The sequence below is a fragment of the Ammospiza nelsoni genome, chromosome 6, assembly GCF_027579445.1.
Source record: "Ammospiza nelsoni isolate bAmmNel1 chromosome 6, bAmmNel1.pri, whole genome shotgun sequence".
Taxonomy (NCBI): domain Eukaryota; kingdom Metazoa; phylum Chordata; class Aves; order Passeriformes; family Passerellidae; genus Ammospiza; species Ammospiza nelsoni.
Genome location: NC_080638.1, coordinates 35,371,406 through 35,515,584, shown reverse-complemented (window position 1 = coordinate 35,515,584; position 144,179 = coordinate 35,371,406). Strand labels below are relative to the sequence as shown.

Sequence of the window (144,179 nt, the reverse complement as noted above, 5' to 3'; positions counted from 1 at the left end):
GGAGTTTCCAAATCCCAGGGGTTTAGTCGCATTTTTCTGACCAAAAAGTACTTGAAATAAGACAAAAGACAATATTTTGTAGGTTGCAAGTCCCAGATCTCGTTTATTTATAAAGCAATAAATATTAGAAGCACAAATAAATTGCACGGGTGTGTAAACAAACTGTACAATGACTGAAGAGTTCGGGAAGGTTTGCCAGAAGACTCCAAGAAGCATATTGTCGTCATCCTGAGTGGGAAGTAAATTGAGGAGGGAGTGCTTAGAAGCACTTGCGGTGTACAATGGATGGACCAGCCTCATCATACTCCTGTTTGCTGATCCACATCTGCTGGAAGGTGGACAGAGATGCTAGAATGGAGCCACCAATCCAGACAGAGTACTTGCGTTCAGGAGGAGCAATGATCTAGGATAAAGAAAAGCAACAAAATGCTCATTTCTGAACAGTGAATCCATATTGCAATGTTACATGCAAGTAGATATTTCCACAAGAAAGTAAAGAACATTTCTATAATGGTATTGATCTTCAGCAGCTCTTAAAATACATGTAATGTATTAAAAAAATCTGTAATCATATTTTCTTCTCTTCTAACCAAGAAAATTATTCTGATTAAATGGAATTTCTGCTCATCTGCCCATCAGCTCTAGATCTCATTTTTGAGTTGTTCCCACATCCCAGTTTAATGAAGCTGACATTGTCTCCACCTTTATCCACCATTTATAACACAGGGTCAAGTTCCTTACCTTGATCTTCATAGTGCTAGGAGCCAGGGCAGTGATTTCTTTCTGCATGCGGTCAGCGATGCCAGGGTACATTGTTGTACCACCCGAGAGGACGTTGTTAGCATAGAGGTCCTTGCGGATATCAATATCACACTTCATGATGCTGTTATAGGTAGTTTCATGGATACCAGCAGATTCCATACCTTGAGGAAAAAAAGACAGTAGGCCAGTGAATTATACAAGAGGTCTCCATTAAATGAAACATTGGCATTCCTGATCATTGTTAACATGAACTTTTTTGGCCTTTTTCTTGTAAAAATGTTTCCTGGTTATAAAGTGTTACAGAAAAATATTTAAAAAAGAGAATTACAAAACTAATTTAGGAAGTGAACATTACTTGTTAGAAAAGGTAAGAATCATAATGCATGTGCAAAGGCAAGAGACTCAAAATATAACAAGTAAGATAACAAGTAGACATGTGAGATAAACTCATTTAGTAAATGTCAGTGGAAGAAGGGTATCAAGAACAGAAAACGTGACTATTGGTTTACATCAGTCTCACTGAAAGTACTAGCTGAATATAGTAAAGACAGCAAATGAAGACAATAAAAATAGTTGAAGTAGAACTAAAGAAGATAATAGTAACTTCTTCAGTCTACTCAAAATGTAGTCTATACCACTCAGAATCATCAAGGCAAGACATAAGCGTCACACGGAATTAAGATATTCGTACTTGATGGTAAGAAAAAAGAAACAAGAAGCAAGTGGTTGTAGGTTGCATTCCAATTTGTTAATTTTAACAGGTGCTTCCTGAAAGGGCAGACACTGGATCCACAGTAAGAAGTCAGCTGATGAACAACTGCATGTACTACTTGGGACTCAAGAGTGTAACATTTGCTGCATCCGTCAGCTGCGTGCACGATCAGCAAGGCTTACCATCTCGACCATGGCAATGTTAATTAGAGTGTATATAAATACACTCACACCTTCACTCCATGTCCTTCCCCTCTCTGACACTTCACTTCTTCATGGAAATAGATACTGTTTCGAGTGTAAGCCTTACAAATACAGCTCTGAAGGCTATTCTTGCCATCAGTGACACAGAATCATAAAATGTCTTGAGCTGGAAGGGACCCATAAAGATCATGGAGTCCAACTCCTTAATGATGGTATTGTAACTGTATGTTTTATCATTAAAAAACTGGGACCCTAAAACTTGATCTAAACCTTGCAGCAAGAGCCTGGAACTCAGCTAATTACCAGATGAGCTCACATCAAGCCCATCTTACAGGAACCAAATGATCTAAATTATTATTCATTCATGTCGGATTTTGTGCCAAATTTAGGTAAGCAGGAAGAGGAGCAGGGCACCTTCCAAATCTTCTGATTCATTCATACCTCCTACGGAAAGGAGAATTTCCTGGAACACTTACCAATGAAGGATGGCTGGAATAAGGTTTCAGGGCAGCGGAAACGTTCGTTACCAATTGTGATCACTTGACCATCAGGCAATTCATAGCTCTTTTCCAGAGAGGAGGAAGAGGCAGCAGTGGCCATTTCATTCTCAAAGTCCAGTGCAACATAGCACAGTTTCTCTTTGATGTCACGGACAATCTCACGTTCCGCTGTGGATACAGGAGAATCAAATCAAGCTTTGGATAAGCACAACACTAGAGAAGATGGTGGGCCAAGAGAGACGTGAGGGTTTTCACAGCAGAGAAAAGATGAAGGACTGACCTGTTGTCACAAAGGAGTAGCCACGCTCCGTGAGGATCTTCATGAGGTAGTCAGTGAGATCCCTGCCAGCCAGATCCAGACGCATGATGGCATGAGGCAAGGCATACCCTTCGTAGATAGGCACATTGTGGGTGACACCATCGCCAGAGTCAAGGACAATACCTGGGAGAGAAATGTCAGAGAGCAGCTGCAGTCACCTAGAGAATGCTTAGAGCCCTTACACACTGGACGCAGCAAGAAACACAACAAAATAAAGGATTTTTCAGGCAGTATAAAGTAGCATAATTCTTTTTCAGTCACAAAGATCTTTCCAATTCTTTCTGCCTTTGCTTGCCTGGACATTTGTGAGGGGTGTGAATCTTCACACAGAATAGTTGCTCCACACATATATATATGGATAATCCATAAAACCTGCCTTCCACTACTACTATACTGAGCAGTAAGAATATTTGCAACAGTGATTGTCTTGGTCTGATAATGGGCATCTTTGGTCCAGTCTAAACCCTTAAACTGGTGTAACACTTTTGTGACTACAGTATCCCTACAGGAATGTCTCCTCATTTGCACCACAACAAGCAGTGGGACAGCCAGTTCCATGGTGCCTCTCCAAAAGCAAGGCAAATTGTCTGTGGAAAGAACAATGTGGACCTATTTTGTACTGGCTTTTATGCTACTGTTGTCATTAATTGCCATAAACCAAAAAGACCTATTTTTCTGTAAATTTAGTGTGTTTTCCTATTTAGAATGGAAAGGAAGGAGAGTTCCTGAAAGGAAACAGAATCTAAACGGTGTTTATTTGTTTTACCTGTTGTACGACCAGAAGCATACAAGGAGAGGACAGCCTGGATTGCCACGTACATAGCAGGTACGTTGAAGGTCTCAAACATGATCTGGGTCATCTTTTCACGATTAGCTTTAGGGTTCAAGGGGGCTTCTGTGAGCAAAGTAGGGTGTTCCTCAGGGGCCACACGGAGTTCATTGTAGAAAGTGTGGTGCCAGATCTTTTCCATATCATCCCAGTTGGTGATGATGCCGTGTTCAATTGGGTATTTCAAAGTAAGGATACCTCTTTTGCTCTGAGCTTCATCACCCACATAGGAATCTTTTTGACCCATACCAACCATAACGCCCTAAGAGAAGAAAAAACAGAAAAGCATTATTTGAGGAAGACGACATCACAGAGTCCAAACAAATACATCACAGACAGCTGGCCTGAGGCTGAGTCAGGAGAGGTTTAGGCTGGATATTAGAAAAAGGTTCTTCACCCAGAGGGTGATTGGGCACTGAGCAGGCTCCCCATGGAAGGAGTCACAGCACCAGCCCTGACAGGATTCAAGCAGAATTTGGGCAACTGTCTGAGGCATATGGTGTGACTCCCATGTAGGACCAGGAATTGGACTTGTTGATTCTTGTTTGTCCCTTCCAAGTCAGGATATTCTATGATTCTACAATTCTAACTGTCTTATTTTCAAGAAAGGTACTAGCAGTCACACTCCTGAAAAGATGTTTGTGAAAATAAATTTAACATTATTAAAATATTATGTCAACAGAATCTGAGGTGTTCTCATAAAATCTTTTTTTTTCCTTCCATGAGATTAAAAAATTTTCCCCCATTTATAATACACCTCTTATATTCATATTCTTTTTTCTTATTTGTTTCTTTCTGATATTCAAAAATTTGACTGAAAGTAAACTGCACAATATCATGAGCAGGAAAAGGAGTTTGTAAACAGGACAATACAGAGGGAAACTAGCATTCTACTGATCAGATACTTCATATTACTTTGCAACCTTAGCAGTAATTTATCCAGGATAAAAAAAAAAAAAAAGTACAAATTGTAAATGTTTTCATTTAAAAACCCATTTTTATGGAGTGTTCTGCCTCTGAATTTACCTGGTGCCTCGGGCGACCGACGATGGACGGGAAAACGGCCCTGGGGGCATCGTCCCCGGCAAAGCCCGCCTTGACCAGCCCCGAGCCATTGTCGCACACCAGCGCGGTGGTTTCCTCGTCGTCGCACATCTTCGGGAGGAAGCACGAACCTGGAAAACAGCAGGGCGGCCGGCTCAGAGCCCCGCGGGCAGCCCCTCCGCGCCCTCCCGCCCGCCATCCCGGGGAGCGCGGCCGGCTCGCTGAGGCGGGAGCGGAGCGGGAAATTCGAGCTGTCCCGGAGGATGCTCCACGGCTCTAAACGGGATCCGTCAGCCGCCGGCTCCTCCGCGCTCCAAAAGCCGCCCCAGCTTGCAAAATGCTCCATGAGGGCGTCATTAGCGGATCCCTCTGGCCGCAGATCGAGAAGGGAGGGAAAGCTTTTTAAATCGCAGAGATGTGTCCGGCCCGGAGCGCGTCGCGGGCGGTGTCCCCGGCAGGAGCAGCGCCAGCCGGGAGCAGCACGGCCCCGGCCCCGGCCGCGCCTGCACGACCGGCGGTGCCTCCCGTCCATCCCTCCCGTGCGCTCCATCCCGCCCCGTCCCGTCCCGTCCCGTCCCGTCCCACCCAAAGGCTCCCGGCCCGCCCCTCGGCGCTGCGCTACTCACCAGACCAGCACCGGCGGCGGGGGCGCAGCGGAGGAGACCCGGGCTGCTGGCTCGGCGGAGACGCCCCGATTTATACCCGCCGAGGGGCAGCGCGGTGCGGGGCCCGGCGGGCCGGGGCAGCCACCTTCTCCTTATTTGGTCGCTGCCGCGGCCCCGAGCGGCCGCGCAGCCATGAATGGAGCCGGGCCAGCCCCGGCCGCCCGGCCCATGTAAGGCAGGCGCGGGGCAGCGCGGCCCCGGCCGCCGCATGGCCAAATAGGGAGCCCAGCGCAGCCCCCGGGGGTCAGCGCCGGCGGGCAGGGGCTGCGAGGGGCCGGGCAGGGGCCGGGAAGGGGCCGCAGCCCCGCTCGGCCCCCGCGGTCAGCAGCCGCCCGTGCCCGGCCAGGTGCGGCGCCGCCAACTCGCGATGCTCGGGCTTGGCGGAGGGTGCGAGGGAAGCCGCACGGGCGTTCTCTCCCCCGGGTTTTCATTTTTCCACCGAAAATAAAAGGCCAGTCGAGCTTCTGTTCAACCAACGAGTGATGAGGTTACTTCGGTGCCAACAACTGAGGCTCCTCTCTTGCGTGGGGGCGGCATCTGCTCTCCTGTGCTGCCTTAGGAAGGAGCAGTGTACACTCAATTTCTTTTAAACTTTGATGAGCACATGCTGTAAAAATCACCCTTTTCTCTGCTTTTGGCTGACATCTATAGCGCAAAATGGGATGTGCTCACTTATGTTACTATGCATATACTTAAACTCTTCTTTGCTCTTTTAATGCACACCAGATCAGTAAGGGATAGTGATATGTCTAGGGCAGAGAATGAGATATGGAAATAGCTTGGACAAAACCCAGCTATGGTATTAATGTAATGTGACAGTTGTTTTCCTGCTCAGTTGTTGAAACATCCACATTGATAATTTGTTGCAGCGGTGGAACCTTGAAAATCCGTGTGTCTTCAGGACTTTTTTTTTGTTTGTTAAAAATAGAAAGACTGGAGAGGCATCCCTTGAGTGGGTTTGGCCTGGTATGTGAAAGCAGAGATTGTCAACTCATGTCCCAGAGAAACTCATTATAATGTGGAGTGCAGTGTCCTCCAGGAGCTCATCTTGTAAAGTGCCCCGTGTCTGCCGGTGAAGCAATGCTGGGATGCAGCGGGGAGAACTGAGGTTTGGGACAGGAGGGGATGGTGAGATTCAAAGCCAAGAGAGGAACACTCAAGTGGATCAGCTGCTTAAACACAGGTCCAGTTTATGAGATGCCTTACAAAGGCTGGCAGACATCACATGGATGTATACATCTTAAATTATGTGGAAGGAAAGAGCTTGTGAATGCTACACAACCTGAAGTCGGGGGCTTTGAGAAGTGTTTGGGGAAGAGCAATCTGCATGGTGGTTTAGCTCTGACAAAGCACAAACAACTGGAAATCCCTATTTGTTTCTAAACAATATCCAAAGGGGGCGTCAGAGACCCCGAGACTTTGATTTCTTCTGAAATCAGAGATTGTGGCATCAGTTTCCTTGTTTCTAGCACAATTAATGAGGTGGTTAGCTCCACCCCAACCCCAGTTTATCTTGGGTTTGTGCTAAATTACAATCACAGCTCTGAAAGAGATGGTAGCAGCAAAGTTCTTGGATAAGCTCCTGCTTTACTTTAAGTGCTGCAAGGAAAGAGAACCTGTTCCAGGTGAGACACCATTTTTGTACAGAGTTTTGTATGTTTATTTAATACATCAGTATATATAAATATATATGCCCATATATATTTTATATGCACGTATTTATCTGTGTGTATATGTCTTTATTTATATATTGCTTTTTTATTTTTCTTAGCTACCTAAGAAAGGCTGTGTAGGACTGTGAAATGCAGTGACCTCAAAAGATCAAAGCAGCAAAACATTGTGATTCAATGCCTCTGCTCTGGACAAGCTTTGGCTCTTTGTTTGCTTTGTCTTGATGGAAAATCAACCAAAATCAATACTGGTGGGATAAGGCCCCCGAGAATTTGTTTATCTAAAGAATATGTTTATCTAAATTGATCAAGCCCACGTAACAGACACTTGGAAATGCTTTGGTGATAGTGATGCCTGTTTATACAAGAATTCATACAGATGCAAGGATTTCTAAGCATATACACCCTGGCACAGAGCAATTTTTCAAAGAAAAAAATATCACCATATGCTGCTTTCAATTTGAAAAAGTCAGCATATTTTACCCGATGGTAAGTTGCCATATATAGTTTAAATCTGCTTATTTTTTTCCCTAGCACATCTTTTCTACAGAAACCATATAATGTGAGGGATTGACCACCTTTGCCAGCACTAAGATTAGTTTACAGTGTTATCTCAGCTGTTGCTTGGTTCAGAGGTGTTGCAGTATTTACATAGAAGTCCACTGCTGATAGCTGCATTGAATTCCTCCCCAATCAGACTCTCTCTGACACATCCTACATTCCCTCTGGCTAGGGAGAGACAGACTCTCCTGAAACTGAGACAGAGCCAGCTCTCACTGAAAAAAATCTATGAAACAGTTTGTATTTTCTTGTTTACTGCCAAACTAAATTTTTGTTTTCTGCACTATCTCCTCAAGTTTTACATTTCTAATCCAGCAGGACTCACAGTTAGCATCCTGGTCCATTTGAGAACTCATCAGTCCACACACCAACTCACTCCCATATATTGCAAGGTCAAATGAAAAGGGCACCACACAACATACATAATTCCAAAATATCATTTCCTTCCTTGTAGCCACTTGAAAATTGCCCAGCTAAAGTTATTCCTTGGGCCAAAATAATTCTGCTTTCTGCAATGAAGTGTCATCACAGGCTTGAGTAAACCAGAGAAGGAAAAACCTACTGAGGTATGTTATGCAATGTCATCTACGGGAATAACACTCCAGCAGCTCTGGCTGACCAGGGCTCCCACATGCTGTGTACATTTCTCATGACTTGGCTGTTGGGAGTGACCCCAGGGACAGGGGAAACACAGGCAGTGCAGGGTGCTGGAGAGCACACAGATCTGCGTGGACGTGATCTGCATGTCCCCAGAACAGCCTGAGCACACAGGAGCATGAAGCCTCAATCTGTGTGATTATTAATAGGAGAGAAAAATTAAATACATGTATGTCTGTGTACATATATATAGAGAGATGTGTATATATATATATAGATATATATAGGAGACACATGGATATGGGCAATACTGGATGTGTTGTTCAACCAACAAGACACTGTTGTGGCTGCAGCCAAAATGAGAACATGAGTCCTTACCTCTGCATGGTAAAAATGTGAACAAAAGCAAACACATTGTGATCTTGTGAGGCCTAGAAATCCTCACAATTGCTATTCAGCTTTTGACTAAAATAAAATACAACAGCTTAAAAATATAGCCATGATTCTTTAAAAGCTTTAAAGCCTAGAACACTTATTACAACAGCCTTCAGATTATTTACAGTATTTAGCAATGCATTCAGAAATTGCAAATGTGTAGAATCGGGTCCTCTCTGTATTTTTAACTCAGCCTTTCAGTTTATTATGTTTTTTCTGTAAATTTCCCAATAAAATCAACAAATTTTTCATAATATACCAAACAATCTTATATACAGTATATCCTGACCTATCAGATTCTACAGCAACTTCTCACTTAAAATCTGGTCTTTCTAAATCCAATGGATGTTGACATATAAAATCTGTCCTAGCACAGAGCCAAATGTTACCTCTCTTAAGCCTCAGGCCAGTGTAGTCTTTGAAAGAAACTTAACATTTTCAAGAAAAAGAAGCAAATGCCATTCTGACAGGCTTTCTATTGTCTCTTTTGTCTCACAACAGCTGTTTGGAGCTATATGGTCTTTAGAAATATAGGCAGCATTGCAGCAGAGTCTTGTTGATGGGCAGAAGTCCTGATGAGATAAGAATGCCAAACATGCAATATATGATGAAAATCACTGTCATGAAGGAGTCACTGTCACGAAGGAGCCATGTGTTGTTATCAATGTCTGTGCAGTTATGAATCTCCCTGTTAATGCAGACATACCAGGAGAAGCCAGAGAAGATAGTTCTGCAGTCACCACAAATCTGAAATTATTCCCTATGAAACTATTGAAGTCTTGAACCTTCCAAGTGAGAAATCTTTCTCCTAGAAGAGTCTCCCAGTTTAATAATTACATTATCTGGTAAAATTTCCAGAGAATTCACTGGGTGTTCCCTTTTCTTAGTTATGTCTCATCCACCCCAGTACTAGCCCATGTTTCATGCCTTATATATTCCTTGTCTGCTCAGCATTTAAACCCTTCACATAATTGCAGGCGCTTATCATCTCCCTGCCAGTCTCTCTCACTCACTCATGTGCTGCTGCACTTCTATAATTAACCTAAAACATCTTAAGTGTGCGCTGAAAGGGTGAAATGATGGGGTGGGCGCTGGGAGTCAGACGTGCAGCTGAAACCTCTTGTCACAAAGCCACGGGCAGCCTACGGGGAGGTGAGAGCCAGTCAAAGAGTTTGTTCTTCTGAGTCTCTCACTCTCCAGGGGTACTATTTGCCAAATGTCAGTTCCAAAGAAAGGATGGGATTCTTACACCCATCCTGCAGCTTTCCTGTGAGGAAAAGCTGAGAGAATTGGGAGTGCTCAGCCTGGAAAAAGGAAGGCTTGGGGGTGACCTAATGGTGGCCTTCCAGTACCTGCAAGTAGCCTACAAGAAAAATGGAGAGGGACTTCTTAAAAGGACCTGGAGTGACAGGACAGGGGGGAATGGCTTCAAATTGAAAGATACTATATTTAGATTAGACATTAGGAAGAAATTATTTTAATTTGAAACTAAAGGACCCTGAATCTACCAGCTGCTCCAAAGTAAGGTGAGAGCATCCAGATTGTTTCTCAGCTGCCTTTTCGTTCTCCAGAATCAGACAGATGTCTCTTGATTACTACAAAAGCAGCAATTTCACAGTCTTTTTTAATTGGATTCTGACTAAAGAATTACCCTTTAATAGGGAAAACCATCAAATACTTGCTTTTCTCTTAACCTTTTTACATGTATTTGGTTGTACTGTGTGTGAAAGCAGGAGGACCAGCATTTCTTAATCTGCATAGGCTAAGGAGAGAAGGAAGTGATGCTTTACAGATGAGAGCTTCAGCAGGACAGTGGAAGTCACAGTGGAAATCAGCAGTTTCTGTAAGAATTGAATCCAGCTCCTGAAGACCAGTTCTGCCATTGAATAAGAAGCACTCCATTGCTCTCAGGTATGAGTACATAAGATTTTCAGAATCTGTGGTGTATGCAGAGAGTTGGCTTTGCCACAATTCACAGATACATCTTTCTGAAGAAAAGTTGTGTTCCAAGACCCATGGATCCTGCTGGAGCTATAAGGAACACAAAGATATTTGATGAGTCTCATAAAATTGTGATGGTTCCCACATATAATTTTGCTAAGCTGTAAGATGATTTAGATTAAAAAAATCTCAGTTATTAATAGAGGGTGTAGCTGCCCTGTGTTACATGGAGTTGAAGAAAGTGGATTCAGGTGTAGAACTGGATGATGCAGAGACCGGCTTGGAACTTTCTGTAAAAATTATTTATCTTGCTAAAAAACCAAACCTCCATCAAAATACATTTACCCCAGAAGTTTGTTACTCCATTTTTCAAAGAATGCTCCCAAATCAGGTCATTTTACTTTCATACAATTTTTAAAAATCCAGAAAGCTACAGATTTACTTTGCAGAAAAACCCTATATGAATTGCAAAGAAAAAATTTTTTTGATGGGAACTATTTTTTTCCAAATTTTGTTTCTAAGTATTTTGATATTTTTGTCCCCCAGACAAATTCAGTAGAAAAATTATTTTTGTCTCACTGTTTTCAAAAGATGAAAAATTAATAATAAAGAATATTAATTAATTAATAATTAACATAACAGCTTCAGTTCCCTTGAAAACTGAACAATTAGCAATTAAGCAACTGGCTACAAGATTGAAGAAGCTTCCATAATGTTACCTTATAAAGAGAGTCTATGTAATAGAAAACCAAAATCTTATAAGAGCAAACTGATATATTGTATATTGTATTTTATGTAAATTCAAATATTTTATATTGTGGTTGCATATCATGTTACAAATGCAGATTTTATTCAACTTTTCCCATTTTTTCTCCTTATGCCTAGTAAGAGAGAGAGAAAGATTGAGACAGAAAGCATAATTCAAAAATCTACACTTACCAGGGAAGGAATGGTTATGTAATATGGGTTCCATTTCCTGAATTTTCACTCAGCCACTGGATCACGAATTTTGCTTTCGCAGGGAACTGATAATATGGCTGCATTTTTTGTGCAGGTAGGCTTAGGCTTTTTACCAGATTTTATCAATAGTTACTTGCATAGTCTGTTTAATAAAGAGCACCCAAATATTTACAAAATCCATGTCCTACAGTGAGCTGTCTTCAGTAATGCAATCTTAATTCCAATCCAGAATTTCCATAATATATTCAGTACAACTAATAAGAATCCATAGCAGACTGATATTTTTCATTTTACCAATAAAATATATGTGCAACATTTTAACAGTACTGACAGACTTTTAACATCTCAGACAGCAATTATTGAGTTACTCCTATTGAGTACCTACAGGCTAAGAAAACCAATACCACAACAAAAAATCAGAGTGAAATGAGAATAGCAAAACCACATTTTAAATCATTATAGAATGCTTGGTGATGGAAACAATCCCAGTGGACTAAGAGGGGATTACATTCAGGGTTTAATAATTTTCTAAATAGTATTCTAGAATGACAGTGGGAAATATTTTCTACCAGTACTTATTTTGTCACTTATTTATTCAAAGTCCCAACTACAGAAAAAAATAAGTCAGGGTGTCCTTCATTTTTCTTGCTAAAACGCCCTGTTTTATACAAGACTAAGCATTTGCCAAGATTTCATTAACATGATAGAAAACATGGCATTTCTGAGTTAATTGTAGAACAGAAAACTGGATTTCCAAGGTATTGGAATACTTTATTCAAGGTACTGTCGTCCTTAACATAGGAAGATATGTTACTGGCTCATCAAACTTAATAATTATTTATGCTTGCTACAAAGGTATCCAAAATACAAATTTCAATTAGTATTTTGTATGAAGTTGTCCAATATGTACTGCAGGTAGGATTTGTAGACACCAGTAAGAGAATTTTCCATTTAAAATGCTGTTAAGTCATAGCTAAAATTTCTATTGATTGTCATTCATCCAGTAAAGAATTGACTAACAGGAGCTATTCTAAGCTTGGGAACAATGATCCATTGCAGGTGGGGGTTTGAATAATTGCAAAACTCTGGGAAACTTCTGGGAAAAAAGGTTAAAAGGTTAAAAATTGAAAGGTTAAATGCCTATTCAAGGAGCAGGTAATCTACCTAAAAATCTCAGTAATTCAAGATCAGAGAAAGTACCAGATGGAAATCAGTAAAATCTCACTGGCAAAAGTTCATCATTTAAGTCATTTGGGGAAAGTGTTGCTGAAAACATGGTTTTAATAGATTTCCTTAAGCATAGTAGATGTTCAGGGGAAAAAAGGAAAGGTCAATTCAATGGTTCATGAAGCAATTATTTCCCCATAAAATATTTTTGAAAATAATATACATAGTACAACCAAAGGCAGGGACCACAAGGAAAATCTAAATACTTTGCAAAATGGTATCTAAACTACCAGGTTGCCCTCAGAGGAAAGGCTGTCATGATGAGCATTTGTTTCCCAGTGCCAAATGTCTTGTCTTGGATTGTACTGTCCTCATGACGTAGCTTGACATGAAAAAAAAATTCAAATATATCATACTGCATTTCAAAATGAGATAAAATGGCCTTAAAACAAATGATTCAGCAAAAAGCAGTAAAAAAGAGCAGTTTCTTGCAGAGGGTTCCAAGCCATCTCACGTATTGCAGGTGGAACCAAGACACCTATGCCAATTCTCTAGACTCCTGCTGAGTGAGAGGCAGCTAAGAATTAGGTGTGCAGCACCCCCAGCCTTCCTTACATTTAGCACAATACACCTATTTTTCTGAAAGCAACAATTAAAATCTATGATGCTTTCAAAAAAGATATGATTTTTAAGCTAAAGGCCTTAAATACAAGAATCTCTCCTGAAATGTAAATTCTGTTAAAGCTTTTGGAAACTGAAAAGAAATACTTTGTAAGACTCATCTTCATTGGTTCCTTTTTGTGTCATTCATGGTCAAGCTGATTCCCAGTGAGGACCCTAGGACAGCTCAGATGGAAGCTATCTAAATGGCTGCTGTCAGAATTAAACAATTAAACCATTGCACTCAGAAGGCAGGTTCTAAGTACTCCGGTCCAAGAAAAATGGGAATTAACTCCAGGAAATTCAGAAGCATGATATGTTTGAGAGAAAATCTTTAGAAGAAAGCTTAAGGAGTTCATAAAAACTGCACTAAAATTCTTTATTGTCCCTCGCTGAATTTATTTGCTTTGGAATATGTCCAAGAAGAATCATTTAGGTGTATTTCTTTCCTATCAAATTAAGAAGGACACAACAACTATTTATAGCTATGTAGAAGGCATAAATGCCCAAGGATAAAGAAATATTTGTTTGGTAGAAATATAACTAGCATGTTTACTCTGGTCATTAAATATGAATTACTGTGTAGCCTACAAAACTGTTAATTTAGGTTGTCACCTTGAAAGGATACTGGGAGAGTTCAAACCACAGCAGAAACTGGACTATTCCTGTTGAACTAAGCAGCTGACATATTATTGTGCTGAGTCAATTTCCGTAACACCAGGAAGAAGATGCATTTCCATACAAACAGGAAATAAATTCAAGATTAAATAAGTAATAGGATGAATATTGAAAATATAATGTCTAAATATACTCTGAAAATTCCTGTTGGCCTGGGAGCATATACACTAGGAAGTTTACATACAAACTAAATGAGTTCTCAAAGCCTGAACATTAAGAGAAAAAGATAGAATATGCACTATAATTACATTCTTGGGCTAGCTAACAGCCTGTCTCTGTCCTACAGTCAGTAGTTCTCTGGCTCTTCAGAGGTCTTCTGGTCTGATATAACTATGATGTTCATGCTTCTTAGTGAATTTTACATTCCCAAAACTCCTGTGAGGCTTCCATGCATAAAGCAATGAGGTACAGGTTAAATGATTTATTGATAAAAAAATTGTTTATCAACCCAAAAAATAGGAAAAAATCTTCTTGGAAGTACCACTCCAGTGTTTTAAGCATCAGTCCTACAGTCCTCAAATTTTCTAAATATCCCCCATTCCTTCGAGTGTTTTGTGGCATGCAGTTTTGCAGATGACTTTAACATGATGGCATAATTGTCAGCTTGAGGAAACTCCTTTGCTCAGCCATGTTTTCCAAGCTGATCTTCTTGAAAGCCCTGGAAAGTACTGCTGGTTTCAGCAGCTATACCCACCTGAAGCCAAAGAGCAGTAAGATTCTGCCTTCAATTATTAATAAAAAGGAAATTAAATACTGGAGGCCTTACCTTTAGGAAAATTATCTCTGCATTATTCAAATAAAAAAAAAAATCTTGAGCACAGAAACACAAGGGGTTGAAAATCACAGCTTAACATATATTCTTGGTTTACCTCCTAGTTCTGGAACTGTTGGGAGAATGTAGTTGGATATAAAAATCTCACTGCTAGCAAAACAACCTGTATGATATCATGAGAGATTAATTACTTAGCATGGAAAAAAACATGTGAGATAGGTGAACTCTAAAAGGAAGACTGAAGAAATTATCCTAGAAATTTGAGTAAAGGAAAAGAATGTTAGAAAAGGTAAATTCTGTGGGGTCCAAGTGAGATGCAAGGACCAAAGGGGGTGCACAGGACAATCCGCTGGGGTGCAGGAAGAACATATTCATTGTACCATTATTAGATAAGATAAAAATATTTTTAAATTGTGTTTGTTTAATCTTTATCTCATTCACTCTCCAATTTTTTTTAATAGGTTTTATAGTGTACAGAATGTGTTATTACAGTAGCACTCATACATAAGTTATACATTAATAAATACACATAGATCGGATGTGCTCGCTTAAAATTTTTACTGACAGAGGTGTGCAATCAAAAAAGTTTGGAGACCACCAGCGTTGGAACATTTAATGCTGGAAGCCCATTCCAACTAGGAAACAATAAACAATAGGATGTAGTCCAAAAATCTGATCAAGGATGGCTGAACAAGAAAACTTAATAACATAAGGTTTAACAGACTGTGATCCAAAAAACACAACAAAAAACCAAAGCACCACAACACAAAACAAAATGCAACAACCCCTCAAGACATACTCAGCACAAGGAATTCTACAATTGCTATGTCAGGCATAAAAGCAGCTTTTTTAAATATAAAAGGGACTTTAACAAAGTAAAGTGTGTCATGGTGAAGGTAGAAAATATAATGAAGGAAAAATAAAATCTATTAAAAATCTCAAATTAAAAGAGGATGCAAATTACAATGAACTAAACGAAAAGCCAGAAATATAGGAAAAATAGAGGAAAGACTTAAAGAGACTAAAGATGGATAGCATATTAAGACTGAAAGGGAAGGGAAAAGAATGGAGGCTATTCTAATTGACATTCAAATCTGTCTTGATTGGTGGGTTCCAAAACTCATTGCAATCCAAAAGTTTTTGAGCAATTACCTACTAATTTTTAATTTGAGGGAGATGGAGAGGGAAGAGCAAATTAAAGAGGTGCTCACAGAGATCACTCAGCATCCTAATTCCCAGTCTCCGTCTCCCAAATGCTCCTGGGGCCCTGGGCCACAGACACAGCCTTGACACGTTGGTGCCCATGGGTGTGTAAATAACTGGGAGTGTGACAGAAGTGACACAAAGAGCCAGCCAGCTGCTGCTCCAGTGCTCCCAAGCAGCACCTGTTAGCCTTGAGTAGCTAAAAGATGTTTGTACATTGGAGGTTCCATTTTACCAGCCAGTGCAGTCGCTGTTGGAAGTCACACAGCAACATTTGTGATTGAGAAGGAGATCTAATTACAAGATTGATTTTTGCAGAGCAAAAATTAACACATACAGGTATTTCAAAATATCTGATTTTTCAGAAGTTTTTCTCAATTCTGTTCGATCATTATGGAGCTATAAAAGAGGGAGAAAAGAGAAAATAGCTGAGTCATCCTGTCTGTGCTAAATAAGTCAAACAAAAAATATGCTTTCATTCCAGCACTTAAAAACCAACCTACAGGGAGTCCCTCACATGAACCACATACAAAGTTTAGGTTTTGAGTTTGGATGTACTTATTTCTCTTATTTTTAATATCAAAAACACATACTGCGCCCAATCTAAATCTCATATTTCCACCTGATGTGTTAACATGAATGTTAGATGAATGTTTAATGTCTAAGTTTTATCTGTCTGCTCTGCCCTAGCAGAATTCACAGCTCCCATGTTAATATGCAGGGGAAGTTAAATGTTTCAGAGAACAGAATCAGCAAAAAAAAAAAACCCCAGTGAATCAGCATTGTGTATTCTCTGGTCCTATCCTCTAAAATATTAAATTTCTCCTGTGTATCATCACCCAATTCAGCATAAGATGATGCTTGAAGGTTGAGGCTAAATGAGGACAAGGGTATTTCTGAAATACCATTCATCTTCAAAGCTTAGATGCTCTTTTTTGCCAGTTTTCAGTATTCACAGCCTGAAACCACTTCCTAAAGGCTAAAAATGCATCAGTTATGGTCAACTTTATTTTCCAAAGGTTTTTTAATTGCAGTAGCTTTTTCATAAATAGCTTATTCTCGAATAGTGTATGTAATCCTTCTGTTTTCCTACTGAGGTAGAAATATATGTCACTGCCTCTCAGAGCCAAGTTCAAGGCAGTTCTAGCTCTTACAAGAGTAATTATGGATAGCTGTACACAGGATTGAATCTCTCACTATACCCTGATGATTAAGTGCATCATCAAAAAGAGGTAATATTTGAGATATCAAGAGAGATATTTGGGGGTTGTTTCTCTATCCTTCCCTTTCAGTAGTTAAAAAGTAACTGCATTACATAAATACTGAAAACAGCCTTGGAGATGGTTCTCTAAGCTGTCGGCAGGAGAAGATGGACTCTGGTTTCCTCAGGCATTTTCCTGTACCCTTCTTCACCACAGAGTTTTCCAAAGGTCCTGCAGAACAAGAGGGTACATTAATCTCCACATATGAAAAGCTCTGGAATAGGTTTGAATAAAATTAAAGTCTGAAGCATCACACCCAAAGCACATCCCTGTAGTGATACCAAAACCCCTGCTGAAGAGAATATTTGCAGTCATTTAACTTTACATAACCACTAAGAGAAACAATCCCTTCTTTAGATTCTTGACTTTGTAGGCATGGTATACTTTCACTGAATTGTCTTTGCAAAAAGTCTTCAGGGAGACTTAAAGAAGGAAGCTGAAATTCAGAAGTGACATCATATAGCACCATAATGCTTTTTCCTCAGTGAGGTTTGGGTCTTTACTTTCACCAATATTACTGTCACAGTAATATGTGTGTTTCCACAACCATGTTGAAGGTAAGTACCATTCCTGGGTGCATTGTTTTCCTCTAAATCTTTCAACAACATCTCATCAGCCCTATAACCTCATTCTTTCTGTTACATTCAAGTCTACCTCCATCTTGGCTGCCCTATCCTCCGGTTTTCAATTGTTTCTAATTAATTAGGTTTTGACACTGAGTTCAAAACCTGATAAATGCATATATATCTACCTTTTCCAAGTAAGCCACCTTCTGAAAGTACACGGTATCATTACTCAGTTTCACTTCCATTGTATATTTTAGGAGACAAAACCTCTGGATTGTTAAGGTTTCTGTGACATGCTCAAGAGAAAGGTTGCTCATACCTGAAAAACAAGGATTAACAGAGTAAACTCTGAAATGCACCAGCCTGCAGCTGAGAGGTGCTGTGATGCAGAGCTGCCTGCCCTGCCTGGCACAGGAGCTGCCCACTGCAGGCACCGTGAGCACGCTGCCTCCCCAGCAACGCTGCGCGCTCCAGCGACACTTTGCTTCCTTCATCAGCTCCTGCTGAGCCAAGGGACGAGAAAGGAATCCAGGGAGGGCACACAGGGCTGCACCTATGGGCCAGCCGAGAAACACCAGCAAAATAAGGCATGAGGCAAAATAATCTCCGTGATATGCAGATGGCAGTGGTTTCTGCCATCTGAACCACTGACATGGAAAAGAAGGGTTGATTTGGACTGTGAGTGCCTATAGAGATATATAGATAGACCTCTTTCATCTGATTTTTTTTTTTTTTTTTGAGCGAGGGAGTGACAGATATTTTCAGCCAAGGAAGACCTGTTTCCTCTATTTAACAAAAGCCTAATTTAAAAAATACCAAGTCATACATGCCTTTTGGGCTTTCCTCCTGAGGAAGAAAGGAAAATACCAGAGTCACTTTAATGAGTAGCATTCTAGAGCAGAAGGACTTAGATGCAAACTTTTAACACAGCTCTACAGAGATAAGTTTCAATGTCCCTTCAGTGCATGATAAAATATTGCTATAGATGAAGAATAAAATTAATATATGGAAGACAATACATTTGGAATATAATACGTTATTAAAATCCCAAGAATAAGACTATGGCTAGTCCGTAAAGCTCAGAACATTGCAGGCTGACAGCATTGCTTATTTTCTGGCTTAACAAGGAATAGGTTGCACACAACCAACCAGTAGCAGGTTAATTAAGTTTGCATATCTGCTGGTTCTTTTCATTATCACCTACTCCCTGTGATGAGCTTTGAGACTATGTGCTTTATTTAACGGATCCATCAAGCCTATTATCCACTAAGAATATTAACAGCTATCTCCCCAATGACTGAGATGTGTTGTGGGCTGTCACAGTATTTTATTTCTGCCTTGCTCATTCTTTCAGCAGACAGGAAAATTGCAGATATATTTATGATAACACCACACAATTGAAAACACAACCTGTTGTTTTCTGATGGTCTTGTGAGAGGTCCAAAAACTAAATAAACCTAAAAAAAGGATGCAATGGAAAAATAAAGCATCATATCTAAAATACTGAGACATTTCTCAATGTTTCCTTTTTAATAATTCATAATTGAGATTTCATGGTAAAAATACAAGCTTCTTTTAAAATTAGAATCCAAGAACTCTGTACACCCTTGGTTATCAGATGACTGCTGTTAACTAGTTATATGATGTACAAGGTGATAAAGGGGTTAAACATCAAGGAGAGAGAAAGAGAAGCAAAAGTTGGGGTAGTAAAAAGTAGTATTTCTCAGTCTAATGAGAGATAGATAGCTGGATATGGTACAGTATTATTGAGTTAAACAGATTGCTGCAATTCAGATGTTAATGAAATACATGAACAACACACAGGGGGCACCTCTTTAAAATCATGACAAAGTAAACAGTGACATGAAAAATAAGAGTATCTCTGGGTGTAGGGGCAACATACACAGTTCCATTTCTTCAGACAAGTTCTGCTTGTAAAGCATTTAAATATGATCAGAAAGAATGCTTTCTTGAACAGTATAGCTTTACCTAGAGTGTGTTGCTCGTGGGCAAATTTCATAGCAATCACACTGATCATACTAACACAATCACAAAATCTAACATGCTAATCTAACTAACATACTAATGCAGTTTTCATCATTCCTGTTAATGAAAATGGACCAAAGAAGGGCTCAAAGATCAGAAGGTGTGGATTAACTAGCTGAATTTTTAGTGCCTTATGATGTCATACTGTAAAGTACACAAATTTATCAATTATGAGTAAAACCAGAAAAATATATGGGAAACAGCCTTCCTTACCTTGACAGCACAGATTAATGGCTTTCTAAATGATCCAGTGGGTATTCACCAAAGCAGGAAATCAATGTTTGTCACCCTGCTGTCTCCTCTTGTGTCACCTGAACACCACCAACCCCACTGTAGCCAAAACACAGCCATGCCACAGGCACAGGTGTGGTCCCAGCAAGTGGCCCATGCCTCAGGAGGGCTGCAGGGGACGGAGGGACTTCTGTGGTCAGCAAATGTCTTTCAGGAACTGAGGGGTCCTGAGCCTGACATTCCCCAACACTCACACCTGTAAACCAGCAACCATGGCAGGAAATATCTTTGTGCTGGCTCATGGAATCCCAGCTGGTGGCTGGGCTATCTGGAGCTGCTGGGCAAGGACAGAAGGGTGCAGATGTCACCAGCATCAGCCAGAGACTGCCCATCCCAAGAGGCATCGATGGCTGCCCTGGTTAGACCCCTGTATGTCACTTGTTCTGAAGAGCTGAAGATGCAGCTTCCAGCCTCAGCTATGGTTTGGCAGAGGCATTTCAGTGAATACAGTAAGTTTCTTCTGATCTCAGCTACAAAAACATGAGGCAAGGAAACTAAAAACAGACACTAATGCATGTGCATGCTGTGTTTTGATTAGTGATAACTTCTGGAGGAGAGACATGGCACACCTGAAGATATTAAAAACTAGTCCCTCCATTCCTTCCGTGACAGGAATAGAAAAATAAAGAGGACTAGAAAAATTTTGCAGTGATCTTACAGAAAACTTCACAGTGATCACTGTGAAACAGCATATTCTTCATGTCATTCACATGGCATGAATCAGGTGAGGTTTAGATTGGACATTGGAAAAATGTTCTTCCCCCAGAGGGTGGTTGGGCACTGGAGCAGGCTGCCCAGGGAAGGGGTCACAGCACCAAACCTGACAGAGCTCAAGAAATGTTTGGAAAATGCTCTCAGGCACAGGGTGAGCCTTGGGGATGGTGCTGTGCAGGGCCAGGAGCTGGACTCAGTGACCCTTTCAACCCAAATATTCTGTGATTCTGTGATTTTGGTACAGGCATACCAAAGAAACTGGAAACAAACAGGAAGCAACCAGACAGGGAGGAAAACATGTCCCAAAAACCCTATGTGAAAGTTTCTGTTTTTATTCATCATACAAGCACTTCCTCAAATCCTCCATTTAACTTGTCTTTGCCATCATTTTGCTAGATGACAAGAACATTCTATGGCTTCCAGGGAATGTTCAGTCTGTATTTTTGTTAGCACATTTGGTAATTTTTTAAAGGCATTTAACAAATGCTTTTGTATAGACAGCTTTTTTATAATTCAACAATGTTTATGCTTCAGAAAATTCTGTTAAAATTCACTTAGACTATATTAAATCACATCAGAGTGAAATGCTGTAAGATATTCTAAGTAACTCTCTTCTTGTGGAGATATCTCAAAGAAAGTCTCTGCCACAAAATGAGTTGAGCATTTAGTTTAACAAAACATCTTATAGTCAATGTAAATAGATGTTGATTTGAACAATGTCAACATTTTTTTTTCACAGTGTATATGAAGAAGTCAGGTTTTTTCCATAAATTTATTCCATCACTGAAGTTGCAAAACAAATATTTTTGTTGAAAATCTAAGTATATGGATGTCATGATATTCACAGTGAAAATGCTGCTGGCAAGCCTGACAGCTTGTCAGCTGAAATTTTAAACACACAGTCAACTTAAGCAAAAGAACAAATTAAAATAAAGAAAATGTACCGGACACAGCAAAATAATGGCACTGTACCTTCAGTCTCATAATTCCTGAACAGGCCCTTAACACTAATTTGGAGATGGTCTGAATTTTTTTCTGCCCATCGAAAACAAACAAAACCTTCACTTTGAATATGTACCCAGAGAAAAAAAATTGCAAATTGGTGCTTAATTTCTGATTGCTTTTCCGAAACAATTAAATAGCTAATTAAATCTGTCTTCAAAGTTCTCAGTTATGAATATATTTACGATGTCCCAATCTGGCTTCAAGCTCGAACAAGAGAAGAAAGTACAGTCTGTTTTGTTCTATTGGGTGAGGGGGTTCCCTATTTTAAACAGATTTGACAAGGGCATCTGAAATGGTGATAGTAAAAAAAAATTAATGAAAACATTATGAACACATTCAAGTCTTTTCTCAGAATTACCCAAAAGATTGTTAGAAATAATTGTTCCTTGCCTTCAAGATTGCTGATTTGTAAAGATTCTGATACCCATAACAGCATAGAGGTAGATCTGAAAGGAAAAACCCCTATCCAAACCAAAACTTTTGTGAATACAACAGCATGTAAACATCAAAATCAAAATCCATAACCTGAAAATCTGCACATATCTCCTACCTAATGCAACAGGGTTGTGTGGCTTAGGAGAGACTTTGATGTGCATGGCTGACATTGAGTCAGGCAGTGGCAGTTTGACACTTTAGTGTTACAGTTGCACTTATAAACCCTATACAGATTTCTGCTTATGAACAAATTCTTTCTTTTTTCACACTAATCTCTCAGAGACTCACCTTGCAAGGTTAAGCTTATGTCTTTCCCTTCAACTGTGAGTTGAATGTGGCCCTACCTAGAGTGCAAAAGTCTGTAAAACCCATTCAGCAAAGTTTCCAAGCTGAGAAGTTCTATCAAAAGCAAACTGAGGCAGAAGGCAGAGGGGAGGGGAAGATTCCCATTAAGGCTTTTCTGGTTGGCTTGAGGATGAGAGCTGGCTCTGCAGGCATCAGTGTGAAAACAGTAGCAAACACAGTTGCCTTTGCTTCTCAAAGGAGAAAAGTAGCCTAAGGTGCAGACAGGTGCCAGCTGGGAAAATATTTTATCAAAGCAGATGTATTTATAGCTCATTTACAAGATGTTGCCAGAAGAAACAAGGAGCTGTTGTTACATTCATAAATTAATGCTAAACCACTGAGGTACACATGTAGCTCACTGCTACACATTATTGGGCATCTCCTCTTGCTGTGCTTATGGCATATTATGCACCTCTGATCTAATGGTCTCACCAGCTTGTACCTATTGCCTTTCAGGTCCCAGTTACTCACACCCATGCAACCCCTTATGAAAAGGTTTGGGTAGCAATTTTTAGGACAAATTTATATATGGGTAAATTTGGCATCTTTCTCTAAGGTCTAGGAGAATCAAGATAAATAGTTTTGATCAAAAGCCTCATTAGCCTGGGTGAAACATGCTTTCCTCTAGTACTCTCCTTTGCTGGCAGAATTCCAAAATGTAAGAGAGGGATTGCCTTCTCTTGCCTTCTTCACATGCTAGAGAAGCATTAGCAATAACAATAACTTGCATTGGCCCTTTATTCCACTGTATTCATTTTGGAACACTGTAAGGCATAATTTCTAAATGTAATAAAATAAATGCAAATAGAATAACTTTAAACTTGCAGGAAAAAACCCTTTTATGTTGTTTAAATTGAAAGGCTTTTTGCATATTTACATAAGAAGAAAGCATATTCACTCAGTTCCTTAAAATGAAATAGTATCAAAAAGCTGGTTTAAAATAATAATTTACAAAATAGGCTTTAAGTTAGATAAACTCTCAGGCTTTATATGGGCAAAACTGAACACATTTGTGATAACAGTAAGACATTCTCTTTAGAATCAGCTTGATATAAATTTACCACTACAGAAGGTATGCATGTGTACTTGCACTGATATTTGTGTTTCAACGGATAAAAATTTAAAGCCTTAAACCTGCTGTGTTTGCTCAGTATTTGTTTCCAGCGTACGGTGGCTGTCTCAGCTCAGAGTTCCAGCAGGTACTGAGCACTGGGATGAGTCAGGAGCAGCAGCTGTGCTCGGTGTCTGCTCTCATTGCGCAGCTCAGACTGACAGAGCGCCAGTGGGGGAGCGCTGCGGGAGCAGGGAGCAGTCCGGGACAACTGTCCCACCACTGAGGCATCTGTGCATGCAGGAACAAGATTAGCTCATAGCACATTAGAGATCAAATGAGATAAAGGACTGAGCCTGTGAAAATTTCTTAGCGTTTCTTAGCTCTGAGTAAAACTAGCAGGTGCCTCAAACATGGACAGAGCGGACAAGGAAATAAACAGTATGATACTACATCTCTTACCAGGACAGGAAGGCAGGGCTTTCAGGACAATTCCAATAGCTTGAACTTTATGAAGGTCATAGTGAATCACCCACTTCTGCAAAGAGATAGGCCATTTTCCAAAACTGGGGCACAAGCGGTAGTGCAGGAATGGTTCAATATTCAAACATATTTGACCAGAGCTGGTCATATTTTGATGTTTTTATTTGGTGTGAAACTCCAAATTTTAAATTCCTTTCACTGCTAATTGGATCAACAAACAAAACAAAACAACAGAAATTTTGAACAATCAATTGTGTTGGGGTGGTTTTTTTTTTGGTGTGGGTGGGTTTTTTTGTTTGATTGGTTGATTTTTTTTTTTTTTTTTGTTTGCCTATGGTGTTTTCCAATATTGCACCTTTTACTTTCTATTTCATCCCTTGACTTCCTAAAAATGTATAATTCATGGAAGGGAAAAGAAATGTACTTTTCCCTTCTATTAATTATACAAGGAAGGTGCTTGAACAGTTTCTATTTGTTGTTTGTTTTTAAACAAATGCCCAACAAATTGCAACATAATTGCAATATTTTGGGAAAAGCATCACTTTGGGAAAACTGTCTTCAAGTCTAGAACCCCATTATTTTTGAAAACAATATCCCACAGGAGTTTCCAAAGAATGTAATTTATTTTCTGGTTGAAAACCCATAGCTCATCACTTAAAGTTTATGTAATATATGTGTTGCAATAGTTCAGATACAAAGTTATACTACAGACTTGAACTGGAAGCCACGGGTTCTGGCCTTGCTCTTCACAAGATTTCTCACGACTACACATCAAGAGAGATAAGAGAATCCAGATCAATACACAGTAGGCTATCAGTAAAAAAACAGTCTGCAAAATAAGGACTCAAAATTTTCTTGAAGGTGAATATGTAGCATTCTCCTCTAGAATCTGTATGAAACCACAGAACTCCTAATAGAAATTTAGTAAATATTTTAATTTTAAAATTACTATCAAAGAATAGTAATTTTCAGAATATCTTTCTCATATGCAAAACCACTATCTCTTCTTATCTTAAATTTAGTGATTCTTAGGTTTAATTCAGAGCTATACAGATGCAATATTTGGATTTGCATGAGTTCTCTTCAAATTTAGATCATACATTACATTACATATTTACAATAGAGCAGTTTTTTTTATTTAACCCTGATCACATTTCCAGGGGTTGTCAGTGACAGACAGCAAGAAAACCTTTCCACAGTTGGACTTTTTTTCATCCCAGTTAGTGCTGCTCCAGTGCTCTTGAATGTGTCCTCAGCAGAGGAAGATTATCGGTGAGTCGATTTCTCCCCTCTCTGACTCAGCCTGCAAAACACGGTCGCACTTTAGAAAACAGGTATTGCCCAATAGGACATGGCTGCTGCTGCCAAAATTCAATCTGAAAAAATAGGGCAAGCTTAAACTGCTGTGGCCTACGGTCAGAAACAGAATCTTTGTGCCTCTGTACTGAGCTTCTCCCTGCCCACTCCTGCTGCCCCTGAACTACTTCCTTTCTTCCTTTACAGCAGCTAAGACACGTTCTGTCCCTAAGGACTGTCCCATCTAAAAATAAGTGCTCTTGACACACAAGAGATGTCAGACTAGCACAGCAGGATGCTGAAGCGTCTCTAGATGTGTAGCAGGGCTTCTCTTACAGTGGGTTGCAGCAATTTAGGAATTCACACTTGATAAATGCAATACGGGCGGCTTCTTTTTATCTCTTGCAAATGGTGCCAGGGCTGATGTATTCCTGATCCTTATTTGGCAATCCAGCTTGCTTCTTCTATGCTGTTCTTTGGAATCACAAAATTCTAATGTTTGATGAAGCAAACACGTACTGTTATTGTATATAGCTTTTTCACTGTTATCTATAGGTGAACTGTCATTGTCAGCTGCTGGCTCAACCTTTGGTTTAGGTCTACATTTTGTCAGAACATACTTGTACAGAAACATACTCTGCTCTGACAGCATTTCTAAAGCAGAAAGATAATGCCTGAACTCTGGGAAGTTTCTTACTTATAGCTGAAACAACTCCTCTTCACCTTCTTTTTCAATCTCATTTTCCAGATACAGCGATACAGCAACAGGTTACTCTGTATTACACATAATTAATGCTATTACTTGATTCAATTATCCTTGCCCTTGCTCCTTTTTCAAGGTGAGTGAAAATCATAATGGCAGCTAAATAAAACACATTATCTTTCTTAATAGCAACATATTACATTGTCCCTTATATTGTTTAGATTAAGCTAAAGCCCTGCCAGAGCAAGGCCTGGAGAGATGATCTGTCCTTCTTACCTACCGTAAGTGTGGGGGGGAAAAAAATCACTTTCTCATTACTGTAGTAGTGTTTAGTCAGAAATACTACTATTTAGAAACTGAGAGGAAGTAACTACAATTGTTGTTTCTCTCTCTGCTTTTCTCTTCAATGTAGCCATTTTGTAGATGCTCATGTTTGCAAGGTTTGGAAGTTTGTGTACTGTACTTTTTCAGATACCTCCCAAAAACTTAGGAAAATACATAATTTACAGAGGATACCTAGCTGAAAGTCTTTCAAGAATGTTCTGCAATTTGCAATGGAAACAGCATTCTTTGAAAACATTACACTGAACATTACACTGTTATTGGGCTTTTCCAACAGGTACCTAAGCAACCAATACTTTGAGGAAAAGGATTGCAAAAGAACTACACTTGAGAAACTGCATAGCAAAGGAAACACTAAGGACCATAAAAACAGCTTCCAAAACTGCCACAAAAACATTCATTTTCAATTGATTTTCTCTCCTGAGAGCATTACCATATTTGGCAAAGGAAACTATGGTGTCATCTATCTTAACAGCACTCACAGTTTCTTGACTGCTGTGGGTTGTGATTCATTTGTTGACCAGGACATTCCTTTTTGTTTGCTTGCTACAAGATTTCAAGCCTTACCTACTTCCCATTTCAATAGAATTTTATGTCACCGTGTTTATCCAGCATGTGATTGTCACCACCTCTAGGCCTTCTTTCAAAAGAATTCAGCGATTTCAGAAAACTGGTCTCCCTTGTCCTGTCAGCAAAGCCATTCTGTTAAAAAACAAAAAAAACTTAATTTCTACTCCTTGTGAGAATACTTTTCTTCAGGATTCAAAGCCTTTTACATGCCAGGAAATGGCAAGATCCATTCCAAGAGGGAAGGGAAACTGCCGGTGCTTGCCTCCCCTCCAAAAGAAGTTGGGTTCTACCTTATTGAACACACAGAGCAGTACTTGGTATACACTACTAAAGGAAATACAATGTAGGGTAGCAAAAAGTGGCCCTGTCTTTAGAAGTTTATCATATATTAGTATATTTAATATTACAGATTATATGTATTGTATGTCTTACATTTACTTGTCCCTTTTTTTCCCCTTGGCAAAACTGCTCCTGAATGTTGTAGTCCTGACCTACCCACCACCTTTGCCAAGCCCTCTCAAAGTCCATACTAAAAACTAAAGCAAAAGCAAACCATGCTCTGAGTTACCAAGGCATTTCTTTGATAATAGCAAACCCTGCATTATTTCAGTCACAGACAGAAAACAGCCTGCGTTTATATAGCATTATTTCACCTACATATGGATGACAGAGCCCAAAGTAAATTGCTCTTTACCTTCCTTTTTCTGGCTATTACAGAAATGAACAGGACATTGCCTTACAGTATCGTTTTTGCCTTAGCACTACATCAGCACCCAAGGGTTCAGCTGTTTCCAAACCAGTCTCTAAGCAAGTCTGGAAAGTAGTAACCAAGTTGTTTTACAGGTTCAGTGTAAGAGGAAAATGAGGCAATTCATGTAAGGGTTGGCTAAATAAATATGAAGAAAAATCCCTAATGGCGCTTTAGTTTCACTCAAATGTCCTTAATGGATTTCTTACTCTTTAGCTTTGGACAATAAAATAAAGCAATTTTCTATCTTTTCCTCCAGTTCATACTCTTAGGGAATCTTGCCCTCAGAAAGATGTTAATTTTGTTCACTAGGTTTTCATGCACTGCTATAATCTTTGCAATAACGTTTGACAAGACTTTTTTTAAACAATTAAAAATTATTTTGTTAAAGATTCTGTCTTTTTAAAGTAATTAAATTTGTGTGTATTTTTTTTTTAATTTCAATACATTTAGTTAAGAACTGGATATTGTTGTCCACTTGAACAGAGATGCTAAGTCCTAAACAAACATTGCCACTGGAAAGCAAACCATATAGATTAAAATTACAGTTTTAGACTCTTTCACTTCCCCCACCTAATCCTTCTTGAAAGAAAATGCGAATCAATCATAAAAAACTATTTTGGTGGAAAAGACAAAATTCGTCCTTTACCAAAAATTAAAAACAGAACTAAAAAGCTTTGGAAGTAAAAGGCCCCAAACCCAACCTCACACTCCAAATCAAAGCCTCAAGAAACACTTTCCAACCACTGCTAGAATGACAACATGATTTTCCCAAATTCCTGAGGATGCATTCTCCTAACATGTCTCTGAAAAAAAGGCAATTTTAACATGTGGAAGATGGCATTAAGGATAATGAAGGACCTGCTCTGCTCAAGTTACCTCAACAAAACTTTCCACTTTTTTTTTATAGGTGGTGCTTGGTGCATCAGAAAGCTGCACATTGAAGCTGTTCAAGCTTTTACAATTGTTTGCAGTTCCACTGGCTCTTCCTGCGCTTTAGCCAGAAACAACCTCCATTGCCACTCCTCTCCTGCCTTCAGGGCCCCACTGAGGTCGGTCTGGGACAGCTCCATCCTTGGCTGCTGCTCTGCAAGGAGTGACCAGGCACACCTGGGGCCTGCACCCAGAGCACACAGAGCACAGCCAGCTGTGGACACTGTCCCCTGCCAACTGCACAACTCAGAAAGGTCTCTGCAGCCCCCTTCAGCTTCAGGTGTTCATTAAGAGTCATTCTGCCCTAATTTTTTACGGAACCTCTGCCAGTTAAATTATTCATTTTAGAAAAAAAATCCCAAACAACTGGAGAGTCCTTTTCAAATTCCTAAAATACTAAACCAAGTAAATTATTGTCAAACTCGGTATTTATAGAAAATTAGTTGGAAAACAAAGATGACAACCCTCATCTGAGCTAGTTGCTTGTGGCCTGAAGGCTGAGTATTATTAAATTCTGCATGAACATGATTGTTACTGCATGAAACTTAATACCCATATGTTCAACACAATTAGTTCTTCCAAGGCAGGCAATTCAGTAATAAACAGTACCATCCTTTATATCAAAACACAAAACAAGGATGGAACACAAATTCTGCATTATTATTAGTTTCTTGTTTGAGAAAATTTCATTTCAACAAAGGGAGAACATTAAAGAACAGTGTGTACTGAAGGTAAGTACTTAGATCTGCTACTCCTGAGCTTGCCTCTGAGAGAAGGGAGAGAATGATTTCAGGAGGAGGGGCAGATGAGATCCCAGCACACACAGACTGGTATGCAATAGATGAACTTCAAGGAGCTTGGCATACACTTAACTTCATACTGTTTTTTCCTGTACTATACTTTAAAAATATTAAGGAAATAAACTTAAACTTCAATGCTGTTAAAAAAGCTTGGAACTCAATTATTTTCTAATCATTCTAGCAAGTCCATCTGGCAGCTTCACAACTGCAACACTTGAAATCCAAGAGTTTTCCCTTTGCCAGCAAATGGTGTTCTTATGGCAGTTGCTGTGCTTGAAAACCTACTTGGAAATTCCTAAGTCTCATTAAATCACTGACTAATTTGACATGATGACAAGTATTCATAATGAATCAGGGACAAATCATTTCTCTGATCACTTTATGAAATGTGCACACTCAGAAGTTACCCTAAAAAAACCCCACTCAACCGTTATGTCATTAATATAAATATTGTGTGTTTTACATATCCTGCATTCAGGGAACTACTTTCTCTTTTCTTCCTCGTGTGGCTTTAGCCTGGGCAATTACTGTGTCTCCTTCAAGCAAGAGAAATTTAATTCAAAACACTGATTCAGAACCCAGTGCTGTTGAAAAGCTGCATCCTTCCTTCTTCTGTACAGAATAAAAACAACATCAGAAGAATGATATGAATGATAAGAAATTGCTACACTATGTGGATCCTGAGAATCCAATAAGGTAAAAATTCAATAAAGCTTTTGATCACTTCCAAGTCCCATGACAATTCACATTTCTCAGACATACAATCAGATATCATAATGACCTTGAGCCTATGCCTAAAATACCATCTCAGTGTATACAAGCACAGCCCTGCATGAGGAATTCTCCATGGAAAAATACTAAGGAAACCATAAAGCATGTCTGACCAATACTGAATATACTTAGTGAGGTTTACTGGGTGACTGAATTAAGAGTCAAATATTCAAAATTGGTATAAAAAGCATCTTTACTGAACAACTTATAAAAAGGAAAATGCATATAATTTGAGGCCATTAAACAACTTATATTACCAATAGTGACAAGAACTCAGTAGAATGTTTGCCAAATATGTTGCTTGTCCACAAAGTATTCAGTGAAAAATATACCAACCAGGTATTACAGAGGCAACCATTTAATGAAAGTCAATGTAAAAATAGCAGTTATTTTTCCAACTGCTCTTTTCCCTGCCAATTTCCCAAAATGCATTAAGGACAAGGATTCCATCAATCACTTTTCAGTCTCATTCTCAGGTTCACTGTCTCCACTATCACTGTCTCTTCCAGGGTGTTCTGGCATTTTTCGATGTTCATCAATTTCATCCACATTCAATTCTCCTTCCTTCATCATTTCTTCCACTACTTCACTTTCTTCTGCTGCATCTTCCTGCAGGCCCTGAACTTCACCTTCTGCTTCAGTCTCTCCAGTTTGTGTCGGTTCTGGTTCTTCAATCATGGCAGGTGGGGGCAGTAAATGCTGGATGATTGAAAAGGAAGGATTTTAAGTTTTTACACTTTAGCTTGAACTGCTCATCTCATATTTGGGATTTTGCATTAACAATAAACACTTAAAATTTACAAGTTGTAATGATTTGTAAGCAATTCACGCCTATATATAAAAAAATTAGAATAACGGTCACAATACAGTCATCTTAGATATTTTGGTTTTTTTTGAAAAGAGGGCATAAAAAATCTCAGGACTTCCAATTTAAGGACAGAAAACACATTTCATTACCTTAAACACTCAGACAAGTAATAGGGTTATGGTAAATCCCTACTTGGAGCAATATGCGTATTTCTACCCAAATCTCATCTGTCACCATTTCACACTCCAAGACATGTTCAACTTGGTTTTGATGCCTTCAACAGGCCTGTCTTTAACAACTCATATCCATAATTTCCCCTTGCAGCATCTTATAAAATACTATGTGAATGTTACCTGTACTTACACAATTCAAGTTTCAATAGCAGTTAAACAATGCTTAAATATTTTCACACAATACTTCTGAAAAAGTAATTTCATATATTCACAGTGTTGTGCTTACCAAAGAAATAGTTTGTAAAACATTCTAGGCTGAATGGTAGCCAAGTAACACAACTGGACAAAAAATACCAGGAATACATTGAGCTGATGAGTATGGATGAATGCTATTCAATTGGAGGCTGAACAGAAGCACTCATACTTCTTGCAGCCTGACATTATTTAATGACATGATGGATATTTCTTTAGAATACTTTGGACCATTTCAATGAAAAGCAATCTTGAAAACTTGACCATTTGTTTTGCTCAAAAACCAACTTTGTATCACATGACAAATTAGGTGTTTAATTACAGTGAAGTTTTACTTTCAGTTAGATGACACTAATATTACAAATTTGCATAGGTAAATCTACAAATCAATTATGATTACCAGCAGAGATATAAAAAGCATTTTCTATAGACTTTGAAGTTATCAGACTGGTCTCTATATCCATCTGTACACAGGAAAGTGTAGTTCCAAACAAAGATCTTACAAAAATACATTCTTGATGTAGGAGACAAACTCAGACTTCTGTGACTTACTTAGATGCACCTTGTGCTTTCTGATGACTACTGTAAGGACTAGTGTAAAAGAAAAGGAAAATAATAATGTTGTACTGAATAGAACAAAAGAAATTTAGTGCCAGCTTTGCTTTTTTCAGTAGTTCACTTCTCAGCTTCTCCTGCAAGGAGAATGTGATTCATTGTCACAGTAGGAAAACAGCAGTTTTGTAACTAATTTGAGCTAGCAATGGATAAGATTAGGATGCCAAAAAGAGTAACAGGTATTAGCAGGAGAAATGTGTCCACATTTGATTAAAGTGTCAAGCAAATGCTTTTTGGTAAAATTTAGGTGCTATCATCTGATTTTCAGGACATGTATACGCTTCCCTGGTTTGACAGGGCTATTAATTTACACCTAAATGTGGCAAATCTACTGCACAATCTACTAAGTCTTCATCACATAACATTTTGCATGGTTGAAAGATCACCAACTATATTAGACAAACTGGCTTCAAAGCAAGTCTTGTCAGATGCTTATAGGACTGGGTTTCTAAAAAAACAGTGTGAGCTTACTTCACTACTACTAAAAAAAATTACAGTAAGAAGAAATTCTAATAGTGTCCTCTTTGTATATCCCCTTTTTTTTTATAGCACACAGGTAATTACAGCATTTCTTCAAAACAGTGAGAAAGTATCCTCTCTGTTCAGCCTGGAAAAGGATTTTTCTGGGTAACAAAACACTTCAAATTTGGCTGAAGCTTTCTCTCAGAAATAAAAATAAAATCCAGAAGTCACTGGGTAAGAACTGCAGAGAAAAATAAATTTTTGGGAAGTCTGACATTCAGTTACTTTTGGGTTCTGATCTCCACTGATTACACTGTTCCATATTAGATGAAACATGGAAGTGAAAGAAAAAAAGGATGTGGCAGAGACATCCCTGCATTAGAGAACAGGACCTAGATCTCTTAGACTATCTGTTCAAGGACAATCATGTTCACATTCTCCTCTCACAATCAGCTAACACAGAGTAAGCAATGTCCTTTTACATCAATTTTGTACACTTTTGGAAATCTTTCAGAAGAGCAAAAACCAATAAGGGAACTTCAGAGAACCATGAAAGAATAAATTATAGGTAATACAACATATATAACATATGAAGAATAATATATAGGTAATATAAAGATGACAGACCCTAGACGCTGTGTGAAAGCTGATGCAGTTAAGGGGGAGCATTTAAGACCATTCCCTCTTGGTTTAACCACTTCTAGGCTTTACAGCTCCAAGTATGCTGAGTAAAGGCAGCTTTCTGCTCAGCACACTATCTAAGCTACCTTAATTCTCCACTCACTTACATGAGACTACAAAGACTTTCTGGTGGGTTCTGAATTCTGCTTCAGGGATTAAACAGTGACAAAACTAGGTACAGAAGTGTCTACAACGGCTTCCAACCCCATGCAATTCTCCTTAATGCTGAAGTATGGCTGAAAAAAATTGCTCCAGGACAAAAAACACTACAGTTGCAAACTAATCTGGATAATAGGGAGATTCAACAGGATCAAAATGGTTTCAAGACATGATCTGGTGTTTCCCTTACAAAACATTATTACATCATGCAGTGGTGTTATAATCCAACTAGCTGAAATCCCACACTTACCTGAAAGGTAACACACAAGTCTCCCTCAAATTAGTACTGGACAAGCTAGTTCTGTAGTATTAATGAACAGCATTTTTGGCCCAGAGAGAGCCATGTCATCAATTACTGAGGTTTGGGGCCTTAAACTGTGGCTTACACTACTAGAAGATACATCTTTTGCTATTGCAACATTTTACAAGACCTCAATATTCTTTCAGTCATGAATACTTCTTGAATTTTAAATATAACAGAAACAGACTCAAATCTCAACAGCTTCTCATGTCATTTACAAAAAAATGATTCATTTTAAATGCATTCCAAAACTTAGAAGTTCCTCACCTGTTGATGGTGGCGTGTACTCTGTATCATGTGCATATACATATTGTACACAAAGTTAGCCATTTGAGGCATGTTCTTAATAATATGTATTTGGTGAGCTGGTCTTTCTCCATTCTAAGGAAGGGGAAAAAAGTTGACATTCAGCAAACAAAGCAAAACAACCACCATTCAAAGGTTATTTAACTATACTAGAAGTCAAAAGTCCCAAGAAATTAAATAACGCTTTTCAAAGAAAAAAAGAATTGGTGGATTCTTTGGAAAGTTCGGAAGCATAGGTCTTACATTTTGGGGAACTGAATCAATCATGACAATGCAGCCTGGAGAAGAAACTTCAAAAGGGGAGGCTGGGTTCTGATTCTTACTCCATGAAGTACATTTTGGACATGAGTAATTTAACATATTAAAGGCACAAATTGGTTATGATCAGATTAGGATTTAGCCTCTTGCCTGTTGCAGCCCAGCTCCTTGCTCACACTCACTGACCACGCTTGTTGCATTCTTGTTTCACAGTTGATCTGAAAGTTTAAACTGAAAGGGCTCCCTCCCAAACCAACAGCATTTAAGACCAGGGAAAGAGCTGTAACTGAGTTTTGGGTGCATGCAGGCATCCCTTCTCAAAGCTTCAAGAAGCAGAGCAGATATGCTCCTTTGTGTCTTCATTGAGCATCCTGCTGTGTGCCCTGGGCTTAGACCCTCCATACGAACCTTTCCCCTAAAGATCTAGTGCATTATTACAAATTAGGTTTTTGTACTTATGAAGCTATCTCAGCAGCAAAACTCTCATTATATTGAAACCAATTCAAAGAGAAAAAAAATTAACTTGTAATCCTGAATTACTTGGTTACATAGAATTTTACCTCTTTAAATGAGAAATGAGTAGCTTTATGTAGCTTTGCTTGAGAAATAGTGCAATTTGGTTTCATAATATGACCAAAAACATATAAGAACTAAAAAACTATTTTGATCACAAAAAAAAGAATACTGAATCATTCACACAGGCAGAACTTAGGAAAAAGCAGGCCCAACAGCTACTGATAATTAAATTATACTGATAATTAACTTTTGTGGAAACATCTGGTATGTATCATGACAAAAGATCACCCCAAGGAGTTATTCATAGAATCATTAAGGTTGGAAAAGACCTCTAGTATCAACAAAATTTAATCATCAAGTGGCACTGTTGAGTTCACCACTAAACCCTCAACTGCCACATCCACACCTTTTTTAAAATACTTCCAGGGATGGTGATTCCATCATTTTCCTGGGCAGCCTGGTCCAATGCCAAGAAGCAAATGCACCAGTCTGGCAGAGAAAACAGTTTCACCTCTTTCAGCCTACTCAAAAAAAGTGAGCAAACACAAACACCCATTATAGATACCAAAATCCAGTGCAGCTGTCCCTACCTGTCTTGCCGTTGGAAAACATTCAGTGGGAACGATATGGAGGTGAAGTGGTCGAGCTGTGAGTTGGCTGAAAGCTGGAGTTAGCTCAAAACAGTTCTGAAATAGTGATGCCCTTGCAAAGATATAAAGTCCAAGTCTAGCTCTTGACATGGCAACGACTAATCGCCGGACATCCCTTCAGAAAATAAAATCAAACATTATTTTCCACCGATGACACATTTGCAATAAAAATAACTAGACATGAGTCTTAATTAAAAGAAATATAAAAACACCTGCCCAAATACTATCTTGTCTTTAGTTTTTTTTACTACACATTGTTCCAGTAACTAGCAAATCCTAGTACCATTATATAGAAACATAAATATATTGGTTCACTGTACCAATACCACTATGAAAAACCACCTTCTACTGTTTTCCTGCACCTCAGAAGTTGAGAGTAGACATTGAGAAAAAATCCCAATAGCATTTCAGCATCTGAACAAGTAAAGATGAATTTGAGAACTCATCTATCTACCTAAGATTGTTTCTCCATCACATCCCAAAGCAAAAGTGCAAACATTTAAAACTACACACAATAATGCAACTTATGCAATGATCAAACACTTCTGATGCAAAATAAATAAAAACTTTGATTACAGGAAAGGATCTGTGAGAAAATTTAAGCCTGTATTTGCTCAACAAATACTACAGTTCTATCATTCACCTCGGGTGAAACCAAGGTCAGCCTATCTGCAGCAATATAAACTAATCACAGGGTAGGAGCCATTACCAAAGGATAAAGTGCTCGAGAAGAGGGTACCAGGCAGTTATAAAAGGAAGTCTCTCTGAACTCCATTAGATACATAGCATTGAACTTCATTTCTACTACATACTCATACAATAGAATTTTTTGTACAGTGCACCATAAACATTCCTGTATCTGATACAGAGTTCAAGTACTGCTATGGCACTACAGGAAGATGTTCTTACATACCTAAGGTGGCCTACAGCTTTGGTACGCACTAGGGAAAGCAGGATATAATCGTTCTGCTGGCCTTGAAACCTGTCCACAGTTGTTACCTAGAGAATTCAAAAAGAAGGAAAAAACTCTATAGGTTAATCTTTGCCATTTCAATTAAAACATGACACCACAATTTTAACATTGACTTTGGACTGAGATTGCAGTAAACATGAAAAGAGAATTCTTTAACTGATTTAGCTGGCTTCTAAAAAAAAAAACATATTTTTTTGGAATATGTTGGGAGGACCTTTTGTCTGACTGTACACTGTTTCTTTTACTTCTTTTTATTTAAATTTGGACAGAGAAGTAAGGTGCTAATTCCAAAAGATTACGGAAAGCCATTAGCTTTGTAAGACAGTTTTAAGCTGCAGAATTAGCACCAGACATTTATAACTATATTCTTTATTTGTTTCTTCATGATCATACATCCTATCAAATAATTTCCACTCTGGGTGGATCTTTCGAATGATGTGATTTTGGGGAATGATGTTATTTTTTATCATTTGTGATTAAAAAAATAAATTATAAATAAAGAGTTATTCTGTCCCACAAAGCCTGTAGTCTTTTCACCTTCACCAACTTCACTCTGTCAAATTATCCACAGGCAAAAACAAGGGCACTAATCTATGAAATTCCATAGAATGTAGGTTCATAAATATGTGGTTAAATACTTATTAATATATTAAATACTTCCACAGATACCTGTATAAGTATAGCTTAAATCAGCCAGATTTGCCATATGACAATTTAAAAACCAGAAACTGACAATTGACAATGTGACAATAGAAAAATATGACAATAGAAACCAGAACTAGTGCAATGGCTGCTATGATACACTTTCAAAGTCACCTTGTTTGGCCTTCCAATCAGAGGATTGTTTCCACATCGCTGATTAATGACGTCACGGATCAGGTGTTTCTGTCCATTATATGTAGTCAGGATACTTATCCTGTCTGCAGGATAGCCAAGCAGGCACATGTACATGAAAACTGCCACAACATACTCCGCCTCACCAAGATTCTAAAGTTTTAAATAAAAGAAAAAGACATGAAGACAAAAAAAAAAAAACGGTTACTCATCGTGTAAGGTTACAAAGAATAACACCTGTAACATTGTCAGGTATTTAGACAAATATTTTAGTGCTGAGAGAAATGTCCCTAGATCTGATGATTCTTTGCTCACTTCACACAAGCCACTTTGAAAGAATGAAAGAACTACAATTAGGTTTAATACCTTCAGTCTCACTCCTTTTCAGACAACTGTTAAAATATCTACATCAATATTATTGTTAGTCACTGATTGAAACTTTGCAATATTTACTCAAAAAAAGGTGCAATGACTCACTCCCCAGTAAACTGAAAGTAAGAACTAGTTACGCTAGTATAAAGTCTTTAAAGTATTACTTAGGAGACAGACATCTGGATTATCAAATCCAGTTATTTCCACTGCAGGCCATGCTATTCAATTACAAATTACCAGCTGTTATTTTGTATATTGTAACTTTCTCTCTCTGTCATTACTTTATGAGTCTGTTCCAAAGTACTACTCTTCTGGCTATGGGAAGCTTTGTTCTATTTCCAGACTGATGTTATTCATAGGCTATTTAAATCCATTTTCTGTCAACAAAAATTATCTTTCAGGTTAAAAAGTTGTTCTCAAATGCTGACATTTACTCCTGTTCTATTTATACAAGGAATTTTATCCCCACTTGGCGTATGTTTGAATAGGCTGGACATACCAGCTTCATTTATTTTTTCTTACTAAGTGGGCTCTGCATTACTTGGAAAATGCAGTTGCCAGGCATATCAAACACCTGTGGGTGTAAAGCTATTCTACAAATTTTAATCCCCTTTAACTCTGGAAAGAAAAGCCAAAATTTACAAAGAGAATTATACATGACAACAATCTGTTATCTCATGAAAAACCTAGAATGCCACCAACATATTCTGCTAACTATCACATCAATTATCAAGATCACAAAAAAAAAAGTAACGGTAGGAAGTATTAGAAGAGTGTGCACATGAGAGTGCTGATATAATGAGAAGTGTGTTCTGTGTCCTCATGTCAGTGTTCTTAATCTTCTTTAGCCAAAGAGTGGTCTAAAGCAGTGCTAGCATTCCAAATTATGAGGCACTCATTTCAGCTGTTTGTGTTCCACTGGACAACTTTTTACTATTCGCATGTTAGAGTTTCAAAAACAAAACCAAAATAGTATCTCCAAGCAATTCTGTCCTCAATCTAGCAATGGGATAAAGTGGATTATGATTATGATTAACCATTGCTTTCTTCTCTAGCAGCCCACTAATTTGTACTGAAAAAGCACTGAGAAGAACCCAAGCAAAACTTATGAATATATTTCATACCTTTTTAAAAACAGAGATTCACATAAGTCTCACTAATCTTCAGAGGAAAAAATGAACATGAATATTATTATCATAAAGTATATTGTTTGATTTCCATAATATTGAGCAAAATATAAGGTGTTGATTCCATGTTTGAATTAAACTCCTTAACTTGCACATCACTCCAGCTCTTATTTTTCCAAAGCCCAGGTTTGCTATTTTAGACACCATAGTTTGTTTCACTAGTTTTTAAAACAAGAAAAATAAAAGGACTGAAAATATAAGCATCTCATTACAAGTGTAAAATGTTTTCCTAATTTAAGAAAAACAGATAGACTGTTGATGATGGCTTAATTCCAAAATTTAGTTGAACGTTTCAAAACTTAGTTGAGAAAATCCAAGATTAAGGTTTTTTTGGCAATTTACTTCACCCTCAATGTCTCTATGCCTCTTATGTATATTACTAGCAGTACTGTTTTATTCTTTAATGAATGGGCATTTTAGCATTCCTACCTATAGCACAAATAACACAGTGACTCTTCAAACTCGGGTATGAGCAACCAAGCAAGCTTCCATTCTTTTTGCTCAGGGGAAGTGCTACTGTTTTTCCACTATCATGGCAGTACAGCTGAATTACAATGGACTTTAATTTGCCTTAGGTCAAAATTACATTTTGTAATGAATTACACCAAGTCTCATCCTTCCCATAACAATGAGAAAACAAAGTAATTCACTGAGCAAAAGCCCCAACACAATGTTTTCATTTTCAACATTCAAAACTCATTAAAAGGAGGAAAAAAATCATACACATGACTCAATTATCAGAGAATATGAACTGAATGTCAGTTTACTGTTTTTGATAGTCTGTCTTCATTGCAGATCTAACAAACCCTATTGAGGTTAATAAATAACACATGTAGTACTTCCCTTACCTGATAGAAATAAGGATTGGGTTCAGACTCTCCTACACCATTGAAGTCGTCTACATTTATAAGCTGGAAGTCATACAAGAAGCCAGCATTGGCTGTTCTGAACTCTGGCAGAAGCTGCACGTGAGGCAGGTTACCCAGGTTCTTGTAGCGCCAGTTGTAGAGGTTACACAAACTGTCCAAAGGCACACAGACACAAAGCACACAGAGTGAGCTACAGCAGGCTCTTCTACTCATCCCAGAGAGTTCACATGCATTTGGGATCAAGGCTTTTGTAGGATTTCAGTGAAAAGAGTAATTCTGCTAGGCAGCCTGTACATATATAAACGAACACACCCGAACAATCTATCCAGCAATATTATTTTTAGGTTGTGATTCTGTTTTGTTCTCTCTCACTGAAAACTTCAGATGCCATGTCAATGGGGCACATTTGGGTTTAAGTCTGTTCCTCCTGATCAAGCTACAAATTTTGAGAGAATTCTAGCGAAAACTTTGATGGGTAAGAAAACTTAAGGAATATTAGTCCTTCTTTACAAAACAGAAGGAATAAGGAAAATAGTATTTTCTGCGTTAACTGTGGTAAAGCTTCTTACTTTTTTTACTTTTTCTAACAAAAAGTAAAAAGAAAATTTATTTCCTTATTTATTTTGTGTATTTCCTAGTATTAACACAAGACATGAATGGAAACAAACAAAATCTACCTAATTCTAAATGATTCCTGATATTTCTAGGGACAGTAATGCTAACAAAATGTCTCATTCACAAATGCCTAACAATATCCAGACCAGACCAAGAAGCAGATAGCTCAGGGGGAAGCTACCCATGATCACAAAAGACAAAGCACAGGAAGTAATTTCTTGATCAAGAAATGACTTGCAAAGTGAAAGACTTTTGCTCTCTTATCACTAAGAAGTTCACTAAGATTTTGAAAAATAAACTTTATTCACCAGCACATTCAGATAAAATTTTAATTTTAAAAATCATACTGAACTGTCATTCATAAGACTAGAAAAGAATATTCTAGATTCCAAGCATTTCCTACATGAAAAAATTGAAGTTATCCTTTATATTGTTGACTACACTTTATGCCTAAAATAAAGATTTAGAACTAAACCTAGAGTAGCAAGATTTTATATGAAGTAATTTTCTCTTATTTGGTTTTATTTTTCGTTCTTAACATGACACCACAAATATACAATTTACACAATCAATAAATCTGATGTTTAAATTACTACCATGAAATGACAAATACATAGATAAAAAAAAGCTATTACACTACAGAGTTGCAGTATTTCCTTTACTATAAAAAGGCTTTTTGTTCTCATGAGGACAACCTGAATCTGCCCAACCTCTGGATGCATCTCTCCTGAAATACTACAGAAAAGCAGCCTTTTACAGTCTTTAAGGGAATTATTATATATTCAAGGTTAAATAAATCAGATTTTTATTTCACTTTGAATATACTAAACATTAGTTTAGAAAAAAAAGCTTCTGTAAAGTTTCATTTGTAAAAAAACCCTGAACATCTAAGATGATTAAGTACCTTGAAATACAATTTTCATTAAAGTACTCATGCAACAGCAGAGTACTACTATATAAAAATAACAATGAAGAAATTAATCTGATAGCATTTCAGAGAAGTAGAATCTGCCTTCCTAGTCTAAGCTGAAATTAATGGAACTAAATTCCAGTTTTGCACACTCCTGTCCTAACAATAAAAACCAGCATCCCTAGCTGTGTGTGCTCTCTCACTTTCAACTTGTTACTTTCTTACAAGCCAGACAAAGGATTTCCTGTCTTACCTTGCTCTTGCTCTTCCTTGTGCATCCAAATCAACAGTTGGCACTCCAACACGAACAAACCGTGTAAAAAGAGACTGTTCCATGTTGGAGTACTTCTGAAAAGCCATGTTCTTAATGACTGGTGGCAACTGATGATGGTCACCAATCATAATCCAGCGCTTCAAACGACTGAATCCATCCTGGGGGTTCTAGAATGGAACAGTTACACCATTGCAACCATTACAATATAATCAAGGCACTCAAAACACATTAAGAGTCAGATTGTCTGCCTTTGTCTTAGCCCTTCAACATTTCTTTTTAAGCTACACTGAACTTCAGTCTTTTTAAAGATTGCTAGCTTCCATCCAATCAGAGAGTATAATTGTAAATAAAGTCTCTTTTCATATAAAACAATAAAAACCAATAAAGTACCTTTATCTACTAAAATTAGTAGAGAAATATCAGAATAAAGATCCTATTTTATTGTTTTAAAGGCCAAAACCCCTGATTACTTCAGTCACAGCAGTCAACCCAGAACTGCCCTCTGAACTTTATTTTTGGATTCTGAGGTAGTGAATATGAAGCATCTGAAACAGTTTTTAGTGTTCAGATGTCTGAGGCAACACTGAACCTGCCTTTCAAGTGTCTCTGTAGATCATGCTTACTTCTGTAATTCTCAAATAGCTTCTCCCATGACCAGGATGTGCCCCTAACTAATTCCCGTCTTGGCTCTTGGGCTGAATGCTCTTCACAATTAGCATCCTGGAGACTTCCAGCTGTCAGATCCTCATTACACACTCCTGTGGTAATTCCCTTTCTTATGGGAACACTATTTGAGACAGAGCATAAAGCTCCTTCTCCTGACACTTGAAGTGGAAGAGCTCTGAAGCAGTTTCTGATCAGACATCAAGGAAAGAAAACTGAACTCTGGACTTCCAACTCCCCAAGCCTGAAAACATCTTAGAAAAAAAGAGTACGGAAATAATTTTATTAGCAAGAATAAAAATCCCCACAAAAACCCAAAGCTTACTGTCTTTTTTTTTACTCACTCCTGGAAGTTTCCTCTTTGCACATGATGAAGCATTCCATATAGTTTTCTGGACATACCAGCCATTTAAATTTTGGACAAAGAGGTCCCCCAGAATTCTGTTTTTAAAAGTTTCTCACTGAATTGCAAGTAAAAAAATCAACTACTGCTGCTCTGGAAGGCTAGATCCTTAGGTTTTGTTAAAATTAAAACCCACTCAATTTTCAAAGAGTATTTGGATGCCTCACATAAATAAACTCATAGAATATCCCTCAGAATATGCCTTTATGGTGAAATGGTCTACTCTAATTATACAAACTGTTCAGTTTCTGCATTGCTCACATATACCTACTTTCCCTCAACTGCCAGATGCAGCTGGTTAATCAATGCTCATTTAAAAGTTTGATAAAAAATGTAAGATGGTTACTTCATTGCATTAAATAATTTCATAATTAAAAATCAAATCAGTCAAATCAATGTGAAAGGTCTTACTAGCAAATATCAGTTCTGGGTTACTTCCTGCACATGATATTTTTCATTTTAATATTCAATAGTGTTCAAGAGCACAAAGTCTTATTTAAGATCTTTTATGTTTTAAGTCTAACCTGCAACAGGAGAGGTATAAAGGTTTCTATCTCCAGAATCTGAGCAGACTCTTCCATTAAGATGTTGTCATACTGAGAAAAAAAAAAGTAAGGAGATGTCCATAAACACAGTAACACAAATAAAGGTATTTATTCAGCCTACCAAAAGAAAGCATCTATTACTCCTTCAGATTTTTCCAGGTGGGATGGTTACAGCAGTATTTCACCTTATAGGGAGAATATCAGTATTACCAAATAGGTGAAGTCCTACTACACAAATGGCAGAACTCTCTGTACCACTCAGGGCTTATACCTAGAAGGAATCCAAGACTGAATTACATTACTTGCTTCCTATATGCCATAACCACAAGAGTAAAGTTTTCTGCAGTGGAGCAAAATAATTTGTATCTCTGCACTGAAGCTGAAGAGAAGCCATTTTGTGATCCAATACAGTACATGATCAGTGAAAAATAATACTGAAGAATTACTGGTGGCTGGCTTTTGTCAGAAACCAAGACTGCACTAAATTAACAGTTATAGTTACCACTTCGGAATGAAAAGAAGTATTGCATCATAGTTATTTTTCCTCAAATTGTTGATTTTTTAGGTAAACAAAGCTGTAAAGGTCATGTTTACTGGCCATAGAGGCCAGTTCTACCTCTATTTTATTAATCCTATCACTGCTGTTTATCATGTAATATGGTAAAACTTTTTTAAAAAAGCACTATTTACAATTTTAGTATACACAGTAAGTCAAAAGTGATTTAATCTTTTACTTACAGAAGTTATATTTTTCTTCAGTAAAATTAAAAAATTGAAACATACAGGTAAAAAAAAGCAACTCTAAATAATCTAGCTGGCCTAGATTTGAGGCAGATAAAAAGATTCATATGGGGTGGGGAATAGGGGAGACCCAACACCAAAATCAAGCAGTACAGTAACACTAGTAAAATCATTACTTTGAAACCTAATTCAACCAGGTCCCGTCGTTTCAGAGCAGCATGAGTACAAGTCATTGCAATGATTTTTGCTTCTTTCACCAACAGGTATTTTGATCTATCCAGGCCACTGCGGAGAAGTTCAAATGCTCTGAATTCCTATGGAAGACAAAAGAAAAGTCTTGAAAGTCAGAATATGAAAAAAATATCACTTATAGAGTAAATCCACTCAAACTCTGTGGCTACCTTCTTGACATAATTAAACAAGAAAGCTCTGAGGCTATGTACTATTAACAATCCCATCTGAATAATTTGTTGTTGTTTCCAGGTTTAGTGCATTTTGAAAAACAATCTTGTAAAAACCTATGAAAGAATAATTCCAACCTGTACGTACGTATAAATTTACAGACAAATATTCAAATAATTCTGAGGAACCCTCTCAGAATCCCCCAAAATTTTCTTTTATTATATCTTCTTGTTTCCTACTTTACTGCATCATAACATGACATCAAATTCAGTAGTAGAAAGACCATTACAGTTAATAAAATCAAATTATCACAAATCACCTTTATCCTAATATTTAATAGCCTCTTAAGCAATTCTGGCAAAACCAGAAGATAATCTGTTACTTTTAGGTTATCTGATTAAAGGCATCTCACTGTAAATACAAAGACCCTGCGAGGATCAGAGGAGTAGTGACAGGTGTACCAATCCTTGTAACCTCATCAGTGAAAATGGATGCAGAATGGCTGCTTCCCATGATCCAACTAAAAGAGACCAGACCCTTGCTCCTACTGTGTAACCTATATACCTATATTACTGTAAGGTGGAAATTCCTACCTTGCCAAGTAATGAAGCTTCCTAGACATGTATATTTCTTCTAGGAAGTAGGGAAAATGAGAATTTTGGAGTCGTGTAATTTTTCTACAAGATTAGCCAGATTCACTTGCCATTAACAGTTACATGTCTTACCTCAAGCTGAGTGAATATTTTCTTAATATGTCTAAAACACCCTTCAGCAATTTCCATATCTTCTTCATACGATTTGCCTTTGAAAACTGGTTGAGGAGCATTTGCAAAATACTGGTGAAAAGGAAAGAAACTGGAGACATCTGCAACATCTGGCGATTTTCCACCTTTAACCTTCACTTTACTGATATACTCCTCCCAGCGAGACATTACCTGTGACAAAGCAAGGTGGGTTTATATCATAAGGTATTTGGCAATATACAGGCTTGCAGCATACCATTAAAAAAATTATCACAGAAGTAAGGTATGTCTTAGGTAGCATTTGACCTTGTGTCAGAAAGACATTTTTGAAGTTGTGGTGGGCTGCACTTGGCTCAACCCTGGTTGGCTGCCAGACTCCCAACCCAGTTTCTCCCACTCCCCCTCTTCAACAGGACAGTGAGAGAAATTAAGACAGAAAAGTTTATGGGTTGAGATAAAGACAGGGAGATTGCTTAGCAAGTAGTATCACTGACAAAACAGGGAAAATTATTATTGAAAATTAAAAACAGAGTAAGATGGTGAGCAACAAAGACAAAACTAAAACCATCTTTCTCCTCCACTCCCTCTTTGTTCCCAGGGTTAATTTCATTGTCAATATTTTTACCTCCTCCCTACCCTGAGCAGTACAGATCATTCAAGTTCACAACACCACATCTCTGCCACCCCTTCCTACTCACACTTCTTCTCTGCTCCAGCATGGGATTTTGACAGGCTGCCTCTTCCTTCAGGACATACCCACCTGCTCAGCATGGGGAACTCCATGGGCTGCATTGGCAGTATCTGCTCTACCACAGCCTCTCCACTGGCTGCAGGTGGAAAACCTGCTTTACTATGGCTGTCTCCACAAGCTATGGGGAATCTGTGCTCTGACGCCTGGAGCACTTCCTGCCCCCTCATTTTCTTCTGTCCTGGGTGTATGGGGTTGTTTCTCACACTTCCCTCTCTGCCCTCGGCTGCTGCTGGTTTTTGGCCTCTTCTCAAAGAGGTTTTCAAAGACACAGCACCAGTTTCACTATGGATTCAGCTTTGCTCAGCAGTGGGTCTGCTGGAGCTGCCTGGGTCCTGCACAGGGCAGCCCTTGGCCTCTTCTCAGAGGGCATTCCTACAGCCACCTGCTATCAAAACCTTGCCACATAAACCCAGTACAGAAGTAACCTTCTTTATTATCTCTACTTACACTACTTTGATTTAAATACCAAGTGGGATTCATTTAGGAGGAAACTGAACCAGAAGATGACCTCTAGCAGTGCTCCTTGCATTCTTCAACATCTAATGTCCATTTAATGTTAAGGTCCACACTAAAGCTAGACCAGAGTAACTGCTGTAAAAACGTACACAAGTAAGTGCATTCAGTCCTAAGTTCCACTCTGTAAACCTCCTTATGCAACACTAATTGCAAATGTAGACTACATCACTGAAAAATACATGGAGGAGAAATGAGGGACATGCAACATACCATTTTGTACAATGTACATTTAATTTCACACTGGCATTTAATGCTATAAAAGCCTCCTATCAGGACCATCAAGTAGCTGCTCTAATGCTTGTCCAAAATACAAAGCAGCCCACAGATTTTCCTATCTGAAGGAGAAGCTTCAGGTTAGAATCTTTGCCAGCATTCATGAAGGGCAGCAATGACTTGGTGAGTCAGCAGGCAGGATTTAAAACAATAGCAACACAAGCAAGTCATGCTGCAATTTTAACTTTAGCAGTTACTGTATTGTGAATCACCAAGGAAAATGCTTTTTGCTTTTACTCTCAACTCTGAAAAATTCATTGCAAGTTTTACACAGTGTTTCGTAACATATTTAGGTCATACAGTCTCTGCAAAAGTATTTTAGTCCTTACTTGGTATAAGAAAAAGTGGCCAGCTGTTTCACAAGTGTAAGATACATCTCCTGGGACTCCAAGACTCTCTTGTAATCGCCCAACTTCTCGCAGAAGTTCAAGTCTTCGAGCCAGCACATAATTGACTCTTCCATACCTACAAAACAGATTATATATAACATATGTAATATATAATAATAATTTTTATTAAACTCAAAATAGTATCTCAATATCACAATGAGAGATCACAAAAAAACCCAGCACCCTGCCAAAACACTGTCACAAGTACAACCCTGTTTCAAAGCCTAAGAATTTGTTACATGCTGACTATTTTTATCAGTTGAATCCTAACAATTCACAAAGCCAAGCTAATGAGAAATTAAGTTCTCAGAGTAGTGCAGCCCATGTTCAAATATGTTCCTCAACCTTTACCCCTCCCTCTTGAACTACCAGAACCCATAGTGCTTGCACAAATATCCCACAGGTCTGGAGTTACCTTGAGAAAGTGTGAAAACAGACAACATAGTGTCAGAAAGAAAATTCCTTTTAACAATGAATGCTACAGTTCAAGGAATATACTAAACTATGGATAGTACTACATAAATATCTGCTATGGCATCATTCAATAAGTTTTTGGCTATCAAATTTCTGGAATAATTTGACTATGTCAAAGCATTCAATTCAAAAGAAAAAAAAATCACAAGGCATTTATTTTGCTAAATACTGAACTATGTATATGTGGGTAGCTTCTAGTGACTATATATAATTTTTACTACAGCTTTTGAAGTCAAAGTATTGCTATGATAATCCAGTACTGGACAGTTCAGATATTTCCAGTGCACGACCATTATACCCCGCTTACATTCATGAATGTGGGTAATCCTACTGACGTCAATTGGACTAACGCATGACAAACACACAAATATTTAGAAGAACAGGTTCTTAAGTCTTTGTACTGACACAGAGTTCACAGCTTTCCTTACATATGTATACTTCAAAACGTGTTATCAATGAAATAAGCAACTTTGATGTTAAGGAAAGTTGAAGAAGAATTCAAAGCAGAAAGTTTGATTTCCTGTTTATTAATGCAAAAATCACCATGACAGTAGAAGTGATACCATATTTGAACAAAAAAACTGTAGCTCTAAGAATCCACCTTATTATTCTAATTTCTCTCACAGATTAATTGTATGAAGGTATGAGGGTCAAAAAAATATATAAATATCTATTATTCAAGCAGTTGATTTTGTGAAAAAGCAACTGTCTGTCTCTAGATGCTCATGGAAGCACAGCTTCTGTACAGAGTAAGAACCAAAATTAATAAATGTGGTACTGAAAACTAGTGCAATCTGTGTTACTGGGATTGAATAACATGAGAAGGGTAAAACTTGTCCACCACTGCTCCTTCGCCTGGGAGGCAGAGTGGATTCAATAGAGACATCTTGCTGCCATGTTTATACAAGGGAGTTTATCATTAGCATCTCCTTCCTCACCTGCTGAAATCTTTCTCTGTCTCTAATTCCTCCTCTCCGTGACCCAGACGCAGAAGGTGACGCTCATCAATGTCTAAAGCCATGATTTTTTCGAACAGCTGGTTCAAAGCCTAAAGATTGACAAGAACAGGAGAAAAGGTAGTTTTTAGAAGTTCAGAGGCTCTTGCAGGGCAAAATGGAGGAATTACTTGTAAGTAAAATAAGAGATTTTTCCTAATTTAGAATAAATGGAAGCTGAAACAAACAAAAATAATTTGTTTTAACAAAACAAAGTTAATACTGAAACTCCTAATCTTGACAACAAGGAAATTAGCCTACTAACACCCTTTTATTTGCATACTTTATACAACTATCACATTTGATTTAGAATTAAATTTTGAAATTGTAATCATACAGTTAACTCAGTTGATAAAGCTATCAATTTACAAAACTGTCCCACAAACATCAATTTTTGTACAATGATATTAAACAATTTAACTTTTACTGTACATGAGAGAAGTATGATCTGGTACTGGCTGTCAGGTACTGGGACTCTATCCCATTCTGGATAACTAAATTTTGCTCAACTAAACTTCTAGATGTGCTACATCTTCTACCTTAAGCTTTTCAGTTCTCTAGTGGCTTACTATCAACTAACTCGTTTATTTCAAAGGAGCAAGCTTGTAAGCACTGGATCATCAAGTTTTGAAAATAAGAATAAACACAAACAAGCTCCACTTGCAGCTGCAACTGATGTAAACATCTTAAAGTGCAGCATCAAAGCATGGGTAATGTACCCTGCTGAGATACAGTAAATTTCCCAGGGCACAATTTCAAGTTAATGTCCTCATTAAAGTCTTGTCTAGTAAGAAGTCTTCTATCTGCCTCAAAGTATTTCCTTCTTTCTCAATGGACATGTTCTCAATGTTCTCAGCCCTTTCTCCCAACTGTCACTCTCCTGCCACCCACTGCAGACTGGCCTGTATTATTCCACGCTGTAACTCCTCACCAAATGATACTTTTTCAAAAATACTTTCTTATTTTTGACCTCCAACCAATTAAACACATTGAAAACTTCAGGTAAATAGTTTAGAACTACACACCTGAAATTCAAAGATTTAATTTCTCATTATCAAACTGGCAAAACTGCACGTAAGTTGACTCAATTTTCCATTGTTAGGAGACAAATGCAATTCCCAAACTACTGATCTCTACACCTACTGCTCTTCTACATTGCAATTACAGGAAAATTCCACACATGATTGACACTTTACCTGATTAGAGTGGGTAACTATTAGAGTTCGTTGTTCTGGGAAATTATGATAAAGATTGGAGATTATCTGGACCGCTACATCGGTTTTTCCAGTACCAGGTGGACCCACTACCTAAAATCAAACACACATACACACACAAAAATAAAACCAAACAAAAATTAATCACAATTTATCAGAATACTTCAACAAAATAAAGAAAAACAAGAGTTGGCTGGGGAAGAAAAAACCCAGAACAATCTCACAAGACACTGACATTACACATTGCTTCCTGGCTCCGGTGAACTTTCAGACCAAATACAACATATTATAACTATTTTGGCAGATTCCTGACTAAAAGGAATATGGTAATCCAGCACAGGAAGTACTAATAAGAAAACAGATGTTCTCAGAGAAAAAAGGCAGTTTAGCCTCAGAACAGGCTTAACAGGGGAGAAACAGTGAAAAGAGAATCAAGACACACAACTGAAAAACAATAGGGAGAAACAGACATAAAGAACAGGAAAAATTTTTAAAAAGAGAGTTCATTCCTTCTATTTACTCAGAAATCTACAACTGATGATACAGACATATAATAACAATTAATGTTTTCATAGGCTCAATTCTACAAACACTCCAAAACTGACAGCTCAGACATTTTAAAGGTATCCAAATATTATAAAGAAAGCATCTCAAAACAATTTTTGCATGATTAAGAAGCACAGAATAGCAGTTTTCATAAGCATCAACACATAAAATACAAATTGCTATGAAAGCATTCCTGCTTTATTTAAAGACTCTCCAACCACTTCAAAAGTAAATTCAGTTGCTGTGGAAAGCATTCAGCCACGGAAATACATGATACAGAGATGTGTTGCTCTATGATTTTGTGAGGATTGGTGCATGTTGAGCCTCTGAAAGTTAGTTCTTCATATCCTTAAACTATTAATAGAAGTTACCTCAGCAAGGGGCATTACTAGGATTTCACTGAAGGTACCTAAGGCCAGAATTAATAAAATAAGAGTTTAGAATCCTTGAAAACATCCTCACCATAGTTAGTCCAGGCTGCATTCCTGCACGGATGGCTTCAATCTGAGTATGGGTAAATTGAATAGTATTGCTGTAACAAAGCAGAATGACATCTGATAATTGATAGACTTTGCCAACAATTTTTGTAAAAGCAATTGTTTTAACAAGTTTTATTTCAATTAATTGTTTATATCTTTCCTGAACAACACATTTGCAAAATTTTGCACAAATTAAATCAGCATTAGAACTACGTTTTTATAGATACAACAGTCTTGAAATTTCCGAGCAAGACAGTAAATCATGTTGTCCATGTGACAACTCTTTCCATCTAAAAGCCTGTTTGTCTTTAGTCATTATTTGCAGAGAATGTTGTAAAATTATTTAGGTATTACTTTCCTAATATTCAAATTCCTGAGACAAAAATCACTAGAAGACAGTATTTCTCCCTGTTCTTCAAGGGACTATTTTCACAGATAGGGGACAACAGAATAAATTTTTCACAGATGGGGGACAATTTTGATTCAAATATAAAACAACCAGTCTCATTTCTGAAAATGAACTGCTATGCACATGTTGTCATTTGAAACTAAGTTCCCATCCATTTCTTACCGTTTTGGTTGATTATATGGATATGGTCCCCTGTTTGGGATAACATGAGGCTCTACAATCAGTGTTTTAGCTTCTTCAGGGTTTTCTTCACTTCCATCCCCTTTTCTTTTCGTTCCTTTACCTTCCTTCATTGGGAAAGTTATTCTGCAACACATAATTTAAGGTTAAACATGTTCACTATGACATGGACTGTCTCAGAAGGTGATAAAGATTTTTTCTCCCCATTAAGACAAACTCTCATACAACAGGGAAACAAGTGCTGCAAATGACAAAGTTTTAAGGAGAATAAAGAAGAGAAATGCCAAATGAAATGATGAAGCTGATTAAACAAAAAGTGTGTCAAAAGCACTCTTTTCATAACTGGAAAAGCCAGGAGCAGTGCTGAGAGCCAGCTGGAAGAACACTGAAGACAAGGAGTTCATAAGTGAAAATGGAAGGGACAGGAGAAAAGTTATCATGGAACATAAGCTGGGTCAGTATTCCAAACTATTCCAACAGATGAAGGTTTTTATCCTCCAATTTCAATTTTTTATAGCCTTCTATGCATTCAGAAACAAATCACAGGTGAAGAAATCCCAATGCCCATTCAAAATGTAGATATCTATAACAATAATAATCTCTTACAGGACAAATGTAGCAGTAGGAAGAGCAACAGCTATTCATAAAGAGCAGTATCTCTGAACTGAAACTGAACAACAGGTCATTGAGGAAAACTGTGTGAGATCTTTTCCTGATACCTTCAGACTATTTTTATATCATTATATAGTGTTAGTGCCTTCTCCACACAAATTCTCCATGTAGTGTTTCCAAAAAAAGCTCAGGAGATTACCTCCCTGCTTTTCAAGATTCAGTTTAGCCATGATAAAAGCTGACTGATGCAGGGGAAAGGCATCTTTTCCCTCCACAGATTTATTCCTTTACAAGGAAAAGATGTAGTCTCTTCAGCTGAAGGAACTGTTCTCCAATACTATGCACTGTGAAACTCAGTTGTCAAAATTCAAGGAACCGGACCAGGAGGGACAGAATTGTCAGGTCTAAAATTGCTGAACAACAGCACCACTAAAACAAAACAAGTAAATCTCATTTAGTTGCCAATGGCATCCTATTTCAGAAATCATTTCTAAAAATAAGCATTATGGGATTTCAGACTTAATCTTTTATGTTGATTGAACAGTGTTTCCAAAAGCTCAAATCTTAACTGGTGTTGAAATTGCTGTTCTTAGCTTGTTGTAATGAGACATGTAAGGAAATGATGTAATTAAAATTCTCTAGCCTGATCTTGAGGAGACTAGATGCATATATTCTTGAGGAAACTTTCAGCATATATTCTGTAGGCTGATCTACAAGCAATGCTCTGATGCATTTTTATACAGAAGTGAACAGAAGCCGGTCCTGGGTCTTGCTGTCATACAGTTAACTCTATCATGTAACTATCTAAATCTTACATATCTAAACATAATCTAAACATATCTCCATCTTTTTTTTAAATAAAGAGCATCTCCTTTCAACCTCTGAACATAACTCCACCTGAAAACATGTTTCAGCAAGAATATCAAGAAGTACTTGAAATATTAAGATCACCTGAAGGGGGGTACATGCAGATCTGGATTGTCAACAGTGACTTTAACATTGTACCCAGGAAAGCTAGCTTTTAAATGATCAATGGACAGGAAAGTGTCATTAAAATCCAGAGTTGCAATCTGATTGGGCATTTTTGAATAGTGTGCACTACTTGGGTCTCCATATCCAAGAATGATGTCATGCAGCCAGTCAGGAACCACACAATCTGTGTTCATCAGGTTCCTGATAGTCTCCAGAAGTGCCTGTAAATAAGAAAAGCCAGAAAAAATAGGATTGAAGAGACTGACTTATTATCAGGTAAAAATCATACTGAAGATCAATCAAATCTGTTTTAAGACTATAGAACAGAACACTTTAATTGACAGTGTTTGGTTAGATTGAGTCAATATATGGACAGTGTATATATGCAACAAAACACCAGTATCAAAGCACAGGATTCTTAAACTAAGAATAAAATAAGAGCTAGTAAAGATGACTGCAATCATCAGTAACATTTTCATCCCAGAACATTCACAGCAAGGGAAAAACGCATAGAAGATCCTCATGCAGTTTAAGGTTTCCTCTTACAGGCCTATAAACTTCACCCTTGCAGTCAGCTTAAGCCTTCCTTCAAGCATTTGCTCTTCACCCAAGAATCATCTGTGGTTATACAAGTTTTCTCTCCTTTCCCCTCTTGTGAAAATACCAAAGCTCCAGACCTTAGACTTGCAGAGAAGGTGTGCTTTTTAACTAAGAGGTAACTGAATTTTAGCCTTCCTTTTAAAGGGCTACTTTAGTGGCAAGGCTTGAAGAACTATCTCACTTGAAACTTAGCATTTGGTCACCATGTATTTGCACTGATTTCCAGATCCTCTGACTTCCTTTGCCACCAAACATGGACACAAATGAATGGCAAACACGGTGCATCAGCCGTCCATGCCAGAATAAAATACAGAACCTCTAAATGACAAACTTGTAAAAGAACAGTCAGTCAAATCAAAGCACAGAATTTTATTCAGATAGTCTACATTTATATACCCATCCCCAAAGGGTAGGTTTTTCTTTTCCTGCTTGTGCTGTATCATTGAAAGAGTCAAGTAATGTGATCACCATCCCTGCTCAGCCAACCTCTATTAAGGTCCTGGTTCTTCCCCACTACTCAGCGTGGGTGAGACCACATCTGGAGGGCTGTGTCCAGTGCTGGCTCCTCAGGACAGGGGACACAGACATACTGGAATGGCTCTAGCAAAGAGCCACTGAGATGATGAAGGGATTGGAGAATCTGTTGTATGACAAGCTGAGAGAGCTGGGATTGTTCAGCCTCAAGAACACAAAACTCAAGGAGCATTGGAGAATTTGAGTGATTTGTATCAATAAAATTCACTGGGAGGAAGTTAGATCAATGGAATGAGAGTCCACTCAGTAGTGCCCTGTGAAGGGACAAGGGGCAATGGACGTGAATTGAGATATGGGAAATTCCACCTAAATACACTAAAATATTTTTACTGTAGAGGTAATGCAACACTGGAACAGGCTGTCTAGACTGGCTAGGTAGTTTCCATCACTGGACATATCCAATTCCAACTACATAGTGACAAGATCTTGAGCAAATTGCTCTAGCTGACTCTGCTTTAAACAGGTCTTGGACTAAATCAACTCTTAAGGTCCCTCCAACCTTAACCCTTCTCTGAATATGTTTCTTCCAGTCACAATTATGCTGTGGATTCTGTGACAGACCTGCAAAGCTATGAAGTTGAAGGCATCTTAGAACTTCTGAAGCCTGAATAACTTCAAAGATATATGGATGGACAAGTCCCATATTAAGTAAGAATTTTTATATTTTTGTTGCAAATATAGAACAAGTACTTCTGGCTCAAACATATATTGAGCACAGCATAATATGTTTGTGGTCAGAAAAGCACAAAGAAATCAGAAAATGTCACATTTTTTTCGGGTAGTATTTCTAAACCCAGTGATCAGTTTCTAAGAGGAAGCAAGAAATATGTTCCTAACTGCAAATGTGGTGCTTCTACATCACAAAAACTTTGCTTCAGCTTTTCAAAAAGTAATTTATATGCATGTAAAAATAGTAACATTCATTCTTGTAAAAACTAACACTGCTGACCAATTGTAGTGACACAGTGGTGTCACCTCCAGCAAACACACTGTGTTTGCACTTTCTCTGCTATCTCATCTGTTTAATTTCCAAGGACTGCACAAGAGTTTTCTTGTCTTCTCTCCTACAAGCTCAGCTTTAAACTTCAAGCTGCCTTCCATCTGCTGCATACACTGTCTACACTAACCAGAGCATCATCTTGTTTTCTTTCCTCCAGCTGAAGTTAGAAAGGTTTGCAAATGGCATGGAATGCATGCACCTAAACTGGCAGCAATGTGATAAATGGGGAAATACCTTGGATTGTCTTGAAAAATGAAGGTATGAGTCTTTCATAAATGCCAGCATAAAATGGCTTGCATTGGGATTTGCCTGTAAATTAGCTGCAAGTACACAGCACAAATGATGGCACCACAATGGTCCATGCAGGCTGCAAGGTGCTGCTTCACACCAGAGCTATCTTTCTAGATACAGAAAGAAAAAAAGTCTTCCTGCCTACTTGTTAATCCATTTACAGAGAACCTGCTATAGAATCCCTCAAAATTAAAATCACTTCAATTATGCAGTGCATGATTTTAAGGCACCAAAAGACATGTAGCTTTTCATTCATGCTGCATTTTCAAAATAGAAAATTCAAGGAACATTAATGATTTAGAGGTCTAAAAAGCAAAGAAACTGAGTAAGAAATATTTTTAGGTGTATAAAATTATGCACCCTCACAGTGAAGGCTGGCCTACAGCACCTTGTGCTACAGTATGAATTTGCCCAGCAGGTGAAGGGAAGTGGCTCCTTCCTTTCTGCTCAGCACTGTTGAGGCTGAATCATAGAATAGTTTTGGCTGAAAGGAATCTTAATCTAGTCCACCCCTGCTGCAATGAGCAGGGCCATCTTCAAGCAGACCAAGTTTCTCAGAGCCCTGTTCAACTTGACCTTGAAAATTTCCAGGGATGGGGCATCTACCACCTCTGGGCAACCTGTTCCAGTATTTCATCACCCTCATCATGAAATAGTTTTCTTTTATCTGGGCTGCATCTACCATCTTTTAGTTAATAAACATTATCCCTTGTACTAGCACAATTAGAAAGTTAGTGCTCATCTTTTTTATAAGCCCCCTTACTGAAAGGGTGCAGTCAGATCTCCCTGAAACCTTCTCTTCTCCAGAATAAACAACTCCAACTCTCTCAGGCTTCCCCTGCAGGAGAGGAGCTCCATCCTTCTGACCTAAGAGCTAAGAGGCAAGTATCTTACCTTGAAATTGTTTTCTTTTGGTTTTCTTCTCATTATTATATTAAATGTCTCATAGACATCTTCTGCTCCATTTTGGATTGTGTTGGTCATGTCCTGCTGATACTGGTTTGGGTCCAGAAATACTCTGTATGTTCTGCAATCACCTTTAAGTCTTGGTTTTGGTTCAGGTCCTGCCCATAATGAAACAACAAGATTAGAATTTGATTCAGTGCTAAAAGCAAATTATCATTCAAATAAGTGATCCATAATTGTTCCTCAAATGAAATTCAGACAAATTCATATGATGAAACTAATTTCTGCATAGCAATGGATACATTTTCACTGCATTATTCTAATAGTTTTTGAACAGAATCTCTTTTACTCCTTAACTCAATACTGGATTTATTTAATTAATGTAGCTACATCAGATTTTACCAGAGGAAACTAGCTGACCTTTCTCAGGCTGCTTATGGAATTGGTTTGTTTTTTTCCATGTATGTAACTTATTCAATGAGCATTCTTTAAAAGAGAGAAAAATTATCAATTAGCCTGTTAAATATAAAAAAACCCACAGAGACAGAAAGATAAATCTCTTGAAGAAGTTTTGGGCTATCATACCTTCTTCAATGACACGCCCCTTCTCGTCCAGCATGCCCTGAATTTCACAGCCTCTGACATAGACCAGGCCAGTCTGCTCCACGAAAGGCTGTCTCCTGTCAAACTTGGTGCCGTAGGGCTGCATGGGACGCACCGTGATCAGGAAGCAGACGTCGTGCTTGCGCAGACCTGGGCCCCAAAAGGAACAGGCAGAGATTCGATTGAACGGCACTGTCCTCATCAACTCCTTAGCATATGTATATAAAAGATTGCACTCATATTTCTTTTATAAAATCCCACCTGTGTATATTTTGTTTTGCTTCAAAGTATGCCTTGAACTTAGAGAATACAAAACCACAGGACACTGTGATATAATAGATATGAAAAGTAGAAGTTGAATGCTTTTTTCATAAGAACAAACATTATTTCAAGATTATTCTTCTCCCAATAATCTTACTCTAGTTATTTTTACCTAATTATTTTCAATTTTCTCTAAGAAGCGTGGCATTAATCTCTTATTCTCATTGCTTCTCTCTGGACAAACCTCCAATTCCTTTTTTTCTGTTTTTTACAACAAGTTAAGTGCAGTGCCTAGAACTGGGCACAAAACCCTAAACCAAGTTACTTTAGTTACCTATTTAATAAAGTAAAAGGTCGCTTAACCAAGTTACTTGCTTACTGTTACATTCCAGTTTATAAATTCCAATACAACTTGAGATTTTGTCTCTTTCCCTCCGTACTAACACAATGTTGGGAACCACATTCACTTGTGAGCAAAGGTGACCACTGATCCTTCTGTTCTGCAGAAGTACTGCCTGTTAAGTTATTCCCCCAACGTGTATTTGTACAGTGACTTGTTCTTGCTTAATAATCATCCCTGTTGAACTATATCCTACTTGTAAAATGCTGCTTCTCCAATTCACTAACATAATTCTGAACACTAAATTTTCTCTCCAGCACACCTTCAGAATCTCAGATATCTAAGACACCTTCAAAGCTCAGAAAACATGCTGTATTTTTCATGAGACAAATAATTCCTCATTAAGCACCAGATACTGTTCAACAGAAGGCAGTTTCGTCAAGATTCTGTTGAGTCAGGCAGTGATTTATGAATTCTTCATCTCAGTTTTGATTTAGTTAAAATATTATTTTTTACAAATCATAAAGGCTGTTTTAGTACTTAAAAAGCTAAGTGCATCACTATATAGATACCTTCATTATAGTGAATTCTCTGCCATCCTCCTAGATTTTTTACTTTAAGAGAAATCTACAGCCCCAAAGCGGCATCTGCTCATTTATCACACAGTCCAGCTTTAGCATTTGTGCTATGTGACCTGCAATCACACTACGCAGCTCCAGCACGTTTATCAGGTTTCTCTAACAAAAGAGAAAGGAGTGACATTTACTGATAACACAAGTACAACTGCATGCTTCCATGCCACTTGCCAACACAGTCAACTAAAGTTCAAATCCCCAAGCAAAGAAGTGTCGCCTGCGGATACTTACAAGAAACAGTATTTGGTACAGTCAGCACTTCATAATATTCAAACACACTGTAAACTGCTGAAATGCACTGGTTTGAAGTAAATAAAAATCTGTCCTCCCCACTTGTGTATGAGATAGATATCACCTTCCCCATGCTTTTCAATATGACATTTTTAGCTTAAAATGCTAAGTTAACTTTCCACAGTCCTGTAAAGGACAGCATTTTACAGCTGGTCACTGACTGACATTAGTCTGAAGTAATAAACACTCAGATCCCAATGAAACATCTAAGTAATTATTTCAAACTTCACTTTATGAAAATATAAACCCCTTAAACTTGGAATTTGAGTAACTGTCCTCTAAACAGTGTATCAGGATTGACAAATCTATACCATGGATTAAAACCTCCTTTTCTCACAAAACAGACTACATCAAAGTGTATTTTGATGAGCACCTATTCTGAGCGCTTTATTTCCAAGCAAATTAAGTACCTTCCCATTCATCTTTGATGTTATCTCGCACATTCAAATTGATTGTAACGTCTGCTCGCACTCGCATGGGCCAGTTTTCACCAATGTTGGGCTTGGCCACCTCCACCACTGTGAAAGAGACAATGGGCTGAGCCATCCTAGCCCATCCACCAAAGACCACACCTCCATATTCTGATAACCTAAGAAATAAACACCAAAATTTTGGTAGTCATTAGTTGATAACAGATTCAATTCTTTTTTAAACTACGAAAAAATTACCCCACAGTAACTTTTAAGAAAAATATAGAATTTTTAACTTTATGTGCTACTGAATTAGATTCATGCAATACTACATGTTAGAATCGAAGCACAACATGACTTATATTTCAAAAAACAAAAGCAAGTTATGCTAGCATTATTCAAAAAACTCACAGAGACAGAAGATAAAGGAAAGGTAACAAAAAGCCACGTACTGAGTATAAAAGACATCACACCAAATAAACCCTTTAAACCAAAAGAAGATTAAAATGTGGCAGATAGCAAATTCAAGAATACTCAGTAACATCCCCCCCAAACAGAGGAGTTTATGACATTTGCATATTTTGTCAAGTCAGCCATGGAAAATTAACTCGCCCATCCTAACACAACTAAGGCTTTTTGTTAGCATCCAGCATGCTGCCTTTAACACACCTGCAGGGATACATAACCACAAACCCCTAAAATATCAACCCTTGGCATGGTAACACCTTATGGAAGGAGTAAGTACAAACCACAGGATCTATGTAATAATTTTAACACATTTGTTACTATGTACTTAGTATACACACAGTATCAGTTTTTGATTCCTAAACACACTTTGATTAGAAGGGAACTGACTGGCTTGCACCAGTTAATAAATATTACCATGGCTTCATCCTACTGACACTGTCTTCAATGTCCTGCCTGATCTCATAGGTGGACTCCAAGCGGAAAAGATTGAAGTTCCTCAGCAGGTAGTCATGGAGAGTCAGGAACTGTAGATTCAACTTGGGAAGTGCAAGACAGCCTAAGGATTTAAGGGATGATGGACAAACAAAAAAAAAATATTAATTAATATACTGTTTCTATGAATTCATAAATAGACACACACTTTACTGTACATCTGCCATCGCAGTTATCCTTGGAGATTCTAAAAACCACCCCTTTTATCAATACACACCTCTAAAAAGCATGTACTTTTCAGGTTCTCTCTAAAAGATCCTGTACAAGATTGAAGGAATTTTCATCCTTCTAGCACTAATACAGTGAACTACTTAAATATTGAATCCATCAATGTATTCAGACAACAAAATGAAGTTTAGGAAAATCAAATGCACAACAAAGTAATGGTCTTTAGAAGTGCAACAATTAAGTAAGCATTAAAAAATTATGAAAAAGACTAATAAAATAATAAAAACCATCCAACAATTTCCCTATTCCCATGCCTTATGTTTATTAGATGCCATAAAAACCATTAATGTACAAAAAAAGCTTTAAGTCACAAAATCAAATTTTAACACACATCTCTAAAGTCTGTATTACTGCTTTGTTTTTTAAATGAGAAAGAAAAACAGAGGAAGATTAGATCCTACTACACAAGGAGTATAAGAACTCATAGACAGGTTCTAAAGTTTTTTCCATTGTTTTAGGATAGTCTTGGATGAAAATTTTCCATAATTTTAATTCCTATAAGTTACTCATCTAACATTACTGGACTACTATTACAATTTGTTATCTATGTTTAAGACCTGTGAAAGCATCTTGCTTTTGAAACTTGCAATATCATTGTTGAAACCTTTCTCTGGTATAGGTACTACATACTGACTTTCACATGCACTGAGAAACAACAGCAATGAAGAAAGGCAGCAGAGCACAGTAATTTATATTGTTGAAAGTCTGATGGTGATAAAATACTTTAACACATTTCCCAACACCAAGTAAGAAACCCTGTCCTGTTAAGCTAGTTATATGCACAAAGGGCAAGGTGGGAAGCAACACCTCTTTAAGGCTGCACAGTGTTCATCTAAGAGATGTTCTTCTTCCCTCATTTCTAAAAGGAAACAGAAACAATACTCCTAACATTCTTAGGTTAAATTACTCTTACGTAAATTTTAGACCAAATTTATTTAATTTATTCCTTTTAAGAACACAAAAAAACCTTTGTAAGACCACAAAACCAACACTGTTTTGTTTGAAACCAGGACAGGAGAACACATGGAGATGAAAAAGAGAAAGTGTAAACTAAACCAAGAGAAGCAAAATAGAAAAAAAATACTTGTAACAGTCTGATAGCAAAAGAAATACTTCACAACATCACCATCAATACCATAATTCCAAAAGTGTTCACCACAGGAGGAAATGTTTCCACTAGCAACCAGTGTTACTTGACAAAATTACACCTCATCATTAACAAAATTTCTTTAATGCACTATTAAAAAGTCACAATGATGACCTGCCTTCTCCTCCTGTCCCCCCTTCCCTCCCCCTCTGCAACCCGTATTGCCATAAATATATTTGGCTGATCAAACATAAGCCCACAGCACACAGAAGTCAACCACCCAGAACAGGATGAATGGCAGTAGAGCTGCTCTGACCTGCCTTTAGAACCTGAATGGTTCAGAGCATTACAACAACCTGTGATACCCCCTGATCTTACTCTAAGATACTGGAAGATGCCAAAGTACCGTGTGTAAGTTTCTTGGACAGAATAAACAGAACACATCAGAATTCCTTTTTTTAATTGCAGCATTTACTGAACTACTAATCATACCTTCTCCAGAGTAATATTCAGTGGGCACAATATTTTCATCCCAAATAATCTTCTCTGTGGGATAGAGAGGCATCTGGTTGAGCTGCTGAATTTGAGATATTCGTCGCTCATGACGGGAAACCTAAAGAAAGGAAGCATTTCAAATCTCTGAGTCAAAAAGGAACAATAAAGATACTTTTGAAACAGACAATAATTCATAAGGGGGTCACTTGAGTTTTCTCCATCAATATTTTTCTAATTAAATATTTTAATAAAACTAAATGCAAACAGTGACATCAGAAGATGAACAAAGACATAGTCCAACTACTGGTCATAGTACAAGAATCAAACAATCCTTCGGGTATTCAGCAGACCAAAAATGGCACAACAGAATTGAAAATACTCAATCAAGGTTCAGCAGAGAATCAAGTTCAAATAAAACTTACTTTACTTTCCATTAAAAATATGGTCAGTACCTAACTAATACTACTCATTCAGTAACAGTTAGTCTTTGTTTCCTCTTTGGAACACAAAAAAAATCTATCCAATACTATAACATGTTACCTGAACAAATATCTTTCCATGGCAGCCATAGGCATATCATTACCTTCAATACCGTAGAAAACCACATGAACTATTTTAAAAAAAAACAACCACGAAACAAACTCATGAATGAGATTTCAAAAAACAGCTACGGTATTCTGATATCAAATTAGAAGCCTACAACAGTATTGCTACACCTTGAATATCCAAAAAACCATGATGTGCATCAAACAATATTTCAAATTGGTTTGGGGCTCAAATAGATACTGAATATCTAGATCTACTTTAGCATATCTTTTTGTTTTTAAATGGGAAAAAAACTTTTTCAGAAGAACTCAAAACTGTTTCCAAGGCTCTGCTTATTGACCTAAAAAACACATAAATATAGTTTCTCATGGAAACTATATTTATAAATAGGCATTTTCGAATACTTAATTTATATAGTTTTAAACCCCATCTTAACATTCCAATTACTGCAACAACACTGCTGTGGCTCACAGGTGGCTCAGAAAACATTCTAAACGACTACTTTACTGCAGTGCAGCTGCTGGATGTAGCTATGCCTTCAGTTTTGAATAGAAGAAGTGCAAGGAGCATTATTCATGTTTTTACCAGCAATTCCAGCAGGAACTCCTTCTCGTGCCTCGTGTCCTCCCCCTCGGCCAGCGGCGGCAGCAGGCACAGGTACGACGCCACCTGGTGGAGAACGTTGGAGCTGCACGGCGAAAGGAAAACAAGAAGCCTCTGTCACACTGAAACCAGGGACAGCACTGACTTACTGCAGCTGCTTTTTCCTTAAAGAAAACTCCAGCCGTCTGATTCCACCAGAGCTAAACAATTACGGGTCAGGCTTTTAAGTGAGGTTTGTGTATAAGGTGTAAGCTGAACCCCTCACCTACAATAACATGGCAAGGGTTGGATATTTTTGCATTATTTCAAGACCTGACACAGAAGCAAACAACAAAGCATACACTGCCTTTGTCAAAATACATACTGCTATCCTTTTACTCACAGCATTTACAATGCAGTACAGTTAATACAGTGGCATGCTTTCATGATTTCTGTTGTAGTTGTTCTACAGAATAGAGTAAAAAAAATAAACTAAACAAGTTAGACGTTAACTACTGGCTATGCACATGAGAAGTGAGAAGAAAAAAAGGCTGGAAATTTGTTAAATTTAATCACACTGAGAATCAAGAACTTCAATTTCAATTTGCTAACTTACCTAAGAGGTCCAAATAACTTCACCAGTGCATCACGAGTATCTACTGCAGCTACATTTGAGAGTGCAAAGTCATATAATTCTGGGAAATGTGCAAATGCTGCTCTCTGCAAAAGATTCATGCATGGAAAGTGGATGTAAGCATATTAATCAAATGATTTAATAACAGTTTAAATACTTAGAAAAAAGCACAGTTTCTTCTGGTTCATAACATGAACCACTCTATGGACTCCATCAGGATAGAAATACAAGCCAGATTGAATCTCTTTTTCTTAACACCATCTATTTGTTACTCCTCTACTTCTGACACACTATCTTCCTTATTTCACCCTCATACCACCATTTGTTGTCATTAAAATAAAACATAAGGAAGCAGATACACAGCTTTGCAAGCAACTAAGAAAAGCCATAAACAAGTTTAACTTAACCACGCTTCCTTGAATTGTTCTGTTAAAACTGATGCAAACAATTCTAAAAAGTGTGAGTGAATTTGTACAAGGGACCCCTATGTGCACACTGATCTTGAGGAAATGCTGCCACCTACTGCATCACCACAGGATCCTACAGCATTCTGCTTTCCCTTCTTAACAGACTTAACAGGAACAGTTCATTCTGGTAACACAAGGTCAAAAATGCTGATGTTTTGCTAGAGCATATTAATTAGTCATAGTCTCATCCACCACTGCACATCTTCAACTGCTACAGCCAAGCTAAAGTTATTCCTGTAACTCAAGAGGGAAAATAAAGGGTTTGATTTGGGAAATAACCGCCTGCCTATCCCAAATGCAAATTAGACTACAACAGCAAAACCAAATCCTCTGTCTCTCATAAGCACTTCATCCTCTACTTACCTGCAGAGAAGTAATTCTGTCATAGTGAATTGTAGTCATCTCATTCTCTGTCAAAGCATTTCCAGTCTGATCATTGATTTCAAAGCCAGTGTAGAATTTGAGCATATCTAAAAGCTGAGACACCATCAATATAAATTAGTGGATTAACAATAAGAGACACCCCACAAACACGACAAACAAAACCACAGTTCAAGAGGGCAAATGCACAAACAAGAGCTCCTCAAAGTTCTAGAAGAACTGGGAATAGTATCTGAATTTTATACTTGGCTGATGCACAAAACAGTTTTTGTTAGGTATCTCATCTGCAAGCCATCAAAATTTCAGTATAGTCCACAAGCAATATGGTTTCTTGATATTCTAGGGCTTGAAATTGAAACTCATCACAGTAAGGTGATCTAGCCAGAGGCTGTCATTGAACCCAACTTACAGCTTCCTGCTACCAAAAGGGAGAGGCCTTGTGCCTTTCTGCCCTCTCTGATGGCAGCTCTGAAGTTCATCTGACCTTCCAACAGGATTATTTAACTTGGAGGAAGAAAATAATTCAGATATGTTGCTGCCTTTGTGTACCATCAATACTGACCCTCAGCAAAAACGAACAAGTGGCAGAGATGGGGGACAGCAAGCAGCAGGAAAAGCAGCTGAGATGCAGGAAAGGGGACAGATCTTCAGACCCTGCCATATAAAAAACAATGTACTAGCTATGAGTAAACTGAAGGACAGAAGTGAAAAACAGCTGCAGTGCAAAACAGGGTGAAGTCAAAATGAACGAGAGAAGAATGCAGTGGTGACAACTTCTGCTATGTGTGTGGTAAAGCATGCCAGAAGCTGCACTGCTTTCTAGCTTGTACTTTTAAGAACTCAAAATCAGAAGCAGAAATATTACTTTGCTCTGGTGAAACCCCACCTGCAGTACTGTGTCCAGCTCTGGGGTCTCCAACACTAAAAAAACTTGTTGGAGAATGTCCAGAGGAGTTTAGTATAGGGCTGAAGCACCTCTTCTGTAACAACAGGCTGAGAGTCGAGACTGTTCAGCCTGGAGAAGGCTCCAGGGAGACCCTATAGCTTCCTTTACAGTATCTAAAGGGAACTACAAGGATGGAGAAGGACTTCTCACAGAACATGTAATCATAGGACAAGAGGGAATGGCCTTATACTGAAGGAGGGTGGGTTGAGATTAGACAGCAGGATAAAACTTTTCACTGTGAGGATGGTGAAGCACTGGAACTGGGTGCCCACAGATGCCCCATCCCTGGAGGTGTTCATGACCAGGTTTGATGGGACTCTGAGTAACCTGATCTAGTGGAAGGTGTCCCTGTCCATGGCAGGGGCATTGGAAGTGGATGATCTTTAAGGTTTGTTCCAAGCCACTCTGTGATTCCATGAAAAGTTATGTGAGTAGTTACACACACAGGTACAGGTAAGAAAAAATACTGTGTGAAAGATTTAAATAAAGATGTAGTTTGTATCAAACAAAAGCCTATTAAAAAAAAAAAAAGAAACCAACTGCAGCATTCAGAAACAAAGGGAATGAAAAAGTTATTTTCAAGAACATTGTATCTCACCTGGCAGAAGAGATGACCCTCTTTTTCTCTTTTAGCAAGACTAGACAGGTAACAGTGAACAACAAGATGGGAGTCATCCAACACTGTATTAAACCAGCGCCGTGTGGGGAGCAAAGCCTGCAGTAAATAACATCATGTTAATACAAGCAGCTCCTCAAAAAGTAAGAAGTCCTGGCTTCTCAGGATTTTCCATTGCAAGAAGGCATATTAAGACAGATTGCTGCAGTTATTTGCATATCTAATACCCTCACAAAGGTATTAAAGCAGCAGTTATGTGTGCCAAGACACTGGGTAGATGCAGGTAAGCTGCTATGAACAGTCCTTTATGTAACAGGGAGCATGGCATGAACTTGCCATGAGTGAGCAGTCATCCTGCCAGTCAAAAAGTAAATTAAATAAAGCAATTATTCTACTACTAAATGTCTACATGTGGTGGTTTGACCAGGAAGAAGTGGGAATTCTGGGATGTTCTGGTCAAACCAATGGGTGCTTGGATTTTGATATTGGCACCTGGTGTAGCCAGTGGGTTTTTGGACACGCCTCTGAGAACACCCAGGGGTTAAAAGCAGAGCTTCGGCCCTGGGAGGCTCTCTTGGGACTTCGAGGGACGGAGGTCGGAGCTCTCCCCTGTCCAGCCGCTGCCGCTGGGCGGGGGAGGGGCAGACATGCGGTAGGCCTGGGCCTGGACAGACATGGGAGTGAGGAGGCCTTGGAGGATGGAAGGGTGGAGGAGCCCCAAGAGACATCGGGCAGCCATTCCCCCCCCCCCCCTTGGAGACAGACAGACAGAGAGAGTGCAGCCTGTGTCCTTATCTTGAAACTCAGTAAATATGTGTTGGCAGCAGGCAGCCCGGCTGAGGAGATGGGGGGGGGGGGGGTGCAGCCAGGAGTCCAGCCGCCTGGAGGAGTTTTTAACCCCTTTTGGACAATGAAAACCCTACAGAACATTAACCCTTCCTAGACGAGTGATAAGAGTGGGGGAGGACGAAGGAAATGAACCAGTGATGGGGGTCTGGACCGGAGAGAGAGAGTGAGAGATGTTGAAAGAATGGAGAAGATGGAGTGGCATTTTATGCTGGACTCTTTCGTGTAGCCATGGGCAGAGCCATGTTTCCGTGTGATACAGAGACTGAGTCCAGGGGGAGAAATGTCCCAGTGCCAGAGAAGATTCAGTGTGGGTACCCCTCGGCCCCAGGGGGTATATAAAATATGGGGGGGACAGATGTCCCAGAGGTGAGAAGGTGAGATACTGTGCTTTTCTGGAACTGGACAAAGCATCCTTAAAAAGACAACCCTGGAAGCAGCCCTGATCCCTGTTGGGTGGTGAGAGCACCGGAACAAGGACGGAAGAGGCCACCACGACACATGGAAGGACTCCCTCTCCTCTTGAGGAGCTGAAAGTCTGAGCAATCTAGAGGGTGGTGTTGGACCCAGAACTGGTGATTTTGGAGGATGTATTGTATTGGGAATTTAGGGGGGAGGAGGGGGAGAGTGTTTTTTGTGAGGTTTTCATTTTCCTCGTGTTTTTTTTTTCTTTTGTGTGTAGTTTAGTAATTGTTTGCGTGTAGTTGGGTTAATAAACTTTTCTTTATGTTTAAGCTGGAGCCTGCTTTGCTTATTCCTGGTCACATCTCACAGCAGACACCGGGGAGAAGGTGTACTCATGGGGGCTCTGGCTTTGCCAGGCCAAAACCATAACACTACAGAATGATTGTGTGCTAAAAATGATAAGTCAAACTGCTTCAGCATTGTTTTAAATGTCTGTTTTCTACACTAATTAAATTAATTTTAAGCTTGAGGTCTTTAAAATTGCCAACTGCTTCTTCTAAATATGACAGGGTATCTTCTTTTCTTTGCAAAATACTCAAGTGTTTTTCAAATCTTTAATAACAACACAAATAGAGATCTTTTTAATAAAGAAATAATAAATAGATTAAGCTGCTATATGTAGCAAATGTTGAACAGCATACAGAAGACCACAGCAATTTAAGTGAAAAATGAGCTGTTCTCTGCAGACTGAATTTAGAAAGCCAGAAAGACATCAGTATGATGCTTAGAACTGAGATGAAAAAAATAAAAAAATCTGTAATAGAAAATGTTGGTTGCCTTGTACAATAATGATGAAAACAAACTCATAAAACCTTAAGAACTCTCCACTGAATTATTACTTTCAAATTATCAAATCACCAGTTTTGATATGCAGCATATACACGGTAATATGGAACAGTAATATTCTGAAAAAAGCCAAGTAAAAAGCGCCCATGTAGCCCACATGCTACAAAGGCAAAAAGACTTGAATTTACAGATAATTTCTCATTTGCTTGTTACAGTCACTTGAACAGACTTTCTAAACCTGTCTGAATTCTGATCTTTCTATAATACCTAGAGGGAACCAATCTTAGAAATGCTTCTAAGCATTTTAAGTCAGACTTTAGTTTACCTTCCAACACGTTTTCTCTTACCAGAGTATATTACATACATAAGACAGCAAGATCTAATTTAAATTATTCAATCTATTACAACTACAAGAACAGACTACTTCAGTGATTTAACAGAGTGAGCCTGCAGAAATTCACCACAAAAGCATTTTAAAGTTCCCTGTGACACTGTTTCAGAAAATGCTTGTTTTATTTCACAGCGCCTTCTGAATCTGAAGTTACTCTAAAATAATTACTCATGCAAAAAATTGCACATGAATGCCTTTTAATACTGGTACTGTGGTGCTTAAAACTGTCTCACTTCCTTGGTATCTGCTGAAAACTTCACAAAACCTTGCTCCATGTCTTATGACTCTAATAAACTGCAGATCCCCAGACCTGGTACTTCTAAATAATGAAGTCTAGCCAAACAGGAATAGTTTGCATTTCAGACTACTGCTGCTTTCTGGGATTTAACCCAACAACACAAAAGAGACTTTAAGTGACCTGTTATGCGCTGGGGGAAGAATAATTCTGAATTATTCCTACCAATTAAAGCATTACACATTTTCAGAAATGGCCAGTATTATCACCTCTATTCCAATTAAATCCTCTTCATTAAGCACTTTAGGATCCTAGTTTTGTCTGCTGGCTTATCAACATTGCTGGTCAGCTCCCAGTATGGATGCAATGCTGCAACCTCTTATTTACAGATGGAAAATCACTTTTAAATCACTTTTAAACAACCACATGCACAGCTGTGACATAATCACCTCCTATTTGGAATAAGGTTGTAATAATTACTTTATGCACTTTAACCCTAGAAAAGTACACCTGGAAACTGGCTGAATCCATTTAAAAACTTACCTCAAGGTCTAGCATGAGTTCAATAAACCTCTCACAATAATGAACTTTGTCCATAGAAATAGGACCTAGACAAAAAAATTTTAAAAAGTTTAAATTGATCCATATCACAATATACTTACACTTGAACAATTCCTTAAAAACTAAATAAATGCTACAAATATAAAAGAATTAATTTTAATCTTGTTAAAAGCTAATTAAAATATTATTCTCTTTTTAAAACAATCCTTTCTTATATTAAAAATTCTTCTGGTTAACAATGAAAGAGTAACAGAACCAGAATTTCAGGAGTGATTTTATCTGCTTTGAAAAACCTGGAATAACTAGCAAAAATGCTCACTTCCACAAGGTATCACTTGCCCATTATGTTTGTTAAGAACTTTTAATGCCAGGTACTCAAAAATACATTTTTAAAAGCTGCAAACAAGATGTGTGCAAAAGGCCTTGACCATATTCAAAGGTACTCAGAGGTGACTACTAAGGAGCCTTTAGAATCATGTCAAAACACACCACATCTCCCTTGATGACTTTCCAACTCTTACAGCCTCCAAAGAAATGTTGAAGTAAATCTAAAACAGGTTTAGTATAATTAGGAAATCAGAAGGGATAAGTATCCTTTCTGAGGAAGCCACATTACAAAATTTACAGCTTAGGTAAGAGCTGAAGTTTGCTAAGAGTTTAACAGAGAAAGGAAAACTCTGGGAACTGATTTCACCCAAACTGTGCTGTGCTTAGAGCATAATAACCCTTTTCTGTTAAAAGGCTAACACCTTCCTCCACAAACACTTTTCCTTTCTAAATCAGGCAAGGAGATAATTTTGCTTGTCACAATGACTCAAGAGCAGTCAAATCTTACAGAATTTCACTTCACTTAGGCTTTTGTTCTTACTGTAAATCAACAGAATGAACAGACAGAGCCTTATGATATCCATTTATACCATCTATTTAATAAGGTACTTAAGTAAGTATGAAATGCTTTAAGGCTCTAAGCACACAGTAAAGAATATCAGTTCCCAGAAATATTGTTTTTACTAAGTACATACTGAATAGAAGGAGGTTTAAAGTAGCTTTTTACTGTTTAATTTTTAAAGTATATACAGATTTACATATTCATTTTAATATGAAATCCATGCAGACAGGCATAGTGCCCACTATAAGGCTCATCTGAATAAGGTCCCCAACCTCAGGCTGCTATCCTAAGGACTAGTTGCTTCAGCAACACAAAAAGATTTTCAAACAAATTACCAGATAACAAAGTAACATAAGAAACGCAGTTACCTGAGACAGGTATTGACTTTAAAACAGAAATGAATTTCTGAATGAGCTGTGAAAGAAATCTTCTCTCTCGATATGCTCTAAAGTTGGACATAAGACAAAATAATTAATACTCCTTAAATGCAGACTGGAAGGATATTGTAGCTTTCACAAATACAAAATTAGCTGCCTCAAAATTATTATACTGATAGTAGGCTGCTTTGAAACACACCTAAACTGTTTAGATGAAAACTTTCTCTCTGCACTCAGGAAGACAGATTAGCAGCCTACATTTTTGGGCACAGAAACTGGTTAACAATCTATGCTTCTCATGTGTCAAGGAGAAGTCAGTCCCCTCCTACACCTTAGCACAAAGCACTGGAACATTTAATTTTGGTGAGATAGACACACATTAATGAAATTCTTGCATAAGCTATATATACCTAAGAGTGAAACACTTGCTAAAGGTCGTGAAAAAAAGTGAGAAGTTACATGAATATTCTTTTGTGCCTTCATCCTTTAGTTTTAAGATTTGGAATCACAAATTCACTGACCAAATAAAATATGAAGTTCTATAACAGTATTTTGCATAAAGACTACTGAAAAACAGAACAGCTTCCAGGAGACCATGTATGATAAATTCTCATTGGCCACAGGTATTCAAAAACCACCTTTTTCATTGAAACAATTTATTTTAGCTGAAACACAATGAATGCATTAAAGAAAAAAGGCTTCTGTACATACTGCATTCTTGACTCTTCATCCATTTTTGCATCATTTTTCTTAATTAGATTCCAGAATTTTCTTAGTTTTGGTGTCTTTTTCAACTCTTGTTCCAATCGATTCTGTAATGTTAAAGTGATATTCAGTCACCAAGGAATCCTGTTTTCATGAGATAAAAATACAGTCCGGTCTTTTTATTAAAAAAAAAAGGAAAAAATATATAACAAACTGAAATAAAGAACTGTCTCTGTCTACTCTCACTAAGTATCACTGTGAAACAAAAAGGAAATAATGCTAGAGAGTCCAGCCATGACTAGATGTCAACTCGACTGCCTCCCTGTGACCTCATGGCCTTGTCTACAAATTATAGTTTGAAGAAGCTATAAACAACAAAGCTCAGTTTTCTGAAAAATTTCATAAAAAACATTATTACATGGAAATTTACAACAAAAAAACAAAAAGGATTTAGCAAAGCAGACAAAAATGTAAGTCCACAGCAATGCTGTAAATATTAGAGTTCCTCAACATGAGAATTCACTGTACAGGATTTGGACACTGCCTAAAACTGCTCTGCCAGTTAACAGTGTTATGCTTACAGGTTGTAGAGCCATCCACATGGGTAAGGAAATCAGCTGCTGTACCTGTCCTCTGATCAAATCCACTTCCTGTTAGAAAGTCACAGATGATAAAAAATTTTAGAACATTCTTATGTTTTCTGGTATGCCTGTCTTACAAAATACATCTATGTACAAATCTGACAAAAATATTTATATTGTTTTATCAGATTTCACAACTTCCTAAGAGGAACCTGCACTATAACCCTACCCAGAGACACCTCTGTACTTTAGGTTCTTTTCATGGAGTCTGTCAGTTCTTAACACTTCACCATGGGCCCCATCCCTGCAAGTACTTTTAGGACAAAAGCTGCTGAGAACTGATGTTCCTTCTTCCATCATTTCTTATTCCTGAACTCACCCACTGTGCTTTCTCTACTTGTTTTTAAGCTGTTCTTTGTCTCCAGGAGCCCTTAATTTATCAAGTTTATCTCACTTCTACACTCTTCCCATTGTCTGAAAAAACCATTTTCTCCATGTCAGTTCAAATGTGCTCTCTCCAACTATGCCTATGATCTGGATCCACAAAGTTTTCCTTCTTTCCTGAGCTACTGAAAAATTTCAATTAACATGTTAAGTACGTCTTCATGGACAAATACTCCATTCTCAGCATTCTGAAACTTCAAACTTCAATGCTCTTCACTAAAAACACTACTGTGACTATTCCATTCTGCCTTTCACAAAGAAGGGCAGCTTCTAATAACAGTGTGCTTCCACAGGAACATTTTCAACAGTTTCCCTATGATGTTTTACTAGAAATATGCTCTGCAAGAAGGATTCTGTCAAACTATGTAAAGTGAAGATGCATTTTACCATTGTGGCCACTACAGAAAAACACTATCTCAATAAACTATACACATAAAATTCAAGATGGTTACTGGCTCCCAAAATCATTCCTAATCCCAAAATCAACTAATACACTTTCTATGTTGTTTTGTCTGAGAGACAATTTTATTTGTGCAGACCCTGATTTTGGATAATACACCCCACATGAACTATAAGTAAGGAAAAAGCCCAGTAGCAAGAGAGGTTAGAGAGCACTGCTACATATAACAGGTAAAGTGTTCTTCCTGCTTGCTACTTAGGATCTTTAACTCTGTTTTAACCACAGATTGAGAACACAAGTTGGTCTAATGATTTCTTAAAACTAACTCAGGAGAACTGCAGATAAAAATTGTATCTAAACCTGGTTTCAAAAGTGAAAAAAGCCTCACTGTCTTTCTCAATAATTAAGGGAAATAATTTTTGTGCTATTTCTTAGGCAAACTAAAAAGAGCACAGTAGTAACTAATCGGTTTTAAATGTGAAGCATCTTTTCAAAAATAAATACATAAATTTCACAGTACCATTTTTAATACAAAAATTTATATTAAATCCTGTTTTATAATTGTCTAACTGCCAATCCTTCAGTTGCAAGTCTCATCTATGACCTTATACCAGAGAAAAGCAAATGTGTAGAGAGAGATGAATCAGAGTCAAAACAGAGGGTAAAAGCCCTCTGGTACTGTGTTTTCATTAAATCAGAATTTTGCTTCACCTGTCTTGTAAGAAGAAATTGCTCAAACTAAACTGCCACAAACACAAAACAGCATAAACACACTGGAAATATTTACATTTACTTTTAACATACCAAACTATTGAAGCAGTGATCAAGGAAAAGCAGCAGGACTGTCTGTTCATGCAGAGAGTACTCACTCTCATTTTCGACCAGCGATGCTTCCAGTATCCGTTTGAAAAAGAAAGGAAAATGTTCTGGCCTTTTTTTGAATGTCTAGGAATAGAAGAGGAAGGTAACTTTGAGTCAGGTTGATAGAAATAATTTCAATCTTCATCCACATAACATAGCAGAAATTCTCTAAATCCATTTAAATCTATAAAAGAAGGGATTATTTTTTTTAATTTTCATTTATTCTAACTAGGCAGCACAAGCAAAACAGACTAATGATATCCTTCTGAAAAGGGATCCTGCCCCTAATACCTTCTGCATAGTCTAACAGGTGATGCCCAGGACAAACTAAACAAGAAGCACAGGTGAAGCCTTGTGGGGATGCTCACCTCGTGACTGCACAGAAATACTCTAACATCTCCCAGCTAGAAGATAAATGGTAGGTTTTGGCCAAAGCTATGGCAAACTTAAGTGATGTGCAAAAAGTGAGCAAATAAAAACCACCAGAGATTAATTATAGTCCTGGAACTTCCACTGAGCTACGTGAGCAGGAAAAAGATAAACTGAATAATCACCAAAATAAAGTCATTCCTTTACAAGGGCAGCCATGTACCAAATAAATTGAACTAAGCTGCTTGGAACATAATGTGCACCTGACATTTTACTTCTAGCACATGTGCAAGAAGAAAAGCACACAGATAATATACGAGCAAGTTATTAATCCTTTGTGCTTTGCCAACACTCAAGTAATGGCACACACATTGAACTCAGTGTGCTTCTGAAATAATGCCATGCATAACTAGGCTTCTGTTGTTGAGGTGGCCTGTAAAACCTGGATTGTTTGTAGAAACATTAAATAATTTCTAAACCTATTATTACAAAAAAAAAAAAAAAAAACCACAATCAACCAAACAATATACACAAAAGGAGAATAAGACATTATTTTAAAATAAAGCAAAAAAGGTAGAAACCAATATGCACATGTTTTAAGCAAGGTGTTATTGGATAATACATTAGACTTTCAGTGGTGCCTTCCTGAATATACAGATATAGAAATCCTTCTTTTTCCTTCAGTATCGGAACAAGAACTTCCCGGTAAATACCCAACCTCTGTCAAGTGGCAAAAAAGTAAATGCTGGTGATAATGTTCAGCATCTCACAGCAGAACCAAGGACTTTCAAAGCAGAAGGAATCAAGTAATTTTTCACCTGTCCATTCCCTTCTCCAAAAAAGAACACAAAATTTGGAACACCACATGAGGTATTCCAGCTGAGGCACCATTTCCTTTTTAACACTACAAGCTCTTCCACCTTCTGTCACTGTAAGTGAGCACACTGTAAAAGCTGCAACTTGCAGATCAAAGTCAATTCTAGCTGCAATTGAAATCAGTTACCTCCCACGCAGGGACATTCTCTCTGAACTTCTCATTCACCATACAGCAGATTGACATTAAATATGCCTTACTGGACACCTCTGGAGAATAATTCATCCATAGGTAATTTTCAAGGTACTGACTGTGAAGAGATAAAGAGTATTTCATTAGTTGCAGCCACCCACATAATCTGTCACTCATTTAAAAAAGCAGTTATCCACAAGGCTTTTTTTCCCCTTCTTCCCCTGAAAGCCATCTTCATAGTTTGTGAGCAGTTCCTCAAGTTACCTCTCATCTAGGTCACTGAAGCAAAACTTGTTAGACTCAGTAACTGATGACACTAACACTTTCACAGAAAGGACAGGAACCTCTAACCCTGTTCTACTGCTGACATACAAATTCCAGAAGTCCACTGCATGCCATTTGTTAGTGTCAAACCCTTAACCACAACTGACATTTTTTCTTCTGCACTCTTTCTAATTAAGATGCAAAAAACCAAGGGAAGTTTGTCCTTTAGTTACTGGTACTAACTTAGAGACTTGAGCCTTTCTGAAACATAATGTATCTCAAACAAAAAAAATCTCATATTTTCTCTTAAGATTTGAGAGATATAAGAACCAAATAGAACATAAAATACTGTGGTTTTAAGTACATATTGCTAATATTTCTTTTACATATTTTTAGACATACTCTGTAAATTCTTCCAGGAAAGTCTGAAGCAGTTGTGAACCACTGTTTAAACAGATTTCCATTCTTTTTCAAGAGAAGAAAACGTTAATGATGCTGCTGCAGCACAATCCATTTTTAACCTCATACTAAGAGACATAATCCAAAAACTTCTCTGATTTCAGTGAGTTCTGATTTAAGGCTTAATGATACATTCCAAATTACAGACCCAAGTTTTTCACTTATTTCATTCATACTCTCTTTCTCAGTGTTCCACTTACACTAGAAATTGAGAATCATAAGACAGTCTGAAATGTCACTTACATTTATGGAATTATTTCCTCTTTAAACTAAGGTCTCCTCACTTAATTTTCCTCAGTTCACAATTCAAGGCCTTACAAAGTATGAACAAATACACTTACCTTCAAACTGTCTTACTGCCCTGCATTTGCTTCTCACCTTTACAGGTTCCTAGGAAAATATAACTCCAAATTTCCCTCCCATTAGCTCACCTGAATTCAAGAAGCATTATCTTCCTAATGGCAAACCTAAAAAGGAAAAATTAATCAATTAACACAGGAAAGAGAGCCTCCCACACACAGCTGCATGGAAAATGACTATATTTTCCTTTATTTTATTATATAAGGAAACTTGTAGAAACACTCAGGAATTACTTCTGTCCTGACATTTCCATGCAATAGCAACCACTTAAATGCAGAAGCAACTGCTGGAACACTGGAGATGCTCAAGTTCATAGAGATTCATTAAGCAATTAAATTCACATTTTAAAGAGATTCATGTAGGTCTTTTAAATATGAAAACACCACTTCTAATAGCCTTGATGATACAAACTGCCTGTGGATGAGAGCGTCTCCTGGAAAACTACAATTATATATTTAATCTGTTCAAAATGGTGTTTTCTTCTTAGTGACTGGCAATGGAAGTTTGCTTTGACTCCATATGACAAATTCTTAGATTGTTTTCATACAGGAATAATACAGAGAATTCTCTGCAGAGCTCAATCTTCCCCAAAAAGCACCAGCTACAGTTACACCTCTTTTCTGCACAGAGAGCTGCAGAATGCAGTGTATCTTGGATTTGTCTCCCCCATCTAACAGTACAATTCATTGAAACCACTTTCCCTTCATGAATCTGTAAGAGCAGCCAGAACAGAGGAGGAAGGTGGAGGCAGTGCACTCTGCAGCAGTTTTTGTTCTTTACATTGCTTAGTGGCAAAAGAAGAGATCAGCCTTCTATAACTACCACAACAAAACCAACATAAAAGACAACAGACCACCAGGGAAAGGGTCTGAAAAATATTCACTCCAACCATCACATTTAAGGTTTATGGGCTTAGGAACTCTCTTGTTACCACACTCAGACTTTGAAATACCATCATGGTTAAATTACTTAAATGCACTTGAGTAATTTTCATCTGCTTTTAACATATAGGCAAGTTTGAAAGTATTCTATCAAACATTAGAAACAACTCCAACATTGTTAATGTAGGAATGGTAGTAAATAAGAGAAAGCAACCTGTCTACTTACTTTGACCTGACAATTTCTTTTGTATAAACATCTTCAATGACCTATGGAAAAAAATTTAGGAGACTTTTATATACCCCCAACTGTGATTCAAAATGCATTAAGACATTTTACTCTGAATTAGATACTCTCTGCTTACAGCTATTAAAATACTTTCAAAAAATTTTTCCAACAATAATGAAAGAACCTGAACTATAAGTCGTAACTGACTTATAGTCTGGCACATTTTGACATCACATGACACAGAGATGCTGTTCAGATGTTGATGTACATCCTAACAATCTACAGTTCTAACTATCACAAATACTACAAAATAAACTGAGGCGAAATGGAGATTTTGGCAAACATCCACAAGGAAAAGAAACTTAACATTTAAGTACCCTGCAGTACACAAAACCTAACACACTATGCCAAATTTTAAACATTCAAAATGCACATATCCACCAGAATGGCAATAAAGTTGTCCGATGGAAGCTTACCAAAGAAGCTTTTAGAAAGAACACAGTTCAGTAATACCTGCATCTTTCATCCCCATTTGATTTCTAAAAGTAGAACCTCTTCAAGCATCTTTTCACCTCTAAGGAGATGCTTGAAAGTCTTTTGCCCTCATAATTTTGGGCCAAAATAAACTGAATAGAATACAAATCAACTGCATGCTACAGCATACCTTCCTGTAAATGTAGTGCCTACATTTATAAACTACAAATACATAACAAATTACATTGTCTCAAGCAACAGCTGACCTTCCAAGCAGTCTCCTAATAGTCTCATATAAGATAAGCAATGCTAAATATTGGCACATCACAGACTGGTTGATCCTCATTCCTTTACAGACCCCAACAAAATTCCAGTAGAAGTAATTACCTTTACATCAAAAGACAGTGTTTTCTTCACATGTGGAGCCCAGTATTTATTTGCTAACTGCACAAGGATAAAAAAAGAAAGGTTAAATACATACATTTTCATGTCAATGACACAACATCTCTACAACATATCCCATCTCCACACTTTATTTCACTAGTATCTTGCTTAATTTCAGCTTATGCTAACTACAAGTAACAAAATCATGTTTTTAACAGCCATGTTTATTTAAGGCTGATAAGCACTGCTGTTTATAGGCTTTTATGCCTAAACCTCTTTTAACAGAAATGCGATTCTTTGGAAAAATTTCAGATGCATAGGCTGCTATCTAACAAACATTTCCTATTCTTAACTAACGTCTAACAAATCCATCAAAAGTAAGCCATAAACTTTTAGGAAATGCAAATGCCAAAGGGCTAGTGATTATGCTTCCTTGAGGAATGTGACAAGTAACTAGAGGCGATATAGAAAAGTGTAGCATTGTAAGGCTCTTTGCTGCAGCCATCACTTCACCGATACTCCTGAGCAATGGTGACAAGAGCTTCCTGTGCAACTTTATTCAAGCTTCTTGATGCTCTGGACGAGGAAGGAGAGCAGATCAAAAAAAAAAAAAATAATAAAAGAAGAAAGAAAAGAAGAAAGAAGACTTGTAGGAAATCACGTAGAACTTTAACCAACAAGGAACTCTCGGCAGCTATTCTCACATTAAAGCCCGCCTTACAGCGATGCGCAGTGCATTGCACGGACGCGTTTGGCAGCGCTGCTTTGTAAATCCCGCTGGTCGGAAGCGCGGGGGGAAGCACCTCTCGTACAGGACAGAGGCGTACATCCCTCACCAGCTGCGACCAGCGAGACCCTGTCACCATCTCCCACGGCCTGCAAAGGCTATTTAAACACCGCCAGGATGTCCCTTCGAGCCGCGGCCGCGGCAGAGGCGGCCCGGAGGCGCCGCCGGCCCTACCTGTGTCACGTACTCCGCGTTGATCTGCGACACCGTGGGCGCCACGATCTTCTTCGGCGGGGCCGAGGACGCCGCCGTCGCCGCGGCCGCCGCCATGGTGCCGCCGCTGGAGCCGCCCGGCACAGGCCCCGGTGCCCCGGCGCCGCCAGGCCGAGGGAGGGACCTCCGGGCCGGGAGCAGCGGAGGCGGGAGCGCTTCCGGGGCCGGGAGGGCTGGAGCGGCCGCGGGGCGGCGGGCGGCGGCCGCGCCATCTGCTGCTCCCTCCGTGCCGCTGCAGCTCCGACTCGCACCGCCGCAGCTCCCTCCTGCACTGCTGCTCCATCCCTGCACCGCCGCAGCTCCCTCCTACTGCACTGCAGCCCCCTCCTACACTGCTGCTCCATCCCTGCACCGCCACAGGTCCCTCACTCCTGCACCGCAGCCCTCTCCTGCACTGCTGCTCCATCCCTGCACCGCCACAGGTCCCTCACTCCTGCACCGCAGCCCCCTCCTGCACTGCTGCTCCGTCCCTGCACTGCTGCTCCGTCCCTGCACCGCCACAGCTCCCTCCTGCAGTGCTGCTCCATCCCTGCACCGCCGCAGCTCCCTCCTGCACTGCTGCTCCATCCCTGCACCGCCGCAGCTCCCTCCTGCACTGCTGCTCCGTCCCTGCCGCCTGTCAGCGCACCGCGTTGCTGCCACACTCAGCTTTCTAACGCTTACGGGGACTCCTATTTTATGTATCACCTAGAGCGCAGCTTCCCGTCCATCTGACGTGAAAAACCCCCACACTCTTTTTAATATCAAACAGTTGCCACCGACTCCTGAGCGTGTTTGAGCGCTCTGTCCCATCCACAGGCCCGAAATTAAGGCCTTTTACTTAAGAGTTGGCCGGGATGATCCTTACCGGTCCCTTCCAACTCAGCGTACTCTGTTGAATCTCTTAAAATGTGTGCAATTTTACAAGGGTAAAATTGCATGCTCAAGAAAGTCAACAGTTTGGTAATTGTTTAGAATGGTTTGCAATTAACTTACCCTATTTGGTAAACTAATTAAGGAGGAAATTACCAGACTCCCCAGGGAAGTTACTGTGCTTTGTTTCTGGGCTCATTATCCATCACCTGCCACTTGAGTGCTTTAAACTTCCAGGCAGGTCCCATTGAAGTCTGTTTGAATATGACCTCCTTTGTTTTCATATCAAGGTGATCTCCATTTCATTTCTTCAAGCAGAGGTTAAACTGAATATTCTTTTTGAAGTTGAATTAGAATGTACAATGGGAGTGGGAAAGGTAATGGCAGTACCTTGAATAGGATCAGACAATGGCTGCATTCAAAGAAATATGCCTACTGCATACCTTTACTTTGGAAGATCCAGAAAGACGAGAACTCGTAAAATTTAAAATTTACAAAAGTACCAAAAACAAATTTTGTAAATAACAAGGATTGAAATTGAAGCTACAAAACAGTGATAAAAAAGGACAAAGGAATGTAATTTTATTACGTATATATAGATTGAAAATAGGAACGTTTCTGAACTGGCTTTCAGATGGAAGCCAAAAGTTTGGTTTGTGCTAAGACGGGACAATTAGGAGAGACAAATGCATTTTGGACTTTGTAAATTTTGTAAAAAAATTTGTGAATTTTCTCAAACAGCCTTGCAAGGCTAACCTAAATCTTCTGGTTATGCTGGGTCATCAGGCCTGTGTCAAAACCCACAAATTTCTATATGTTATCAAAGCTATGAAACCTCAAGGAGGAATCCACATTTACCTAACTTTAGTCGTTTGGGTGTCCCAGTGAGGAGGTCAGTTGTCTTCAACCTCACTACAGTCAGTGTGGCAACAGATGTCCTTTCAAAGGGCAAGTCAGAACGAATCTGAGTGCTCTCATTCTCTGAAGGAGCTTCTGGTATCAGAAACTAATATTAGATGCCTAATGTTAGGCAGTAGGATTACATCCCTCAGTGAAAATGTCAAATCAAGTGACAAAGATCCTCTCCCTATAAATATTATTTTTTTTCTCTATACAGGGTATTGTTTATTTAGAGAGTGCTGGGGACAGTAGGACTACAAATGAATAGCAAAAGTATAAATTAATGCTTTGGAAAATACACTGCTTTCATCCTCAAGAGCAGGGGAACCTCTAAAGAATTGTGGGAGACTAAGCACAATGACACCCAGTGTTGTACCTTTGTCTCCATCTGCAAATCTCACCCCAGCTCTCAACTGTCTAATAAGACTGGTCTCTTGAATTCCTATGCTCAGTTTCCCCAGAGTGGAGGCACATCTGACACTTTCCACTCCAAACTCCTTTGTAACTGAGGAGAAATAAAATCCTCTACCCCATCATCCCAGCAGCCTTCTGTGAAGTTCTCCATCTTTCTATACTCATTGGCTTAACATGTCAAGAAAATCAAACATTCCTTTCAAAAACCTGTTAATTCATTAATGAAGACATGTATTATTTAAAAGTCACATATTTGAGTCGATGCAGTTTTCAAGACTATTGTTCATTCCTAGGCTGCAGTCCTCGTCAATTTATATTCCATGCTGTTTTCTCGCTTAATTAGCTCCTCTTGTTTTGGATGCTTCCCCTTCTATATTATTGTAACCAGGAAAAATAGGTTTTTCTCCTTCTCTTTGTAAACTGTGTAAGGCAAGGTCATCAGTGAGCTGGCCATTGGTTTTATGTCAGTTATACTCTCCTGAGCACAGTTCCACCAGAACAGGAAGTACCTAGTGATAATCAGCAGGGGTTGAGTCTATGTTCTCTGCTTTCTACCTTGTGGATTATTTTAGATTCTTCCTAGAGCCACAGAAAATATTAATTCCTGGCAATGAAAACTCCAGACAATTCATAGATAAAGATTTCAAACATTTATTGATTTTGTTTGTTACTGAGTCATCAGTGAGACATGACCAGTGAATTCAGCAGATTCAGCAGTGCCATAGATTTAGCAGGGCCATACTTCTAATGTAAACACTATTTCACTTTTGACTGTTTGTCTATCACATGAAGATTTAGACTTCAGTTTCTTAGACATAAACTCTGCTCTAAGACTCTGTATGGATACCATCTTGTATCTTTGTATACTCTGGTGGGAAAGTTTGATTCCAAAGCAGGTAAAAAATACCAACACTGTACTCAGCATGCAAAATGGCATTATCTTGCCCATTGTAGTAATCCAATTTTTTCAAAATTATGAACAGGCATCTTGTCAGGTGGACAACTGACTTGTTCTCCTCCAAGGAAGCATTCTGCTGGGGCAGATGATTCCCCATGTGCCTCAGCCTGGTCACTGCAGCACAGCAGCAGTGACTATTCCTGGCTCTTTGATCTGGAATGATGGGGTGGCTACTTTCACAGCTCTACTGTCACCTGTCCAGGTGGCCAGGGGAGCAGAACAAACGTTCCCCTGACATAAGATGGAATTGAAGATATCAAAACCTTCTTTCCAGGGTGAAGACTCTGTTCCCTCATAGCTGAGGGCATGCTAACACCACTCTCATAAAAGAGAAAAGCAGCTCACTGACAGCAGCACTGTTGTACTGCCCCATGCTCTCCCATCCAGGAGCTGTTTTGCTGCTGGTCCACCTGTACCATTTCAAGCTAGGCATAAAGTTCCAGTACATGACCAAGGCTGTTGAGTCTTTGGCCTCAACTGCTTCTTGATAGAGACACTGGGGCCTGATAGATGGAGATTCTTCTTCCTTCCAAAATCATTGACTGTGGCTGTACTTCCCTTTTCGACAGCAGTTTTTTCTCCTTTCTGCATATACTGAATACCCTTAGTGTTTCTTGGCCCATGTGTACCATAACTCAGAGGCCAAGGGAAGTTTACATTCCCTTTTTGAAAGTGAGCCCTGAGTGTTCTGACAGCCATGCTCTGTGTGCAGAAAGACAAAACCAGCTAAGTTTTGGTGACTGAATTGTGCTTTTTCTGTGCACAACTTACAGATTTTGAGGTGGTTTTTAATAGAACTATGCTTCTCAGGATGGGGGTTGAAATATCTGGCACGCACCTCGCTGCTGTATGGGCCTGTATTGTCTGGCCTAATGTCATTGCATCGTACTACATGTGTACGCTTGGCTTTGGGGAGGTGCCCAACTGCACGCTGTACACCTTCATTTAAAGCAGATGAATCTCAGCCTGAGTGACACTAAGCCATATGTTGGGTAGGCTTTCTGTGAAGTGAGTCTGTAAAGCTTAGGGAACACATCGCTTTAAAATCAGCTTTTATCTTAGTTTATTGACTTTTGCACGTACACATGAGATTTTCAAGAGGCATCCCTCTGAAAAGCTCTGGAACCGAAATCTTGACATATGAGAATTTCAAGTGTCATCATGCATCACGTAAATATACCAACTTGCATGTACCACTTTTTTTCTAATCAAAGGACAAAAGTGATTATTAATATGCAATATTTTGAAATATTTCTTGCTAAGTTATATGAAATAAGTTTTTGAAAGTGATGAGGGGATGAACTGCATATAAATAGAATAATATGTACATTAAGCAAAGAAGAGCTGAAATCTCTGTGTCTCTCACTGGTTGAAATTATAGAAAAAATATATTAATTTAAACCTGCTTTCAGGTAAATAAAATTTGGAAAATCTTCTCAAAAAAGATTAGAGGAATCCTTTAACATGTAAAAAGCTTAGACACAATGACAGGGGGTTATTGCTTTGGTTATAGCTCATCCTTCATAGCAGTTAATATTCATATAAACTAAATGTTCAGTCTGTTCATTACAGCTTTAATTCAATCATGTCACGTTGGTTTTACTATTTTATTTATGTGCATTCTTCTAGTCCAAGACTTTTATCACTGTGTTCATCTCATTAAATATGTGTACTTCCACTCAGTAAATATGGGTACTTTCAAAAATGATGCCTCAGTTTAGTAACAGATGCTTCTTAAAATATTTAGAATTTTAAAGTGTAAAGAAGCCATCAGTAGCATTCTGATTTGTGTATAAATATTTATTTAGCACACATTCTGGCCAATGTACTACCCTTGATTTTTGTGCAAAACTTACAGTAACTTTAATGGATATTCTGAGCTCATGACTAGAGGAAAATATGGTTAATTCAGCAACCCAGCTGCTTTTATATCCCAGAATAGCAAGCAGTGCCTCTAGTGAAGGAGATGGTGAAAGAGGAGACTTTGTGTCATTCTTAGCTTTCTGTTGCTGGGCTCACATTTGGGTAACAGCTCAAGTTAGAGCAGGCTCAGGACTATTCTAATTCTCTTCAGAGACTTCTAGCTAGGTTCCTGCCAGCTGAGAGAGAACAGTGGTAAGAAGGTGAGATCAATGGTCAGAAAAGCTAGCAATATTGATAAAAATCCTGTGAGAGGCTTTTATGTAGTGATGTTTCTGTGTGAAAAAAAATTAATGTGAAATAAATCTGTTTGATGGAGAAGTTTCATCACTGAAGTGAGATTTTTAAGGCAAATAATTTCCTTTCTGCTAGTGCTGACATGAGAAGTGCTATAGAAATTTGGGTCCATTTGCAGCATCATTGCAAAAGTGCATTCTTGGTCACATCTCTTTTCTCACAATCAGGGAAGAAAATACACATTGCAGACAAAACTGTAACATTTCTAATATGCAGCAAAAAACTCAAGACAGCAATTCTAAGATGCTGAGAGCTAGCTCCAGTTTCCTAAAGCTTTCATCCTTGCTTTTCTCTATATTCTCTAGGTTTTTGGTTGACATTTCCATTAGCATTTCAGGATTTTAAAGGAGTATAAAATAGCGATAAAACAGAATACATATGGAAAACAGCAAATTCACACCCGTGTAATAAAAAAAAAAGTTTTTACTTTTAATAATTCCTTTTAATGTAAAAACCCTTCTACTGTAATATAAACTACAGTATTACCCAACAAATCATTTTAGCTTATTGGCAAATAGACATTTTTCCTCCACTGATTGCATTAGCATCCAGACACATTATTCAACATCTGAGAGGATTCCTCCAGAGCTATTCTCATTATCCAAGTACCTGCCATTTTTAAGACCCAAAGTAAAAATACAAGATATAGTACACTACAGCAAACAATGTTGGCAAAATACTGATCCAAGGTTGCTCTCAGTGTAATGAAAAAATCCTAACCTGTTTTGAACTTAAAATTCTATTATCCTCAAATTGGCTGCTACACCTGGGGTGTCTAGATAGCTTAGCAGATTTCTACTTCATTTAGTAGGACTATTGTCACTAGCAGGAATCCCTCTGCTCTGCTTTGTTTTCAGAATCATCTTAGAAACAAAATCAGCTAGAAATTGAGAAAATAATCTGATTTTTCTGCTTTTGCAAACACATACTAGGGATTAAAATTAATACTCTAAAAAATGCACAGATGAAGTAATGCTACAGCATCCAGAGAGTGTTTTCCTTTATGTCAATAGGATTTGAATGCAGTGTATTAGGAGTGCAAAGGAGAGACACAATGCATAACTGGCTTCTTTAGTTTAGGAACAGTCTTTTACTTTTTTAAATAGCAATGGCCACAGAATTCTGTTTCTCCTCCTTCACCGTGTCAGCAAGGCACATTCCAGTGCCACAGGCAAAGCTGGACAGTCACCATATCCACGTGCTCCTACACACCTAGATGACTTTGAGTGGAGAGTGACAGGCCACAGCCTGCATCATCACCAGCCAGCTTCTCACCTCTTGCTGCACTCACATCCTCAGGCACTCTTTACACACCATGGCAGCACAGGGCAGCAGCCAGCTCTGTGGCTCTTGGACTGGAGCTCACAGATGGGGCTTTACAGGGCCATACAGACTGGCACCAGGGACACTGGAAGGATTCCAGCAGAGAGGAAAAATTTCAGCCACATACCCAAATCATGTCAAGCGTGTAAGAGTCAAGCCACACATAAGGATATCCTGGGAGCAGTCAGGAGCTGGAATGGCAGACAGCAGAAGTACAACAGCATTCAGAGGCCCATGATAACTCAGCATAATGACACTTTCATGTTAGAACAATAGTTTCTTAACAAGGAAATATCAGTTCTCTTGTGAGTCATTTTGTTGTCATAGGACTGATTTCTCCTTCACTTGCATGGACTTTGAAGATTCACTTTTTTAACAGATGCTAAAAAAAAGTTGTTTAAAAGCTGCTTGACAGAACTAGTCATTATATGAAGAAATACAACTTATTTGCTTAACCTGGAGAAAGAACGTTATAGGAGAGCATAGAAAAGTCACTTCTGTAATTTCAATTTTCTTTATGATAACTGCCTCTCCGACACATCTCATCCACAGCCATCAGACCGTAAAACCAGGCTATTAAGTTAAAACTTACACTTTAAAAATCCACAAAACCTTGTGCTAGGAATATGAACCATTACCACTTCAGTTATTTAGGAGGTCTGGGCATTTTCAACATCATTACAAGGGGCCATTAGATGGACTGAATTCACAGTCTTTATTGATTTAAGAGTCATCCAGCTGTACTTAGGTGTTACTCAGATGAGCTACCATTGAAAGATTATGACTTTTGGAGTTTTACATTTATACTAGGAGGCAGTCAGGAAAACTAAACATTAGATCCAGCGTCTTGGTTTGAAGCCTAAGGTGTCAGTAACTTCAATTAAGTTTATTTTGTGTTTATCTCCCTCACTAATTATTTTGTTGGCTCTGGGTGTGTCAGAGCAGACCAGAGCTGAGTGAGAAACCCAACGCACAGTGAAAAGCAGTTTCAGTGATGAAACAGTTTTTTCTGTGATTTATTATTGCTTTTTTCCTCTTTTGAATTTTGCTGTAGATACATATAGGAATACTTACATATGTATGTTTTGACTTTCTGCAAACCTTGCGTGGGGGTACAGCTGCCACCCACCCACACACCTTGGGCCACGCTATGATCTCAGAACTGCTCCTCAGGCCTTGGCCTTGATGAAGTGGGGCTGAGCTACTCTTGAGCTTAACAGAAACACTCTCTCTTCCTGGGAACTTCTGTTACCTAACAAGCTCCTGGTTTTTAACAAACAGCCTTGGAAACTTATTTTTGTTGCCTGCATAACAATACAAGTGGAAAAATTTTTTTGTACCAAACTTTCAAAGAAAGTTACCGAGCTGAATTTCATCCCAGGATGAAAAGTTACTGTGACTAAAGGCAACTCTCTAGCAACCTTATAAACAGAGTCCTAAGTGAGACCCTTGGAGTTCCCCTGAACCACAGTGGGCTTCAACCAGCACTTGCCCTGAGTGGGATGGCTCTCAGCTGGTGAGCTCTCAAGCTTGCTACACTCTGAGGACTGCACTGAACACCATTGGGCTGATTCCCCCCAGGCAGCCCTTTGCCCACTGAGAAGATGCAATGGCGTCTGATGTGAGAACTTCACTGAACTTGAGGGAGGTTTTTCACAGGTATATACCCTGGACATACTCCTTTAGTTCTCTGTGTGTGTGAGTGTGAATCTGCTGAAGGAAACAGACCATGAATGTTGCTCTCTTGGATTCTTAAGTATGTTAAATTTGTGAGTTAGGCCTGTGAGTTACTGTGGTTCTTTGGGAAGTTTCTTTGGGAAATGGTTTAAATTCAGTGCTTTTAAAATGTTGGTCAAATCTGGGGCTAAGTTTGGGGCTAAGTCTGGGGCAAGGGGCTCCCCATTTGAACCTTGTGACTCAATTGGAGGGTCCCTCTTATTTCTTTTATCCTTTACCCTTTTCCATCCTTTGCCTTTTTCCATCACCAACATCCACACAGATTATTTTAGTTTGATTTTAATCATAGATTGATTTATTTTTGATTTCAGACTGTTTTTTTTGCGGAAGAGGTTTTACAGAGCCAGAGAAAAGTTTGATAAAAGGATCCATGTTTACCCCTGAAAGAATTTTCTACCAAGGTCATTGACATAGAAACCAAGAAAGAAAGGATAAATAAGAGAAACCTGCAACTGCCTATTGCAGTAAGCACTTTGTCTCTCATGACCAATGAGTAAAGTGTAAACTAAGGAGTTTTGTAAGAATGTATGAAAAGCATGCATGCTAGAATAAAAACGGTTTGAAGCCTTCTGGAAATGGAGTGTGTGGCTTTGCATTGTCTCAGTCTCAACTACAACAATATTTGTCTGTATACTTCAACCATCCAATTAGTAATGAACACTGCCAACAAACTTTGTTGTGCTTTCACTTTTACATTAAACTGCTTTTGATGATACCTTTGCCAGTGATTCCTTGACCAACCTAATACAGTCATTTGTGACACACTGCAATGATAGTGCACCATGAACATTTTAAAGGCATCCCTAGCCACATCTAGGCAGCAAATGTATGATGTGATCAGTTAGTACTGCAGTTGAGTAATTTGTCTTAAAAAAATCCCTTTTATTTTTTTCTGCTTGTTTTAAAATATTTGACCCTTCTTCTATTCCACACAGAACAACCTCAGTTCTAAACCCATGCTGTTGGAGAAGTTCTCCTCAGCAGGAGCTCATGGTTAACACAGAAGGACCAACTGTTTTCCTCTGTAGAATATGCTTTGGTTCTGCATAGTCTCAAAAAATCCACTACTTCAGTACTATCAGATTATTATTATTAGTCATCAGTTCATTCTAACAAAACCACAGGCAATGTTTCTGCCACCAAAGATATTTAAAGAGTGATGGCTTGAAGTTGCCTCGAAGCATTATGGAAAATGACTGACATACTAATCAACAAAAGTGTTACTGTGAACACAGAGAGAACTGCTCTAGTTCAAATTCTCAAAGACACCTGAAGAATCTCACTGTTAACTGCAAAACACACAGGATGCCAACCTTGGGTTTTTTCTTTCCTGAATCTTAGAAACCATTTAACCCCTTTTCAGGTAGTTTATGGAATAATCCCCATAAAATAATTAATTTATACTGACACAAAACTTTTTATGAAGGGATGGAGAGCCAGATAGACATTGTGACTCTGAAATCCAAGCCCAAAGATTTCATTACTTTTCCAATTCATCAGACAGTAACACTTCCTGCAAATGTCTATTCATCCCTCAAAATATTTTTGTATTACTTTCCCCTCATTTTACTTAAATTGGTATTTTCAAAACATTTAAGTTTTGTCTTCTCTAAACATTACTCTCATAGCATTTTTAAATGACTGTAATTCCATAAGAAAGATGTTATTATCTTCAAACATATTTATATTTTGTAACAAAAAATATCTGAAATGACACCTATTGTTCTATCATATAAAGTTATTTTGATGCAGTCTTTTCTGCATAATGAATGTTAGGTAGTTTCAAAACTCTGGTTTGCACATAAAGCACACTCTGAAAGTACATATAAATAAAATAGTTTATTACCAGTATTTTAAAAGAGCTCTATAATACGCTTTCAAAACATTTTATACAGCATTTTGCCTTTCAATATGAAACAATTCACACAAGGAGAAAAAAAATCTCAATATATAACTATAATCATCATTAATATATACTGAATTTGTCTGTCATACAAAAGGCAGAGTAACTACAGACTGTTTCCAAGCATTTTTCTTGGTTTTATTCTCACTGAAAATGGAAAAGTAACATGTATGAAAATAAAACTCCTTTTGCCCTTCATGTTCACGAAGTACCACAACATTCATGCCATTTCAAAAATAAAAAAAAATCAAACCCATTTTACTTAAATAAATATGTTTCTATTTAAATACTAAAAAAATTGTCATGTATCTCACAGGCATGTTAATTTAGAAACAGGAATAAGAACTTCAGGATTCAGCAACTTAAAGTTGCATAACAAAGGAAGTATCCTAAAAGGTAGTTTTTCAGAGGACAAAAAAGAAGAAACGAACTTCATTCTTGTTTGTGATGTATGAGCTCCACTGTACTTGCATTCTTGCCAGCCCCCTTGGCACAATGGACAAAACCATCTAGTTACCAGAAAGTAAAACTACAGATTCTATTAATACAAAATCAGAATGACTTAATTTCAGTTAAAAGTAATTTTCAGTCTCTTATATTTAATGTAATGAGAAAATGACTTCCTGACAAAACTGCTCATCTGAGTTATTATCACATCTTAAGAGAACATTTCTTTTACTGGTTCACTTTGTATGCTAGAAGGAGACTGAACAAAGTAAGCCCATTTTTAACCTTAATGCTAATTTCTTGTCTTCTTTTCTTAGAGAAAAAAAATTCAGTAAAGTATAAATTGGCCAAAAATGCTAGAGAAGGCAAGGGATTTACAAGAAAGTAGAGTTAATGAAGTGGTGAAATGAATAAATTGATTATAAATCCTAATATTATAGCATTATCTCCTTGTATTTTATATAAAAAGGGAAATTATCTAATTCCTTATGTATAGCTCTCCAAGCACATTAAGTATAAATAACAAAGCAGGTTTTTTTTCCTATCCTATAGGAAACAGAATCTTCTATAACACATCAACATTTTTCTCACTAAATTTTCTCCCCTTTTTCTACTTTTTCTACTCCCTTCTCTTTTATCAAAAAAAGCCCCTTTTTTTTTTAAGTATGGGATAGATACAGCAATAATCCTTTGCTTGGAACATATGGGGAGCCAGAAGAAAGTAAAATGACCTTTTTTTCATATTCTCAAAATTATCTTTTTGTCTTTACTGATAGTTTAAAAGTGTTACATTTTCCCATATAGTATTTTATAGTTTTAGGGATAATTATCTTATTCATGAAACATTGTAGATTACTGCAACACTATTGATACAACATGAATGTGTATTTATAAATTTAATCTAGCCAAGGGGAATGCAAAGAGCGTGTGGGTTTGCTGCATTTTAAAAAAACATCTCAACATGAATATCTCAGAAATTATATTAAGTAGAGAGTTTTGAACAGTAAATTAACTTCACCAGGTCATCTCTGTAATAGAAAATACAATCCCCTTCAGTTCATTGTTTGGCCTATTATAAATCTTTTATAATTATGCAACCAAATAATGTTAAAATTATTTCATAGGACATTATCCTGTTTTGATAAAACTAATACATTCTCTGCTTGTTCCTCAGTGGAACTAAGCTTTAAGCTCTCTTTAAAGTGAATAAGGTGGTGTCTTTTCAAATGTGGGGCTTGTCTGAATTTTTTTCCACAAACTAAACATTCAAATGGCTTCTGTCCAGCATGCATTAGATGATGTCTTTCAAGCTTAGAAGGAGATTTAAAAGTTTTAAAGCAGATACTGCATTGATATAATTTGTTAACAGCTTCACTTTTTTCAGTATTTTCAGAAAAATCATGCCAATAGCTGTAACAGCTTTGCTCTGTTTCCAGCAATTTACTGCACAAATATGGCTGTGGGTTTCTACTGCTGGTGTCAAGAACAAAATCCCCTGATTCAATTTCAACTTTGATTTCAGCTGCTTGGTTTGACTGAATCAGCTCAAATTCTTGAAAGCCAGATGGGTGTGAAGGTGTTTGAGAGTAACCTGAATAACCCACAGGCTGAGAAGACATAAATTCAGTGTGATCTCCCTGGTGGTTGAAAAGTTTGTTCAGGTTTACAAATTCTACCTGGCAAACAGGGCTTTTACAGGCTCTCTTTTCAGTATGGGTGAGCTGATGTCTTTTTAAGTGAGCTGACTGTCTAAATGCCTTCCCACAAACATTACAGCCAAAGGGCTTTTGTCCCGTGTGTATAAGATAATGTCTTTGAAGTTTGGATGAAGATGGAAAAATTTTTTCACATCTGTCACATTTACACACTTTGTGTCTGTTACGTGTATTTTTTGCAGAAGATGAAAAAGCAGAGTGAAGTACTTCTGGATTATCAAAAAAACTATCATTTGATGAACCATAAAAAGCATCATCTTTATTATCCAGTGAATCACCAACATTTAAGATGCCTTCACCAGGAAGCACATCCTTGAAATTCCTGCCCACGTCAGGAGGCTGTGGGTACTCTTGCCAAGGCAATGGCACAGCAAACGTCCTTTTCACCCGACTACAAACTGACTTGTGCACGTCACGCCGGCCCCGGCGCTCCTTGGGAGGTTTAGTGGACACGTGCTGATCACAACGCTGCTCCCTAGCTGTGACCGGGGCAGGACTTCCAACATGACCTGATTTAATTTTTTTTCTGTCAGTCAGAGAAAAATCTGTTGCCTTTCCTCCAGTATGCTTCAGTTTCATCAGGCTCTTATTTTTCCTGTTGACTGCACATCTGCGTGCTGTTGTACCATTATTTGAACTTCTGCTGTCTTTTGGATAACAACATTTGTGTAACTTTAGAAAATGCTCTGTTTCAAAACACTGGTCACATGCTGGGCACTGAAAGGGTACAATATAAATTGAGTGCACATCATGTGGGTCACTCTCCTGTGACTTGTGTGTATCAGCATTCTCAAAACTATCCCATTTTCCTTCCAACACGTTGTGTAGTCTGGGACATTTAAGAGTCTTTGCTTTGCATACAGCATTGGGGAAAGTCTTATTTCTGGCATGGAGCTGTTTATGCTTCATGAGTTTGCTCCGTATTTTAAATCCCTTCTGACAAAAACAGCACTGAAAAGGCCTTTCTTCTGTGTGTGTGAGCTGATGAATTTTCAAGTGTGTTGACTGTCTGAAAGATTTGCCACATGAAGAACACTTAAAAGGTTTCTGGCCAGTGTGAATAAGGAAGTGCCTTTCTAGCTTGGATCTGGACGGAAATGTCTTGTTACACGATTCACAAGTGTGAGTTTTCTTCTTTCTCCTTCTGGCACCATGTTGATGATCTGACTTGAGACACTGATGCAGCATCCACCTCTCTTCAGTTGCAAAGGGTTTCCAGCACACAGAACAATGAAATATGCCACAAGTGACCCTGTCCTGCTCAGAACTCACATAGTTTTCTGTTTGCTTTGTATCATTCTCATAATTTTCATTATGAAGTTGCTGATGCTTTAAGAAAGTGATTACATTTTTGAAGTTTCTATAGCAAACAATACACTTAAAAGGCAGATTATGGGTTAACTGATGCCTCTCCAGGTGGACTAACTGCCTGAACGTTTTATTGCATATATGACATTCAAATGGCTTTTGACCAGTATGTATGAGGTAATGCCTAGCTAATTTTGATGGGGTTTCAAACTGTTTATAGCACATGTCACAAATATATGGCTTTTTCTTGGGTATCTTGACAGCTGCTACACAATGCTGAGTTTTTAACATTTTTAAAAGGTAATTACACCTCGCCTACTCTTAATTTCTTCAGATAGGTATTTCGAGTGAAATCATCAAGTGCACACTAAGATGGAACACTGAACAAGCAGCAAATTTTCTTAGGAGAGAGATTCTTAAATCCCACTGGTTCCTAAAACAAGAAAAAGAGTATTATTTAGCCTATATTAATGCATAAGTGCCTAAGTTTGTCTCTTGTTTTCTACAGAAGATACCAAAAGTATCTAGATTAGCACACTCTTGATTTAATTTAACTTAAAATACTTTCCTTGTAACAGAGTAATCACTAGTTGCTACGTGATACAGAAAAACTAGATTATTTACCAGAAGAAAAACAAGTTTAAGTCATCTGTGCTATAAATGCATCTGTTCTTCCAAATAATTCACAGTTCAGCTACATTAAATTAATTTTTAAAAAATTCAAGAACTTATTGTAATAAATGTCTTCTTTACAGCAGTAATTCTAACGCCCATGTAAAATATTTATGAAGATGAGAGAAAAAGAGAAGAACTAAGATTTCTTGCACTTCAGAAATACATTAAAAGAATGCACTGTTAGTGAAAAGAAAACACTTAGCTTCAATTTACTGTTAAATTTACTATTCATGTTTCTGCATCTTATCAACTGTACACAGCAGTACAATCAATTTTGATTTCTCTCACAATGGCAAATGCTGGAGCCAGCAGCAAGAGCAACACACTAGCCACAAACTACAACCATAACAAAGACAACTCCCAGAACGTGGAAAAAACACAGGCTATGTTTGCTGTCTCACCATAAAGCTAGAATATCAGGGTTGTGATACCTAACCATGCATATACTGTGAAGTCATCAGGAATACCAAGGTAGTCAGCATAATTCATCATAATTATTGTTTTAGTCTAAACCAAAATAGTGAAATAGTTCTAATTTTGTTTGAATTTTCAACACAGAATAGAGCTGGGCAAGCTACTATGCCTAAGCTCAACGACTTACAAACAAGAAAAAATAATTTGCAAGTTCCTGAGTGCATGAAAAGTTATTAAAATTTTCATAGGAACAGCTAGAAAGTACCTCAACCAAGCCTTCCACTGTGAGGCCAACCCATGTCTCCACAGCCTCCAAAGTGGTCTTAAAAACTTCACTGAGGGAGGTTCCTTAACCTCAGCAGGGCTCCTGCTTCGAAGTTTCACCTCCTCATGAAGCTTTTCCTTCCACCCAGCTGGGCCTTTCTTTGCTACAAGGCTATTATCAGTGTTCTCTGCCACTACATTATGTATTCAAAGTCTGCTTTCTCATCTTTTGTTTTGAAACTATGAAAATCCTGGGGTTTCCTAAGTACTGTTTTTAGGTTCACAAAAAAAAAAAAAAAAAAACCAAAAACAAAAAACCAAAAAAAAAAAAAAAAAAAACCAAAAAAAAAAAAAAAAAACAAACAAACAAAAAAAAAAAAAAAAACACCAAAAACCCACAACTAAAAAACCCGTGTTTTTAATCATCTCTGGACCAATTTCAGTTGGTCACCTTATTCCTAAATTGCAGCATCTAAAAAAGATTAAGTATTCCAGTCCACAAGTGCAGTACAAACAACAGAATAAAAAACCCTCTATGATATTACCAATATAAAACAAAAGGGATGAAGGGAGCAAAATTTAAAGCAAGAGCATAACAGTTAGCACTTGAGTTGTAATATCTAACTACCACAAATTATAGTTAGTAGAAATACCTTGTGTATCTCGCAGTTATTACAAGTTGAATATTCATTTAACAAACCAGCAGAATAAAAAATTAATTTCTTCAGTGCCTCCAAAACCCTTTTCACTTCACAGAGAGATAATGTCCTTTTTATAAAAAAAAATCCTAAGTATCCAAAATGTCTATTCAAAGTAACTGCAAAGAATAAAAGCCTACTGCATTTTAAAGCAAGTTACAACCAGGTTCAAGATTCAAGAAGCATACACTAAGACTGAAAATATCTGGCCAATCAAGATTTTTCTTAAGCTTAATGGAAAGAAAACCTGGCAATGAGGTAGAATTGTTCCATCCCTACCAGATATGTTCCTATGTAACTATGGGCCTTAATAAGGAACATTTGGATGTTTGCCTAAGAAGTGACTGTCACTACACTGAGGGGTTTCTTAATCTCACTGAAACAGTTCAGGGTAGATAAAGCAGTTGAGAATGTCATTTTTTCCTTTCCAATTCTCTTTTCCTGTTGAATTTAACAGCTACTCAGTTTCAGTCTCCTTTTGAAGATGAAAGAAAACAGAACACTTTTAGGAGACCCCCTTTTCCTCCCAGTTGTCACATCATGTGGATGCTGGGAGTTTAGAGAGAGTAAGTGTGTGACACCAATGCTTTCTAGTTGGTGCTACCACGAAGCTAAAGACAGGCAGAATGAGGAGAGGAGAAAAGATCCTCTGCTCTGCTGAGTTTCTGTGCAGCTCAAGGCAGCCTCCATTAGCAGGGAAAGAAAATCTCCTGAGGAAGAACTGCAAAGAGTGATGAATTTCAGTTAACATACTGTCATGCAGATCTAATTTAGACATCAGGAAAATGCTCAAACACTACAGTGACATGCAAGGAAAAGAAGTCCGAAGTAAGAGACAGCTGTGGCACATTACACAAGGGATTTTGTATTTAGCTTATAAATTTTTTAAGATTCTATCTGGTGAATGAGGAAAATGCTCTGTAGTACAAGGTGTCAAAAGCAGAGCAGAGCTTCTTGCTGTGATCTTCTTGCCCTGTGAAAGACTAAGGCTCAGATAAGCTAAACCAAGGGGATGCAAGGGAAGGAGAAAGGAGCCAAGACAGAGCATTACTGTGTGGCCCAAATATATTTTCAAATCCTATTTACTAAGGACAGGCATCTCCACAGCTATTTCAAGGTGCTCTGTGCCTTGGACATCTAAGGAATAAACATGCTGCTGCTGAAGATCAAATAGCAAAAGACAAGCTTGGAATGTTGCTTCCTGCTAGCCTTGTCCTAATTAGAGTTAGAAAACACCTCACTATGTGAAAAGGATTTGGTTTCTGGCAAAGCTCCAATTTAATATTACGTTGTCTCTACTTTTCATCTTAGCTGCAAGGTCATGCAGAAAAATAGAACCAAGGAGTTACACAGGCCACTGAAAGTTCAGAGAGGACCCTCCTAAGTAGTATTGTTTAATAATTAACTGTTTCCTTAATATTACAGATGGCAGCAAGCTGCAACAAAACAAAACCACGATGGAAGAAAATTCTGAACTCGAATCCAATCTTTGCTAATCAGAAAAGTTTGCATTGTAGTGTTTGTTTGTTTTTTTGTTGTTGTTTTAAAAAGCTCCAATAAAAAAGTAAACAACCAATCAGGAAGAGGAAAGAGGGTATTTAAAGAAGAAAAGAAAGATCTACAATTTAGGACAGAATAATCCCCTGGTGCAGAAAAGACCTAGGGTCTAAGTTGGAACAGAAGGTGAATATGCCAAAGGCTGCCATCCATACCAGGATGAGTGAACAGATGTAAAGCTTTAAGAGGACATAAATCTTCCTTCCTACTTACTTACTACTGTTTAGAATTCAGCTAGAGTAGTCTAGTTTTGAATACTGCCCTTTGAATTGAGTCAAACATATGAATCGATCAGAATGAATGAATTCAGAGAAGGGGATCAAGAATGATCTGAGCTTAAATGCAAAATATACAAAAAAAAGATTAAAGCAACTGAGAATATTTAGGCTAAAAAAGAGGAGACATAATTAAAAAAAATAACACACACACACACCCTGCAAGACGAAGCAGAAGAATCACTTTTAAGGGAAACAGAAATAAGCTGTTCCCCAAACCATTCATTGTTGCAAATGAAAACGGCTTCAAATTATTGTAGAAAGAATTCAAGTATATTATTGTCCTTACAGCTGCAAAGTGTTTCTTAATGAGCATACAAATAAGTTATATGGGGAGACTGCTCTGCCTGCATTGGAGGTCTCCAAAGCAGGTTGTACAAACATTTTTCAAATTCCTACACTCATACAGCTGACCCTACATAAGAGAATATGTTCTTGTATTATTTTTTGGTGACTCCTTATTGTAATTCAAAACAAGACATTTAGGAATTCAAAATTCAATATATTTCAAAATTTTCCAGGGAGGATTCTTCTGCATTACTATTAGTATATCTTCAAATCCTTGAGGCACACTAATGCTTATAACCTCCCAGAAACAATTATATAAGAAAACAAATTATAATAATAGGTATGTGAAGAAACATAAGGTGCCTCAAATAACACTAATGACTCAAAAAGAAAGTGAAAATCTAGCTGCTGATTTATGAAACAGCATGCCAGAGAGAGGAACCTGAGCACCAAGACAAACATTTTGCCCGCTGGATGTCCTCACCAGCTCTCCCGAGGGAAAAGTTTGGATTGCTACAATGGGAGAACAAATCACATCAGAAATGGAACCTTAATTCGCCACTTACACAGAAATCAACAACAGGCATTATGGCTCCTCAAAGTTAACACCCTTTATTCTCTCCTCTTTTCCTTGTAACTATCCCATACACTTCCTGAAGCCAACCAAAGTAAAAGATGTATGATGGTGAAGCAGGGCTGGTTTAAAAACAAACGTACGTTCTGTTTTGGGGGCCTGAGAGCCCTGCGTGTCACCCACACTCCCCCAACAGGACTCACGGAAATCCAGTCAGAAACCTAAGAGCAGGTGTCGAGGCGGCCCTTGCGGACACACATACATACATACATACATACATACATACATACATACACACACACATACATACATACATAGCACCCCCGCCCCGGGCCGACTCTCCCTCAGCGGGTCCCTACTGGGCCCGCGGCCGCCCGGCCCCGCCGCACCTTCCCCCACGCACGGAGACCCCCCCGGCCCGGCCCGGCCCCGCGGTGCCCCGGGCTCGGCCCAGGGAAGGGGCAGCGACCGGGGACGAAGAAGGGAGCGACCTGGAGAAGCAGCTAGCGCACCTCCACCTTCCTCATCTCTCCCGGGATTGCTGCCGCCTAAACTCTTCCCCCCGGATGGCACCGGGACAGCGGGAAACCCGGGCCGCTGCTTTCCGTTCCCCCCGCAATCCGGCCCCGCCCGCCGCTGGGCCGCGGCCGGGACCAGGGGCGGGGGAGGCTTCATTTATGTCATTTATGCCGAGGCAGAACATGCCCCCGGCCCTGCCGATAGATTTTTAATTGGTGTGGCACGTTGTTCCGTACGAACAAGACACATTTTCTACTGCAGCCCCCCAAAAGCACATAACCAGTGCGCGGTGGTTGCAGGGTTGCAAGCAAAGCACGATGGCAATTACACTCTTATTATGTGTTAAACGCACCGCAAAGCCAAACCAACTGGCCTGAAAGGGCAGGAAATGGTCCCAGGAAGGGAAGGGGAGAAGAGACGCTTGCCCAGGAATTCTAAAAGCACCTCCAATTACGCGTGCACACAAATGTGACGGGTTTGGCTCCTCTGCAGGAGAGCGGGAGCCAACAAGGGCAGGAGCTGTGGCTGAGGGATGGACACCGGCCCAGCAGGACTCAGATCTCCCTCGGTGGCCACAGCCCGGCTGAGGTTACCTCAGAGGGATGGCCAGCAAAGGGCTGAAGGCATACAGAAAAGGACAGAAACCATTTACAGGCGGGGCCTGCACCCAGTTCAGGGCTCCCCAGCCCAGGACCTGCTGGAGCAAGTCAGAAGAGGCCGCAAGAAGGAGCAGTAGGAGCACCTCTCCTGTGAAGACACACTTGGAGAGCTGGGGTTGTTGAGGAAGAGAGAAGGCTCTGGGGAAACCCTACTGCTGCCCTCCTGTGCTTAAAGGAGGCTTATAAGACTTTCCAAGGCGTATAGTGACAGGACAAGGAGCAAACATTTTAAACTGAAAGAGAATAGATTTAGATTGGACATAAAGAATCAATGTTGCACAAATAAGAGTGGTGAGGCACTGGAAAAGGTTGCCCAGAAGCTGTGGATGCCCCATCCCTGAAGTGCTCAAGGCCAGGCTGAATGGGCTTTAAGCAAGTTGGTCTGGTGAAAGATGTCCCTATCTACAGCAAGGGGTTAGGCTAGATAACCTGGGTTTGGTCCCTGCCAAACCAAATCACTCTATTCTGTGATTCTGCCTCATAAAAGAACATGCAAATGACACAACAAAGTGTAAGAGATTAATCATAAATGTCTGTTAATAAAACACAAGGACATGGATGAGGCTGGTTACATTGGTCCCCATTGGGACAGAGAATTTCTAGTCACGAGACTTTTGACTTAGCCACCTGCATTTACAGCTCAATATGAACTCTATTAGTGAAATCCCAAACTCTTTATCAAAAGAACATAAAGACATATTGCAAATTTCTTCTATTTTTTGTAATTTGTTATTTTTAAGGTATCTGCCATATCCCAGGAATTACAGAGGACCAGCAGATGTCTTCTATGCTTTCCTTGTTCCTTTAAAAAAGGGACAGTTCACCAACCCCCACCTTTTTAAACACTGATAATTGATTTGATTATCTTTGTGAGTGAAATTGCAATACTGAAGACAAAATAAGTGATTCCCTGCGATAAAGCTTATAAGAGGTTTAATTTTTTTCATGCAGATGCATTTTCCTAAGAGCTTTGCTTATTTTCTTTTGTTCATGCAGACTGAAATTAAATAATTATTTGCACGTGCAGCATAAATTTCTTAGAAAAACATGACTGCCAGCTCACTCATCTTTTTTCAGCTGTCCTTTTACTGAGACTCCATCTCGGTACAATGCATCTGACTCTTAGCAGGAGGAACAGAAGAGGGCAGAGCAAACAAAATATCAAAGATGTAAATTAGTAAAGTTTTAAAATTGCTGTGGTAACTTAAATTGTCTTTCTGCTCTGGGTGTTAAGCTCTCTTTCCTAGTCCTATTGGTAATTCAAGTAGAAGCCATCTGTGCTGAGGAAACTCCAAACAACTGCTTTATATATAAAAAAGTAATTGTTTACTCATGAATGTTTTATACAGAATTGAAAGAGAATTTGGCAGCATTTACTAGCCTAAGGATAAGTTTTTCAGGCCTTGGTGCCTGTGAAGAGCTGTTCTTGAGATACCTAGAAATGTCCTTTTGTGATACCTAGGAACAAATGTCTGTAGAACAATCACTACTTCTTAGCCTAGCAACATTAAAAATCAAATTATTCTCATCGCCAGTGGTATAAATAACATCTGACCTAATTCACAACACACGAGCCAAATTGTAACACTACAGAACAAAATTTATTTCCATTTAAGCTGAAATGCTCAAGCAAACAGCGTAGTTAGTGTTGCTTGTTGCTTTAGTAGCATACAGTCACATATTAACCAGTTACTCCCTGAAAGGGTGCCAAGTCTTGTGGTTAAAATGGGGATTGGGACAGCCTAGAGCTGAAGGCTTGAAAACACTATATGGCCACAGGGAAGTCACTCAGGCTTCTAGATGTCCCTCCCCTAGCTATAAAAAGTGCATAATAATTGCCACGTGCATCTCATAAAGGTATTCAGAAATATTAGTCATCATTTAATAACTGCAGATCACCTGAATATATATATTTTTCTTTTTAAAGCATCTATTTCATTTTAAAGTGTATCCAGCCTTAGCAACCTGCTCATGAAACCCCTGGTCTGGTCTGAAGCAAGTACACAAGCAGCTGAGCTCTGCATGTGCCTGGTAACAAGCTAGTATAGCAGACCCACAGCTGGTCTAGATTGTTGTAGCTCTCTTGATTTTAACAAAGCTGTTGCAATGAATACCAGCTGAGAATCTTCTTGTGTAGTTCTAGAAGTTACCAGAAAGTATAATCCAAAAATACTAAATTCAATCCTAGCCCAGTTATAACAAAACAGGTGAATTAATTCAATATGTTTTTGTGGAAAACACTGCAAACACATGGAGTCAATGATATGGTTTTATGATGCCAAAGAAAAAATAGGCAGGGTTTGTAGGAAGTCATGTCGCAACATTGTAGCAACAATGCAAGACCTCCTAGGAGTGGAAAGTGGATTTCTTTTAAATCTAAACTGATTTCAACTATTCACTTATGCCTTCTTCCCACATCTCGGTTGTGGATGTCTTTTTGTAACCTGACCACAGTTATTTTCATAATCCTGTCCCACTTCAGCAAGTCATTGGGATTTACTCGCTGCCCTTTGCCTCATCTTGTGTGCTTCCAAGCTGTAGGTAGATATGTGCTGGGATCTTGATGACCTGTTAATCGAGGTGCTGTGGTACACACCATTCTTGTAACTATTCTCCAGCTGGTTTTTCTTTCTGATGCTTCCACATCCAGATGTTATTCATTCTTACTGTAAACTAATATTAACATTTGTAGCAGTTTTCTACATGCTAAGAATATGCAGAATATTCAGGATATGCATGCTTTTGTATACATATTATCCTTGTTTTACTTATCTAGATAAGGTTACATTTAACAGATAATAAACCAGGAGCATATTGAAACAATCTGCATGATTGTTATCTAACTTGGCACTCGAGAGGTTTTACAGAATTAGCTGTAGTGATAGCTATATTGTTATGTGCAAGATCCTTTTTAAGCGGCTTTTTTTCAAAGAAAAGGAAATGTAAAAAATAAATGAAAAAATAATTCCTAAACTTTCCTTAAATAAAAATTGTGCAATAGAATAGTTTCACTGGCTAGTGCTGAATTTCAAGATCCTGAAATGCTGTGTTCCTTCATTCGTGAAAGAAAATTTTACACAAGAACATAAGTTATGTAATCCTTTTACATTTTTATTCTAAATGCATATTGCTCCACTTCTTGTAGAAGGCACACTATCTAGAGTAGGTATTAACATCTCAGTCTCAATTTTAACAGAAAATGAGTGATTAGTCTTTTTGTGGGTATATGCTGTAGTCTATTGATATGGAAAGCCAGAACTCATTCAAATAAATTTCCGTTCCCATTAATTTTTAGGAAGCATAAGATTTTGCCTTAAAATATTGTGAAGATGCCTCTGCAAGCTGACAGTTGGCAATTCAATTACATGAGTTGCAGGGACAGTCTGTGAGTTAACTGCAACACATTATCATTAATCTGCTCTTGTCTGCTTTTGTAAGGTGTTCCCTACTTTAAACACAAGCTGTATATGCAATGTGTTACAGCGATTCCCCTGGTGTTATTTTTATTGTGTTATAGGCTAAATAGACACATAACACAGTATATAACTTGCTAATGTGTCAATTAATGCCACCTCGGGGCTGCAGTAAATTGCAAAGGCTTTTAAAACTGTGAATATGCATTTAATGTTAGTCTTAGGTTTCTTCCTTTTTCTATTGCCCTATTTTCTGCCTTTTTTTTTTTCCCTAAATAGTCCATCTTAAAGCCCTCTGGTGCATAACAATGAATTGCCTTGAGGGAAGATAGTTGTTTAATGAATCTCAGAAATATGTATTCTACACATGCAAGTATCATATTGTATTTGATTAAGCACTGTGTGTCAAGAGCTCCATAAATTCTCTCTGTATGCTCAAAACAGAAAACAACTTGTAATGAAATTTTTGAGAAGAATAAAAGTTATTCAGCCAGACTTAAAAAAAAAAAAAGGGAAAAGAAAGAGAAATTTCCAAAGAATATGACATAATTTTAAAGACAACACATTCTACTCACTTAATTCTATGAGATGTAAGAATAATCACATTTCAGTGCCTTTAAGAATCACTTTCATTAACTTTTTGGCTTTGTCTAGCAATATATTATGCTTTGTTTAGCAGTATATTTCAAAATAATTTTCTTATCTGGTATAAAGTACATGAAACTTATACACAAACCAGTGTATGTAGATGTTCATTTCTTGAGTGAAAAACCCACAAATTGCTGGCTCACAGCTCTTAATCTCTTCAATCCCTTAAGAATCCCTGCTTTGAAATTAGTTGCAGGCTCTATCAATTTTATCTGTTTAAATGGACAAACCTAATTACTACAGAAGAGCAATTGATTTTTAAATTACCACTGATTGCACAGTGGGTATCTCAGTGGGAAGACAGGTACATTCAGGCTCTCAAATAGAATCAATGTATTAATTAATCTACAGATTGACATACTCCGTAGAAAGTTCCCCTCTCTTCACCTCCTTCCTGTAGATTCATTTGTTTCATTTTAAAAGACATTTCTGATGATATAGAAGTGAAAAATCAAAATGCAATATAAAATTGCACTTGCTGTGTCTAATGTGTGAGTTTTGAGTTTCTAACTTTGCACATCCAGTGCCATTTGCTAGCTTAGGTGGACACTGAGTGATAAAGCATTCCTTACATCACTGAAACATTAAATTGTGCAATATAATTCCAAGGTATATGTATGCATGCAAGAGCTAAAAATGACCTTTCATTAAATGGAAATTCATTCCTTTCAGGGAATTAGTAAAAATTAACATAAACAAAAACAGATATGGAGAAAACAAAACATGTGCTCAGTACTGTGCCCACTGCTGGCCTTCCCAGTAGAAGGTAGAGCTGGAAATACTGGAATGAGTCCAGCAAAAAGGCACTAAGATGATTAAGTAGCATCTGCTCTGGAAGGAGAAGCTCAAAGAGCTGTAGCTGTTTAGCCTCAGAAAGAGAAGACTTAGCAGGGATCTTATCAATGTGTTTAGATACATTTTGAAGTGGGAGGCAGGGAGGGAAGAAGCTGGAGCTGGACTCCTCTCAGTGGTCGCCACTGCAAGGGCAGGAAGCACAGACTGAAATCCAGTGCTCCCCCTAAACATGAAAAAATCCTCAACTTTTTTGCTTGAAAATAGTAAAGGTCTGGAAGAGGTAGCTGTGAGGTCTCCATCACTAGAGACATTAGGGACAAAATTAAAGGTAGTTGGAGCTGATGGAGGTTTGAAAGACAACAGGATCTAACATTTAAGCTTGTTTATAGGTCTGTGGACCATAGCTTTAGTTAAGGAGAAATATACGAGCTATGAACAAAACAGTCAAAATTACTGCTGGACAGACCAGTTTCAGTGTCATTCCCTGGGAGAATAGTGTCAATAAGAATATTCAGAACCAGTTATTCTCAGATTTGGTAGGCAATAGTGAATGATTACTGAATCAAATAGAGCTGATTCTATTTTAGAACTGATTTACATTTGATTTTTGAAGTGGTATGTGCACTAAAGAACAGCTAGTCATAAAAACAACCTTTTAAGGGATGCCATGCAGATAACATTTTGATTAGCTGATGCTTAATAGAATTTAGTCTTCAGGTTTATTGATTTCAAAAGAAAGGGTGAATTTCACGAAATTAGAATTAATTAAACCACATAGTGGTCAGCAAGGAAAGCTAAACATCAGTGATGCGAAGTGTAGTGGTGAAATAAAATTTACTGAAAATCAAACATTATGAATCTTAAAAAATAGATAACAAAAGGTTCTTTGTCCACATAAATTTAAAAGAACATTAAGTGACATCCCTGTTCCCTGACTGGAGGATAAACCATGCATGGTTCAAAATGCAATGGATATTTTGCCTCAGTTTTCAATGTGGATCACTAGGTAGGTGAAAAGAGAGGGAAACTGAGAATCTTAAGTAGCAGCAAAACTTGTAAGGCTTGAAGTATGACAATTGGGAAAGCTGTATGTTTATTTTTCCAGAAATACAGCAGCAGTAGAACATGAGACACTTGACCACCTGTGGCACCAGGAAATTGGATTTGATGAGCTATGAAATCCTTTCCATTCTTAAACTCCAGTGCCCCTGTATTGACTTGCTCAAAAGCTTCTGTCTGTCAATACAATTAGTTTTATCTACACTGCAGAGAATCTTGACAAATCAAATTGTCAAATCATCAAATTATTTGATAACTTAATAAACATGCCGAAATTTAATAATTTGCATAATGTCAACTAAAGTCATATTGCAGGAAGGATACAATTGGCTTGGACAAAACTATACTTTTGGCTTCTAAGGCTAGATATTTTGCATAAGGATTGGATATTAAGGTAAAAGATATTTTCTATCTCACAGTGCTTTACCCTGCCAACTTCAGCTTTAAATTATCTTTACATGAGTAATAAAAACAAGAAAATAGAAAATTGGTAAATTCTACACACCTCCTAAGACCTCTAGTTATTGAAATGCATTGTGGATACTCATGTCAGCCTACACATTTACTTGTGTCTCCTTGACTACTCCAGAACTGTAATGAGAGTGTAACACCTTTAACTATAACAGTCTACATCTGTCTATTTCCCCTTTCATTGGAGAGAGAGGAAATGCTGATTTTTCAGAGTCCCATCCCTTATTCCCATAGATTGTCTACCTTTTACCATATGTTATGTTGTGTTTCCATTTATGACAAACTGAATTTCACCCCTGTCTATCCTTGCCCTAGTGGGTACGTTGGGTCTTTTCTAGGACAAAGTCCAAACTACTTTTTTTGCTTGACATCATTCATCTGATACCAGCACACAGTCTGATGGCATAAGTAAGCTGCTAGGCTTAGGCATGAATTTCCAGGACATGTCTTCACCTAATGTACTTTCTTGAGTTAGCCAGAAGAAGAAGACACTTTCTTGCTAGTTGTACTGAATGTGCTGCCCACAGCTAACCCTGAAAGGTTTAAACAGTCAAACAGTATGGATAAATGATGCATTTGCCTTCAAAACCCGCTCTGATACTTCATCTGCCCTGCAGTGTGATCACCTCTGCACAGTTATTCTGAAAACCCTGATGCATTCTTTAGTTTCCAACTTTTGCTTTAACCCTAAGTCAGAAAGCAAATAATATTATGAACAACTTCCTGGGCTCAGTGGTCTGAGTTTGGTAGCTTTCCATTAAAACTTGTTTCAGTAAGTCAAAAGCTGAAGGTGCTTCACTGTGTAGGGTCTGTCTTTGATCCAGCAAAGGCATACCACATCCTAATGAATTTTACCATCCTATAATTCTGAGTTTATGTGGTACTTTTTTTCTACACCTTTTCCATTCATCTTTTATATAGTAACAACTTAAAAGCTTCAAAAAGATGAGACTTTATAACCTGTAGAAGGTCCACCAATGAATAGATAAAGTAAACCATCCCAGAACCTAAAAGTCATCTGGCAGAGATCAATACAATATATAAAAAGATTAGAAACCAAAGCACCAGTCCAAAGAGAAGGTTTTGTTTCTGTTACTGAATGCTGACAACTGGAGGGAAAGGAAAATGGTTCCATGAATCCCATTTCTTGCCTTAGCTCTTTTTGGAAAACCAGTGACCACAGAACCTCTTATGTTTTACTCTTATGTTTAGGTTTATGAGTTAGAGAAAAAGATGATCACTCAGTAGTCACAAACATCTTAATTTCAAGATGAATGATTGGTTAACAAAAAAGCTGTAATTATCTGCTAATCAGCACTAGTCAATGTTGGCCAATTCATAATGGCTCTTCACAGTCTTGCACCATCCTATGTTTTTGTCTGAGTGGACCATAGGATTCCTCTCAGTTTCACTCAATATTTGCTGAGCCATGTCTTCATTCATATCTTCAGCATCTTTGTTTTAATGTCCCAGCACAACTTCAGATATTTGTTCAGGAGTCTATCTATATTAATCACCATAAGGAATAACAGATCTCTAGGCCACCTGCCAGTACGTAGCAGAAAGAAAAACAACAAAAGAAAAACCATAGAATGAAACAAGAGAAGTTATAGAAACTGTTTAGTTTCATTCCTGGTCTGAAATTCTGTCATTTTCTGATAGGGGTCCAGCAGTGCATGACATCATAAATCCAGCAATGCATGCAGTAACAGCAGAACATTGTGATGTATGACTATGGCATTCAGCACTGTTTTTAAAACACTGCAGTGCAGGGCAATCACAGAAATGCAAAGGAAAGATGTTTAGGTACATATGTCCACACATCTACAGCATGATGAGACCTGGTGTTACAAATCATTTAACCCTCAGAAAAAACCTGGCAAATTTTAAAGGTATATGTAACCCTGGAAGAGCATGAAACTAAAAAACTTAGGATACTGTTTTGATGTACTCAAGTAAAGTATAGGACACATTTCTAAACTCTCTCACAGAATGAAATGTTCTCTCCAGCCTGGGTATTGTAACTTCTCATTATAATTATTTCTAGTACTGAGAAGGCAAAGATGTATAAGAAAATCTATACTGCAACACAACTTGCTGGATTGCTTCAGCATCTGTGAACAGTATTTATTAAAAAAAATACAAGACTGAAATATGTGTAATGTATTTTGTTCTTAAAACTTACAAAATACATACAAAGAACAGCATAAATTGATCCTCATTTATTCTGCTTGCAGGCTGTCATCATCTATTTTCCTGTTGAATAACCAGCTTGTGACAATACACGTAATGGATGAGATAAAATAGTTTTTAAATTTGATTATACTCTTTGCACTTGAAGTGCGAAGGTTGTGTTAGCATTTCCACTATGAGCTCCTGTTTTGGCAACGTTTATGTTGCCACCATAAAAATGTGTTTCTGACTTAGTCTGGCTACTTAAGATTGCTGTCTGAGGAATAATTAGATTATGCATAATTAAAAATATATTTTATGTGCACTTCCATACATTGGAACATTGTTAATAAAGATTTTTAGTATCATGATCAAAGGCTGACTAGTGCTCCTTTCTTTAAAACCACATATCTTCTTTTTACCTCTACATCTCCTATTATGCTTAGCTGATAGAACTTTTCAGGTATCATTATCTCCAAGAGAATTCCAGCTATGTACTAGAAAAAAAAATAAACAAAAAAGAAACTTTGTATGTTTCTAAATATTCTCAGATATGTAACCATAAATTCCTTTCAAAAAGGGAGAGGTTAAGTGCTGCGTCAGTTTTCATGCTGAGGATAATGAAATGATAGTGATACCTCAGGAAATATTTTTAATATAAATTTAATTAATTTTTTTAATGTATTATAAATTCACCAAAATTTGTGCAAAGCTTACATTAGTGGAACTAGTCAAGAACTGCCTGAAGAAACCACCTTTTTATTATAAAATACTCATTCACTAAAACTATTTTTTGACCCATCTATCAGTTTTAACACAACCTTTTTTTGGTGAAGTTATCTTATGTCAAGCATGTGTTTTTCCTGACTGAAACTGGAAAGTGAGACTGCCCCTCTTCCTGAACAAACAAATAGCTAAGACATTCCTAGGGGATGTGGAAAATCCCACTTCACTGCTGTGCTCTGCAACAGGCAAAACTGGAATTTAAACCCATGTGTCTGTATGTGATGTGTGCCTGAGGCATGAAGCTGCTGATTGTTGCTGTTTTGCTAGTTAAAAGAAAACAGCTCAGAGTTAACCTACTTTGCTGGAAAAGCTGAGATATCCTGAGATCTCCCCAGCTCTGTGCATGTAGCAGCTGTTGTCAGTGTAAATGAAAACACTGTATGTAGTCCCATAAAATATTGTGCCATGTTTACACAGGTACAAGCGATCCCACATTACATGAAGTGACAGAAAGGCTGCCTCTGGAAGGGGTTGGACTTGCTTCCATTGTGCACTTCATACAGTCAGATCTAAAAAACCAGAGGGGTGATTAAATGTCATTGAGTGGATATATTCATATTTTTAAAAGCCCTAACATTTAAATGCCAGTGTATGCGAATGGTTCAAAGTACACATCCAGTCTTGCAATGTCTGAATATATGCTCAACATACACACTGCAATCAAAAATCAGTTTGGCAGGGAATTCCTTGACAATTCTGGCTTGAAGCTCAAAGATATATTAAACCTCCTCCTTATCTCAAAACAGAAAGTGCACAAGCCAAGATTTGTCAGTGGGCCATGCCTTGTGCTGTGCCCAAACTGTGGTTGTGTTTATGGCTATGAAGTAGATGAAGAATGTGCATTTTGTCTTTGTGATGAATTTGCTGTCTTATGATTAATGATGAAGATTCAGGTATAAAGTGTTTGGAATTTCTGTTTGTAAGTTGAACCATTATCTATAGAGAATAATCAGAGTGAGGATTGGGATTTCAGGATGCTGTGGTTTCTAAGGCAGCTTCTTACGGGGAAACAATGAGATGAGGAAGATCACAGCAGTAGACCTAATTATTCCTTATTATCTTCTCTTTATTTTTTTTCCATTGTCCCCTTGATTCTTGAGAAGGATTTTTTTTTCAGGGGGAGCCACCCAAAACCATTTTTTTTTCTATTTTTGGGAGCTACATTTCTTACTTTCTCAGTAGGATAAGTCAGCCAGTCCACCTTCTCATGGAAAAATAAAAATGAAAAAAAAATATTTTGAAAGTTTAAAATTTTAGTTATGAGGAAGATCAAACTGTCTATTTTCATTGTATTTTTGAACTTTAGGCAGATGACTTAGTAATGAAGAGGTTAAATCTCCCATGTACCTAAAATATGTTCTTAGGAATAGATTTCAGTTAGGTTAAAGCAGGACAAACATATCAAGTCTCTATACAACTCTATACAGTTCCCTTTCAACATATGGCTAGGAAAGGACATTGATGAAAACAGTGACCTAAGAATTCTGAAAGCCTCTGGCATAAATACTTCAGTTAAAAACAGAGATGTAGTGAGAAGTATGGGGAACTTAGGAAACCACTTGGGGTTAATATTCCAATAAAGCACATGAAAGATTAGTCTGAAATTAAAGGCACTTTTCATATCTCTAATATAACTGAAACAACGAAAACAGTTGGTGAACATGTCACTCACTTTTTAGACATGTCTCAGCTGTCCATGTGCTTACCACATCACCCTGTTAAATTTTTAGAGTTTTTAATATGAATATCAATCCTTCTTTTCATAAATGTAACCCATAAATGCCAGAAATCCCTTAGGAGTTTTCTCAGACTTTATTTAATGCCCCACAAGAAAGGATGTAAAAGAGACCTTTCTTTTGTAAAGTGATCCTATAATTCTGTTCAATATCCATCATTTTCAAGGCCAAGTAATCATATTTAATGGATCCTAAATTACTTTCTGTCAGGCAAGGATTCCCTCGATAATATTAACCAGTACAGAGGGCTGACACTTGGAGGGCTGAAGCTAAGAGGTTTTTTTATTGCAAGTAGCTTACAAGTACTTAGACAGGGGTGATGATCACTAGCCCTGCAGTAGGCAAGGGTCAGTGTTTCCATTTTGACCTGGGCTTTGAATGGGTTTTAACTTGGCAATAAATACTCAAATATGTTTCTGCCAAAAAAGTAATGCCTAAAGTGACCTGCAAAGGATTTTTATCCATTGCTGTGTTTGTCTTGTATTTTTTTCTCTCATTTTTTGTGTGTGGGTTATGATTTCTTATGGTTATGATTTCTTATGGTTATGATTTCTTATTTCTTATCAGCAAGAGCAGGATGTTCTCTAAAGAAAAGGGAGCCAAGGGTGACCAAAGGCAGGTGCAGGGCTGTGATTGCACTAACAAAGGGTCCAGTCCCAAAAAACCCAAAGCAGAGGACGGCAAGTCTGGTGATGGCAATGAGGGTCAGCCAACAGTCCAGGGGTTGCCAGACAAATCTGTGGTGGTCCGACAAGTGCATGTCCAAGCTGTGAAAGCAAGTCAGTGAGTCAGGATCAAGTCTGGATCACTGGGGTGCATGGCCAGGCATGGCCAAGGACCCTTGGCAGGGATCAAGTGAAAGAACAGGGAATTGAAAGCAGCTTCTGAGAAAGGAGGGCTCGAGCAGCCCCTTCTTCCAGTTTTTTCTCATGCAACTCTTTTCTCAACAATCTAAACCATGATTATGCAGGTGCACTGTGTCTGTGGTGCCTTGAGAACAGACAGAAATCCCTTGTTGCAGAAGGGCCTGTGGCTGCTCTCAAAGAACTGGTAAATGCAAGTCTGCAAGCTTGTATCTACCTCAGATTTTGTTCCTTTTTTCATATACTTTGCTTTTTCTGCTGATACATTTAAGAGTTCAAATAAGCAGCATCATGTCTAGTCTTTAATCTTGAGTAGAAGTTTTTGTAGAGAGGAGCTTGTTGTGCTGTGAAGAGGTGGCTGGGAATGCATTCACTCTATGAAGTGCCTCCAGTTTTACCTAGGGTGCTTTCACTAATTCAGAAGTTATGGAATTGATATTTCAAAAATTAAACTCTTTTTCCAAGTATTCTATAGAAATTAAAGTTCAGAAAATATTTAATAAAATTTACTTAAAATTGTTAGTCAAACATTGTCAAAACACTTTCCATCTCAATTTTTTCAGTAGAGAATGGTACTGAAGATTTCAGGATATGGAACATTGGGGTTATATGGTCTGGACTGAGTTTGATAATAAGCACATGATTTTCTGTGCCTTTAAATGAAAAAATAATGTATTTATTACCTCTATTGTACAATAAGATCCAGCACTAATGAGGAGGAAATCAGCTCTACATTATTGAAATTAAGGACCAATAAGGGGATACACTGAAAACTTAGCATTGCCAATCTAGTTTTTAATAAGATAGATGCTAAGGATCTGAGTGACATTTCTCAGTCTGTTCGCTAAAAATTTCTTTTTCATTACAAATTAGTCATTTAAAGGATGGTCTTGCTCCCATATGTAGTTGTTTACAAGGTGAGGTTACCCCAAGGTTTCCCTAGTGGGAAATATCATTCATCTCCCACATAAAAATGGTTTCATTGTCAACCACTGAGAAAAATATGACTTTCAGAGTTCTGCTGTCCTTTGGTTTGTTTCTGAAAAATTGAGAGATCAAATATTTTCTTGATCAAAAAAATGCTTTAAAACAAAATTTGTTATTATTTGTGCTGTGCTGAAACACCATTGTACTTGGTGTTGCATCATGCCTAGGGGCAAAGATTCCTGCTCTCGGGAGAAAATACAATAACTTCTGTCAATTCTCCCAAAGTCCCATTCTGCAGACTTTGCTGAGTCCCATAGCTACAGGTGGTGGAATACCAGGTCTCAAGTCAAGGAATTTCTATTACTTCTGGATGCATTCAAAGCTTTTTCTGTATATCTCCATAGCAACAAAATAGACAGTAAAGATCCTTTCCGTGTGCCAAATAGTAGTCACATTTTATCGTAAGTTTCATGTTCCATTTTTGTTTTATAATTTCTACTAATTTGTACTCTTTTGTACTCAATAAAGTTTCTACTGTTGTCTCTGATAAGTGCTTTACACCAATCCTACAGAATTTATCTGAACTGTACAGATATTCCTAGGAATTTAACCACCAGATGATCACGGGCTTCAAATGGAAAAAGCTTTTTCCATCATCCCAACCTACTGTATTGAAGTGAAGAAAATATTTTTCCTCAAAAGTAACATTATTTCACAGAAATATTCTTTTCTTTTTTTGGGACTGACAGGTTTGCCAATATTCATCTACAGTGGAGAGTTTGAATCAGTGATATGAACATTATGCAGAAGTCTATGAATGCAGGCTTAAGAAAGAAAATAACATTTTACAATGTCATATGAAGCACAATTAAGAGAATTTATCAGACCATTTTTTTTCAAGTATTCGGGTAGAAACAAATACTTCTGTTTACTGGATTACATGAAAGATAGAAACTAATTAAATCTTTAAAAAATATTTTTATTAGGAAATAGGACTAGGAAAGGATAGTAGGATCAATTGTGAAAACAGTTGAAGGAGGCATTATGAATTTGAGGGTCATAGGAGAGTAAAAGAGTAGGAGAAAATGAAGGTGAGCAGTACCGACATATCCAACAAGCAACCCAGGTTTCCTGAGAGTCAGGACAAATAAGGCAATGGGAAATCACTGACACAAATGAAGTATCTCAAAAATTTTCTGTGAAGTAAATATTATTAATATGCATTAATTCTTTGAACATTTACATGAGGTCTTCTGGAGGTGATGATTTAGTGTACAGGCTTTGGGTGGGGAAGACATTAAAATCTATTTTTTCTCTGATTTAGAGTGGCCAGGGACTAATACTCTGTGCTGAGTGCAAAAGGCAGAAAATACATATCTGACTTTGATGCCTTGGGCCAATACCCTAACCAGCAGGAAATGAGATTTTCAAAAGTCTTTTACTCATTCAAAATGTAAAGAAGAACAAATGTAAACTGCTATAGCAAGAGGAATTATTGTTGTCTTTTTAGCTACACCTTCTTTAGTCCTGCTTTTGCCACTTCTGGCATTTTAAAATACAATCTATTTCATACACATTCTCCAAGAGGAAATCAATATGAAACTCTAATCTGAGCTATATGTAGTTGCTACAGTGAGAAAAAAGTTTGATACACTGAACTGCTCAACCAAATAAATAATTTAGATAACTGAGTCAATGGTGCTGAAAAGTAAGTCTTTATTAATGGACATCACTGAGAGAGCAAAGAAAGCAAAATTAATCATCAGTCTATTGCCTTTAATAATATGATTAAAGAAAGAAGGTACTGAATTATTAAGAACAGTGGGGGTGGAAAAGAAAAAGAGCAAAACTCATAAAGGTACCAGTTTGCAGAATGATGATGAACTGGTTACTCATGCAATTCTGAAGGGGTTTGTTTTTCTTTTAATTTTATAAGTCTGAGAGCTGACAATTACATAGGCCTTGATTCTCTACCTAGCAAAATCACAAGCATCTCCTTCCTCTCAATTCCATATAAATCAATGATTTATGTAATTTACATATAAAAGTGGATTAGCAACTCTGAATTTTCAGTCCCCTGAAGTAGTATGACAATCAAGTCTTATTCTTTAAGAGGTTAAGAGCAAAACTCAGAGAGACTCTAATGAGGACAGAAACAACCTCCCGGATTTTGAAGCTGGGAGAGGAGAGTAACATACATAGTTTGTTTTTTAGCACAGAAATAAAGATGAATTCACAAAATTTAATTCCATGAGAGAAGAATATTTTAGAATGATAACTGTATGCTCTGAATCCACCTTCTAGATAATTCCACAAAGCCAATTCCCTTAGATTCCCTCAGGCATTGCTTCAAGAAAAGGCTAGCTTTACTGCCCCTTTTTATTTGACTGTTCAGCTGGATATTTTTCTTCATATACAAGCTTATGTGTACCCTTAAATGGGATGTACAGTTCAAAGATTTCTTATATGCTGGACTGGTTTTACTCTCACAAATTATCCAAGTCTGCTCTCTGGATATAGAATCCCTAAGTAATTATGCATTTGGATTTAGTTTTAGATTTGCAACTCTTCAAAAGAATATTGTAAAAAGCTGAGGTAAGTCCTTGTCCATGACATCTGTGCATAAAGATTTGCTCAGATTCACTTGGTTATCTAAGTACGTGCTTTTTACATGCCATTAAAGCATGATGAAAGGGTATGCTGGGGATTCTTTATTTTAATTTGATTTGATCAGTTGTTAACTTTTATTCCTTCTGAATTGGACATTCTAACAGCAAGGGTAACCTCATTTGGTGTGCTACCGAGACCTCTTAATAATGATAACATGACCTGTTATCATTATTACTAAATTCCATTATATAAAAGACACAGATTTATTTTTATTTATTTTATTTCATTTCATTTAATTCTATTTTATTTTTATTTTATTTCTATTCTCATAAATTTACCTTGTGAAATTTACATTTACATGCTTGCCTTTGCTAACCATGTAGATACAATGCTATAACCTCTGCCCTCTTCCAACTGCCCCATGTTTTGTTTCTTTCATCCCTTTCATTGGGCTACATTGTGTTTAAATTGCATTCTTACCTATCCTAGGATGAACAGAGAGAACTCTGTATGTTTACAGTACTACAAAAATAGTTAATCACTGCACTCTGATCCCACTCATAAAAGCTCCTGCATATCCCTGCCCTATATTGAAAGCATGTGTTTTAAATTGTCTGAAGAAACCCCATTTGCTGAGGGCAAAAGGAGGTAAAAAATATGGTCACCAGCAGATAGGTTCAGTGTATGACCCACACAGCAACTCTTATCACCTCATATGCTTGTACCTGGGAAAGGAATTGTTTGATCCTTTGAGCAGTTGCCAGGACAACCTGTCCATGTTTTGATCCTTATTTAAAAGAGCAAGGAATGAGAAGGACATACATCAGTAACTGAATTGCTGTCACAAATTTCACCTAACCAGCAGGCTATGAACAAGGCGCTCCAGCTGTACATCACTGATGAAGCTCATACAGAGATATTGGAATATGTTGCTTAATGCACTGCAGACCGAAGTTTGTGTACTGTAGTAATGACTGTGGTATTGAAATCTCTGTATGGCACAGTAATCTCAGTATAAATCATCCTGCATTCCAGAAGGAGCAGCAATGGAGCTGGATGGATACCTATTGCTTATTATCTCTTCCCAGGCAAGAAGCAATGGCTGCCAGCTGAAGCTGACGACAGAGCAGCAAGAACAAACAATAGGGCATGTTTGCTTGTTTTCAGGAGTGGCTTATGCAGAAAAGACAGAAGATGAAAACTACTATTTCAGGAGTTAAAAATGTAGAGCTCCTGTCAAATGTTAGCATCCAACTGAATCATTTCATGCCATCTAAATGTGCATTCTCCAAAAGATTCTTTTTTCCCAAATTATAAGTACAAAAAACTCCAAGGTATACCTGAGTGGCAAATGTCCATAGATCCCCACAGAAGATCAAGGGCTCTTTTGTTGTCTGTTTGCCAGAGATGGTAGGAAACCACTAAATAAATTCTCCTCCCTCAGTGTGGCATTTCTGGTTTGTTTCCATATTGGCAAACTTTCTTCATTGTCTGACTCAGAGGAAAAGCTGTCCTCAGTGTTTATGTTGGAGTTGAGAGCTTTGCTTAACCCATTGCATGATAAATTTTAGAGTGTTCAGACCTTGGACTCCTTTATATTAGATTCACTTTTAATATAGTTCATTGGACTTGGTTGCAACCCCTGAATGTCTTTGGGGATCCATTTCTAATTTTCCTGTCTTGAATTTTTCCTGTATCTCCCGAAATGCAATATTTTATGTGGTTGCACCGCTGCAGCTGGTTGTTTGCCATGAATCCCAGCGTGTTACTGACTGTATGAAATCAGCATGTTGGCCAGTAAGGCCTCGGTTTCAAAGCACAGAACAAATACATATTGCTGTCCTTGTGATTTTCACTTTGTGAAACTTCAGGAAAATAATAATAAGTAATTATCTCTGTTTACTTCAAAAGCACAGAAAGGACTCAGTGACAATAGAAGTTGTCAGCCTGATACATTTTAGCACCTGTTAAGCAGAACAGTATCTTGACAGTGGTATGATTAGACTTACCAGCAAACCTGAAAGCAGACTAATTAAGACTGACATAAACCCCCCAATAACATAACCTATTCAGAAATGTCCAAAGCAGTTAAATCTACAAGTGACAAGTGTTGGTCTCACCCAACTAAAGTGAGGAAGAAAGAAAAATGGAGAAACAGAGAGCTTTGATAAACAGGATCATCAGGTTATCAACTATTTCTGTTATGTCATCTCTGCCTTTCTACTTCTAAAGAACTTTTGGCAAAGAGACTTTACAAGCAATGTGTAGTTGGACATAACATAATATTCTGATTAAGTATATTGCAATGAAATATGATTTAATTTTTGTGTTTCATGAACATTTTACTGTGTCAAATAAAAGCATGACAGTGCTAACATTACAGAATTTTTCTGGTTTTTCTTTGGCAGATCCCTCAGTTAAATAACAACAACAACAACAACAACAATAATAATAATCTAGAAGTGTGAATCAATATTTTAGGAGAAATAAGGCTCTTCTAGGGATTCTTGTTCATGACTTGAATTTGCCCTAATATTTCACGCTGAACTCCAGAGAATGACAACCTGAGAGTAGTTATTCAGCTACTAGAGGCTGACTAGCATCCCAAATTGAAGATATTAAAGCATCAAAAGTTGTCAATTTTTTCAGGATATTATCTGAAAAAAATCATCTTGGCTTCTTTAGTCAGATGATTTTTTTTGTAGTCAGGTGAAAGTGCAGGAAACTGCCATAAGGGCAGCTGTACGTCTGGTGATAAAAGCTTTGCAGGGCTGAATCTCTGACTTTCTTTTGAAAACTTTAGCTAGTCTGTGGGCTCAAAGACCAAAAGTTATTTGAATTTATGGACAAACAGACTCAGTTTTTGGAATTTAAATCTCAGGGTAATCTCACTTATTCACACCAGGCACTACATTATATGAAAGGTAATTCAGAAGGGAATATGTTACATTTTCTGTAACATCTGCAACCTCAGAGCCAGCTCATCCAAAACTAAACATATTTGGTAGTCAACTTCATCATTTCACCCAAAGAAAACCTAACAGCTTTTAGATAATCTAAGTCCTTCTGAGAGAGCACTTCCCTTGAAGCCTGATGCATGGTTTTTTGGCAATTGCAGGTGAATCAAAACTTAGACACAGAGCAGTCTTCATCAGCTCTTTTCACCAAGTATTTAATGAAGTTCTAACAGTCTGGGTTTTCCACAGTTGATTCTCAATTATAGCATTTCTTCTATAATGGTTGATCTAAAAATACCCAGAGCACCAAACACTTTTGCATAACCTTACTAGGATTACTTGATCTAGTGGGCTTTCTCCAGTAATTTTTTACTTTCAGTCTGTCTGTAGTGAGAAAAATGAGGCTCTCTGTCATATGGATTCAGCTTTCTACATTTCAACTGGATACCCATCAAATGCAGACAAGGCATAACAAATACTCAAATATTCATGACAATAAGGCAAAAATCTCAGAATTTGAATTACTTTAGCAATTCCAAATGTTCTCTGTAAAACAGGGATGGAACTGGGATCTCAAGTGAGGCCTGATTCCTCACATCTGTATTATTGACTGTTCTAGAAAATAGCTTGAAAGGATGCACGTGTGAATGTGTGCCTCTGTGTGTAGTGAGGATGTTGTAAAAATTTTCTTCTTCCTTTAAGAAAAATCTGCTGTATACCGAGCTGCATGCAAACCCAGGCAAAAAAAAAATAAAAAAGGTGGAAAACAGATATTAGGCTGTTATTAAACAAAATCCTACTAGGTTGTTAGTCTTGCAATGCAGAATTTAATTTCCACAACATATTTTCCTAAATCAAGATTTTCAAGACCAGTGGTACTTTGTGATGCGAATAAGGTTTTTATTCACTGTGAAATAGTGCCTGTGCCACCTGTGGCCTTTCCTTGTCTTTCCCACCACAGACTAGATATTAATGCTGTGCTTTAAATATACGAGACTGCTTAAATCACATCCAGCCCTCCTCAGGAGAATGTTAAACAAACAGAGAAACAGTTAACCTAACATTTATCAGCACACACACTGGCAGAAACAGTCTCAGAGAGATTGAATAAATAAAAAAGCTGTTTCCATCTCCTCATTAATGTTTTTTTTAATAAGACAACCTATATGGACATATGACTATCTTAAGTGATCAGTAGTAAAAAATTTATAAATGCCATGTTAGTAACAGGAATTACACGTTCCAGTAAAACTCCACAATGTGATCAATTTGGCACTCATTATTTATAAATATTTTATAATATTTATATTTAGTCATTGTGTAAGACAATAGTAAGCTGTGTCTGTTCCAGACAAAGCTGAAAGAGTTTGGAGCTATTCCACCCTCCAATATTATAGTAATTTTCGTGTTTTGAATCTGTCCCAAATGGAACAAAATTGTCCAGTCATGCTGTACAACAATATTTTCTCAAATGTGTATCAACTCTTTTGGAGTTGATTTATATTCTGTTAATTTATATTCTATGTATTAAAGTGCTTTTCCAGAGGGAGGAAGTTGGAAAGGGCTGAAAAGGAAGGAAAAGAATCTTGTTCAAATATTTCACAATTCACTCAAAATCTAGTTACGTGCTGAGTTCCTACAGTTTGGTAGATCTTACTCCACCTTTGATCAAGTCACACATGGTCATTCCAAGCTGTCAGGCAGCCTTCATTTCCTCTAAGAACCCACACAGATCATGTCTGATGGGGCTGCTGCAATATAGAAGTCACAGGTTTTGTGTTGAGGGGAGCTGCTGAGGCAGTCACAGTTATGTCTCCATTGCTGCTTCTGGGAATAAAGGCTATACCATTTCTAACAAAATATTGTTATGGCTTGATGTAAGAAAAACAACACATAATCAACCAAAAGTATTTTCTGAACATCCTTTAAATCTTTCTGGCAAGGCAGTCCCAACCCTTTTAATTGTTTATGTGTTGTTCAAAACTCAAATGAAGTCAAAAATCATGGCAATCCACAATGGTGTCCTTGAAGAGTGTGAAGCTTTCAAGAAGTAGTGGCAATTTTGTGGTGCCTTCTGAGTCTATTTTTCAACCCTACCTAGAGTTCAGAGCAGCATGGAAACACTTCTACCTTCCTGAAATCAGGCAGGTGTAGATCAAACATTGTACATTTATCAGAGCTTTACAGGGGAATTGCAGGTAGGTCACTGATATGCAAAGCTAACCTCTAATTGTCTTCAAAAGTTTAAGGATCATTTAAATTGCAATTCTACAGGGAAAGGAGGATGGAAATGTGAAATAAAGAGTCTGTGGGCCTGATTCATGAAAAAGTTACAGACCATTTACATAGGAAAGGAATGCATGAAAATCCTTTAGAGTGTGCCTACATGATTTATTAGATTCCTTTTCTGTGTGTAATCGGTTAACTGCACTTGAAAGGTGTAGATTACAGAGATGAGAGCAAAAGGCTGCTGAAATTGAGGTAGAGCATTGTACCTTGCTCAAGATTTGTGCCCAGCTGACAGACAAAAAGGTAACTGTGGTGAGCACAGAAAACACTTTTGAGATTCAGCAGTCTTCCCTTGAAGTGCTCCTTGACAGTGAGCTCAAGAGTGCTTAGAGTTCTCTGTCATGAAGGATAAGGAAATGCTGCTGTACTGGAACTTGAAAAATTATCTATGTTAAGAGCTTGTTTGTTTTGATGGTAGTGTTTTTATAGTAATCTCATTATATTAAAAACCTGGGAGTAGCACAATTGTAATGTTGAACTCCATAGTCAAAGGAAGAGTCATCAAAGCTAAACACTCAGTATGACTGAAAATATTTTCTCCTACTTACTGATCTTTTTTCAGCATCTTTGTCAGCCATGAAAGCACTTATGTCAGACAGTATCACCAAAAGGTAGAAACTTCCCCTCTTTTTGTGCAAATCTATTACCAATGGCCTTTGAAGGGCTAATAATCACTTGCTTATTTTGCCCTCATCATTCAAACTGGAACTGTTATCTGTAGCTCCCCAACATGCTTGTTAACTGTGTCTTACAGGTCAGGGCTCAGGATCAGAGATTTGCATTGATCAGAAAGGGATAGTTAACATTCACTGATGCTTTAAGTAGGAACTTCCTTACTCATATTACAGACAAAATGGTTTAATATCACATTAGATAAAACTTTTTATCACAAGGCACATTTTGCAAAGACAAGTTATTGAAGAGTAGGGTAGATATCAGGCCCCACCAAAATGTATGCGAGACTAGAACTTCTTTTAACTACCCATGACTTAAAACTCACATGACTAGACTAGAGACTAGAACTTCTTTTAACTACTCATGACTTAAAACTCACATGGCTAAGGAAATGTAGACAGATGGCTAAAAAAAATGTAAAAGTGAAAGGAAAGAGAGAGAAACAATTAGAAATACAAAAAGTTATTTGATAAATATATAATGAAGAGAAGGGAGTCTGGAACATTTCTTAATTGGAAAAAAAAAAAACAACAGCTTTTTTTAGGAAAGCAGGAAGTTACTGGAGAAGGAAAGAGAGAAAGAATGCAAAAATATGCCATCATCTTTTATGCCATCGCTGAACTCTAAAACCAGCAAGGCAAGATATTCAGCCAATCCAGAGAACAGAAACCTGCATTGATCTATAATGCCATGAGCTGTGCTGGAGCCCAGATGAATAGGACAAACTGAATGGACTCTGTGTGGCCATAAGGATATATAGGATGTGCATGACAATCAAATCGGGATGTGTCATGGCATGTGTTAGAGAAATTGATCAAGGATGTATAAAAAACCATGAAAGACTGAACTGAGGTGTGTGGGTTGAGCTGGCATAGAGGTAGAATGAATTTCTGCACATATCAAACAAATGGTTTGGTTGTTTTTATGATTTAGAAGATGAAAAAGGAGCTTTTTTTACCATTGTTTTGCTTAGCAACAGCAACAAAGACAAGTACTCAGCTGGGACTGTCATTTGCTCAGTTCATTAAAATATTAAGAGAGAACACAGCAGAGCTCTGAGCCTGCAGAGCTGCCAAAATCAGGTTCCCAATTCACAGGGAAGGAGTGCTGAGAGTTTTTCTCTTTTTCTCTTTTACCCCTTATTGTCATCAGTCCTGAGGCAGAGTGCTTCCTGCTGTTAGTTTTCACTAGGTACTTTTCTCGTGTCTCAAGTAAAAAGAGGCCTGAGGCACCATGTTCCAAGGCTTCTTCCACAAATGATTCAGATTAATGTCCATGCCAGAAGACCTGTTCTAAGAGGTTTCTTTTCCTTGAGTCCTCCTGTAGCCAAAACTATGCAAAGTTCTCTTCCTGCCATGACAAACTGATTTATATGAGAGGGATAATAGAACCAAAACTGAGAAGATAACTGAAGGATCTAAAGATGTTGCAGCTTGTATGATTGTCAGAATATGTTGTGTAAAGGAGGAATTTGAGTAATTTCAAGGCTTTTTGACTGACTTTATGAAATTTTGTTAGTGTTGCTGTGGTGGGTTGACCCCGGCCAACAGCCAAGCACCCACACAGCTGCTCACTCATTTTTCCTCTCTCCCCAGTGAGATGGCAGAGAAAACAGGAACAACAAAAGTGAGAAAACTCATGGGTCAAAGCAAAAATAATTTAATAGGTGAGGAAAAAATATGTGATATCAAGTGATGCAAAGGTAATCACTCACCACCTCCAACAAGAAGACTGATGCCAAATCAGCAGCCACCTTTGAACAGTCTCCCCTTTGCCTTCTACCTCAGCTTTTATTGCTGAGCACAGCACCACATGGTATGGATCATCCCTTTGGCCACTTCAGGTCAGCTGTCCCCTGTGTTCCCTCCCAACTTCATGCCCATGTCCTGCCTACTTGCTGGGGGACAGAGCTGGGAAAAAGAAAAAGCCTTGATGCTGTGCAAGCAGAACTTAGCAGTAGCCAAAACACTGGTGTGTTATCAACACTGTTTTAGCCACAAAGTCAAAAAGGCAGCTATAGCTATGCTATTGCTATACTATATAGCAATAAAGTAACTCTCAGTATCTCTGAGACCCAGCACAGTAGCTACAGCGAACCTACGTACTCATAAATTGTGAATACAACTGGTACTGCTAGAAAACAGGAAAAAAATGGAAGAGGGAAAATACTGATTTCAAAATATGGCTCTTTTCATTTCACCTGGTAGTACAATTTCTCATAATCAACACTCATTGCCTGACCCCACCTACAAATTGAGGAAGAATAGTGGCTTTGACAAGGTAAAAAAAGTAGTTTCTGGCATTTTCATTTTTTCTTTTGTTGCTCCCTTTTAATTTAGATTGCCTTGTCTGTTTCTCCTCTTCTTCCCACAGCTTCATTTTTCTTTTTCTTCCTGGTACATTCCCTTCTTTAAGGTATCCATAACCAGTAAACCAGTAGGTTTCACCACTGTTCTCCTCCAGCTTTATAGCCAGTGCCTTGGTCAAAATGTATAAGCATACATCTAAACATCTCACTAATATCAGGAAAGCATATTTTGTTAGCAATTTTACTGTACCTCAGGGAACGAACTCTTGCAGGTAAATCAGTATTAGAAAAAGGTCAGCCCAATGTCAATGCAGTATCTCTCAAGGAAAAGGAGGCTTTCATAAGAAAAGAGGAGTAACACTGACAGTTTGATACTTGGGTTTTTTTTTTTGGTTTTTTTTTTTGTTTTTTTTTTGTACTGAGGAGATTGTATCTGAAATAGAAAAGACTGAGAGAACAAGCAGAGAAAGAAAAATTATTTGATTTTTTTTGTTCCTTGTATAATTAGCCACTGATCATTCCTGAAAGGGAGCCCAGATGTTGAAATACACTTAAAAACCATTTAAAAAAAAAAAAAAAAAAAAAAAAAAGGTAATAGTCTTTCAATACCAACTATGGCTAGAAGTTTTTGGGTTTTCCTACAAACACGGTTCTTCTTGTGCTCAACAGTCATTGTCAATTGTTAATCAACAGCATGACAAGATCCTACCAATGTGACCTGCATTATCTTACTGTGTACTCATCAGAGCAATTGATGAACTTTATAGGAATGCTCTTCTTCCCAGCTGAGTTCATCATTTCACAGCTGTAGTGGAGCATATGTCTTTGTCCTTAGAGCAAAGGATTAAAATAACTCATTTCTCCTATTTAGTTTAGTTGCTGGAAGTAATTTCCTGTTGTCCTTCTCAAAGGCTTCTGGGAGAGCTGCTTGGCACCAGCAACACAGAGAATCAGGAGGGTAGCTCTGTAAATGAGCTATAAAAAGTAGATGGGAAAGCCCATCTGAGGCAAATAATTTCTCTCATGAGCTGGGAAGTGACAATATAAGGATGAGTAGGGGTTTTGATGTCTAAGGTAGACAACAGGATCAGGTATTTCTTTGGATTCTAGTCAAGACTGGATGGACAGATGAAAACTTACATCATGAACCAGAAACTTAACTAGGTCAGTGATTGATGCCAACAACTAATACAGATTCAAAACCCTTCTGCCCTTCTGGTTTTACATGCATTTTAAATGCTTCTGGTTATAGTTGTCCTGTATTCCAGTGAACTGTACTGCACAATAAGAGAGGAGTGTGCTGTGTCTTCTCTGGGTTGGGTTTTGTGCCAGGTCCAACATGGCTTGGGTGTTTAGTATGAGGAGAGTATTCTTGACTATCTATGACTTCTGAATTGCACTGAGCTGAGAGCAAAGCATCTGAGTCCTTCAGTTACTCTTGCTGGCTTGGCATGTACCTACACAATATCCTAGCATATTGATACAGCTGATTTAAAGATTGTGATTTGTGTCTCATAAAGTGCTTTATGGAAAAACCAGGCATATAATCTTGGTCTTTGGATTCTACTGGATGATAAGTCAGCTCTGAGCTAGATAGTGTTCTTCCATCGGCTTTCCACCTGTACAGGGCAGCCACCTTGCTCCTGCAGCTGTAACCAACACAATCAATGATCTGAGAGAGCTGTTCCTGCCAGAACTGTTAGGACAACTATGTTGGAACAGTCAGAAAGGAGGGGTAAGGCAGAGTCATACTTACATACATATTGATGTGGCCACTTGAGCTGGTTGTCTTGCTTTCAACCTTTTGACCTCCAGAGATGAACATTTGTCCACGGCAGACAAACCACAGGAATGTCTGCTAACAGGATCCTGTTGACAACTCTTTCAGGGCCCTGCCTTCCTACTGTTTGTTTGTACACAGGGCTTTCAAACTTCAGCTGCAAATTCAGTTGGGAGCTAACACAGACAATGACACAGGTAGGGTAAATGCCAGCCAGTCTCTGGTGTCTGCATTCTTGGAGATGTACTTCTCCCACAGGAAGAGAGGCTGTGAAATAAATACCTGTGATGTAGTTCTGCAGTGCCCTGCCTGTCTGTGCTGCTTTGAATATTCTATTTATCAGGCCCAGAGACTCAACCAAAGCATTTTCTGGAATCTCAGTGACTGCTAAGACAGTCTACTCCTGTTTGCTCAGCTTCTAAGTCCTTGCTCCTGGGAAGGGCCCCCTTCCTAAGCAGAGTGGTTCTAGGAGCACAGGTGAGTGTCCAGGTCCAGCCCTGGCCCTGTGTGCAGTGTCACAATGTGCCAGTACTAAAGCAGCTTCAGCAGCCTGCTTCTTTCAAACGCTTCTCAAGCAGCAAGTCAGAAAACGTTAGGTTTTGGTGGAAAGAAAACAGCTGTTTATTTTATTTTATTTGAATGATGGTGTGGAATTTAATTCAGCAAAGACATGAAGTATGTTGGTAAATTGTGAGTGTGTGTAGGTGGGTGTGTTGGTGGGTGTAGGGAGCATATGGAAGAACTGCAGCATGAGAAAGCAGCCGACAGAAGGGGTTTGGAAAGTCTAAAGCAGAGCAGACTTCTCTTCTCTTCCTGCTTTTTAACTCTCCCTTTGGCACCACTTCATGCCGCAGCCTCATTCTCTCTCCCTCCTGGTTGATACATTATACTTGTATCTCTCGGTATTTGCTGGGAATGTAATTCTTGTATTTATAGTTCTAGGTCGGGAAACACAAAACTGACTTAAATAAACCCTCAAGTTTGCAAAGCAGCAAATGGTGTGGTAAGAGGGGTGTGTGTGTATGTTTGCCGTCCATAACACTTCATGCATCAACCGGGAACTATACCTACTACTATTACTAATTGTAACTACTGTGCCCCGTTTCTGCACAACTGCAGAGTGAGAGCAGAGCTCTGGGGCTCGGGGCGCTGCAGGCCGGGCCGTGGGGTCACCATGGCGGCCCACCCCGGCCCCGGCCCGGCCCCGGCCCCGGCCCCGGCCCCGGCCCCGGCCCCGGCCCCGGCGCGGCCCTGCGGCGGCCCGCGGGCAGCCCCGTGCTGTTGCGCGGCGCGGACGGGCGGGGGCAGCATTGCCCGCGGAATGGCGGCGGCTGCCGAGGCCCGGGCGGGAGGGATGCGGGAGGGGAAGCAGAGAGACCAAAGCCCCTTTTCTGTGCCCCTTCTTCGAGGGCTGCTCTGCGGCGTGCTCGGACGCGCCTTTACCGCCTCTCCATTTCGGGGGAGACTGTGAGATTAAAAAATGCGGTCAGTTCCAGCAGCTGGTGTCCGCTGCGGCGACAGGCATACCTGTGCCTGGCAGCGGTGACGAAGGCTCCCCAGCGGGATTTGTAACTTGTAAAGCGTGTGACCTGTCGTGTTCTTAGGAAAATCCTTACGTTGGAACACAGGTCCAGAGCAGCGCAGTGCTCTGAAAGCGCCCAGGGAGTCAGCAGAGCGGGGCAGAGCCGGGCACAAGGGCACGGCCGCTCCCGTCGGGGGGACCTGCAGGGCCGGCCCCAGTGCCTGACCACCGCAGGGCGGCCGCAAGGCAAAGCACGGTGCTCTTGAGCACAATGTCCAGATTCCTCCTGGACACTGACACACAGAGCCACCTCTCTGCGAAGCCTGTTCTGGCGTTTCAACACTGAAGGAATCAGTTCCTCTTTGAGCAACCGTGCAAAGGTGCAGATTTTTAGGAGATGTGCTGGGCTTCAACATTCAGACTAAGTGGCATGGCACTCGTGGTGCATCTCCTTTAAAGCCTTTCATCACATGGGAAAAAGGGACAAGGAATAGTGAGGATTTTTCTAACACTTTTTTTTCAGTAGATTGACTTTATATTTTATTTATATAGTCTGCTTTGCTAAACTTTGGAAATCTTGGTTCAATCTACCAGATCATAAAATACTACCTTCCCAAGAAACTTTTTGTAGGTCTGTCCTTACATGACTAGGGAGCACAAATTCCACTCAGTCAAAATATAAATTGTTCAAAGTTCCCAGTCACTTTGGTCATTTTGAAAGAAGTATATGGGGCTTGGTAAAGGCAACAGATGGTGTTTCACTACCAAGTCACATTGTTGAGATGCAGCTGACACCTGGGTACAATGTAAGGCTTGGTCTCACCTTGCCTTGGAACTATGAAACTTTACAGTTTGTATTTCTAAATATATCTGATGCCAATGGTACCAGGTGCGAGTTTCAGCATTTTTTTCTGTGTGCTGTCTCGCTTCTGCTTATGATCTTCATCTTAACTTGGATTTCTAAGGTCCTTAGTCATGAATGCAAATGTAGAGTTCACATGGATCTTTCCTTTTGTTTAACATACACTGAACATTTTAAGACAGTACCAGGGAGAGAAAGAATAAAATAAAATAAAATAAAATAAAATAAAATAAAATAAAATAAAATAAAATAAAATAAAATAAAATAAAATAAAATAAAATAAAATAAAATCAAGAGGAATAGGAACCCTAAAGAGGGGGAAAGAAAGGAGAGAAGAGAAACACAGAGGTAACAGAGGAAGAAGACCAAAGGGCATAAAATGTCTGATGATAGAAGAGAAAAAGCAGTTTTCTCAATCCTCCTGCCCTGTTTGCAGTTCTTAACTCTGCAGCTTCTGTGGAGAAGTAATATTCTAAAAATCTCAGTGGTATTAAACCCAAGGCTTTCTAGTTTTGAAGAGAAATCCATGACAATGAGGGAGTAGCTCTAGGAGACAAAGAATGCCCATGCTACACAACACAGCTCTCCAGTGCAGAATCTCAACAGTGACCCTGCAGCTTTACAGGAGACAAGCCTGGGCTCCTGTGCCAGTCTGCACCTGACCTGCAACAGCATTCCCACCCATCCTCAACTCTGCATGTGGACCAGAAAGCAAGTGAAAAAAATTCTCAGTGTTGTATTTTAAAAAAAGTCTCTGCCACAACTCACTCATGACTCAAAGTTACCTCATGAACTGTGGGCATGAAGAGCATTGGGAATGTTCTCCTTTCCCACGGTGTGTGCCACTCACAGGATGCCTCACTGTATTCCTGTCACTGCCTAAAAGAGAGTCTTCAGAACAATCCAATCCAAACCCATTACTGCTGTCCTCGTTTTACAGGACAGAAGAGATCATAAATGTATAACTTGTTACTGTTGCAAGGTTCAATGTCAACATCAGAATGTAAGAGCTCTTGTTCCTGAGGATTCTGCTCACACCTCTGAACTCTGTTTATACCAGAGAGAAAGTTTTTTTTTTTTTTCTCTCTTGAAATAATGTGTCTCTAAATATCTTTTAAATAGAATTAGGTATTCCAACTAAACATTTTAAAATATGTAAATTGCAACAAGTTCTGCAACAGAAAATTTTCTATGGTTCAATGCTTCAGGATAATTCCAGGGAAAGAAAGGAATCTGAACAGAAAATCTGCCCTTTTCAATAGAAAAGAAATACTTCTTTTTGGGGGGGGGCGAAATACAACCATGACCAAAAGAAAAACCAAACCAAACCAACCAACAAAAAAACCCCAAAAAACACCCCACCAAAAAAACCCAACCCCCAAACCATTTAAAAATCATTTTACTTGCATTCAAATAGAAAATAAAATACTCTGACAGTTGTACTGTGGAATTGAAGTCCATTGGCCAGCTCTTTTTGTCTCCTGAAATCATGTAGCAAAAACTGTAGCCACTCTTGATATATGTACATATTAGTGTGGGCACTCAGTGTTTGAAATACAGTGTATGGAATTGCTCACAGCACATTGAGAATGCTCAGAAACGTGCAATTTTAGGCTTGCACTTTATGCTGTGAGACACATGGTGCTGTTAGCAATCCTTTTTCTCCCACTAAGCACACATTACCTGAGTTTTCTAGTTGAGAATACACCTAAATGACTTCTTCCTTTTTTTTTTTTTAAGAGGGCCATAAATTGTCATCAAAGACAGGGGGTCTCAAATCAGCTGTTATTTAAACACTGCCTACTTGTTCTCAAAATCCTATGTCATTCTTATATCAATATCCTTTAAAGAAAAGCAGAAATTCGAGGAATATAAACCTACAAACCCAATTAAAAAAGCATTACATGCAGTTTGCATGTGAAGGTAGTGTGGAGTTCTTTAAACAAAAATTCTGTCTTTTGGGGGTTTTGTGTGACCTTTGTTAATTTTCTTAGTTTGTTTTCAAAGATGATTGATTTCCATCCATTTTTTCTGATAAGAAATAGCGGTAGCTGCCTCCACTTTGCTATATCCTCTCTTTTGCTTCTTTTACAGCGGGTTGATCCACCTGTTCATTAAAAAGGGGAAAACCCAACTTTGGGGAGTGACTGTCAAGTAGGAAAGTTGCATAGTGATGTGACTCTGCCTGTGTGTGAGAGAGAAATCAAATAAAATCCAGAGCTGAAAAACTAATTCATTGTATGTACCATAGAAGAAAAATCATGCTGAAGTCCTGAGCTAACTCACATAATGCCTTCAGGAATCAGAAAAATGACACTGTCAAAACACAACATTAGTTTTCAGACGCCTCCAGGCAAAATTTTATTTATTTAAAGTTAGCTCCTATTTTAATAACAAAAAAGTGGCAGCATATTCTACATCAAAGAAAAAACTTTTCCTAATGTTTCCATTCCTCTTGTGAAGTACTGGAGTTGAAGTATTGGAGCTGTCTTTCTCTAAATAATTACGTGAGTGGCAGGATCTCAACCTGAGAAAGCTTTTTGTCTGCACTGGGGACTGCAGCATTAAGAGAATCACATTTGGCTTGCCTAATCTGAGCTGCAATACAAGATACTCAGACTTTCAGTATTTAAATAGTTAGTTTTATACAAGATCCATAACAATGAAGATGAATCCTGAATCAACATCTGGGTACACTGTAGCACCTTGATCAAGGGTACAGATGAGACACACATTTATGAGCTACACTCTCCAGTCAAGACCTATTAACCACATTGCTGGTGGCAGTACCCAGGAGAAATATCCCTTAACATGGTGCACAGCTGGTGGCCTCTCTTGCGTATTACCCTCATTTCAGGCATCCTCCCCTTCAGACCCAGACAAAGCACGCTGTTAGAGGAGTCAAAGCATTTACCTTGTTGAAGGGATGAGAGATGCATTTTAAAGTTCACTTCTGGATCTCTTTCCTGGCAACTCTATTTATTCCTCTTTGTTCTTCATTCATTAATCTTTTATAGTAAGAACTAGTAGTAGTGAGAAGGCAGTCCAGGGTCCTTTCCTTCAAAGACATCCCATAAATAAAGAATAAACCCCTTAGGTCCCTAGACCTGTTGTTTGCCTTTTTAGCTTGACTTCCCCACCAGTTCCTAGTTATACCATTCCTTTGGCAATAACTTCTGTCTGTGTTTCCTTTCTATTATTTCATATCCTTTAACACCTCCTGCTGTGAACCTTAACAGATCTGGAGCTGTGGTAATTTGGTTCAGTTCCAAAAGGCTCTACATTTGCATGTATCTGGGTCTTGCTGCTGAACGGTTGGGTATGTGTGGGAGTAGGACTGAACTTTGTTCCAAGAGATAACTCTAACATCTGAGAAATGTATTTCTTCCTTCTGGGCCTCTGGTCTTTTATAAGCAACAAAATAAACTAATGTCAAGGCAGCCACCAACAAACCCATGGGTCTCAGCGAAGGGGAAGCAATGCTTGCATGAGTTTGCACTCCTAATGCAATAGCTTCAAGTTCTAGCTAAGACAAACTATGTCTTTCTTGTGAAGTGAGGGTATGGCAATAATGTGATGTATGAAGGATGTTATGGTAAGACAGTACCAGTACCAGTACCAGTACCAGTCAACAGCTACCAGTAGCAGGAGTTGCAGGAAGACAATAGAGACAGAGCTCAGGAGAGAGAATTTCTCCCTCTATCATGGCAAAATCTAAAGTAGAACGAATCTCATGAGTAACAGAAAGTAGTAACTCTGGCTGGCAGGTGATGTGCCTTTGAGGTTGAAAACTGCTTCTTCTGCCAAAGCAAATTCCCCTACTTGGGGACTGTGGAGAGTGGAGGAGCTCTTCTCCCAGCAGCATAACCTGAGACCTGCCTACTCATGCTGGGCAGGGGAGGCCCCCAGCACGTGTGCAGCTGTCCCAAGTGATGGACCAAGAAAATTTTATGTGATGGACCTGTAAAGCACTTCAGGATCAGCGGGGATGAATCCTGCTGTAAAATGTATCATTAATGTTACTAGATGTATTATAGACTCTGTGATCTGAGACTGCTGCAGGCAGTGTGCTGGGAGAAAAGCTTTCCAGATTGTGCTCATGCAAATTTCTGTCTGTGATCACATTCGTTCTGGTTCCCACTACAACATTGCTTTCACACTCGTGTGCTGCTCACTCAGTCTAAACTTTTTGTTATTGCAGGTTGTATGACTACAACATAGCCTCCCTTTGCTAACACCTTTAAAAGGGTGAGAAAACATACAAATATGGAAATAAAGGCATAAGAAATCTAATGGATATGCTTAAACTTTCCCAGAAAAGGGGTGGAGTTGGTCCTAATCTTTGGCTCCTCACTTGAATATGTGCCCTAACAGGTTACTAGATCAGGGCAGCTGTCAGCTTGTTCATGGCTTGTCTTTTTGTTCAGAACCATTGTTTTTAGTTCAGCTTGTCTTTTTGTTCTGAATCATTGTTTTATTCCGAACTGGGGATCTTTATAATTCAGAGAGGAATTTCTGAAAGCTGGGAAAGGCAAATGTGAAATTTGATCTATTTTGAGTTTGTCCTCTTGTAATGTGGGCAGTCTCATCAACCCTGTTAAATCATGCAAACAGCATTTTGAAATAATTTAGGGATTGATACAGTGACAAAATAGCTATATAATAGGAGATGGAGGATGAGCAGAAATATCCAACAAATGTTTTTTAAACATTGCAAGTGAAATGGAGAGCCAAAGTAATGGCAAAGAGACCTATGGCCAGTGAAATAACCTGTGCCAATAGCCTCAGAACAACCAGACAGAGAATGTAGGGAAAAAGCAGGCAGTGCTCTAAAAAATTATAAAAGCAGGAAATCACAGGCAAACCCTAGTCATGAATTAATCCAACAGAAGTCAAATCCAAAAAATTGTGAGCAGTGAATCATCAGTAAAAGGGCACTTGCATGTAACATATGAGTTCAATTCACAGGTACCCAGTCTGTTTTTTAAAATTAAAATTTAAAATAGGTCAAAAATATTCAGTGTTCAGATGATAGTTGAAAAAAGAAGCTTTCAAGATCTCAAGTCTGTATTTTGAATGTTTGTCTAATACATCAACACAGGCTGGCTTGCCAGAAATATTAAAATACAAGTAAAAAGATCATAAATTAGTAAATTGTCAAGTATTCTTAATATGTATTCTCTATGCCAGACATTTATAATAGTGAAAGCAGGTTACTTAAATAATAAGTGCCAGTTAGTACTCAGAGAGCTCAGAACAGTTTTACTTTAATAGAGAGAACAAACTATGTTTGCTTCAGGAAAGCCATCCTGAAAGAAATAACAAAGATTTAACTTGGACACATAAAAAGTTTCTGTATTTTAGGATTTCAGTGTGCATTTATAGAACTTTTACACCATGCAGTAGAAATCTTTTATTAAACCAATGCACTCATTTATTTGAAATAAAATTTTTGTTCAGTCACTGTCTTTTGATAGACTAGGCTCTGCACATAGACAGGAGATAATGGATTGAACAGGATGTCCTTGAAAAAGAAGAGCTCCTTCAGATTACCTCTCTAATACTCAGGAGACATCCTGCTTCCAGTTCTCATTACACTTCTGAAGGCTAAGAGGAAAGATGCATCCATGCTATCTGGTGTAACAAATCAGCTCCTGAACTACCTAACTATAAAACTCACAGGGAAAAAAATTAAATAATCTCTTTTTAAAATATCTCAATGTCATTTTAAAATCTATTTAGGAAGATCAGCTCTGGTGCCTTTATAGCAGCTTAGCCATGTGCATTGTAAAGGCTCACTAGTACTGTTGCCATCACTGGGTTTTGAAATGAGTACAGCACAAAGTTACTAAATCAGTTTTGGTCTTACAGAGCCATTTGGTCATACTTTCAAGCAATTAAAGAAATTGATATACAGAGACTTTTAAAAGGAGGCAGGGGACAAAATTTTATGGGCACAGAGAACTATAACAGGACATAGATTGCTTTTTGAAAAAAAAAAAAGGAAGTAGAGAAGATTTGCAAGACATATTCTAACAGTTGTTAAGCACAGAAACAAAAAATTAAAACTTTGGGTTACATTTTTAAAGACATTTTCCCACCCATTACATAAGGGCTGCTGGAATAAGCCAACATTTTGTGTCATAATAAGCATGCAAAACATTTTCCTGCAGGCTTAATAAAAATCAGAGAAACATAAGAATTTGTATGCATACAAAGTCCTCAAAACTGGTGTCTTAGCACATATAGGAATTTATAGTCTCAAGATTAAAACTTGCTGGGGTAATCACTCCACTGACCTTTCTGTGGGAAAAAAACCCACAATAAAAACCACAAAAAACCAGCCCTGTACCTATAAATTTTGAGTATTGATGTCTTTCCCTCTTTTCACTAAACCACGTGTATGTCTGTGTGTGTGGACGTCTGTACCCCTGTCCCCACCTCACATCTTCAGCATTGTGACAAAGAAAGTCAAAAAGAGCTCTGCTGAACATCTTATTCATAGTAGGACCCAGTAGTTCTGATGAAAGTACAGCAGCTTAAGGCAGATAAATTGTGCTTTTTCTCTCTATTATAAAAGTCTTAGGCTTCTCTATGGCACACTTTTCTCACCTACTTTGCATATAAATGTTGCACAAATGGCCTTGATCATACTTAAAATAGTGTAGACCGAGCTTATAGTTTCAGTCATTCACACCACTCAGAAACTGCTTGAAGTCTCTCTAGGAGAAAAAGCCAGCAAACTGTTCTTTTTTATGTATTCACAATTTAAACCTGTTGAAGTTCTATTTCTCCCTCTCTCAAAAAAGGAAAATGTTTTGCTTTCAGTTGAGAGAAAAACAAAAGATCACACTGTTTTTCAGACCAATCCATTCTGTTACCATTTCTCAATGCAGCTCTAATGAGAAAATAAGCAGGCTAGCTGGAGTCATGAATCTTGTAGGAAGACTTACAGGAAAAGCTGTTTTCTTTAGAAGCAAATATCCTGTTGCCTTAAAATATCCAGTACAGTACAAAAGCTAAGATCAACATGTTTCAGTATCTTTTTAAACTCATGGTGAAAAAAAATGACTGCTCCAGGAGACTCAGTGAAACTTATGCCATCTCTTTGGTTTCCATATGCATCAATGGAAAAATAAGCTTCATCCTTATCTCTCTGAAAATATATCTTCTCTTCTTCTCTTACAGTCCATTGTGTCTCTGGCCCATGGACACTCCACACTGAGAGAAATAAAATACTGGTAGTTGCCGGGAGAAGTGAGAAAGTGATTTAGCCTTTTAGAAAAGTAGAATTCAAATAAACCAGGCACATACAGGTATTAGCAAGTCCTTTTCTGATCGTGGGAAAGGATGAAATGTGTTTAAGTCTAACCTAAAAATGATCCTGAATACTAATCAACTAATGTATTGTTAATACACTCATCCCTTTTTCCTTACGAAATTTAATACAACCATCTTTTTGTACACTGTTATATAAAAAACTCTTTGCCTTGCCCATTTCAAAAACATTTAAACATCTGTGAAAAAAGGAATTCTTACTAAAGAAGATGGCAGCTTTGCTATATTAGTAAGCAATTGTAAGGAACAATAACATTTAACAGTTTCTAATTTCAAGCACTGATCAGCATAGTATGCTGGGCATGCAGAAGTTCTAAGAGAGGAAGATCCTCTTATCTTTAGTCTCTTGTTTTATATCAGGTGCTGCCAAGTGCATTTCTGAGAGTGGGTAAGAAAATGAAACTGGAGTACTAAGTCCACCTTGTTGTCACCTCAATGTGAATGTCCTGCCATACAGTTAACTTTTGTGGGGGTATCTCAGATATATGCTGAGGACAGAGAAGGATAACTTGGAGTGCTGGTCTCCTACCTCCAGTGCTCACACTGTGGAAAAGAAGCAGTGAGAATATATAGATGCAGAATATAGGCAAGGCGAAGGTATCTGAAGATACCTTCAACTCGTTCTTGAAGATTTAATTCTATAACCTTTATCTGAAAGTAAGATTTTTCTGCAGTGCATTACTGCTTCAAGCAAAGTCCAAAAGGCTTTCTTTTCTGTACTGACCTTATCTAATGAGTAAAGTATCAGTGGTAATGAAATTGACAGGTGCTTCACCTGTGTGTCTGAGCCTGTTTTAGTGAAAGCAGTGCTAAAACTCCTGTTGATTTTCTGGAGAAAACTGAAGCCCGGAGTCTATGACAGCTGTCAATACTGGTAGCTGGTAGTCACCTGAATGTTGGTAGCTCTTTAATAACACCTGTCTACCAGATATAAAACACAGAAATACTCCTGGATTAGAAAGCAAGGTGGCAAATCCTGCTGTCTGGCCATCATTTCCATTATTTGTTTCAGTAAAATGTGCATCCTAAATACCACTCTGAATAATTCTTCCTCAGTGCTGGAAATGGTTAAAATCTGGCCACAAATAAGGTTTTCATGAGTTGGCCTGAAGTGAGTAAATTCAACATAGAATTGAAAGGAATACAGTCCTTAAAACAGTATTGGAGGTAATATTCTAGTTTCACCTCCATCCAAATGAAATAAAGTTATAATTGGTGTATAATTGGTGTAACTAGACCTAAATATATCAAACAAAGAACCAATGTGATCACACCAACTGCATCTCCCAGAAGCCACCTACTTTAACCTGCATACATCTAAAAACAAGTCAGACAAAAGTACATTATTTTTAAAAGAAAGCTTTATTCTTCATACAAACCCGACTCTGTCACATATCATGAGGCATCATTAACAAGGTTAAATCAAACAATATTGCTTCATGAACATATCCAACGGAGTTGGTATCAGCTCTTTTCTTTGTTCTCTCCTAGATGGAATGTATGCATGTTTTGATATCAACTCATCTCCTTTAAACTGCTAGCTTAGCCAGCATGTTATATGAATAACATCTTTGTCAGGTAAATCCACCACAGGTACTAAAATCAGAGCCGGGGTCTTCTCTTCCAAATATTTTTCAAGGTATTCTTGCAGTCCTAAAATAGAAACAAAACAACTAATGAGTCCCCCTTGTCTTGTGTCCTATCTCTTAAGAATGATTTCTAAATACTTTTCTGAAAATTATTGTGGAGTAGCAATTAACAAAAGGAAGTGAAACACAACTCTTAAATTTTCACTTTATATAGAGGGAAAATCTCCCACCTCCTTTTTGACTAATTTGAGATTAACTTGAGATGTTGCCTAAGGCCAGAATTCAGCAAAACAGTTAAATGCATATTTCTCAGCCTTTAGTGAGTGAGTGGTCTGTTGATTACAGATACAGAGAGCTGAACTAGAGCAGTAGTAAAAATACCAAAAGGCCAGCTGAAATTCAGTTGTCATTTTTGATATTTGGATGATCAGCACATAGCTGTCTGTAAATGAAACTCTTCTCTCAAGTCCCATTGTGGGGCATCAATAAAACAAGAAGAAGTTAAAGTGGGCCATTTTTAATAACATTATGAACTTCATTTCAATTTGCAATCAATGGATGCATGCCATCTTGAAGACATAATGGAGTAAGTCCAGGAATGGCAACATATATGACTGAATATCTGGAATTACAGTAAGATTCAAACTGCTAAAAATACAGAATCTGGCTACAAGAAGCTCTAAAGGGACTGGTATGTGTGGTAGAAGTTTGCAAATGTAAAAGTCCATTATGGGAACAGAATTAATAATTGAGAAGATCTAATTAGAATACAGAAGAAAAGTAAAGAATGGAAAATTTAAACTTGCCATCAAGACATTCTTGGTTGTGCTCAGCCTCAGTGAACATGCTAGAAATGAAGCCACAGAGAACCCTAAAGAAAACTACTGAAAATCCACTGAATGACCCACAAAAGGCACTTTCCTAATGATAAGGTATAGCCTGCAAAGGTTCTTGTTTCAATAACGTATTTCTGTCAGCAGCTTCTGGGATTATGGCAATTCTTTATAACACTAAGCAATCTTGGCTAGAAAGGGTGTAAAGAGGGCAGAACTTGCAGACTGTCAGAGCTTTTTTTTTTTTTTGGCGTCACTGCCTGTGAAACTGCGAATAGGCAGTTCAGTCAAAGTGTTACCTCATCCAGGATAAAACAGGAATTTTGCAATTGTATTCACTGAAGCCAAAACTCTCTTTTTATCTGGCAGCAGTAGCACAAATTAATGTAATAATGGCAATGCTGCCTACAAAATATTGCAAAGATAGTACCAGTTTTCTGAAATTCTGCTGGCTTCCCTTTGTATTAGCATCATTGACATTGGAGGTGAAGACTGACAATGGAGAGCCAAAGATCAACAGTCACCTCAAAGGTCAAATAACTTCTTCCATTTTGTGTGCAAAAAGGAACTCATTCTCTGTATTACAGATATTCAGCAGTGACCACGTAATTAACTATCAACTAGCATTTTTCTTGAAAAATTTGACTTCAGAAAACTTTGTGGCTATGCTGACTCTGAAGGCTTAAAGTGGAAGGGGTAAAGACAAGCCACCTCAAAATCACTGATTCCACCCTATTAAAATTACATTTATTTTTTTCATCAATGACAATTGTGAAAATACAATTTTAGACTTTAGCATTTTATGCACAGGCTTAAAGGCTCCAAATCAGTGCTAAAAACTACCAAAACAAGTCCTGGTATACATTTTAAAGGGAGAATAAAGTGGGACTATCTGGAAATAGAACTCCATTCTTTAGTGGGTTTGAGGTGGCCAAAATAGCCATAAATATTTACATTTGAATGCGCCCTAGCGGCCTTGCTTGCCAACCAGGAAGAGCCACCTTTCCTAAAGACCAGTGCCTTTTCTATTGCCAGTGCCTATGTGTATAAATGAAATGTGGATAAAAATCTGGGACATATTACTCTAATATTGTACTGCATTTACAAATCAATTAGTTTTATATGAAAGCAGTGCAACTTAGATGTGCATATTTATACACTTAAAAATTGTGGATAAAAGTCTGCTCATGCAAACTTCCTCTAAAAGGCAGAGATTGGGTCTTCTAAAACAGTAAAGTTGTTCTCTGAGGTCTTACAGAAGACAACACACAATTAGTAGATCTATGGCAACCTATGAAATTATAGCAAACCAAAAAAAAAAAGACAGCTATATATTTTACCTGCTATAATATGACTCTAAGTCTTCCAATACTAATTGTATACTCTTAATGATGGGAAGCTAATGAAGACACTATTTATATTTTTTTACTCATTCAAAATATAATTTTAGATAAATAAATGCCTTGATCATGAATGTTTTCTAAATATGTAACTCTTTGTTTAAATACAAAGATTTTCAAAACTGTCCTTCCTTTTGTATCATGTATGGGGCATGCTTGCTCAGTTGTATGCCATGCCAAGTTGATTTTAAAAACAAAAAAAAGTAAAGGACAAAGGGTTACAGTGAGTGTATTTGCTGAGGTTTAATAGTGTCTATAGATGACTGATGACAGTTATTTAAACTACCCTGATACAGGATGTTTAAGTACAAGCAAAACCAGCTGATTATCAAGCAGCAAACAAGTGGTGTGTATTGTGGATGTTTTCATTTCCTGTGAGAGTCCACACAAATTATGCTAGCCACGTTGCAGCCCACTTGCAGTTTTATGGAGGCCACCCAGGGACTCCTGGGATAACAGAAGTCAACAGGGAAACACAAAGGAAATAAAGAAATGAAGGGGTGTGCCTTTAGGAAGCTCACACAGCCCAGCTGAGCTGCCTTTACACCAACGCACGCAGCGTGCAAACAGGAGGAGTTGGAGGACACCATGCTGCCTGACATCTCTGTCCTTGCTGCCATTACAGCACAGCTCAAGGCGGGCCCATGGGAATCTCCTGAGGTTTAACAAGAGCAGGTGCTGGTGCTGCTCCTGGGTTGGGGCACGCCCCAGTCTCAGCACAGGCTGGGGATGAGCAGCCCCAGGGCAGCCCTGCCCAGAGGGACCTGGGGGTGCTGCTGGCTGAGAGGCTGCACATGAGGCACCATGGGCACTGCCAGCCCAGAGAGCCAAACGTGTCCTGGGCTGCAGCCAGAGCAGCGTGGGCAGCAGGGCCAGGGAGGGGATTCTGCCCCTCTGCTCTGCTCTGCTGAGAGCCACTGCAGGGCTGCACCAGCTCTGCGTGCCAGCACAGGAGGGACAGGAGCTGCTGCAGTGACTCCAGAGGAGGGCCACAAGATGATCAGAGGGATGGAGAACCTCTCCTACAAGGAAAGGCAGAGAGAATTGGGATTGTTCAGCCTGGAGAACAGAAGGTTTTGGTGCGGCCTTATTGTTGTGGCCTTCCAGTACCTAAAGGGACCCTACCAGAAAGACGGAGAGGGACTGTAGTGATAGGACAAGGGGAAAATGGCTTCAAACTGAAAACGAGTAGGTTTAGATTAGATATAAGGAGAAAATTCTTTACTGTGTGGTGAGGTACTGGAACTGACTGCCCAGAGAAACTGTGGATGCCCCAGCCCTGGAAGCGTTCCTGGCCAGGTTGGATGGAGCTCAGGGCAATCTGGTCTAGTGAAATATGTCCCTACCCAAGGTAGGGGGATTGGAACTGGATGATCTTTAAGGTTCCTTCCAGCAAAAACCATCCTATGATTTTATGATTGTACATGAAATTTGCTCAAAGCAGGTGAACTTCATCCTGCAAGATGGATCCCCCTTCTCCCAAATAATGCACAGAAATTCAGGGAGCAGGTTCCATATGAAGTGTCTTCCTGTACTGCTATGAATTGTTTTCCTTTTCTTTTTAACCTGGGTGCAGCTGAGGAATATGGACATAACTAAAACTTAAAAATGTACAAAACTTATTCAGTGTCTTCTGGCATTACCATCTATTTCTTCCATTGCTTTGTGAAGACAGGATACTGAAATCAATGATTTGATGTTCTCTCATGCTGATTTAGCAGCCCTTCTATATAGCATGGCATGAACTAAGAGTGTAATCTATTGTTTTTAAATGTGATTTTCATACTAGGTAAAAAACCAGTGCTCTGAGAGCTTCTAAAAGGTCATTCCAAAAGACTAGGAGGTGATTCCTACGTCTTTGCTGTCACTGGCCTCAGCTGGATTTAGTCAGTATCAGATGAGGCCACAGAATTCACTTATATTTTTCAAAATTAAGTCCCTGTTATTGTTGCCATACTCTTGCTTCACTGTATATCTGCAGGGGAGTAGTAATCTAATAGCTCATATGAAAAAGGAAAATGGTGGCAAAAAGGAAAATTGTAGGAAGAAGGAAGATCACATTTAGCCCAGTACATAAAAATCCCTTTCATATTACTACTATCTTTCCTTCACTTTTTAACCAAAATATATTGTTACATTTCTTAGAGCAGGTTTTAAATCCCTGAGCTAATAAGGCTCCATTGCTTCTGCTGCAGAGATCTGACATGCAGCATGTACTTTGAAAAGATGCATCAGAGGGGATCAGGTTCCTAGCAGTTGACTAAGAGTTCCAGTCCCAAAAGATCTGCCCCTGGTGTGCAGAACACTTAACCCTTCGACCAGTACCAACATGACTATTCACAAATTATTGATGTCCCTAAATCCCTGGCAGATTGCAGACAGTTCTTGTCTCCCTTGAAGCCAAAGCATATGGTCACTAATGAGATGGATTAAAAATACATATACACATTTAGGGCTTTGCCACATGAATGTAAAGCCACAGAAATGTTAGAAGGTGATTGAACTGGACTGAACACTGTTAAATACATGATTAGCTTGTTATGGATCATTTCCATTGATCTATATTCAGTTTCACAGCATAGTTTAATTGAAGCTGTCTGGAACAAGCCTCTGCCTTAAATGATCAGGCAGTGCAATGAAAAGGTGAAACATGAGGAACTGGAGATACCCTCCCTTTCTTAAACATCCAGCTGTCTCTGTGGTGTCCAACCAGAGCAAGAACAGAAGCTGTGCTTTAAAATATTGTCTGTTTTTTCAGTCACACGTTTTTCTTAATATAAAATGATGTAGTGGGATATAAGATATGAGGAAAAAACCTGCATAATTTTCTTGCATTGCAATTAATGCCTTTCTATCCAAAATAAAATCAAACCCAGTAAACAAGAATAAAATATTGGAATACAAAAGGGAGTCACCTGGAAAAATATGATTTTGTGCTGTTTTTTTTTTTTTTTTTGCTGCAGCTGTAAAGATTTTAAATCACAATATGGGTATCTCTCACAGTCCAATACTTGAATTTTCATGTGGTGCCTTATGCTGTTTGTTGCTATTCTTGATGACATTATTTCATGTTGGTCATTGTACTTTTAAGGGACTGGTTTTTCAAAACTGATGTAAGCTCCTTCATGGAATACTGATGATGCACTTCAGTCACTCTGGGCTAGGATATTTATGTGAATACAAGTTAAGCAGTTGTTTTGAATTGCAGGGATGTCTGTTATAGCCATGATATATGAGACAAATGACCAGGAGGAGTTTGGATAAGGCTGTGAAACCACTTCAAACCTGCGATTCCCTATGGCAGTCCTTGGAACTGTGACTATAAAACAAATTACAGAGGGAATGGTAGTTGTGTTTAGAACTCAAGTCATACGCCTAGTCAGTTGCCAAAGCAGCATATCTATATTTGCAAACAATTCTTTCATAAAAGAAGAAGAATTCCTCTCATGGACCCATCTACACCGACAGACTTCTTTCTTCTCCCACTAAACTACTTTTAGTTGTATTAATGAAAATACCTTTTTCAAGTAACCACCTAACATGAAAATACAGCCTATACTGAAAGCACCAAGGCCAAAGTTAGCCATCCTCTTTCAGCTTGTTCCTAATACTGGAGTACCATTTCAGATCATTGCAACCTCTTTTGTGAAGGATATGGTTATTAGGATCCAGACTGATAGGACTGTCATGTTGGACATGGAAAGTGGGCAACACTTTACCCAGCTGAGCATTCACCAAGAGAAATCATGGGATCATTAAACAGTTTGAGTTAGATTAGAAGAGACCTTTAAAGCTCATCTAGTTCACTCCCCTGCAATAAGCAGAGCCATCTTCAACCGGACCAGGTGGTTCAGAGCCTCATTCAACCTAACCTGAAAAGTTTCCAGGGATGAGACATCAATCACCTCTCTAGGAAATCTGTTCCAGTGCCTCACTGCCCTCATTGTAAAAAACTTCTTCCTCGTATCGAGTCTGAATCTACCCTCTTTTAGTTTAAAACCATTACCCCTTGGATGAGGGGTACACTGTCAATACAAGCCCTATTAAAAAGTCTCTCCCATCTTTCTAATAAGCTTCCTGTACATATTGAAAGGCTAATAAACAATCTCCCAAGAGCCTTCTACTAGCTCTTGAAGCTAATAACCCCAACAATCTCAGTCTTTCCTCATTGGAGAGAGATGTTTCACACTCTGACCATTTTTGTGGCCCTCCTATGGACCTGCTTGACAGCTCCATATGTTTTTTGTGCCAAGAGAAAAATCTGCTATAAAGAGAATACTAGTGCTCTGCTACATTTCACTGCTAGTCCTGTTTCTGCAGTGGACTTCTTGTCCCTTTGGAATCTATCCCAAACCTAAAAGTTCTAGCAATGTTTTTAAGCAGGCTACAGTGAAAAGATAATGAAAGTTGCTCTAGGCTTGATGGGTACCCACAGGAGTTGTAGCAACTCTCCCTAAGCTGAGCAGATGAAAAGAAATGAGGAAAATAAGCTTTGTTTCCCTGCATGCCATACTGATAACTCCTGCTCTCAGATTCAGTGAGGAGAAGTTCCAAGTGCAAAAGGCAGCAGTTGTGGACCCTACTGTTCATGTGAGATACAAGAAAAAGGAGTGATTGGCTTATCTCAGACCACACTAGTAAGTCAGTCAGGATGCTTGAACTCTGCACCACCACCAGCAGCAAGAGGAGAGGAACAGCTGGTATAAAATTATCAACTCTGAAGGAACCCAGATTCTGCCTCTTCCTTGCCCAACCACACAACCCTCTTTGCTGTTCCTCTGTTTCAACAGGAAGGTGTGGGAAAGAAAAAGGGCTCACTCATAATCAGGGAGGGCATTAACATTTACAGGACCCTCACTTTTCTAGAGCTGAGTCACTTAGTTGAGTAACTGTACAAGTCTTTTTAGACTGTAGCTCATGCATTTTTTTAGCATCTGAAAGAAAATTAGTAGACAAAACAGTTATTTTTAGTATTGGTTTGATTGTGGGCCTGTCAGCCTTGGTGATGCATCTCTTTTATCAAGCTGCCACAGTATCTTGTTTTGTTTTCAGAGCAAAGTTTGATTAAAGACCAATTTCAGAAAAGTTACTGTGGGCGTTAATTAGTGCTTCCTGGCCTCTGCGGGGTTTATCTTATGATCTGTTTCACTTACTAAACCCTGTAATTCAATTTACATGAAGATGGGAACGAACCAACCTTTTTCTATTCTTCTGAAGGCTTCTGTTTAACTCAGTCCTGAAAGAAACCCTCTCCTATCATTCCCTAATAAGGAATTCTGCTTTCTAGCCTTTTAAAATCAAAATTAACGCAATACTTTATATCTATAATGACTTTTCAAATAATGAACTTAGAAAGAGCTTCAGAAAGGGGGTAGGTAAACTTTAGCAAGTCTTTACTTCTAAATAGTGTTTTCAGTGATGCCCAAGTATACTTAGAAAAAACTGATAATACTCTTTTTCTCTTCCTCTGCATCTTTCTGGGAGTGGAGCATTGTCATTCTGTACAAGAAAGTCGCTGGTGTTGCCCTCCTCCTCTCTCATTAGCAGACAAGAAAAGCCTTTTGTCTTTCTGAAAGCAAAAGGCCAGCTACTAGTTTAAAAATATTAAAAAAGTGGTTGATCAAGAAAGACTTAATAGTACTTAATAGGGAGGTAAAAAGTAGCAGGTGGAAGTGAAATTTATAATATGATATAGGTAAAATTAGGAACTGCTGAATAAAATGAATGAAGAGAAAATGCCACTGGGGTACTGTACAAATACAAGCAGACAAAATAACCCAAAAAAACCCCAAAAACAAAACAAACCAACCCAATGTACTCAAGTACATTGAGTATTTGAAAACAGTACTAAAGAGACCAAACCCGTGAAAGAGGAGATGACCTAAAATGGCCTTTTTTTATATAGTAGACAGGCTGCACAGGAAAACTCAGTCTGGGTGAAGCAACATATTCAATCAGAGTTCATGGACACTTCCATCTTAAAACATCCTCTTCCTATACATTCTCTTGTGAATTTCCTCCCAGATTTTGAAACCTTAAGTTCATCCTAAGTGTAGTATGGACTTTAGACCTAAAGTTGTACAGTGTGACAGATACAGTAGAAACGTTGAGAAGAACAGGAAATAAGTCAATGATAGTAATAAAATAGATTAATATTTACAACAATTATAATTTCAGGCTAAAATGCCATCCCTGAAACAGCTATAAGCCACCCAACTTTCATAGTTACCTTCCAACATGCACACAGTACCAGTCCAATTAGGTATGTTATCATGCACATTAACAGCAAGCTGCAAAAATAAATGTGACTCTTTTAAAGATAAACTAATGTTGCTGAGCTCCTCTTTGTATTAGTTAGGGCTGTTTTCCAATAGAAAGAATTAAGATTTGGCTTCCATTACAATTCTTTAAGCTGCTGGCTACAGCTTAGAAAATAGCAGAACATGAAAACTCATCACTGTGTGTTTTCCAATGTTCTGTTTTTAGTCATGTCCTATATACACACTGAGAATCAGCCTATACAAGGTTATAAATGTGCACTTTTGTTTAAAATGTCATTAGCCTTCTTTATTTCTGCACTAAATAAAGAAACACTTAAGCATGCCCTTCCAATACTCACAGTGAGGTCTAAATATAATTTCAAAGAAAACAGAGGTCTGAACTTTCCAACTACAATCACTCAGAGAAGAACTTGTGCTTTTTCTAAATCCATGACAGAGTGCAAAGATCATGAGCCTGTTTTCCCTGTGTGCTATCCTTCAACCCTGTAATCATCTAGTCTCTTTATGGAGTGGATGGTTATTGAATTTGTATGCCAGATGTGTCCAGAATCTCTGGGGAGGATGGGCTGTAATGACACCAAGCAGAGATGAGTTATGAATGGAGACAGATTATTACAAACACAGAAAGCAGTAAGGACCCATTTTTCAGGAGGCATTTAAGAATGCGCTTCACAGTATGTGTATGGACTTGTTCACCCATACAGTCCCACCTGAATGTGCCTATGTGGGCAGACAGAACCACAGGATTCACTAGAGGCTCACACACATGTTTTTGTTGTACTCTAAATCAGATAAACATGTACTTCATTTTTTTTCCCCCCAGATTAGTT

General features: G+C 38.3%; 4 protein-coding genes across 6 annotated transcripts in view; all 4 read right to left on the bottom strand.

The window, feature by feature from the left end:
* Window positions 1–74: 74 nt before the first annotated feature.
* Window positions 75–5,084, bottom strand: ACTC1 (actin alpha cardiac muscle 1). Its single transcript, XM_059473926.1, has 7 exons — window positions 4,996–5,084; window positions 4,352–4,500; window positions 3,263–3,587; window positions 2,458–2,619; window positions 2,154–2,345; window positions 742–923; window positions 75–403 (listed from the first exon to the last, which is right to left on the bottom strand). The coding sequence occupies exons 2-7, from the start codon at window positions 4,478–4,480 to the stop codon at window positions 260–262; spliced, it is 1,134 nt and encodes a 377-aa protein (XP_059329909.1). The 5' UTR covers window positions 4,481–4,500; window positions 4,996–5,084; the 3' UTR covers window positions 75–259.
* Window positions 5,085–30,214: 25,130 nt separating this feature from the next.
* AQR (aquarius intron-binding spliceosomal factor) lies at window positions 30,215–78,467 on the bottom strand. Its single transcript, XM_059474937.1, has 35 exons — window positions 78,300–78,467; window positions 77,342–77,398; window positions 76,481–76,521; window positions 75,445–75,480; window positions 74,288–74,408; window positions 72,859–72,999; window positions 71,211–71,279; window positions 70,636–70,736; window positions 69,916–69,992; window positions 68,641–68,705; window positions 65,357–65,473; window positions 63,795–63,908; window positions 62,947–63,050; window positions 62,334–62,436; window positions 61,200–61,320; window positions 59,315–59,456; window positions 58,433–58,611; window positions 56,478–56,645; window positions 55,881–56,050; window positions 52,541–52,782; window positions 50,960–51,103; window positions 50,372–50,441; window positions 49,346–49,456; window positions 48,093–48,202; window positions 46,621–46,756; window positions 44,734–44,943; window positions 43,783–43,920; window positions 42,845–42,916; window positions 41,234–41,421; window positions 39,435–39,606; window positions 37,010–37,180; window positions 36,134–36,219; window positions 35,161–35,335; window positions 33,758–33,871; window positions 30,215–30,738 (listed from the first exon to the last, which is right to left on the bottom strand). Exons 1-35 carry the CDS (start codon window positions 78,393–78,395, stop codon window positions 30,493–30,495), a joined length of 4,407 nt encoding a protein of 1,468 aa, XP_059330920.1. The 5' UTR covers window positions 78,396–78,467; the 3' UTR covers window positions 30,215–30,492.
* A 10,096-nt stretch (window positions 78,468–88,563) lies between these two features.
* Window positions 88,564–97,442, bottom strand: ZNF770 (zinc finger protein 770). 2 transcript variants are annotated; one of them, XM_059475223.1, is made up of 2 exons: window positions 97,349–97,442; window positions 88,564–92,545 (listed from the first exon to the last, which is right to left on the bottom strand). In XM_059475223.1, exon 2 carries the CDS (start codon window positions 92,401–92,403, stop codon window positions 90,208–90,210), a length of 2,196 nt encoding a protein of 731 aa, XP_059331206.1. In that variant the 5' UTR covers window positions 92,404–92,545; window positions 97,349–97,442; the 3' UTR covers window positions 88,564–90,207. The 2 variants fall into 2 exon arrangements, with proteins under 2 accessions (XP_059331206.1, XP_059331207.1); XM_059475224.1 differs by having other exon boundaries at window positions 97,370–97,411.
* A 37,147-nt stretch (window positions 97,443–134,589) lies between these two features.
* Window positions 134,590–144,179, bottom strand: part of DPH6 (diphthamine biosynthesis 6) — a 184,851-nt gene continuing 175,261 nt past the window's right edge. For both annotated transcript variants that reach the window (XM_059474222.1, XM_059474223.1), the window contains one exon: window positions 134,590–134,899. In XM_059474222.1, coding sequence (XP_059330205.1) covers window positions 134,784–134,899 — 116 coding nt within the window. In that variant the 3' untranslated portion in view covers window positions 134,590–134,783. The remainder of the gene's footprint in view (window positions 134,900–144,179) is intronic.

Coding starts and splice junctions, on each gene's coding strand:
- ACTC1 (XM_059473926.1), bottom strand. CDS start 4,480: ATGTGCGACGACGAGGAAACCACCGCGCTGGTGTGCGACAATGGCTCG. Junction 924..2,153: donor ATTCCAGCCATCCTTCATTG/GTAAGTGTTCCA, acceptor TTTTTCCTCAAG/GTATGGAATCTGCTGGTATC. Junction 404..741: donor CTAGCACTATGAAGATCAAG/GTAAGGAACTTG, acceptor TCTTTATCCTAG/ATCATTGCTCCTCCTGAACG.
- AQR (XM_059474937.1), bottom strand. CDS start 78,395: ATGGCGGCGGCCGCGGCGACGGCGGCGTCCTCGGCCCCGCCGAAGAAG. Junction 71,280..72,858: donor ATCACTGCTTCAATAGTTTG/GTATGTTAAAAG, acceptor ACTTTCTAACAG/GAAGTGGATTTGATCAGAGG. Junction 48,203..49,345: donor TAGTTACCCACTCTAATCAG/GTAAAGTGTCAA, acceptor GTCAATCTTTAG/GCTTTGAACCAGCTGTTCGA.
- ZNF770 (XM_059475223.1), bottom strand. CDS start 92,403: ATGTTAAAAACTCAGCATTGTGTAGCAGCTGTCAAGATACCCAAGAAA.